Below are 121,896 nucleotides of genomic sequence, written 5' to 3' on the forward strand. Positions count from 1 at the left end.
CCCTGCAGAGTTTAGTATCATCTGCAAATATTGAAATTCTACTCCGCATGCCCCCAACAAGGTCATTTATAAATATGTTGAAAAGAAGCGGGCCCAATACTGACCCCTGTGGTACCCCACTATGAACTGAGACCCAGTCCGAGTACGTACCATTAATAACCACCCTTTGTTTCCTATCACTGAGCCAGTTTTTAACCCAGTTACACATATTTTCCCCTATCCCCATTATTCTCATTTTATGTACCAACCTTTTGTGTGGCACCGGATCAAAAGCTTTTGAAAAGTCCATATACACAACATCCACTGCATTTCCCTGGTCCAGGCTTGAACTTACCTCTTCATAGAAGCTGATCAGTTTGACAGGATCGATCCCTCATAAACCCATGTTGATCTCTGTCATAAGGGTATTTTTCTTGAGATACTCCAGTATAGCATCTCTCAAGAAACCCTCAAGGATTTTACCAACCGTAGAGGTTAAACTTACCGGCCTATAATTTCCCGGCTCAGTTTTTGTCCCCTTTTTGAATATTGGCACCACATTTGCTATGCGCCAGTCCTGCGGTACCGACCCTGTTATTAAGGAATCTGAGAAGATTAAAAATAATGGTCTATCTATCACAGAACTCAATTCCTGTAGTACTCTGGGGTGTAGCCATCCGGGCCCGGAGATTTGTCACCCTTAGTGATTTCGAGGCAGCGGCGTACTTCCTGCTGGGTTAAGCAGGTAATATTCAAGGGTGAATTTATGGTATCACTGGTCATGTCATCTGCCATGGCATTTTCTTGTATAAAAACCGTAGAAAAAAAAGTCATTCAGCAGGTTGGCTTTACCCTCATCCCCTTCCACCATTTCACCAAGACTATTTTTAAGGGGGCCAACACTATCGCTTTTCAGTTTTTTACTGTTTATGTAGTTAAAGAATATTTTAGGATTATTTTTACTTTCTCTCGCAATGAGTCTCTCTGTCTCAAACTTAGCTAACTTAATTTGCTTTTTACATATTTTATTTAATTTTCTATAATTATATAATGCCTCATCACTACCTACCCTCTTTAATTCTTTTAAGGCTTTCTGTTTTTCTTTTATTGCTTCCCTTACAGCTCTATTTAGCCATAGGGGTTTCCTCCTATTTCTAGCATGTTTGTTCCCATAGGGTATATTTTCTGCACAAGCCCTATTCAGGATGCTCATAAAAGTCTCCCATTTGCTTTGTGTACTTTTATTACTTAGTACATCATCCCAGTTTATTGCACTAAGATCATCTCTCAGCCGTTTAAAATTTGCTTTCCTGAAGTTTAGTGTCCTTGTAGCCCCTCTACTAGACATCTTACTAAAGAATACATGAAAACTTATTATTTTGTGATCACTATTCCCCAAGTAACCCCCAACTTGTATATTTGATATGCGGTCTGGCCTATTGGTTAGTACAAGGTCTAGTAGTGCTCCCCCTCTTGTGGGGTCCTGGACCATTTGTGAAAGGTAATTATCTTTCATTGTAATCAAAAATCTATTTCCTTTGCTGGAACTGCAAGTTTCTGTTCCCCAATTTATATCAGGATAGTTAAAGTCCCCCATAATAATTACCTCTCCGAGACTCGCTGCTTTATCAATTTACTTTATGAGGAGATTCTCTACCTCTTCCATAATATTCGGCGTCTTATAACACACCCCTATCAGTCTTTTATTATTCATTCTCCCCCCCCTTATCTCCACCCATAGGGACTCTACATTCTCAGTACCCTCACATATGTTGTCACGCAGGATGGGTTGTAAGGATGATTTTACATATAGACACACCCCTCCCCCTCGCTTATTTGTACGGTCATTCCTGAATAGGCTATAACCCTGTAAATAACAGCCCAGTCATAGCTCTCATCCAGCCATGTCTCTGATATCCCCACTATATCATCATTTTCTTCCAACAATATTAATTCTAATTCCTCCACCTTATTTGTGAGGCTTCGGGCATTAGTGTACATGCACGTTACGTATGACTCTGTACCTGTATTCCTGCTTACTGTATTGACTGTCCTAACCCTTCCCCCCATACCACCCCCAATTTCATTACTTGTGCCCTGGTCACTATCTGCACTACATTCCCCTTCTATAAAGTGAATACCCTCGCCCCCCATTCCTAGTTTAAACACTCCTCCAACCTTCTAGCCATTTTCTGCCCCAGCAGAGCTGCACCTTCCCCATTAAGATGCAGCCCATCCCTAGCATAGAATCTGTAGCCAACTGAAAAATCGGCCCAATTCTCCAGGAACCCAAAACCCTCTTTCCTACACCAATTCCTGAGCCACCTGTTAACCTCCCTGATCTCTCTTTGCCTCTCTGGTGTGGCTCGTGGCACAGGTAGTATTTCCGAAAATACCACCTTTGAGGTCCATGCTTTAAGCTTACAACCTAATTCCCTGAAATCATCTTTAAGGACCTTCCACCTACCTCTAACTTTGTCATTTGTGCCAAATGAAACTGCTTTCAGGGCCTCCTGCAAGTTTAGGGCATAGTCCCTTATGCTGTCTGTGGCCCGTTGTTTGCACCCAAAGAATCTCATCTTTATTTCTGCTGCGGTGCGGGTGTCAAAAGTACTCTTTAGCTTGGCCAGTATCTGGGTTGCTGTCCCTTTATCTGTATCAGGCCAGGACTTCACTTCACGCTGGGCCGCGCCGGCTAGCTGCCCCATTAATATGCCCACCTTCTGGCTCTCAGTCAGCGGATACACCTGGAACAAGCTGTGCAGACTTTCTCTGAAGTCGCTCAAGGTATGGGACTCCCCGGAGTACTGCGGCAGCCACTCCGCACCCGGGATGTACGGCATTGTGATCGGCATTACCGGCGCTACAGCGGGGGCTGGGGCGACGGCGACTGGGATTGCTTCGGCTGGTGCTGCGGCGTCTCGGGCTATGGCAGCCACCTGCCCTCCCTCCGAGTCGGACATCTTCCTCCCCCTTAGTGAACCTTACCAGGCTCCGTTCACTTTCCAAATTCCCTTCTGGGTCGCGCGGGGTTAACAGCGCTCTGCTCTGATGGCGCGCTCCCTTCGCGCTCTTTGTCAGGCACGCCCCCCTTCTTCCTGTGCTCAGTGGGGCTAATAGCGGCGGCAGTTTTCAAACAGTAACACAGTCTTTTAGGCACAGTTTCTGCAGGCGCACAGTACCCGGTGGGACCGGGCACGAAATCCTGTTCGTGACGCCAAAGTTGACTCGCCCACCCCAGGGCTGTGGGACACCCGGTGCCGGGCCGGACTAGTCCGGTGGTGGTCAGTGGTGGCTGGGCCCGGCTCCGTGGCCCTGGTGGGTGTCAGTAGAATATGTGGCTTGCTTATTAATGATTGTGTTCGTGACGCCACCTGTGGTCTGCGGCTATTAAGCCGCCGCTGCTGTGTGAGGCCTCCGGGGTGATGTTATGGCAGCAATGGTGGTACTGCTCCCCACAGGTGGAGCGGAGCCCCGGGGACACTGTTAGTGCTCGTGGAAGTCTATAAGGTTGTGTGGCTAACACGGTGCAGGGCCGACAGGCGATGAAAGAACCAGGCATAAACAACAGTCTCTTTACCTTTTCCTCTTTACTTTGGAAACAGTCCAGTCCTGGGAGACCGTTACAGGAGGTGATGGGGATCCGGTCAGCCTGGAAGTACTTGGGGTGATCTCTCTGGCCAGCTGAGTATGAGGCCTACTCCTGTACTTTGCTTTGTTACGATAGGACCCTGCTTCTCTGAATCCAGCAATGGCCCTCTGTGCTGCTGGGACTGATGGTACGTCCCTTTCCCTCTGTAGCAGGCTGCGCAGGCCCTCTCTCTGGTGCTTCTCTGCTGGAATCCACACCGGCCTTGATGCTGCAGCTGTACTTTTGGGATGTTTTTAAGCCAGGTGCTTGCAGCTCTCCTGCCCTTCGGATTTGGCTACCAGGGAGTATGTTTAAGCCCTGGTGGCCACAGACTCCGATGTCCGAGTCTCTCCGCTGCCTCTCAGCTACTCCTGCTTCTCTGGGCCAAGCTACTCTAGCTCTAGGCCCCAGATTCACAGGACAGCTCACTCTGCGTCTGTTCACTTCTACTGCTCTCTACAGACTGACCACTACTTCCTCCCCCAGATCAGACTTAAGGGGATCCTCCCTGGAATTCCAGGTTCAGAGCTCCCCCTGCTGGCCGGAGGGAGAACTGCGTTGGGTGTTAAACTTGCTGGCCAATGGACCTCCCCATTACCTCCAGGCTCAGCATTAACCCTTTGGAAGGTCAATGCTGTTGTGGCGACCAGGTCCTGGGGCGCCACAAATACATAGCCAAATATCTCCTGCCTGTCCATAAAGATCCATACTGTACTGATACTGAATGTGCTACTACCAATACATAGCTGAATATCTCCAGACTGTCCATAAAGATCCATACTGTACTGCTGCTGACAGTGCTACTACCAATACATAGACAAATATCTCCAGACTGTCCATAAAGATCCATACTGTACTGCTGCTGGCAGTGCTACTACCAATACACAGCCGAATATCTCCTGCCTGTCCATAAAGATCCATACTGTACTGCTGCTGACAGTGCTACTGACAATACACAGCCGAATATCTCCTGCCTGTCCATAAAGATCCATACTGTACTGCTGCTGACAGTGCTACTAACAATACATAGACAAATATCTCCTGCCTGTCCATAAAGATCCATACTGTACTGATACTGACAGTGCTACTACCAATACACAGCCGAATATCTCCAGACTGTCCATAAAGATCCATACTGTACTGATACTGACAGTGCTACTAACAATACATAGACAAATATCTCCTGCCTGTCCATAAAGATCCATACTGTACTGATACTGACAGTGCTACTACCAACACACAGCCGAATATCTCCAGCCGGTCCATAAAGATCCATACTGTACTGCTGCTGACAGTGCTACTACCAATACACAGCCGAATATCTCCTGCCTGTCCATAAAGATCCATACTGTACTGCTGCTGACAGTGCTACTGCCAATACACAGCCAAATATCTCCAGCCGGTCCATAAGGATCCATACTGTACTGCTGCTGACAGTGCTACTACCAATACACAGCCGAATATCTCCAGCCGGTCCATAAAGATCCATACTGTACTGCTGCTGACAGTGCTACTACCAATACACAGCCGAATATCTCCTGCCGGTCCATAAGGATCCATACTGTACTGCAGCTGACAGTGCTACTACCAATACACAGCCAAATATCTCCAGACTGTCCATAAAGATCCATACTGTACTGCTGCTGACAGTGCTACTACCAATACATAGACAAATATCTCCAGACTGACCATAAAGATCCATACTGTACTGCAGCTGACAGTGCTACTGCCAATACACAGCCAAATATCTCCTGCCTGTCCATAAAGATCCATACTGTACTGCAGCTGACAGTGCTACTACCAATACTGTCACGCTCCCCGGGTCCTCTACTCCCCTCCCCGGGTCCTCTGCTCCGCTCCCCGACATCTATGCGGTAAGGGATATCGTGGCCATGAAGACCGTACGAGGTCGACAGTTCTTCCTGGTGGACTGGGAAGGGTATGGCCCTGAGGATAGGTCCTAGGAGCCCAGGGAGAACGTGGGCACTCCTCTGATCCGTGCCTTCCTGTCCCGGTTGCGGGGAGGGGGGGCGTGGGGGGGTACTGTCACGCTCCCCGGGTCCTCTACTCCCCTCCCCGGGTCCTCTGCTCCGCTCCCCGGCTCACCTGCCACGCTTCCCGCTCTCCAGCCTCCGGTGTCCGCGCTCCCCAGGCCTCCTGGTCCCCGCTCCCAGCGCCCGTCGGCTTCCCAGTCCCTGGCCGGCTCTCCTGCGTCCTCCTCTCAGCTTCCTGCCATGGCTTCTGGCACCCGGGCCGCGCGCATGCGCATTAGGGCGCGCGCGCGGTCACTGACCCTTTCTTAAAGGGCCAGTGTCCACTGACAGGAAATGAGGCACACAGGTACAGGGTATAAAGGGGGTTAATGTCCAAGGGAGCGGGGCCTGTTCTTCGTGTTTTCCCAAGCTAGGAGTCAGGTCTCCTTGTGTTCTGTGAGATACTTACCTCTCTGTCTTCTAGAGCCGATCCTGCATCGCCATCCGGTCCTGCTGTGTCTCGAACCCCGAACGCTGCCCATCTGCCATCCTGACAGTCCGTACCATCTCGGTTCCCTGCGGTGACCCGTCATCTTGCTCCAACGGTTCCGGACCCCGCCTGACATCATCTCGGCTTCCGAACCTGAGCTCCGTCACCCGGACCACCATCAGTAACCTCGTGGTCCCAGGGACTTCTCCATTGTGTTCCAGTGCACGGACTGTCCTGCTACCTAAAGTGCTCCGGCTACCGGACTCCTTTCCCTCATCGGGGAGTTCGGCCCAGTGGATCCACCTCCCGGGTCTGCCCGTCCATCTGGCCCTAACAGTAAGAACAGGCCATGGATCCCGCCGAAGCACTAGCAGCCGTACAGGAGGAACTCCAACGCCAGCGTGAGACTCAGACCCGCATGCTGCAATTCATGTCTTCTGTGGACGCCCGCCTGAACACGCTACAAGCGGCAGTTACGTCTTCAGCATCCCGGGCGTCCACTAGTCAATCCACGGCTCCAGCTCCCGTGGCGACATTTTCAGATACTTCCAGACTTCGTTTGGCCTCACCACCCCGGTACGCCGGAGACCCCAAGACCTGCAGGGGATTCATAAACCAATGCTCCCTCCATTTCACGCAGCTGCCACATTTGTTTGCCTCCGACCAAGCCAAGGTCGCCTTCATCATGTCTCACCTAGAGGGCGAGGCACTGGCGTGGATGAACCCCTTGTGGGAGAAGGAGGACCCTATGACCAAGAACCTCCAGGAGTTTCTGCAGGCCTTTCGCAGCACCTTTGACGAACCCGGACGCGCCTCCGCGTCTGCTTCATCTCTTCTCCGGTTACGTCAGGGACCTCTGACGGTGGGTCAATACGCCATCCGTTTCCGCACCTTGGCTTCAGAACTCGGGTGGAATAACGAGGCCCTAACCGCCGCCTTCTGGGAAGGTCTCTCAGGTCGAATCAAAGATGAGCTGGCTGGACGTGACGTACCGTCCACCCTGGACGCCCTGATTACCCTAGCGACTCGAGTGGACATACGCTTTCAGGAACGGTCCAAAGAGGTGTCCCGTGAGAGACGTCCGGTAAGACATTCCTCTCTTCCACAGAAGCCCGCCGTACTCCAGTCAACGGCCTCTGGTGTCTCCGTCCATGAGCCCATGCAGATCGACCGTGTACGACAGTCTGAACAACGTCGAGCAGAGCGGCTCGCCAAGGGTCTCTGCTTCTACTGCGGAGAGGGCACACACCTGCTACGCGCCTGCCCAGAGAGACCGGGAAACTCCAAAGCCTAGGGTTGGTAGGAGAGGCCACCCTAGGTGCTGGGACTCTCTCAGACCCAGTTACATGGACTATGCAAGTGACAACGGGAGAGACGCGGTTTACGGCTGAGGCGTACCTCGATTCTGGGGCAGCAGGCAATTTCATCCAGCAGGCCACTGTGGACAAGTACCAGGTGCCTGTTACTCCACTCGCCAAACCCCTGGTGATTGCCTCTGTGGATGGGAGACCCCTCTCTGACACCATCTCCTGGATCACCCAGCCGCTGGAACTGCGTATCGGTGCTCTGCACACGGAGAACATTGCTCTCTACGTTCTCCCACATATGTCACATCAAATCCTGCTGGGCCTTCCTTGGTTGCGGACACACGAGCCTTCCGTCAGCTGGGGCACTGGCGATATCACTCGATGGGGGTCTTCTTGCCATGAGACCTGTCTGAAGACCATACAACCTATCCGGCGACCTCCGGTTCCCGAGTCCCTACCGGGACTGCCCTCAGCCTATTGGTCCTTTGTGGACGTCTTTGATAAGAAGGAGTCCGAAGTACTTCCGCCACATCGTCCATACGATTGTGCCATTGACCTGCTCCCGGGAACTACACCACCTCGAGAACGGATATATCCACTGTCTCCAGCCGAAACAAGGGCCATGTCTACGTACATCACAGAGAGCCTGGCTAAGGGATTCATTCGGAGATCCTCCTCTCCTGCTGGAGCAGGCTTCTTCTTCGTAAAGAAGAAAGAGGGCGACCTACGCCCATGTATAGACTACCGGGGATTGAACCTAATCACCGTAAAAAACAAGTACCCCCTGCCGCTCATCCCCGAATTGTTTGATCGGCTCAGAGGAGCCCGTGTGTTCACCAAGTTGGATCTTCGGGGTGCCTACAACCTGGTCCGTATCCGCTCAGGGGATGAATGGAAGACCGCGTTCAACACGCGCGATGGACACTATGAATACTGCGTGATGCCCTTCGGCCTGTGTAACGCACCAGCAGTCTTCCAAGAATTAGTGAACGATGTGTTCCGGGACCTTCTCTACGTCTGTGTGGTGGTATATCTGGATGACATCCTTGTCTTCTCTCTGGACCTCCAGACCCATCGAGACAACGTGCAACAGGTTCTACAAAGACTAAGAGAGAATCGTCTGTACGCCAAGTACGAGAAGTGTGTCTTCGAACAGTCTTCTCTCCCCTTCCTGGGTTACCTCATCACCGATACCGGACTGCAGATGGATCCAAAGAAGGTCTCTTCCGTTCTCAACTGGCCTCCTCCTTCTGGACTGAAGGCAATCCAACGCTTTCTGGGATTCGCCAACTATTACCGCCAGTTTATTCCTCACTTCTCGGCTCTGACTGCTCCTCTTTCCGCCCTGACCAAGAAGGGGGCTAATCCCAAGGACTGGTCACCTGCGGCCGACGCCGCGTTTGGCTCTCTAAAGCGAGCCTTTGCCTCCTCTCCTGTACTCCACCGTCCAGAGTTAAACCGCCAGTTCACCTTAGAGGTGGATGCCTCCTCCTCGGGAGCCGGAGCAGTGCTCATGCAGAAGTCCTCCTCCGGGAAGATGGTGACTTGCGGTTTCTTCTCCAAGAGCTTCTCTGCGCCTGAACGCAACTACACCATCAGTGACCGAGAGCTATTAGCAGTCAAACTGGCTCTGGAGGAATGGCGCTATCTTCTGGAAGGAGCAGTGTACCCCGTCATTATTTACACGGACCACAAAAACCTGGAATACCTGCGGACTGCTCAGCGACTGAACCCACGGCAAGCCAGGTGGTCCTTGTTCTTTGCCCGGTTCGACTTCCAGCTCCATTTCCGACCCGCGAACAAGAATGTACGCGCTGATGCCTTGTCTAGGTCTTTCATGCCCATGGAGCAGGAGGAGGAGACATCCCAACCCATCATCTGTCCTAGTAAGATCATTCCGGTGGCTCCTGTCACCCTGGCCCAGATACCGCCTGGGAAGACCTATGTCTCTGAGACCGACAGGAAAAAAGTGTTACACTGGGGCCATGCCTCGAAAACAGCCGGTCATGCAGGTCAGAAGAGGACATGGAGTGCCATTGTACGTCATTACTGGTGGCCATCCCTTCGCACGGACGTCGCTGCTTTTGTCTCTGCCTGCTCCTCCTGGGCCAGGAACAAGACTCCCAAACACCTGCCATATGGCCGTCTTTTGCCTCTGCCCATACCGTCAGTTCCCTGGCAACACATAGCGATGGACTTTATTACAGACTTGCCATTATCCTCCGGACACACAGTCATATGGGTCGTGGTGGATCGGTTCTCTAAAATGGCCCATTTCGTTCCTATGGCTGGACTGCCCTCTGCCCAGGAACTCGCGGACGCCTATATACATCACATCTTCCGCTTGCATGGCTTTCCATCACACATAGTGTCCGACAGAGGAACTCAGTTCACCTCCCGCTTCTGGAGGGCTCTCTGTAAACATCTGGGAGTGACTCTGGACTTTTCTTCGGCCTACCATCCTCAGTCGAACGGCCAAGTGGAACGGGTCAATCAGATATTGACCTCTTTCTTACGTCACTACGTCAACACCCATCATGACGATTGGTCCACGCTTCTTCCTTGGGCTGAATTCTCCCATAATCACCACGTCAGTGAGTCCTCCTCCAGTTCTCCCTTCCATGTCGTCTACGGACTTCAGCCGTCTGTCCCATTGCCTGTATCCTCTTCCTCGGACATCCCTGCTGCTGATGCAGTACTCCGTGACTTTACATCCATTTGGGACTCAGTTAAGGCCTCCCTTGCACGTGCATTCCTGCGGATGAAGAGACACGCGGACAAAAGATGTCTGGATCCTCCGTGTTTCTCTCCGGGAGATCTCGTCTGGCTTGCTTCTAAATACATCCGATTGAAGATACCATCCTACAAGCTGGGACCTCGCTACATCGGACCGTTTAAAGTCCTCGGCAAGATCAATGAGGTCTCCTACAAACTACAGCTCCCGGCCACGATGAGGATACCCAACTCCTTCCACGTGTCTCTGCTCAAGCCGGTTGTCCTTGGTCCCTTCTCCGCTGCCGCCAGTCCGGCCCCTCCACCTATTGCTGAGGACGACATCTATGCGGTAAGGGATATCGTGGCCATGAAGACCGTACGAGGTCGACAGTTCTTCCTGGTGGACTGGGAAGGGTATGGCCCTGAGGATAGGTCCTAGGAGCCCAGGGAGAACGTGGGCACTCCTCTGATCCGTGCCTTCCTGTCCCGGTTGCGGGGAGGGGGGCGTGGGGGGGGGTACTGTCACGCTCCCCGGGTCCTCTACTCCCCTCCCCGGGTCCTCTGCTCCGCTCCCCGGCTCACCTGCCACGCTTCCCGCTCTCCAGCCTCCGGTGTCCGCGCTCCCCAGGCCTCCTGGTCCCCGCTCCCGGCGCCCGTCGGCTTCCCAGTCCCTGGCCGGCTCTCCTGCGTCCTCCTCTCAGCTTCCTGCCATGGCTTCTGGCACCCGGGCCGCGCGCATGCGCATTAGGGCGCGCGCGCGGTCACTGACCCTTTCTTAAAGGGCCAGTGTCCACTGACAGGAAATGAGGCACACAGGTACAGGGTATAAAGGGGGTTAATGTCCAAGGGAGCGGGGCCTGTTCTTCGTGTTTTCCCAAGCTAGGAGTCAGGTCTCCTTGTGTTCTGTGAGATACTTACCTCTCTGTCTTCTAGAGCCGATCCTGCATCGCCATCCGGTCCTGCTGTGTCTCGAACCCCGAACGCTGCCCATCTGCCATCCTGACAGTCCGTACCATCTCGGTTCCCTGCGGTGACCCGTCATCTTGCTCCAACGGTTCCGGACCCCGCCTGACATCATCTCGGCTTCCGAACCTGAGCTCCGTCACCCGGACCACCATCAGTAACCTCGTGGTCCCAGGGACTTCTCCATTGTGTTCCAGTGCACGGACTGTCCTGCTACCTAAAGTGCTCCGGCTACCGGACTCCTTTCCCTCATCGGGGAGTTCGGCCCAGTGGATCCACCTCCCGGGTCTGCCCGTCCATCTGGCCCTAACAAATACACAGCCAAATATCTCCTGCCTGTCCATAAAGATCCATACTGTACTGCTGCTGACAGTGCTACTACCAATACATAGACAAATATCTCCTGCCTGTCCATAAAGATACATACTGTACTGCTGCTGACAGTGCTACTGCCAATACACAGCCGAATATCTCCAGCCTGTCCATAAAGATCCATACTGTACTGCAGCTGACAGTGCTACTACCAATACATAGACAAATATCTCCTGCCTGTCCATAAAGATCCATACTGTACTGCTACTGACAGTGCTACTGCCAATACACAGCCAAATATCTCCTGCCTGTCCATAAAGATCCATACTGTACTGCTGCTGACAGTGCTACTGCCAATACATAGACAAATATCTCCTACCTGTCCATAAAGATCTATACTGTACTGCTGCTGACAGTGCTACTGCCAATACATAGACAAATATATCCTGCCTGTCCATAAAGATCCATACTGTACTGCTGCTGACAGTGCTACTGCCAATACACAGCCAAATATCGCCTGCCTGTCCATAAAGATCCATACTGTACTGCTGCTGACAGTGCTACTACCAATACACAGCCAAATATCTCCTGCCTGTCCATAAAGATCCATACTGTACTGCTGCTGACAGTGCTACTACCAATACACAGCCAAATATCTCCAGACTGTCCATAAAGATCCATTCTGTACTGCTGCTGACAGTGCTACTGCCAATACATAGACAAATATCTCCAGACTGTCCATAAACATCCATACTGTACTGCTACTGACAGTGCTACTACCAATACACAGCCAAATATCTCCAGACTGTCCATTAAGATCCATACTGTACTGCTGCTGACAGTGCTACTACCAATACACAGCCAAATATCTCCAGACTGTCCATTAAGATCCATACTGTACTGCTGCTGACAGTGCTACTGCCAATACACAGCCAAATATCTCCTGCTTGTCCATAAAGATCCATACTGTACTGCTGCTGACAGTGCTACTACCAATACATAGACAAATATCTCCTGCCTGTCCATAAAGATCCATACTGTATTGCTACTGACAGTGCTACTACCAATACACAGCCAAATATCTCCTGCCTGTCCATAAAGATCCATACTGTACTGATACTGACAGTGCTACCACCAATACATAGACAAATATCTCCTGCCTGTCCATAAACATCCATACTGTACTGCTGCTGACAGTGCTACTACCAATACATAGACAAATATCTCCTGCCTGTTCATAAAGATCCATACTGTACTGCTGCTGACAGTGCTACTGCCAATACACAGCCATATATCTCCTGCCTGTCCATAAAGATCCATACTGTACTGCTGCTGACAGTGCTACTGCCAATACACAGCCAAATATCTCCTGCCTGTCCATAAACATCCATACTGTACTGCTGCTGACAGTGCTACTGCCAATACACAGCCAAATATCTCCTGCCTGTCCATAAACATCCATACTGTACTGCAGCTGACAGTGCTACTACCAATACACAGCCAAATATCTCCTGCCTGTCCATAAAGATCCATACTGTACTGCTGCTGACAGTGCTACTGCCAATACATAGCCAAATATCTCCTGCCTGTCCATAAGCATCCATACTGTACTGCTGCTGACAGTGCTACTACCAATACACAGCCAAATATCTCCTGCCTGTCCATAAAGATCCATACTGTACTGCAGCTGACAGTGCTACTGCCAATACACAGCCAAATATCTCCTGCCTGTCCATAAAGATCCATACTGTACTGCAGCTGACAGTGCTACTACCAATACACAGCCAAATATCTCCAGACTGTCCATAAAGATTCATACTGTACTGCAGCTGACAGTGCTACTACCAATACATAGACAAATATCTCCTGCCTGTCCATAAGGATCCATACTGTACTGCTGCTGACAGTGCTACTACCAATACATAGACAAATATCTCCTGCCTGTCCATAAAGATCCATACTGTATTGCTACTGACAGTGCTACTACCAATACACAGCCAAATATCTCCTGCCTGTCCATAAAGATCCATACTGTACTAATACTGACAGTGCTACCACCAATACATAGACAAATATCTCCTGCCTGTCCATAAACATCCATACTGTACTGCTGCTGACAGTGCTACTACCAATACATAGACAAATATCTCCTGCCTGTCCATAAAGATCCATACTGTACTGCTGCTGACAGTGCTACTGCCAATACACAGCCATATATCTCCTGCCTGTCCATAAAGATCCATACTGTACTGCTGCTGACAGTGCTACTGCCAATACACAGCCAAATATCTCCTGCCTGTCCATAAAGATCCATACTGTACTGCAGCTGACAGTGCTACTGCCAATACACAGCCAAATATCTCCTGCCTGTCCATAAACATCCATACTGTACTGCAGCTGACAGTGCTACTGCCAATACACAGCCGAATATCTCCTGCCTGTCCATAAAGAACCATACTGTACTGCAGCTGACAGTGCTACTACCAATACACAGCCAAATATCTCCTGCCTGTCCATAAAGATCCATACTGTACTGATACTGACAGTGCTACCACCAATACATAGACAAATATCTCCTGCCGGTCCATAAACATCCATACTGTACTGCTGCTGACAATGCTACTACCAATACATAGACAAATATCTCCTGCCTGTCCATAAAGATCCATACTGTACTGCTGCTGACAGTGCTACTGCCAATACACAGCCATATATCTCCTGCCTGTCCATAAAGATCCATACTGTACTGCTGCTGACAGTGCTACTGCCAATACACAGCCAAATATCTCCTGCCTGTCCATAAAGATCCATACTGTACTGCAGCTGACAGTGCTACTGCCAATACACAGCCAAATATCTCCTGCCTGTCCATAAACATCCATACTGTACTGCAGCTGACAGTGCTACTGCCAATACACAGCCGAATATCTCCTGCCTGTCCATAAAGAACCATACTGTACTGCAGCTGACAGTGCTACTACCAATACACAGCCAAATATCTCCAGACTGTCCATAAAGATTCATACTGTACTGCAGCTGACAGTGCTACTACCAATACATAGACAAATATCTCCTGCCTGTCCATAAGGATCCATACTGTACTGCTGCTGACAGTGCTACTACCAATACATAGACAAATATCTCCTGCCTGTCCATAAAGATCCATACTGTATTGCTACTGACAGTGCTACTACCAATACACAGCCAAATATCTCCTGCCTGTCCATAAAGATCCATACTGTACTGATACTGACAGTGCTACCACCAATACATAGACAAATATCTCCTGCCTGTCCATAAACATCCATACTGTACTGCTGCTGACAGTGCTACTACCAATACATAGACAAATATCTCCTGCCTGTCCATAAAGATCCATACTGTACTGCTGCTGACAGTGCTACTGCCAATACACAGCCATATATCTCCTGCCTGTCCATAAAGATCCATACTGTACTGCTGCTGACAGTGCTACTGCCAATACACAGCCAAATATCTCCTGCCTGTCCATAAAGATCCATACTGTACTGCAGCTGACAGTGCTACTGCCAATACACAGCCAAATATCTCCTGCCTGTCCATAAACATCCATACTGTACTGCAGCTGACAGTGCTACTGCCAATACACAGCCGAATATCTCCTGCCTGTCCATAAAGAACCATACTGTACTGCAGCTGACAGTGCTACTACCAATACACAGCCAAATATCTCCTGCCTGTCCATAAAGATCCATACTGTACTGATACTGACAGTGCTACCACCAATACATAGACAAATATCTCCTGCCGGTCCATAAACATCCATACTGTACTGCTGCTGACAATGCTACTACCAATACATAGACAAATATCTCCTGCCTGTCCATAAAGATCCATACTGTACTGCTGCTGACAGTGCTACTGCCAATACACAGCCATATATCTCCTGCCTGTCCATAAAGATCCATACTGTACTGCTGCTGACAGTGCTACTGCCAATACACAGCCAAATATCTCCTGCCTGTCCATAAAGATCCATACTGTACTGCAGCTGACAGTGCTACTGCCAATACACAGCCAAATATCTCCTGCCTGTCCATAAACATCCATACTGTACTGCAGCTGACAGTGCTACTGCCAATACACAGCCGAATATCTCCTGCCTGTCCATAAAGAACCATACTGTACTGCAGCTGACAGTGCTACTACCAATACACAGCCAAATATCTCCTGCCTGTCCATAAAGATCCATACTGTACTGATACTGACAGTGCTACCACCAATACATAGACAAATATCTCCTGCCTGTCCATAAACATCCATACTGTACTGCTGCTGACAGTGCTACTACCAATACATAGACAAATATCTCCTGCCTGTCCATAAAGATCCATACTGTACTGCTGCTGACAGTGCTACTACCAATACATAGACAAATATCTCCTGCCTGTCCATAAAGATCCATACTGTACTGCTGCTGACAGTGCTACTACCAATACATAGCCATATATCTCCTGCCTGTCCATAAAGATCCATACTGTACTGCAGCTAACAGTGCTACTGCCAATACACAGCCGAATATCTCCTGCCTGTCCATAAAGATCCATACTGTACTGCTGCTGACAGTGCTACTACCAATACACAGCCAAATATCTCCAGACTGTCCATAAACATCCATACTGTACTGCTGCTGACAGTGCTACTACCAATACATAGACAAATATCAACATAACCTAAACAACCTTTCCTATGACCGGAAGGGTCCACAAGAAATATAGAACCTAGAATTATGTAGCCCCAAGTTACCAATAAATAGAGGTGGGGATACAAAAAGAGAGGACCACGGATAATCAAAGTGAAATACAAGATTTATTAAATGTAAATAGAGGTGATACAGGACACACAGTGGAGGCAGGCTAGATGGAAACAGCCTGCCAGTGTCCTGTATCACCTCTATTTACATTTAATAAATCTTGTATTTCACTTTGATTATCCGTGGTCCTATCTTTTTGTATCCCCACCTCTATTTATTGGTAACTTGGGGCTACATAATTCTAGGTTCTACATAGACAAATATCTCCTGCCTGTCCATAAAGATCCATACTGTACTGCTGCTGACAGTGCTACTGCCAATACACAGCCGAATATCTCCTGCCTGTCCATAAACATCCATACTGTACTGCAGCTAACAGTGCTACTGCCAATACACAGCCGAATATCTCCTGCCTGTCCATAAAGATCCATACTGTACTGCTGCTGACAGTGCTACTGCCAATACACAGCCAAATATCTCCTGCCTGTCCATAAAGATCCATACTGTACTGCAGCTGACAGTGCTACTGCCAATACACAGCCAAATATCTCCTGCCTGTCCATAAACATCCATACTGTACTGCAGCTGACAGTGCTACTGCCAATACACAGCCGAATATCTCCTGCCTGTCCATAAAGAACCATACTGTACTGCTACTGACAGTGCTACTACCAATACACAGCCAAATATCTCCTGCCTGTCCATAAACATCCATACTGTACTGCTGCTGACAGTGTTACTACCAATACATAGACAAATATCTCCAGACTGTCCATAAAGATCCATACTGTACTGCAGCTGACAGTGCTACTGCCAATACACAGCCAAATATCTCCTGCCTGTCCATAAAGATCCATACTGTACTGCTGCTGACAGTGCTACTGCCAATACACAGCCAAATATCTCCTGCCTGTCCATAAAGATCCATACTGTACTGCTGCTGACAGTGCTACTACCAATACACAGCCAAATATCTCCTGCCTGTCCATAAAGATCCATACTGTACTGCTGCTGACAGTGCTACTGCCAGTACACAGCCAAATATCTCCTGCCTGTCCATAAAGATCCAAACTGTACTGCTGCTGACAGTGCTACTACCAATACACAGCCAAATATCTCCTGCCTGTCCATAAAGATCCATACTGTACTGCTGCTGACAGTGCTACTACCAATACACAGCCAAATATCTCCAGCCTGTCAATAAACATCCATACTGTACTGCTTCTGACAGTGCTACTGCCAATACACAGCCAAATATCTCCTGCCTGTCCATAAAGATCCATACTGTACTGCTGCTGACAGTGCTACTACCAATACACAGCCAAATATCTCCTGCCTGTCCATAAAGATCCATACTGTACTGCTGCTGACAGTGCTACTGCCAATACATAGACAAATATATCCTGCCTGTCGATAAAGATCCATACTGTACTGATACTGACAGTGCTACCACCAATACACAACCAAATATCTCCAGACTGTCCATAAAGATCCATACTGTACTGCTGCTGACAGTGCTACTACCAATACATAGACAAATATCTCCTGCCTGTCCATAAAGATCCATACTGTACTGATACTGACAGTGCTACCACCAATACACAAACAAATATCTCCAGACTGTCCATAAAGATCCATACTGTACTGCTGCTGACAGTGCTACTACCAATACATAGACAAATATCTCCTGCCTGTCCATAAAGATCCATACTGTACTGCTGCTGACAGTGCTACTACCAATACACAGCCAAATATCTCCAGCCTGTCAATAAACATCCATACTGTACTGCTGCTGACAGTGCTACTGCCAATACACAGCCAAATATCTCCTGCCTGTCCATAAAGATCCATACTGTACTGCTGCTGACAGTGCTACTACCAATACACAGCCAAATATCTCCTGCCTGTCCATAAATATCCATACTGTACTGCTGCTGACAGTGCTACTGCCAATACATAGACAAATATATCCTGCCTGTCGATAAAGATCCATACTGTACTGATACTGACAGTGCTACCACCAATACACAACCAAATATCTCCAGACTGTCCATAAAGATCCATACTGTACTGCTGCTGACAGTGCTACTGCCAATACACAGCCAAATATCTCCTGCCTGTCCATAAATATCCATACTGTACTGCTGCTGACAGTGCTACTGCCAATACATAGACAAATATATCCTGCCTGTCGATAAAGATCCATACTGTACTGCAGCTGACAGTGCTACCACCAATACACAACCAAATATCTCCAGACTGTCCATAAAGATCCATACTGTACTGCTGCTGACAGTGCTACTACCAATACATAGACAAATATCTCCTGCCTGTCCATAAAGATCCATACTGTACTGATACTGACAGTGCTACCACCAATACACAACCAAATATCTCCAGACTGTCCATAAAGATCCATACTGTACTGCTGCTGACAGTGCTACTACCAATACATAGACAAATATCTCCTGCCTGTCCATAAAGATCCATACTGTACTGCTGCTGACAGTGCTACTACCAATACATAGACAAATATCTCCTGCCTGTCCATAAAGATCCATACTGTACTGATACTGACAGTGCTACTACCAACACACAGCCGAATATCTCCAGACTGTCCATAAAGATCCATACTGTACTGCTGCTGACAGTGCTACTACCAATACACAGCCAAATATCTCCTGCCTGTCCATAAAGATCCATACTGTACTGCTGCTGACAGTGCTACTGCCAATACACAGCCAAATATCTCCTGCCTGTCCATAAACATCCATACTGTACTGCAGCTGACAGTGCTACTACCAATACACAGCCAAATATCTCCTGCCTGTCCATAAAGATCCATACTGTACTGCTGCTGACAGTGCTACTACCAATACACAGCCAAATATCTCCTGCCTGTCCATAAACATCCATACTGTACTGCTGCTGACAGTGCTACTGCCAATACACAGCCAAATATCTCCTGCCTGTCCATAAACATCCATACTGTACTGCAGCTGACAGTGCTACTACCAATACACAGCCAAATATCTCCTGCCTGTCCATAAAGATCCATACTGTACTGCTGCTGACAGTGCTACTGCCAATACATAGACAAATATCTCCTGCCTGTCCATAAAGATCCATACTGTACTGCTGCTGACAGTGCTACTGCCAATACACAGCCAAATATCTCCTGCCTGTCCATAAGCATCCATACTGTACTGCTGCTGACAGTGCTACTACCAATACACAGCCAAATATCTCCAGACTGTCCATAAACATCCATACTGTACTGCTGCTGACAGTGCTACTACCAATACACAGCCAAATATCTCCTGCCTGTCCATAAGGATCCATACTGTACTGCTGCTGACAGTGCTACTACCAATACATAGACAAATATCAACATAACCTAAACAACCTTTCCTATGACCAGAAGGGTCCACAAGAAATATAGAACCTAGAATTATGTAGCCCCAAGTTACCAATAAATAGAGGTGGGGATACAAAAAGAGAGGACCACGGATAATCAAAGTGAAATACAAGATTTATTAAATGTAAATAGAGGTGATACAGGACACACAGTGGAGGCAGGCTAGATGGAAACAGCCTGCCAGTGTCCTGTATCACCTCTATTTACATTTAATAAATCTTGTATTTTACTTTGATTATCCGTGGTCCTCTCTTTTTGTATCCCCACCTCTATTTATTGGTAACTTGGGGCTACATAATTCTAGGTTCTACATAGACAAATATCTCCTGCCTGTCCATAAAGATCCATACTGTACTGTTGCTGACAGTGCTACTGCCAATACACAGCCGAATATCTCCTGCCTGTCCATAAACATCCATACTGTACTGCAGCTGACAGTGCTACTGCCAATACACAGCCGAATATCTCCTGCCGGTCCATAAAGATCCATACTGTACTGCTGCTGACAGTGCTACTGCCAATACACAGCCAAATATCTCCTGCCTGTCCATAAAGATCCATACTGTACTGCAGCTGACAGTGCTACTGCCAATACACAGCCAAATATCTCCTGCCTGTCCATAAACATCCATACTGTACTGCAGCTGACAGTGCTACTGCCAATACACAGCCGAATATCTCCTGCCTGTCCATAAAGAACCATACTGTACTGCTACTGACAGTGCTACTACCAATACACAGCCAAATATCTCCTGCCTGTCCATAAACATCCATACTGTACTGCTGCTGACAGTGTTACTACCAATACATAGACAAATATCTCCAGACTGTCCATAAAGATCCATACTGTACTGCAGCTGACAGTGCTACTGCCAATACACAGCCAAATATCTCCTGCCTGTCCATAAAGATCCATACTGTACTGCTGCTGACAGTGCTACTGCCAGTACACAGCCAAATATCTCCTGCCTGTCCATAAAGATCCAAACTGTACTGCTGCTGACAGTGCTACTACCAATACACAGCCAAATATCTCCTGCCTGTCCATAAAGATCCATACTGTAATGCTGCTGACAGTGCTACTGCCAGTACACAGCCAAATATATCCTGCCTGTCGATAAAGATCCATACTGTACTGATACTGACAGTGCTACCACCAATACACAACCAAATATCTCCAGACTGTCCATAAAGATCCATACTGTACTGCTGCTGACAGTGCTACTACCAATACATAGACAAATATCTCCTGCCTGTCCATAAAGATCCATACTGTACTGATACTTACAGTGCTACCACCAATACACAACCAAATATCTCCAGACTGTCCATAAAGATCCATACTGTACTGCTGCTGACAGTGCTACTACCAATACATAGACAAATATCTCCTGCCTGTCCATAAAGATCCATACTGTACTGCTGCTGACAGTGCTACTGCCAATACACAGCCAAATATCTCCTGCCTGTCCATAAACATCCATACTGTACTGCAGCTGACAGTGCTACTGCCAATACACAGCCAAATATCTCCTGCCTGTCCATAAAGATCCATACTGTACTGCAGCTGACAGTGCTACTACCAATACACAGCCAAATATCTCCTGCCTGTCCATAAAGATCCATACTGTACTGCTGCTGACAGTGCTACTGCCAATACATAGACAAATATCTCCTGCCTGTCCATAAAGATCCATACTGTACTGCTGCTGACAGTGCTACTGCCAATACACAGCCAAATATCTTTTGCCTGTCCATAAACATCCATACTGTACTGCGGCTGACAGTGCTACTGCCAATACATAGACAAATATCTCCTGCCTGTCCATAAAGATCCATACTGTACTGCAGCTGACAGTGCTACTACCAATACACAGCCAAATATCTCCAGACTGTCCATAAAGATCCATACTGTACTGCAGCTGACAGTGCTACTACCAATACATAGACAAATATCTCCTGCCTGTCCATAAGGATCCATACTGTACTGCTGCTGACAGTGCTACTACCAATACATAGACAAATATCAACATAACCTAAACAACCTTTCCTATGACCGGAAGGGTCCACAAGAAATATAGAACCTAGAATTATGTAGCCCCAAGTTTCCAATAAATAGAGGTGGGGATACAAAAAGAGAGGACCACGGATAATCAAAGTGAAATACAAGATTTATTAAATGCAAATAGAGGTGATACAGGACACACAGTGGAGGCAGGCTAGATGGAAACAGCCTGCCAGTGTCCTGTATCACCTCTATTTACATTTAATAAATCTTGTATTTCACTTTGATTATCCGTGGTCCTCTCTTTTTGTATCCCCACCTCTATTTATTGGTAACTTGGGGCTACATAATTCTAGGTTCTACATAGACAAATATCTCCTGCCTGTCCATAAAGATCCATACTGTACTGCTGCTGACAGTGCTACTGCCAATACACAGCCGAATATCTCCAGCCTGTCCATAAAGATCCATACTGTACTGCAGCTGACAGTGCTACTACCAATACATAGACAAATATCTCCTGCCTGTCCATAAAGATCCGTACTGTACTGCTACTGACAGTGCTACTGCCAATACACAGCCAAATATCTCCAGACTGTCCATAAAGATCCATACTGTACTGCTGCTGACAGTGCTACTACCAATACATAGACAAATATCTCCTGCCTGTCCATAAAGATCCATACTGTACTGCTGCTGACAGTGCTACTGCCAATACATAGACAAATATCTCCTGCCTGTCCATAAAGATCCATACTGTACTGCTGCTGACAGTGCTACTGCCAATACATAGACAAATATATCCTGCCTGTCCATAAAGATCCATACTGTACTGCTGCTGACAGTGCTACTGCCAATACACAGCCAAATATCTCCTGCCTGTCCATAAAGATCCATACTGTACTGCTGCTGACAGTGCTACTACCAATACACAGCCAAATATCTCCAGACTGTCCATAAAGATCCATTCTGTACTGCTGCTGACATTGCTACTGCCAATACATAGACAAATATCTCCAGACTGTCCATAAACATCCATACTGTACTGCTACTGACAGTGCTACTACCAATACACAGCCAAATATCTCCAGACTGTCCATTAAGATCCATACTGTACTGCTGCTGACAGTGCTACTACCAATACACAGCCAAATATCTCCAGACTGTCCATTAAGATCCATACTGTACTGCTGCTGACAGTGCTGCTGCCAATACACAGCCAAATATCTCCTGCTTGTCCATAAAGATCCATACTGTACTGCTGCTGACAGTGCTACTACCAATACATAGACAAATATCTCCTGCCTGTCCATAAAGATGCATACTGTATTGCTACTGACAGTGCTACTACCAATACACAGCCAAATATCTCCTGCCTGTCCATAAAGATCCATACTGTACTGATACTGACAGTGCTACCACCAATACATAGACAAATATCTCCTGCCTGTCCATAAACATCCATACTGTACTGCTGCTGACAGTGCTACTACCAATACATAGACAAATATCTCCTGCCTGTCCATAAAGATCCATACTGTACTGCTGCTGACAGTGCTACTGCCAATACACAGCCATATATCTCCTGCCTGTCCATAAAGATCCATACTGTACTGCTGCTGACAGTGCTACTGCCAATACACAGCCAAATATCTCCTGCCTGTCCATAAAGATCCATACTGTACTGCAGCTGACAGTGCTACTACCAATACACAGCCAAATATCTCCTGCCTGTCCATAAAGATCCATACTGTACTGCAGCTGACAGTGCTACTACCAATACACAGCCAAATATCTCCTGCCTGTCCATAAAGATCCATACTGTACTGCAGCTGACAGTGCTACTGCCAATACACAGCCGAATATCTCCTGCCTGTCCATAAACATCCATACTGTACTGCAGCTGACAGTGCTACTGCCAATACACAGCCGAATATCTCCTGCCTGTCCATAAAGAACCATACTGTACTGCAGCTGACAGTGCTACTACCAATACACAGCCAAATATCTCCTGCCTGTCCATAAAGATCCATACTGTACTGATACTGACAGTGCTACCACCAATACATAGACAAATATCTCCTGCCTGTCCATAAACATCCATACTGTACTGCTGCTGACAGTGCTACTACCAATACATAGACAAATATCTCCTGCCTGTCCATAAAGATCCATACTGTACTGCTGCTGACAGTGCTACTACCAATACATAGACAAATATCTTCTGCCTGTCCATAAAGATCCATACTGTACTGCTGCTGACAGTGCTACTACCAATACACAGCCATATATCTCCTGCCTGTCCATAAAGATCCATACTGTACTGCTGCTGACAGTGCTACTACCAATACACAGCCATATATCTCCTGCCTGTCCATAAAGATCCATACTGTACTGCTGCTGACAGTGCTACTACCAATACACAGCCAAATATCTCCTGCCTGTCCATAAAGATCCATACTGTACTGCTGCTGACAGTGCTACTGCCAATACACAGCCAAATATCTCCTGCTTGTCCATAAAGATCCATACTGTACTGCTGCTGACAGTGCTACTACCAATACATAGACAAATATCTCCTGCCTGTCCATAAAGATGCATACTGTATTGCTACTGACAGTGCTACTACCAATACACAGCCAAATATCTCCTGCCTGTCCATAAAGATCCATACTGTACTGATACTGACAGTGCTACCACCAATACATAGACAAATATCTCCTGCCTGTCCATAAACATCCATACTGTACTGCTGCTGACAGTGCTACTACCAATACATAGACAAATATCTCCTGCCTGTCCATAAAGATCCATACTGTACTGCTGCTGACAGTGCTACTGCCAATACACAGCCATATATCTCCTGCCTGTCCATAAAGATCCATACTGTACTGCTGCTGACAGTGCTACTACCAATACACAGCCATATATCTCCTGCCTGTCCATAAAGATCCATACTGTACTGCAGCTGACAGTGCTACTGCCAATACACAGCCAAATATCTCCTGCCTGTCCATAAAGATCCATACTGTACTGCAGCTGACAGTGCTACTACCAATACACAGCCAAATATCTCCAGACTGTCCATAAACATCCATACTGTACTGCTGCTGACAGTGCTACTACCAATACACAGCCAAATATCTCCTGCCTGTCCATAAGGATCCATACTGTACTGCTGCTGACAGTGCTACTACCAATACATAGACAAATATCAACATAACCTAAACAACCTTTCCTATGACCGGAAGGGTCCACAAGAAATATAGAACCTAGAATTATGTAGCCCCAAGTTACCAACAAATAGAGGTGGGGATACAAAAAGAGAGGACCACGGATAATCAAAGTGAAATACAAGATTTATTAAATGTAAATAGAGGTGATACAGGACACACAGTGGAGGCAGGCTAGATGGAAACAGCCTGCCAGTGTCCTGTATCACCTCTATTTACATTTAATAAATCTTGTATTTCACTTTGATTATCCGTGGTCCTCTCTTTTTGTATCCCCACCTCTATTTATTGGTAACTTGGGGCTACATAATTCTAGGTTCTACATAGACAAATATCTCCTGCCTGTCCATAAAGATCCATACTGTACTGCTGCTGACAGTGCTACTGCCAATACACAGCCGAATATCTCCTGCCTGTCCATAAAGATCCATACTGTACTGCTGCTGACAGTGCTACTGCCAATACACAGCCGAATATCTCCTGCCTGTCCATAAACATCCATACTGTACTGCAGCTGACAGTGCTACTAACAATATACAGCCGAATATCTCCTGCCTGTCCATAAAGATCCATACTGTACTGCTGCTGACAGTGCTACTGCCAATACACAGCCAAATATCTCCTGCCTGTCCATAAACATCCATACTGTACTGCAGCTGACAGTGCTACTGCCAATACACAGCCGAATATCTCCTGCCTGTCCATAAAGATCCATACTGTACTGCTGCTGACAGTGCTACTGCCAATACACAGCCAAATATCTCCTGCCTGTCCATAAAGATCCATACTGTACTGCAGCTGACAGTGCTACTGCCAATACACAGCCAAATATCTCCTGCCTGTCCATAAACATCCATACTGTACTGCAGTTGACAGTGCTACTGCCAATACACAGCCGAATATCTCCTGCCTGTCCATAAAGAACCATACTGTACTGCTACTGACAGTGCTACTACCAATACACAGCCAAATATCTCCTGCCTGTCCATAAAGATCCATACTGTACTGATACTGACAGTGCTACCACCAATACATAGACAAATATCTCCTGCCTGTCCATAAACATCCATACTGTACTGCTGCTGACAGTGCTACTACCAATACATAGACAAATATCTCCTGCCTGTCCATAAAGATCCATACTGTACTGCTGCTGACAGTGCTACTGCCAATACACAGCCAAATATCTCCTGCCTGTCCATAAAGATCCATACTGTACTGCTACTGACAGTGCTACTACCAATACACAGCCAAATATCTCCAGACTGTCCATAAAGATCCATACTGTACTGCTGCTGACAGTGCTACTACCAATACACAGCCAAATATCTCCAGACTGTCCATAAAGATCCATACTGTACTGCAGCTGACAGTGCTACTACCAATACACAGCCAAATATCTCCTGCCTGTCCATAAAGATCCATACTGTACTGCAGCTGACAGTGCTACTACCAATACATAGACAAATATCTCCTGCCTGTCCATAAGGATCCATACTGTACTGCTGCTGACAGTGCTACTGCCAATACACAGCCAAATATCTCCTGCCTGTGCATAAGCATCCATACTGTACTGCTGCTGACAGTGCTACTGCCAATACATAGACAAATATCTCCTGCCTGTCCATAAAGATCCATACTGTACTGCAGCTGACAGTGCTACTACCAATACACAGCCAAATATCTCCAGACTGTCCATAAAGATCCATACTGTACTGCAGCTGACAGTGCTACTACCAATACATAGACAAATATCTCCTGCCTGTCCATAAGGATCCATACTGTACTGCTGCTGACAGTGCTACTGCCAATACACAGCCAAATATCTCCTGCCTGTCCATAAAGATCCATACTGTACTGCTGCTGACAGTGCTACTACCAATACATAGACAAATATCAACATAACCTAAACAACCTTTCCTATGACCGGAAGGGTCCACAAGAAATATAGAACCTAGAATTATGTAGCCCCAAGTTACCAATAAATAGAGGTGGGGATACAAAAAGAGAGGACCACGGATAATCAAAGTGAAATACAAGATTTATTAAATGTAAATAGAGGTGATACAGGACACACAGTGGAGGCAGGCTAGATGGAAACAGCCTGCCAGTGTCCTGTATCACCTCTATTTACATTTAATAAATCTTGTATTTCACTTTGATTATCCGTGGTCCTCTCTTTTTGTATCCCCACCTCTATTTATTGGTAACTTGGGGCTACATAATTCTAGGTTCTACATAGACAAATATCTCCTGCCTGTCCATAAAGATCCATACTGTACTGCTGCTGACAGTGCTACTGCCAATACACAGCCGAATATCTCCTGCCTGTCCATAAACATCCATACTGTACTGCAGCTAACAGTGCTACTGCCAATACACAGCCGAATATCTCCTGCCTGTCCATAAAGATCCATACTGTACTGCTGCTGACAGTGCTACTGCCAATACACAGCCAAATATCTCCTGCCTGTCCATAAAGATCCATACTGTACTGCAGCTGACAGTGCTACTGCCAATACACAGCCAAATATCTCCTGCCTGTCCATAAACATCCATACTGTACTGCAGCTGACAGTGCTACTGCCAATACACAGCCGAATATCTCCTGCCTGTCCATAAAGAACCATACTGTACTGCTACTGACAGTGCTACTACCAATACACAGCCAAATATCTCCTGCCTGTCCATAAACATCCATACTGTACTGCTGCTGACAGTGTTACTACCAATACATAGACAAATATCTCCAGACTGTCCATAAAGATCCATACTGTACTGCAGCTGACAGTGCTACTGCCAATACACAGCCAAATATCTCCTGCCTGTCCATAAAGATCCATACTGTACTGCTGCTGACAGTGCTACTGCCAATACACAGCCAAATATCTCCTGCCTGTCCATAAAGATCCATACTGTACTGCTGCTGACAGTGCTACTACCAATACACAGCCAAATATCTCCTGCCTGTCCATAAAGATCCATACTGTACTGCTGCTGACAGTGCTACTGCCAGTACACAGCCAAATATCTCCTGCCTGTCCATAAAGATCCAAACTGTACTGCTGCTGACAGTGCTACTACCAATACACAGCCAAATATCTCCTGCCTGTCCATAAAGATCCATACTGTACTGCTGCTGACAGTGCTACTACCAATACACAGCCAAATATCTCCAGCCTGTCAATAAACATCCATACTGTACTGCTTCTGACAGTGCTACTGCTAATACACAGCCAAATATCTCCTGCCTGTCCATAAAGATCCATACTGTACTGCTGCTGACAGTGCTACTACCAATACACAGCCAAATATCTCCTGCCTGTCCATAAAGATCCATACTGTACTGCTGCTGACAGTGCTACTGCCAATACATAGACAAATATATCCTGCCTGTCGATAAAGATCCATACTGTACTGATACTGACAGTGCTACCACCAATACACAACCAAATATCTCCAGACTGTCCATAAAGATCCATACTGTACTGCTGCTGACAGTGCTACTACCAATACATAGACAAATATCTCCTGCCTGTCCATAAAGATCCATACTGTACTGATACTGACAGTGCTACCACCAATACACAAACAAATATCTCCAGACTGTCCATAAAGATCCATACTGTACTGCTGCTGACAGTGCTACTACCAATACATAGACAAATATCTCCTGCCTGTCCATAAAGATCCATACTGTACTGCTGCTGACAGTGCTACTACCAATACACAGCCAAATATCTCCAGCCTGTCAATAAACATCCATACTGTACTGCTGCTGACAGTGCTACTGCCAATACACAGCCAAATATCTCCTGCCTGTCCATAAAGATCCATACTGTACTGCTGCTGACAGTGCTACTACCAATACACAGCCAAATATCTCCTGCCTGTCCATAAATATCCATACTGTACTGCTGCTGACAGTGCTACTGCCAATACATAGACAAATATATCCTGCCTGTCGATAAAGATCCATACTGTACTGATACTGACAGTGCTACCACCAATACACAACCAAATATCTCCAGACTGTCCATAAAGATCCATACTGTACTGCTGCTGACAGTGCTACTGCCAATACACAGCCAAATATCTCCTGCCTGTCCATAAATATCCATACTGTACTGCTGCTGACAGTGCTACTGCCAATACATAGACAAATATATCCTGCCTGTCGATAAAGATCCATACTGTACTGATACTGACAGTGCTACCACCAATACACAACCAAATATCTCCAGACTGTCCATAAAGATCCATACTGTACTGCTGCTGACAGTGCTACTACCAATACATAGACAAATATCTCCTGCCTGTCCATAAAGATCCATACTGTACTGATACTGACAGTGCTACCACCAATACACAACCAAATATCTCCAGACTGTCCATAAAGATCCATACTGTACTGCTGCTGACAGTGCTACTACCAATACATAGACAAATATCTCCTGCCTGTCCATAAAGATCCATACTGTACTGCTGCTGACAGTGCTACTACCAATACATAGACAAATATCTCCTGCCTGTCCATAAAGATCCATACTGTACTGATACTGACAGTGCTACTACCAACACACAGCCGAATATCTCCAGACTGTCCATAAAGATCCATACTGTACTGCTGCTGACAGTGCTACTACCAATACACAGCCAAATATCTCCTGCCTGTCCATAAAGATCCATACTGTACTGCTGCTGACAGTGCTACTGCCAATACACAGCCAAATATCTCCTGCCTGTCCATAAACATCCATACTGTACTGCAGCTGACAGTGCTACTACCAATACACAGCCAAATATCTCCTGCCTGTCCATAAAGATCCATACTGTACTGCTGCTGACAGTGCTACTACCAATACACAGCCAAATATCTCCTGCCTGTCCATAAACATCCATACTGTACTGCTGCTGACAGTGCTACTGCCAATACACAGCCAAATATCTCCTGCCTGTCCATAAACATCCATACTGTACTGCAGCTGACAGTGCTACTACCAATACACAGCCAAATATCTCCTGCCTGTCCATAAAGATCCATACTGTACTGCTGCTGACAGTGCTACTGCCAATACATAGACAAATATCTCCTGCCTGTCCATAAAGATCCATACTGTACTGCTGCTGACAGTGCTACTGCCAATACACAGCCAAATATCTCCTGCCTGTCCATAAGCATCCATACTGTACTGCTGCTGACAGTGCTACTACCAATACACAGCCAAATATCTCCAGACTGTCCATAAACATCCATACTGTACTGCTGCTGACAGTGCTACTACCAATACACAGCCAAATATCTCCTGCCTGTCCATAAGGATCCATACTGTACTGCTGCTGACAGTGCTACTACCAATACATAGACAAATATCAACATAACCTAAACAACCTTTCCTATGACCAGAAGGGTCCACAAGAAATATAGAACCTAGAATTATGTAGCCCCAAGTTACCAATAAATAGAGGTGGGGATACAAAAAGAGAGGACCACGGATAATCAAAGTGAAATACAAGATTTATTAAATGTAAATAGAGGTGATACAGGACACACAGTGGAGGCAGGCTAGATGGAAACAGCCTGCCAGTGTCCTGTATCACCTCTATTTACATTTAATAAATCTTGTATTTTACTTTGATTATCCGTGGTCCTCTCTTTTTGTATCCCCACCTCTATTTATTGGTAACTTGGGGCTACATAATTCTAGGTTCTACATAGACAAATATCTCCTGCCTGTCCATAAAGATCCATACTGTACTGTTGCTGACAGTGCTACTGCCAATACACAGCCGAATATCTCCTGCCTGTCCATAAACATCCATACTGTACTGCAGCTGACAGTGCTACTGCCAATACACAGCCGAATATCTCCTGCCGGTCCATAAAGATCCATACTGTACTGCTGCTGACAGTGCTACTGCCAATACACAGCCAAATATCTCCTGCCTGTCCATAAAGATCCATACTGTACTGCAGCTGACAGTGCTACTGCCAATACACAGCCAAATATCTCCTGCCTGTCCATAAACATCCATACTGTACTGCAGCTGACAGTGCTACTGCCAATACACAGCCGAATATCTCCTGCCTGTCCATAAAGAACCATACTGTACTGCTACTGACAGTGCTACTACCAATACACAGCCAAATATCTCCTGCCTGTCCATAAACATCCATACTGTACTGCTGCTGACAGTGTTACTACCAATACATAGACAAATATCTCCAGACTGTCCATAAAGATCCATACTGTACTGCAGCTGACAGTGCTACTGCCAATACACAGCCAAATATCTCCTGCCTGTCCATAAAGATCCATACTGTACTGCTGCTGACAGTGCTACTGCCAGTACACAGCCAAATATCTCCTGCCTGTCCATAAAGATCCAAACTGTACTGCTGCTGACAGTGCTACTACCAATACACAGCCAAATATCTCCTGCCTGTCCATAAAGATCCATACTGTAATGCTGCTGACAGTGCTACTGCCAGTACACAGCCAAATATATCCTGCCTGTCGATAAAGATCCATACTGTACTGATACTGACAGTGCTACCACCAATACACAACCAAATATCTCCAGACTGTCCATAAAGATCCATACTGTACTGCTGCTGACAGTGCTACTACCAATACATAGACAAATATCTCCTGCCTGTCCATAAAGATCCATACTGTACTGATACTTACAGTGCTACCACCAATACACAACCAAATATCTCCAGACTGTCCATAAAGATCCATACTGTACTGCTGCTGACAGTGCTACTACCAATACATAGACAAATATCTCCTGCCTGTCCATAAAGATCCATACTGTACTGCTGCTGACAGTGCTACTGCCAATACACAGCCAAATATCTCCTGCCTGTCCATAAACATCCATACTGTACTGCAGCTGACAGTGCTACTGCCAATACACAGCCAAATATCTCCTGCCTGTCCATAAAGATCCATACTGTACTGCAGCTGACAGTGCTACTACCAATACACAGCCAAATATCTCCTGCCTGTCCATAAAGATCCATACTGTACTGCTGCTGACAGTGCTACTGCCAATACATAGACAAATATCTCCTGCCTGTCCATAAAGATCCATACTGTACTGCTGCTGACAGTGCTACTGCCAATACACAGCCAAATATCTTTTGCCTGTCCATAAACATCCATACTGTACTGCGGCTGACAGTGCTACTGCCAATACATAGACAAATATCTCCTGCCTGTCCATAAAGATCCATACTGTACTGCAGCTGACAGTGCTACTACCAATACACAGCCAAATATCTCCAGACTGTCCATAAAGATCCATACTGTACTGCAGCTGACAGTGCTACTACCAATACATAGACAAATATCTCCTGCCTGTCCATAAGGATCCATACTGTACTGCTGCTGACAGTGCTACTACCAATACATAGACAAATATCAACATAACCTAAACAACCTTTCCTATGACCGGAAGGGTCCACAAGAAATATAGAACCTAGAATTATGTAGCCCCAAGTTTCCAATAAATAGAGGTGGGGATACAAAAAGAGAGGACCACGGATAATCAAAGTGAAATACAAGATTTATTAAATGCAAATAGAGGTGATACAGGACACACAGTGGAGGCAGGCTAGATGGAAACAGCCTGCCAGTGTCCTGTATCACCTCTATTTACATTTAATAAATCTTGTATTTCACTTTGATTATCCGTGGTCCTCTCTTTTTGTATCCCCACCTCTATTTATTGGTAACTTGGGGCTACATAATTCTAGGTTCTACATAGACAAATATCTCCTGCCTGTCCATAAAGATCCATACTGTACTGCTGCTGACAGTGCTACTGCCAATACACAGCCGAATATCTCCAGCCTGTCCATAAAGATCCATACTGTACTGCAGCTGACAGTGCTACTACCAATACATAGACAAATATCTCCTGCCTGTCCATAAAGATCCGTACTGTACTGCTACTGACAGTGCTACTGCCAATACACAGCCAAATATCTCCAGACTGTCCATAAAGATCCATACTGTACTGCTGCTGACAGTGCTACTACCAATACATAGACAAATATCTCCTGCCTGTCCATAAAGATCCATACTGTACTGCTGCTGACAGTGCTACTGCCAATACATAGACAAATATCTCCTGCCTGTCCATAAAGATCCATACTGTACTGCTGCTGACAGTGCTACTGCCAATACATAGACAAATATATCCTGCCTGTCCATAAAGATCCATACTGTACTGCTGCTGACAGTGCTACTGCCAATACACAGCCAAATATCTCCTGCCTGTCCATAAAGATCCATACTGTACTGCTGCTGACAGTGCTACTACCAATACACAGCCAAATATCTCCAGACTGTCCATAAAGATCCATTCTGTACTGCTGCTGACATTGCTACTGCCAATACATAGACAAATATCTCCAGACTGTCCATAAACATCCATACTGTACTGCTACTGACAGTGCTACTACCAATACACAGCCAAATATCTCCAGACTGTCCATTAAGATCCATACTGTACTGCTGCTGACAGTGCTACTACCAATACACAGCCAAATATCTCCAGACTGTCCATTAAGATCCATACTGTACTGCTGCTGACAGTGCTGCTGCCAATACACAGCCAAATATCTCCTGCTTGTCCATAAAGATCCATACTGTACTGCTGCTGACAGTGCTACTACCAATACATAGACAAATATCTCCTGCCTGTCCATAAAGATGCATACTGTATTGCTACTGACAGTGCTACTACCAATACACAGCCAAATATCTCCTGCCTGTCCATAAAGATCCATACTGTACTGATACTGACAGTGCTACCACCAATACATAGACAAATATCTCCTGCCTGTCCATAAACATCCATACTGTACTGCTGCTGACAGTGCTACTACCAATACATAGACAAATATCTCCTGCCTGTCCATAAAGATCCATACTGTACTGCTGCTGACAGTGCTACTGCCAATACACAGCCATATATCTCCTGCCTGTCCATAAAGATCCATACTGTACTGCTGCTGACAGTGCTACTGCCAATACACAGCCAAATATCTCCTGCCTGTCCATAAAGATCCATACTGTACTGCAGCTGACAGTGCTACTACCAATACACAGCCAAATATCTCCTGCCTGTCCATAAAGATCCATACTGTACTGCAGCTGACAGTGCTACTACCAATACACAGCCAAATATCTCCTGCCTGTCCATAAAGATCCATACTGTACTGCAGCTGACAGTGCTACTGCCAATACACAGCCGAATATCTCCTGCCTGTCCATAAACATCCATACTGTACTGCAGCTGACAGTGCTACTGCCAATACACAGCCGAATATCTCCTGCCTGTCCATAAAGAACCATACTGTACTGCAGCTGACAGTGCTACTACCAATACACAGCCAAATATCTCCTGCCTGTCCATAAAGATCCATACTGTACTGATACTGACAGTGCTACCACCAATACATAGACAAATATCTCCTGCCTGTCCATAAACATCCATACTGTACTGCTGCTGACAGTGCTACTACCAATACATAGACAAATATCTCCTGCCTGTCCATAAAGATCCATACTGTACTGCTGCTGACAGTGCTACTACCAATACATAGACAAATATCTTCTGCCTGTCCATAAAGATCCATACTGTACTGCTGCTGACAGTGCTACTACCAATACACAGCCATATATCTCCTGCCTGTCCATAAAGATCCATACTGTACTGCTGCTGACAGTGCTACTACCAATACACAGCCAAATATCTCCTGCCTGTCCATAAAGATCCATACTGTACTGCTGCTGACAGTGCTACTGCCAATACACAGCCAAATATCTCCTGCTTGTCCATAAAGATCCATACTGTACTGCTGCTGACAGTGCTACTACCAATACATAGACAAATATCTCCTGCCTGTCCATAAAGATGCATACTGTATTGCTACTGACAGTGCTACTACCAATACACAGCCAAATATCTCCTGCCTGTCCATAAAGATCCATACTGTACTGATACTGACAGTGCTACCACCAATACATAGACAAATATCTCCTGCCTGTCCATAAACATCCATACTGTACTGCTGCTGACAGTGCTACTACCAATACATAGACAAATATCTCCTGCCTGTCCATAAAGATCCATACTGTACTGCTGCTGACAGTGCTACTGCCAATACACAGCCATATATCTCCTGCCTGTCCATAAAGATCCATACTGTACTGCTGCTGACAGTGCTACTACCAATACACAGCCATATATCTCCTGCCTGTCCATAAAGATCCATACTGTACTGCAGCTGACAGTGCTACTGCCAATACACAGCCAAATATCTCCTGCCTGTCCATAAAGATCCATACTGTACTGCAGCTGACAGTGCTACTACCAATACACAGCCAAATATCTCCAGACTGTCCATAAACATCCATACTGTACTGCTGCTGACAGTGCTACTACCAATACACAGCCAAATATCTCCTGCCTGTCCATAAGGATCCATACTGTACTGCTGCTGACAGTGCTACTACCAATACATAGACAAATATCAACATAACCTAAACAACCTTTCCTATGACCGGAAGGGTCCACAAGAAATATAGAACCTAGAATTATGTAGCCCCAAGTTACCAACAAATAGAGGTGGGGATACAAAAAGAGAGGACCACGGATAATCAAAGTGAAATACAAGATTTATTAAATGTAAATAGAGGTGATACAGGACACACAGTGGAGGCAGGCTAGATGGAAACAGCCTGCCAGTGTCCTGTATCACCTCTATTTACATTTAATAAATCTTGTATTTCACTTTGATTATCCGTGGTCCTCTCTTTTTGTATCCCCACCTCTATTTATTGGTAACTTGGGGCTACATAATTCTAGGTTCTACATAGACAAATATCTCCTGCCTGTCCATAAAGATCCATACTGTACTGCTGCTGACAGTGCTACTGCCAATACACAGCCGAATATCTCCTGCCTGTCCATAAAGATCCATACTGTACTGCTGCTGACAGTGCTACTGCCAATACACAGCCGAATATCTCCTGCCTGTCCATAAACATCCATACTGTACTGCAGCTGACAGTGCTACTAACAATATACAGCCGAATATCTCCTGCCTGTCCATAAAGATCCATACTGTACTGCTGCTGACAGTGCTACTGCCAATACACAGCCAAATATCTCCTGCCTGTCCATAAACATCCATACTGTACTGCAGCTGACAGTGCTACTGCCAATACACAGCCGAATATCTCCTGCCTGTCCATAAAGATCCATACTGTACTGCTGCTGACAGTGCTACTGCCAATACACAGCCAAATATCTCCTGCCTGTCCATAAAGATCCATACTGTACTGCAGCTGACAGTGCTACTGCCAATACACAGCCAAATATCTCCTGCCTGTCCATAAACATCCATACTGTACTGCAGTTGACAGTGCTACTGCCAATACACAGCCGAATATCTCCTGCCTGTCCATAAAGAACCATACTGTACTGCTACTGACAGTGCTACTACCAATACACAGCCAAATATCTCCTGCCTGTCCATAAAGATCCATACTGTACTGATACTGACAGTGCTACCACCAATACATAGACAAATATCTCCTGCCTGTCCATAAACATCCATACTGTACTGCTGCTGACAGTGCTACTACCAATACATAGACAAATATCTCCTGCCTGTCCATAAAGATCCATACTGTACTGCTGCTGACAGTGCTACTGCCAATACACAGCCAAATATCTCCTGCCTGTCCATAAAGATCCATACTGTACTGCTACTGACAGTGCTACTACCAATACACAGCCAAATATCTCCAGACTGTCCATAAAGATCCATACTGTACTGCTGCTGACAGTGCTACTACCAATACACAGCCAAATATCTCCAGACTGTCCATAAAGATCCATACTGTACTGCAGCTGACAGTGCTACTACCAATACACAGCCAAATATCTCCTGCCTGTCCATAAAGATCCATACTGTACTGCAGCTGACAGTGCTACTACCAATACATAGACAAATATCTCCTGCCTGTCCATAAGGATCCATACTGTACTGCTGCTGACAGTGCTACTGCCAATACACAGCCAAATATCTCCTGCCTGTGCATAAGCATCCATACTGTACTGCTGCTGACAGTGCTACTGCCAATACATAGACAAATATCTCCTGCCTGTCCATAAAGATCCATACTGTACTGCAGCTGACAGTGCTACTACCAATACACAGCCAAATATCTCCAGACTGTCCATAAAGATCCATACTGTACTGCAGCTGACAGTGCTACTACCAATACATAGACAAATATCTCCTGCCTGTCCATAAGGATCCATACTGTACTGCTGCTGACAGTGCTACTGCCAATACACAGCCAAATATCTCCTGCCTGTCCATAAAGATCCATACTGTACTGCTGCTGACAGTGCTACTACCAATACATAGACAAATATCAACATAACCTAAACAACCTTTCCTATGACCGGAAGGGTCCACAAGAAATATAGAACCTAGAATTATGTAGCCCCAAGTTACCAATAAATAGAGGTGGGGATACAAAAAGAGAGGACCACGGATAATCAAAGTGAAATACAAGATTTATTAAATGTAAATAGAGGTGATACAGGACACACAGTGGAGGCAGGCTAGATGGAAACAGCCTGCCAGTGTCCTGTATCACCTCTATTTACATTTAATAAATCTTGTATTTCACTTTGATTATCCGTGGTCCTCTCTTTTTGTATCCCCACCTCTATTTATTGGTAACTTGGGGCTACATAATTCTAGGTTCTACATAGACAAATATCTCCTGCCTGTCCATAAAGATCCATACTGTACTGCTGCTGACAGTGCTACTGCCAATACACAGCCGAATATCTCCAGCCTGTCCATAAAGATCCATACTGTACTGCAGCTGACAGTGCTACTACCAATACATAGACAAATATCTCCTGCCTGTCCATAAAGATCCATACTGTACTGCTACTGACAGTGCTACTGCCAATACACAGCCAAATATCTCCAGACTGTCCATAAAGATCCATACTGTACTGCTGCTGACAGTGCTACTACCAATACATAGACAAATATCTCCTGCCTGTCCATAAAGATCCATACTGTACTGCTGCTGACAGTGCTACTGCCAATACATAGACAAATATCTCCTGCCTGTCCATAAAGATCCATACTGTACTGCTGCTGACAGTGCTACTGCCAATACATAGACAAATATATCCTGCCTGTCCATAAAGATCCATACTGTACTGCTGCTGACTAGAGTTGAGCGCGGTTCGTGGTTCGTGGTTCTCCAGTTCGCGGCTCGAGTGATTTTGGGGCATGTTCTAGATCGAACTAGAACTCGAGCTTTTTGCAAAAGCTCGATAGTTCTAGATACGTTCGAGAACGGTTCTAGCAGCAAAAAGCAGGGCTTTTTACAGCTACAGTGTGCAGGAGCCATCGCTGGCAGCCTGCCACAAGCTGGTAACCAAGATAAACATCGGGTATCCAAGCAAAGCGCTTTGGTTAGTAACCCGATGTTTATCTTAGTTACGTGCAGGAAGCCCACACTTTCCCGCTCAGCTCGCTCCGCCCCCTCCTGCCCGCGGCATGTACACATACATACACAAACACACACACACACACACATCCCCCCCCCCCATCCCCCCCCATCCCCCCCATCCCCCCCCGCCCGCCCGCTCGCTCGCTCGCTCGCTCGCTCGGCTTACCTGCGGTGATGAAGTCCCGCCATCCCGACCTCAGCGCTGTCACTGTCCTCCATGGCCGCCGCTTGTCACATCACCTATCGCTTCCGACCCGAGACTGACTAGCGGTGACGTCACGGACCTCTCGCGATACTTGCTGTGAAGGCGCCGGTCATTGACCTCAGTGACAGGGGCTGTCAGTGTGCTGGAGATCAGCGCAGGTAATGTACCTCGCTGACAGCAGCACTTGTCATGCCCTGCAGTGACCTGGGCTGACCCATTGATGTTAGCTCAGGTCACTGCACTGCTCTCCCAGTCAATGGGGAACATCCTGCTCTTCATTGACTGGGACAGTGTGGATCGTCATGGCAACCCCTTGGATTACACCAGACCTGGATTTGTTTTTCAATCTAATAAATTGGTTAAAGAGGGAATGTTTTGGGGAGTGTTTTTTCAAATAAAAATGTGTTTGTCGTCTATTTTTTTTTATTACTGACTGGGTTGGTGATGTCGGGTATCTGATAGAAGCCTGACCTCACCAACCCCAGGGCTTGATGCCAGGTGACATTACACATCTGGTATTAACCCCAAATATTACCCCGTTTGCCACCGCACCAGGGCGCGGGATGAGCTGGGGCGAAGCACCAGGATTGGCGCATCTAATGGATGCGCCACTTCTGGGGCGGCTGCGGCCTGCTATTTTTAGGCTGGGGAGATTCCAATAACCATGGACCTCCCTAGTCTGAGAATATCAGGCCCCAGCTGTCTGCTTTACCTTGGCTGGTGATCCAATTTTGGGGGACCCCTACGTGTTTTTTTTTTTAATTATTTATTTAATTTAAAATAACAGCGTGGGGTGCCCTCAGTTTTGGATTACCAGCCAAGGTGAGGTTGCCAGCTGTGGTCTGCAGGCTGCAGCCGTCTGCTTTACCCTAGCTGGCTACAAAACTAGGGGGAACCCTATGTCATTTTTTTTTCATTTTTTTGGCTAAATACAAAGCTAAGCACCCCTTAGTGCCACATGAAAGGTACCAAAGGGTGTTCCACTTTTTCTCCATTTTTTTCTCCACTTTTTCTCCACTTTTTCTCCACTTTTTCTCCACTTTTTCTCCTCTTAATCTCCACTTTTTCTCCTCTTATGCTCCACTTTTTCTCCACTTTTTCTCCACTTTTCCTCCACTTTTTTCTCCACTTTTTCTCCTCTTATGCTCCACTTTTTCTCCACTTTTTCTCCACTTTTTCTCCTCTTATGCTCCACTTTTTCTCCACTTTTTCTCCACGTTCTCTCCACTTTTTTCTCCACTTTTTCTCCTCTTATGCTCCACTTTTTCTCCACTTTTTCTCCACTTTTTCTCCACTTTTTCTCCTCTTATGCTCCACTTTTTCTCCACTTTTTCTCCACTTTTTCTCCACGTTTTCTCCACTTTTTTCTCCACTTTTTCTCCTCTTATGCTCCACTTTTTCTCCACTTTTTCTCCACTTTTTCTCCACTTTTTCTCCTCTTATGCTCCACTTTTTCTCCACTTTTTCTCCACGTTCTCTCCACTTTTTTCTCCACTTTTTCTCCTCTTATGCTCCACTTTTTCTCCACTTTTTCTCCACTTTTTCTCCACTTTTTCTCCACTTTTTCTCCACTTTTTCTCCTCTTATGCTCCACTTTTTCTCCACTTTTTCTTCACTTTTTTCTCCACTTTTTCTCCTCTTATGCTCCACTTTTTCTCCACTTTTTCTCCACTTTTTCTCCACTTTTTCTCCTCTTAATCTCCACTTTTTCTCCTCTTATGCTCCACTTTTTCTCCACTTTTTTCTCCACTTTTTCTCCACTTTTTCTCCTCTTATGCTCCACTTTTTCTCCACTTTTTTCTCCACTTTTTTCTCCACTTTTTCTCCTCTTATGTTCCACTTATTCTCCACTTTTTCTCCACTTTTTCTCTACTTTTTCTATGGTCGGTCTACCCATTAGCTCTGCCATGCATAGTGTAGCTCTACACCTACTGCACATGTTACTTTATGATTGACATCTCTTTCGTACCAGAGCTGTCTAAGTCTACTCTGACCCCATATTTGTCATTACTATATTGTCCTTGTACTGTATTATGACATTTGTATCATGTGTTTCATTTCTTGCTGTGTTGCAATTTTTTTGCTGCATCCCAATTGTACCTCTACATTGTTCGAGTTTATGTTATTGTTCTCTCACTCTTATGTGATACTGATTATTGTCATTTTTCATGATTACATGCAGATAAGTCCAATCTGACGAAGGCTCAGGCCGAAACGTCATTTGTAACTTGTTTTGGACAAAAACATATATGCTTATGAAAAAAAAATTTTCTTAATACGGACCAATAAAGAGTGATTTTGCATTACTATCCATTGTGACTTACTGACTTAGTCTGGGAGATATAGAGTGCCGAGGTTACTCACTAATTTTATCTATTATTACCTCTGAGCACCTATATACCAGTGAGCAGAGCTTCCTCTACAGTAGTTCTCCTGATTAGGCATGCCCTTACCTCATGAGCAGGGCATTGCAGCTTTGGTAGCAACCATTACGACATGGACTCTGCTGCTGTGGACCCGGGGAGAGTGAGTGCAGATTCATTGCACCCACACTCCTCACATGAAGGGTCCGCACTCCTAGAAAATGGGGGATACGTTCCCTGAGTGTCTCCCCCCCATATTCTAGACGGTCCAGAGTCGTCGTGGGACCCCTTTATTTTTTTTCTTACAATAAATTGGTGAAAGAGGAAATGTTTTGGGGACTGTTTTTTCAAATAAATTTCTTTTGTCGATTTTTTGTTTTTGTTAGTACTGACAGTTTATGATGTTGGGTATCTAATAGACGCCATGACATCACAAACTGCTGGGCTTGATCTCAGGTGACTTTACAGCTAGTATCAACCCGATTTATTACCCCGTTTGCCACTGCACCAGGGCACGGGATGAGCTGGGGTGAAGCGCCAGGATTGGCGCATCTAGTGGATGCGCCACGTCTGGGGTGCCTGCGGCCTGCTATTTTTAGGCTGTGAAGGCCCAATAACTATGGACCTTCCCACCCTGAGAATACCAGACCACAGCTGTCCGCTTTACCTTGGCTGGTGATCCAATTTGGGGGGTCCCCTACTTTTATTGTGTAATTATTAATATTTATAAAATAATTATAAAAAAGAGCCTGAGGGGACCTCCACATTGGATCCCCAACCACGGTAAAGCTGCCAGCTGTGGTTTTCAGGCTACAGCCGTCTGCTTTACCCTAGCTGGCTATCAAAAATGGGGGGACCCAACGTAATTTTTTTTTTTTAACTATTTTTTAAATAGAAAAAATTAATGGGCTTCCCTGTATTTTGATTGCCAACCAAGGTAACGGCAGGCAGATGGGGGTGGCAACCCATAGCTGTCTGCTTTATCTGCGCTGAGAATCAAAAATACCGCGGAGCGCTACGTCATTTTTTTAAAGATTTATTTTTACAGCACTGTGATGTCCAGCAATCAAAATACAGGGAAGCCCATTTTATTTTTAGTTATTTAAATAAATAATTAAAAAAAATATATGTTAGCTCCCACTGCATTTTTTGTATTGCTAGCTAAGGGTAATCCAAGCAGCTACTGGCTGCTAACCCCCACTGCTTGGTGTTACCTTCACTGGCAATGGAAAATCCAGGGAAGCATTTTTTTTTTTTTTTTTTGCCAAAAAGCTACAAAAAAAGGACGTGAGCTTCGCCATATTTTTGTATGCTAGCCAGGTATAGCAGGCAGGTGCTGGAAGAGTTGGATACAGCGCCAGAAGATGGCGCTTCTATGAAAATGCCATTTTCTGAGGTGGCTGCAGACTGCAATTCGCAGCAGTGGGGCCCAGAAAGCTCAGGCCAACCGGTGGTGCGGATTCCAATCCCCAGCTGCCTAGTTGTACCTGGCTGGACACAAAAATGGGGCAAAGCCTACGTCATTTGTTTTCTAATTATTTCATGAAATTCATGAAATAATAAAAAAAGGGCTTCCCTTTATTTTTGGTTCCCAGCTGGGTACAAATAGGCAACTGGGGGTTGGGGGCAGCCGTACCTGCCTGCTGTACCTGGCTACCATACAAAAATATGGCGAAGCCACATAATTTTTTCAGGGGGCAAAAAACTTCTGCATACAGTCCTGGATGGAGTATGCTGAGCCTTATAGTTCTGCAGCTGCTGTCTGTCTGTATGGAGAAGAGCAGACAGCAGCTGCAGAACTACAAGGCTCAGCATACTCCATCCAGGACTGTATGCAGAAGTTTTTTGCCCACCAAAAAAATGACGTGGGCTTCGCCATATTTTTGTATGCTAGCCAGGTACAGCTGGCAGCCACGGGCTGCCTCCAACCCCCAGTTGCCTATTTGTACCCGGCTGGGAACCAAAAATATAGGGAAGCCCGTTTTTTTTAATTATTTCACTTATTTCATGAAATAATTAAAAAACAAATGACGTGGGCTTCGCCCTATTTTTGTGTCCAGCCGGGTACAACTAGGCAGCTGGGGATTGGAATCCGCAGCACAGGTTAGCCCGAGGTTTGTGGGCGCCTCTGCTGCGGATTTCAGTCCGCAGCCGTCCCAGAAAATGGCGCTCTCATAGAAGCGCCATCATCTGGCGCTGTATCCAACTCTTCCAACAGCCCTGGAGCCGGGTGGCTTGTTGGGTAATCATGAGTTAATACTGGCTTTGTTTTACCAGCCAGTATTAAGCCAGAGATTCTTAATGTCAGGCACGTTTGACCCGGCCATTAAGAATCTCCAATAAAGGGTTAAAAAAAGACACCACACAGAGAAAAAATACTTTAATAGAAATAAATACACAGACACATTAGAGACTCCATCTTTATTACCCCCTGTCAGCCCTCCACGATCCTGCTCTTCTGTCTTCTTTCTTTCTAGTGTAGTAGTAGTGACGATTGTAGTGAGGGGCATCACTTGGGGCTGGGGAACCTCCATCCTAACTACAATGCTCACTACAATCGGGAAGCAGCGTGCAGCCTTCACTCCGTGAGTGATCACTGCTGGCTGCTAGCGGTAACGCTGACAGACGCGTTACCATAGCAACGGTGCTCTCGGAGCCGCGGTTAGCGGTGACGTCACCGCTAACTGCGTTGCTATGGCAACGGTGATCTCCGTTAATGACCGGCTGTGTCAGCCGGTCCCTAACGGAACGGGGAGTCGACCGTGTGCTAGAGCATGTCGTCGGTACACGGCGATACACATATGTGCACCGTGTACCGGAGAGATGCACTCGCAGGTCCTACATGACGTGTCATAGTCATGTGACCAGTCTGTAGCCAATGAGATAATAGCCACGTGACTGGTCACATGGCTATTTTGACGTCACGATAGGTCCTGCTTCTCTGCTGGCAGTGCAGGTCACCGGGAGGATTCAGCGATCATCGGATGGAATAGCGGCAGGAGACAGAGTGCAGAAGGGATCGCGAGGACCGGTAAGTGTTATGGCAATGTTTATTAACTGTTTGTGTACATTTATAATGCATTTTTATATGTTTGTGATTGCCTCCCATTATAGCCTATACGTTCGAGTTCGGTTCGTCGAACGTTCGACGAACCGAACTCGAACGGGAGCTCCGTTCGGCGAACCGACCTCGAGCCGAACCGCGACCGGTTCGCTCATCTCTACTGCTGACAGTGCTACTGCCAATACACAGCCAAATATCTCCTGCCTGTCCATAAAGATCCATACTGTACTGCTGCTGACAGTGCTACTACCAATACACAGCCAAATATCTCCTGCCTGTCCATAAAGATCCATACTGTACTGCTGCTGACAGTGCTACTACCAATACACAGCCAAATATCTCCAGACTGTCCATAAAGATCCATTCTGTACTGCTGCTGACATTGCTACTGCCAATACATAGACAAATATCTCCAGACTGTCCATAAACATCCATACTGTACTGCTACTGACAGTGCTACTACCAATACACAGCCAAATATCTCCAGACTGTCCATTAAGATCCATACTGTACTGCTGCTGACAGTGCTACTACCAATACACAGCCAAATATCTCCAGACTGTCCATTAAGATCCATACTGTACTGCTGCTGACAGTGCTACTGCCAATACACAGCCAAATATCTCCTGCTTGTCCATAAAGATCCATACTGTACTGCTGCTGACAGTGCTACTACCAATACACAGCCAAATATCTCCTGCCTGTCTATAAAGATCCATACTGTACTGCTGCTGACAGTGCTACTACCAATACACAGCCAAATATCTCCTGCCTGTCCATAAAGATCCATACTGTACTGCTGCTGACAGTGCTACTACCAATACATAGACAAATATCTCCTGCCTGTCCATAAAGATCCATACTGTACTGCTGCTGACAGTGCTACTACCAATACATAGACAAATATCTCCTGCCTGTCCATAAAGATCCATACTGTATTGCTACTGACAGTGCTACTACCAATACACAGCCAAATATCTCCTGCCTGTCCATAAAGATCCATACTGTACTTATACTGACAGTGCTACCACCAATACATAGACAAATATCTCCTGCCTGTCCATAAAGATCCATACTGTATTGCTACTGACAGTGCTACTACCAATACACAGCCAAATATCTCCTGCCTGTCCATAAAGATCCATACTGTACTTATACTGACAGTGCTACTACCAATACATAGACAAATATCTCCTGCCTGTCTATAAAGATCCATACTGTACTGCTGCTGACAGTGCTACTACCAATACACAGCCAAATATCTCCTGCCTTTCCATAAAGATCCATACTGTACTGCTGCTGACAGTGCTACTGCCAATACACAGCCAAATATCTCCTGCCTGTCCATAAAGATCCATACTGTACTGCTGCTGACAGTGCTACTACCAATACACAGCCAAATATCTCCTGCCTGTCCATAAAGATCCATACTGTACTGCTGCTGACAGTGCTACTACCAATACATAGACAAATATCTCCTGCCTGTCCATAAAGATCCATACTGTACTGCTGCTGACAGTGCTACTACCAATACATAGACAAATATCTCCTGCCTGTCCATAAACATCCATACTGTACTGCAGCTGACAGTGCTACTACCAATACATAGACAAATATCTCCTGCCTGTCCATAAGCATCCATACTGTACTGCTGCTGACAGTGCTACTAACAATACATAGACAAATATCTCCTGCCTGTCCATAAAGATCCATACTGTACTGCTGCTGACAGTGCTACTAACAATACATAGACAAATATCTCCTGCCTGTCCATAAAGATCCATACTGTACTGCTGCTGACAGTGCTACTACCAATACATAGACAAATATCTCCTGCCTGTCCATAAAGATCCATACTGTACTGCTGCTGACAGTGCTACTACCAATACACAGCCAAATATCTCCTGCCTGTCTATAAAGATCCATACTGTACTGCTGCTGACAGTGCTACTACCAATACATAGACAAATATCTCCTGCCTGTCCATAAAGATCCATATTGTACTGCTGCTGACAGTGCTACTACCAATACATAGACAAATATCTCCAGACTCTACATAAAGATCCATACTGTACTGCAGCTGACAGTGCTACTACCAATACATAGACAAATATCTCCTGCCTGTCCATAAAGATCCATATTGTACTGCTGCTGACAGTGCTACTACCAATACATAGACAAATATCTCCAGACTCTACATAAAGATCCATACTGTACTGCTGCTGACAGTGCTACTACCAATACATAGACAAATATCTCCTGCCTGTCCATAAAGATCCATACTGTACTGATACTGACAGTGCTACTGCCAATACACAGCCAAATATCTCCTGCCTGTCCATAAAGAACCATACTGTACTGCAGCTGACAGTGCTACTACCAATACACAGCCAAATATCTCCAGACTGTCCATAAAGATTCATACTGTACTGCAGCTGACAGTGCTACTACCAATACATAGACAAATATCTCCTGCCTGTCCATAAGGATCCATACTGTACTGCTGCTGACAGTGCTACTACCAATACATAGACAAATATCTCCTGCCTGTCCATAAAGATCCATACTGTACTGCTGCTGACAGTGCTACTACCAATACACAGCCAAATATCTCCTGCCTGTCCATAAACATCCATACTGTACTGCTGCTGACAGTGCTACTGCCAATACACAGCCAAATATCTCCTGCCTGTCCATAAAGATCAATACTGTACTGATACTGACAGTGCTACTACCAATACACAGCCAAATATCTCCAGACTGTCCATAAAGATCCATACTGTATTGCTACTGACAGTGCTACTACCAATACACAGCCAAATATCTCCTGCCTGTCCATAAAGATCCATACTGTACTGATACTGACAGTGCTACCACCAATACATAGACAAATATCTCCTGCCTGTCCATAAACATCCATACTGTACTGCTGCTGACAGTGCTACTACCAATACATAGACAAATATCTCCTGCCTGTCCATAAAGATCCATATTGTACTGCTGCTGACGGTGCTACTGCCAATACTGATTGAAATAGCTACTGGGTATCAATTCACTAGTAAATAATAGGAATAGCAAAGTGAAGAGAAAGACATACGCCTAAAACTTAGCCTTTAATCTAATGTATTATTAAAAATCCACAATGGACCTAAAAAACAACAACAAACAGACCACTAAAAACAGCCAATACACTCATACAAGGTAGAGGACCAATTGGCTGATCACACAGTTTGATACGTGGAATGTGACATTCATATATGTAGTTAGCACACTGTACCGCACAATATACCAGCAGTAATGAACATGTAATGAATATCACATACTATACAGCCACAATAAACACATGCCAGAACTACAGCTGGCGGTGAGTACAGGATGAAAAAAGGAACGGTCTTACCCCGTCTGCCGTGTCACCCTTTCCCTGTACCAAATGGAGCACTTATTGCTGGGTGTTTCTGGTAACCATAACATATGAGATCGCCTGGTCCTTAATCTAGATGACTCAGGTCTCCACAGGTTCCAATACAGTATCCAGCAGTTGTGCAGGATTCTCCCAACGCGTTGTCTTTACATCATCAGGGGAGGATAAACAATCCGGTATTCAGGTCACAATGAGACCCATGCAAAGCGGCATATATTACTGTTAGAAAGCATAGGCACAAACCATGTCAAAATGGTGAAGGGGTCTATGTTAATAATGCAATGCGAGCGGTCTAACATAGCGCGGCGGATGCAGCTTACCTCCATTAATACCAGGGATATTCCTGGGCAGAGTGCGCCTGACATAGTACGCCGTCAGGTTTAAATGAACCGCTCATTTACGGTGGTGTCTGACGTCACATCCGCCTGCCGCAGTGAACCCACTTCCGGGTCATATGATCGCGGTCGCGATGTGTACGTCACATAGAGGGCGTGCGCAGTGGTCATGTAAACCTTGACAACGCAGGTAAATGACCACAACAAAATGGCCACTGCTAATATCGCAAAATCAGCGTTACACAACGGCCATACGAAAAAAACGGCCCATCCACATCCACATTGGGCCGAGACAAGCCTGTCATATATAGTACAGGCACCCAGATAGGTAGGAGGCTCATACATAATACAGGCAATGAAAAACATATAATGCATCAGCAGACACATTCATTCAGAAAGGGAAAATAAATATATACAGATTATGTACGTTGTTTATATAATGACAAGGGGCCAGGAAACAAAATGTGTCAAAAGGATCAGGGGAGGTCAGTAAGGATTTAGGGAGAATTAGGTGATACGGTATGGGGAACAAACCCGTTGTATGGCCTAAGAGGGAAAAGGTAGAAGACAACACCAACACCATTCTAGAACCAAACTACAGCCCTATATCTAAGCCTGGCCCTACCTATTTGTGGAGGTCGGCACCCTAGGATAGAACGGTGGTTGGTGCCCCCACTCGGGCGACGACTATCCCTCCTAACCACTTATCTGTACTAATCTACCACAAAGGGTGCAAAAGAAAGAGATTCATTAAGGCCCAAAGGTTTGCTAGTTTTTAGCCAAAAGATCCACTTCGTTTCTTGTCTCAGAATTTTGTTATCCCAGTTACCGCCTCTGAGGGGGGGAGTCACGACATCAATACCCTGAAAACTGATTGATTTAATATCACCTGCATGATGTTCCATAATGTGACGGGCCACAGGTGTATCATTGCCCAGGCGGATATCGCGGATGTGTTCCCCTATTCTCCTCCTAAATTCTCTCTTGGTCTTTCCCACATATTCTTTCTGGCAACTACAGGTGGCTTTGTAGATAACGCCCTTCATTTTGCAGTTAATGAATGAGCGGATGTCTGACAGTGCTACTACCAATACACAGCCAAATATCTCCAGACTGTCCATAAACATCCATACTGTACTGCTGCTGACAGTGCTACTACCAATACATAGACAAATATCTCCTGCCTGTCCATAAGGATCCATACTGTACTGATGCTGACAGTGCTACTGCCAATACATAGACAAATATCTCCTGCCTGTCCATAAAGATCCATACTGTACTGCTGCTGACAGTGCTACTACCAATACACAGCCAAATATCTCCTGCCTGTCCATAAAGATCCATACTGTACTGCTGCTGACAGTGCTACTACCAATACATAGACAAATATCAACATAACCTAAACAACCTTTCCTATGACCGGAAGGGTCCACAAGAAATATAGAACCTAGAATTATGTAGCCCCAAGTTACCAATAAATAGAGGTGGGGATACAAAAAGAGAGGACCACGGATAATCAAAGTGAAATACAAGATTTATTAAATGTAAATAGAGGTGATACAGGACACTGGCAGGCTGTTTCCATCTAGCCTGCCTCCACTGTGTGTCCTGTATCACCTCTATTTACATTTAATAAATCTTGTATTTCACTTTGATTATCCGTGGTCCTCTCTTTTTGTATCCCCACCTCTATTTATTGGTAACTTGGGGCTACATAATTCTAGGTTCTAAATAGACAAATATCTCCTGCCTGTCCATAAAGATCCATACTGTACTGCTGCTGACAGTGCTACTACCAATACATAGCCAAATATCTCCTGCCTGTCCATAAAGATCCATACTGTACTGCTACTGACAGTGCTACTGCCAATACACAGCCAAATATCTCCAGACTGTCCATAAAGATCCATACTGTACTGCTGCTGACAGTGCTACTGCCAATACACAGCCAAATATCTCCTGCCTGTCCATAAAGATCCATACTGTACTGCTGCTGACAGTGCTACTACCAATACATAGCCAAATATCTCCTGCCTGTCCATAAAGATCCATACTGTACTGCTACTGACAGTGCTACTGCCAATACACAGCCAAATATCTCCAGACTGTCCATAAAGATCCATACTGTACTGCTGCTGACAGTGCTACTGCCAATACACAGCCAAATATCTCCTGCCTGTCCATAAAGATCCATACTGTACTGCTGCTGACAGTGCTACTGCCAATACATAGACAAATATCTCCTGCCTGTCCATAAAGATCCATACTGTACTGCTGCTGACAGTGCTACTGCCAATACACAGCCAAATATCTCCTGCCTGTCCATAAAGATCCATACTGTACTGCTACTGACAGTGCTACTACCAATACATAGACAAATATCTCCTGCCTGTCCTTAAAGATCCATACTGTACTGATACTGACAGTGCTACTGCCAATACACAGCTGAATATCTCCTGCCTGTCCATAAAGATCCATACTGTACTGCTGCTGACAGTGCTACTACCAATACACAGCCAAATATCTCCTGCCTGTCCATAAAGATCCATACTGTACTGCTGCTGACAGTGTTACTACCAATACACAGCTGAATATCTCCAGACGGTCCATAAAGATTAGTGATGAGCGAGTATGCTTGTCACTACTCGGTACTCGCACGAGTATCACTGTACTCGGGCTACTCGGCGGGGACCGAGTAATCTCGCGATACTCGTGCTGTACTCGTGGTCTTCATTTCTGCGAGTTGGTGCTCTTTTGAGAGCCAGCCCTCATGCAGGGATTGGCTGGCAGACCACTGCAATGCCACAGCCCTGTTAGTTGTGGAATTGCAGTGATTGGCCGGCCCGCACAGCGTGACCAAGCCTTTATACCGGCGGGCGCGCTGTGCTCTGCACACAGCCATCCAGACAGTCAGTGCAGGGAGAGGGTCGCTGCTTCAGGGAAAGGTTTGCGGCCCTTTATAGTTAGTTCCGGAGCAGAGCTGCAAACAGTGTGACCAGAAGTCCTTCTCAGGACTATTGTAGTTGTATACAGGCAGGCAGGGTATAGCCAGGTCGGAGTACAGGAGAAGAGTCCTTCTCAGGACTATTGTTGCTGTATACAGGCAGGCAGGCAGGGTATATAGCCATTCCTAGTGGTGACCGTATACCAGCCTTCATCATATCTGGGACTGGTGTACACAGTCTAAAACAGTCCTGATAGTGTCAAACTTCTGAGTAATTGTCGCTCCTAAAAACCTGTTAGGTTCTTAGTGCGTCCGTGCTTGCATTTAAAAACCGCACGTGTGTGCCTGTCGGTGGCAGCGTATAGGTGCACTTGTGTGCGTTTTGCACAAACTTGGATATAACGCACAAGTCTAGTGAATACACGTCAGCACAGCATTGCAAAATGCGCAAGGGCGTTGGCAAGGAACAAGGAAGTGGACGTGATGGTGGTGCAGGCAGAGGCCGAGGTCGTGGGCAAGCTCTAATTTCGCCACAACAAAGGGCCACATCTAGTCGCTCGCACGTCCTGTCCCAAATTCTTGGGGACCGCAGCAGTACACCGCTCTTGAACCAACACCAGTGTCAACAGGTTGTTAGTTGGATAGCGGATAATGCTTCCAGTCAGATTGGCACCACCACAAACACTCTGTCTTCCACACGGTCAAGTGTCAGTAGCCGTGATACTGCACCGCACATTTCAGAACCTGATCCTCCTTCCTACCACCAGGCTGAGTACACGTCCTCGGACATTACTGATCCCACACTTGGACACTCGGAAGAGCTGTTCACGTTTCAATTCGCACATTCTGGCCTCTCGCCAGCTCATGTTGAAGTGGGTCATGACGAGATTGTATGTACAGATGCCCAAATATTTGAGCAGCCACGTTCTCACGAAGTTGGCAACGTGTCTCAACAAGGGGTGGACGATGATGAGACACAATTGTCAGGAAGTCAGGAGGAGGAGCAGGGTGCGGAAGAGGAAGACGACGTGGTGGATGATCCAGTAACTGACCCAACCTGGCAGGAGGATATGCAGAGCGAGGACAGCAGTGCACAGGGGGAGGGAGGCGTAGCATCACAACAGGCAGTAAGAAGCAGGGTGGTGGCCCCAAGCAGAAGTCAGGCAACCGTTCCCCGGAACAACAACACGACACACGGTGCCTGTACAAATGTTAGGTCTTCCCGAGTCTGGCAGTTTTTTAAGTTGGCTCCAGATGATTCTAAAAAGGCCATTTGCAACACCTGCCGTGCCAGCATCAGCAGGGGTACCAAAACTAGCAGCCTGACCACCACCAGCATGATCAGGCACATGTCAGCCAAGCACCCGACTTTGTGGGAAGTACAACAGAGTCGAGGAGCAGTGCTTGCTGATGTCACTGCTACGTCTTCGCTGGTTGTGCATGCGAGCCAATCCCCTGTCCATGCTGCCTGCGAACAAGCCTCCTCCACTCCTGCACCTGCAGTTGCCTACGCAGAAATAACACCATCATCAAGCACGTCCTTGTCCCAGCGCAGCGTTCAGTTATCCATTCAGCAAACCTTTGAACGCAGGCGCAAATACACTGCCAACGCCCCACATGTCACTGTTCTAAATGCTAACATTTCGCGACTGCTTGCGCTGGAAATGTTGCCTTTTAGGCTGGTGGAGACAGAAGCATTCCGCGACCTGATGGCGGCAGCTGTCCCACGTTACTCAGTTCCCAGCCGCCACTATTTCTCCCGGTGTGCCGTCCCCGCGTTGCATAACCACGTGTCACAAAACATCACACGTGCCCTGAACAACGCTGTTTCACCCAAGGTCCACCTAACCACAGACACGTGGACAAGTGCTTGTGGGCAAGGCCGCTACATCTCGTTGACGGCACACTGGGTTAATATTGTGGAAGCTGGGACCCAGTCTGAGCGAGGGACGGAACACATACTTCCCACACCAAGGTTTGCAGGCCCTACCTCAGTCAGTGTTTCACCCACACTCTACAGCTCAGGAATGTCATGCTCTTCAGCCTCCTCCTCCTCCTGCGCATCCTCATCCACTGTACCCTCCACACCAGTCCCAAGCTGGAAGCACTGCAGCACTGCCTCAGCGAAGCGGCAACAGGCTGTGCTGAAGCTAATCTGCATAGGTGACAAACCCCACAATGCAGAAGAGGTGTGGACAGCTCTGAAACAGCAGGCAGATCACTGGCTCACACCTCTGAACCTAAAGCCATGAAAGGTCGTGTGTGACAATGGCCGGAACCTGGTGGCGGCTTTGAGGCGAGGCCAGCTGACACATGTTCCATGCGTGGCCCATGTGCTCAATCTCGTGGTTCAGCGGTTTCTAAAGTCATACCCAGAGCTGTCTGATCTGCTGGTAAAAGTTCGCCGCCTGTCTGCACATTTTCGAAAGTCACCTACTGCTTCAGCCGGCCTTGCCGGCTTTCAGCGCCGTTTGCATCTTCCGGCTCACAGACTGGTGTGTGATGTCCCCACGCGTTGGAATTCAACTCTGCACATGTTGGTCAGGATATGTGAGCAGAAGAGGGCAATTGTTGAGTACCTGCATCACCTAAGCCGTCGGGAAATGGGTCAAACTCCACACATAACACCTGAACAGTGGAGATGGATGTCCGACCTATGTACCATCCTCCAAAACTTTGAGGATTCCACCAAGATGGTGAGTGGTGATGACGCCATTATTAGCGTCACCATACCACTTCTCTGCCTTCTAAAACGGTCTCTGCTCAAAAACAAACATGATGCATTGCAGGCGGAGCGCGATGAGTTGGAGCAAGAAACAGTAGTGGGTGTGGGTGATAACACACAGCCCAGCCTCGTCTCATCACAACGTGCAGTGGAGGACTATGACGAGGAGGAGGAGGAAGACATGGAGCAACTCTCCGGCCAAATTGAGGATATGACATGCACACCAGTCATATCCTCGGTTCAGCGTGGCTGGCCAGAGGACAGGGTAGATGAGGAGGAGGAGGAGGAGGAGGACAGCATGTTCAGTCATCGTGTTGGTCAGGATACTGAAGTACTGGCTGTTAAGAGTCTGGCGCACATGGCTAACTTTATGGTAAGCTGCCTGTCTCGTGACCCTCGCGTTAAGAACATCTTGGCCGACAATCATTACTGGTTGGTAACACTGTTAGACCCACGCTACAAGGAGAACTTTATGTCTCTTATTCCCGAGGCGGAGAGGTCAGCCAAAATGCAGCAGTTCCGGAAGGCCATAGTCACGGAAGTAGGCAAAGCATTCCCCTCACAAAACGCTAGCGGCAGAGGTCAGGAATCAGTGGACAACCAAGGCGTACACCCGAGAGGGGCACAAGTCCAATCCGCCAGAGGTAGGGGAACAGTCTTTAAGATGTGGGACAGTTTTCTCAGTCCCTCACGTACCACAGCCCCTGAGGTGCGGGGTAGTGCCACAAGAAATCCTAAGTTTGCCCAGATGCTCAAGGAGTACCTTGCAGATCGAACAACTGTACTCCGACATTCCTCTGTGCCTTACAATTATTGGGTATCCAAGGTGGACACGTGGCATGAATTGGCTCTCTACGCCTTGGAAGTCCTGGCCTGCCCTGCCGCTAGCGTTTTGTCAGAGTGTGTTTTTAGTGCCGCAGGTGGAATCATTACAGATAAACGCACCCGCCGGTCAACTGAAAATGCCGACAGGCTGACTCTGATCAAGATGAACAAGGGTTGGATTGGGCCAGACTTCACACCACCAGCAAATGACAGCGGAATTTAAAGTTTGTAACGGGAATTTGCCATGTACCTCCACTCACCCATGGGTACACACTTCTGGACTTTGGATAATCGCTGGACTGCTCCTCCTTCTCCTCATGCGCCACCATGATGACCGTTACAATAGTTAGGCCGTTGTTTCAGGTACACCCCCAGTGGTAAATTTTTTCGCCCATTCTTTCAGAATGGACATTACAACGACAGGAGACCCGCTCCTTTGCAATGGGAACAATGTTTTGAGGCCCTCATGCACATCTCTATCCAGGGACAATTTGGAGCCTCCCAATTTTTGGCTGCCCTGCCTAAGGGCTATACTACAATAGACCCACTTCCTGACAATGGGCACTTCAGGTTTACAGGCCCTCATGCACGTCTCTATCCAGGGACAATGTGGAGCCACCCAATTTTTGGCTGCCCTGCCAAAGGGCTACACTACAATAGACCCACTTCCTTACAATGGGCACTTCAGGTTTACAGGCCCTCATGCACGTCTGTATGCAGGGGCATTGGTGAACCTCACAATTTTGGACTGCCCTGGCAAAGGAAAATACTACAAAGACTCACTTCCTCAAAATGGGCACATTAGACTCAAGAGGCCTTCATGTACGTCTCTTCTCAGGGACATCGGAGTGCCACACAATGTTTTCATGTAAAATCTTTCATGTAATCTCCAAAAGTAACATACACCAGCTCTATCTCACTATTGGGTATGTGCCCTTAACATTTCCGCCATGAAAATTCATTTTGGTGTCATTTTTGAAGGTTTTCTGGTGAGTCCGTAAAAATGGCGTAAAACGCGGACAAAATTGTTCACAGCTGTGACTTTTGAGTGATAAATGCTTCAAGGGGTCTTCCCCATGCTGTTGCCATGTCATTTGAGCACTCTTCTGAGACTTTTGTGACATTTTTAGGGTTTCTACATGCTGCCGGGGGTAATTTCATAAAAATACTCGGGTCTCCCATAGGATAACATTGGGCTCGGTGCTCGGGCCGAGTACACGAGTATCTTGGGATGCTCGGCCCGAGCCTCGAGCACCCGAGCTTTTTAGTACTCGCTCATCACTAATAAAGATCCATACTGTACTGCTTCCGTCAGTGCTACTGCCAATACACAGCCGAACATCTCCAGACTGTCCATAAAGATCCATACTGTACTGCTGCTGACAGTGCTACTGCCAATACACAGCCGAACATCTCCAGACTGTCCATAAAGATCCATACTGTACTGCTGCTGACAGTGCTACTGCCAATACACAGCCGAACATCTCCAGACTGTCCATAAAGATCCATACTGTACTGCTGCTGACAGTTCTACTACCAATACATAGACATATCTCCTGCCTGTCCATAAACATCCATACTGTACTGATGCTGACAGTGCTACTACCATTACATAGCCAAATATCTCCTGCCTGTCCATAAAGATCCATACTGTACTGCTGCTGACAGTGCTACTGCCAATACATAGCCGAACATCTCCAGACTGTCCATAAAGATCCATACTGTACTGCTGCTGACAGTGCTACTGCCAATACACAGCCAAATATCTCCTGCCTGTCCATAAAGATCCATACTGTACTGCTGCTGACAGTGCTACTGCCAATACACAGCCAAATATCTCCTGCCTGTCCATAAAGATCCATACTGTACTGCTACTGACAGTGCTACTACCAATACATAGACAAATATCTCCAGACTGTCCATAAAGATCCATACTGTCCTGCTGCAGTCACATAAACCCCCTATATTTATATCTGGTATCCGGTGCTGACCCAGATGCCATTCTAGGCCAATTGTGGCTTTGAAGCCAGGAACCTTATTTACACAGGACAGAAATGTATCACCTCGCAGCCTGCTGCTCCCCTCCATGTCTGCTCTTCATCAGATAACCCACTTCAACCATATGTCCTCAATGGGGAATCATAGAGCAAGGGGTCAATGGAGCGTAAGAGTATTAGCTTCTCCATTGCAGATGTCGCAGGCGGGGAGGGCGCGCTGCGCTCACCCACTGCTCGGGTCCGGCTGCTGCTGCTCGGTCGGTGGCTCGAGCGGTGGGCCGGATCCCGGGGACTTGAGCGGCGCTCCTCGCCCGTGAGTGAAAGGGGGTGGTTTGGTTTAGGGATATTGTCCGTGACGCCACCCACGGTTGTGGTGAGGTTGTGACACCACCGCTGCTCTGGATGGGGATCCCGGGAGCGGTGACAGGGAGCATCTTGGATGGTTGGTTGTCCCGGGGCCCAGTGAGGGAGGGATGGCAGGCAGGCTACGGGGCCTGGTGAGGTGCAGGGTCGTGGGGGCAGCGCTGTGCCGCACGGCACGGTGGTACTCACTCAGCCAATGATGAATGCAAAGTCTCCGGTAAAACAAAACGGCTGGATGGACGGGTCCCACAGACGGCTGCGGTAGCTCTCCCGGTAGGTTGGTGGTGACTGCCTTTCCCTGCACCTGTGTTGTGTTCACGGTTCCAATGGCTTCCCACCGGTAACCCACTCCCCAGCTTGGATGGATGCTGAGGGAGCCCCTTTTGCCCGCAGGCTCTGGCCCTGGGAACTGTAGCCTTGGCGATGACTGTGTTTCCCTTCACGGTTTGAGCGGTTGCCTTCAATCGGGTCTTGACTGCTGGGAAACCCCGGAGGTTCCCTTCGCTAACAGATTTGACCAGTTTTACGGCGACTCCTAGCCTTGTCGGGGTCCGTAAGCCCTGCCGAATGGTGCTGGCTTCTCTTCGCTCCCCGATCCGGTACCGGCGGGCAACCGCCAGTCTCCGGTCCTTACGGTTCACTTCAAATCAGCCTCTCCTGCAGACGGTCACCACCGTCTGCCAACCTTGCTGTATGTGCCCGGGCCACACACCCGGACACGGTCAGTCTCCTCTACTACCACTTCACTCTCCAAAACTCTCTCTCTGACTTTTTTTCCTTTTCCCGCCTCCAGGACTGTGAACTCCTCGGTGGGTGGGGCCAACTGCGTGGCCCACCCCCTGGTGTGGACATCAGCCCCTGGAGGGAGGCAACAAGGATTTTTGTTTGACTTCGGTGTGCCTAGCCGGGGTGTGTTGTTGTAGTACCTATGAGGTCCTGGCTTGTCCAGGGTGCCACACAGACCACCAGGGAAGCTGACATTGACCCTTTTTTCTTTGCAGACCACCAGCGACGCGGACATTGACCGCCCCCTCCACTGTAGACCACCAGGGATGCTGACATTGACCGCCCCCTCCACTACAGACGACCAGGGATGCTGACATTGACCGCCCCCTCCACTGTAGACCACCAGTGACGGCACAGAGGCAGCAGCCACATTGAGCCTGGGACTTGTAGTGCCCACCAGATATTCACATTCACTCCTCAGAGGCGCCAGGTCAGACAGATACAATCTTTATTCAGATGGAGGATACTGGGTGTATTATAACAAAAGGCCGGAATCTGGGTTGTCAGGTTGTCAGACAGTCGTTATCCCATAAATGTCAGTTATTTGTGGCCGCAATACATGGTCCAGTGTGCCGGGGTGCGATGCTCTGCGGAGAAGACGTTACCGGATACAGGAGGCCGAGGAGACTGCGATAATGCTGAGATATATAAAAGGGGTTTCCATCATATGAAATTTAGGAATTCTGGCGCGCTCGCCTCTCCAGATTACTCCGAGAAACTTTAATGAAGTAATCCTAAAATAAAAAATAACATTCATTACAATTAGAAGAAAAAAAAAACAAAAAAAGAGAGAGGAGGAGAAGAAAAAGAGGAGGAGAAGAAAAAGAGGAGGAGAAGAAAAAGAGGAGGAGAAGAAAAAGAGGAGGAGAAGAAAAAGAGGAGGAGAAGAAAAAGAGGAGGAGAAGAAAAAGAGGAGGAGAAGAAAAAGAGGAGGAGAAGAAAAAGAGGAGGAGAAGAAAAAGAGGAGGAGAAGAAAAAGAGGAGGAGAAGAAAAAGAGGAGGAGAAGAAAAAGAGGAGGAGAAGAAAAAGAGGAGGAGAAGAAAAAGAGGAGGAGAAGAAAAAGAGGAGGAGAAGAAAAAGAGGAGGAGAAGAAAAAGAGGAGGAGAAGAAAAAGAGGAGGAGAAGAAAAAGAGGAGGAGAAGAAAAAGAGGAGGAGAAGAAAAAGAGGAGGAGAAGAAAAAGAGGAGGAGAAGAAAAAGAGGAGGAGAAGAAAAAGAGGAGGAGAAGAAAAAGAGGAGGAGAAGAAAAAGAGGAGGAGAAGAAAAAGAGGAGGAGAAGAAAAAGAGGAGGAGAAGAAAAAGAGGAGGAGAAGAAAAAGAGGAGGAGAAGAAAAAGAGGAGGAGAAGAAAAAGAGGAGGAGAAGAAAAAGAGGAGGAGAAGAAAAAGAGGAGGAGAAGAAAAAGAGGAGGAGAAGAAAAAGAGGAGGAGAAGAAAAAGAGGAGGAGAAGAAAAAGAGGAGGAGAAGAAAAAGAGGAGGAGAAGAAAAAGAGGAGGAGAAGAAAAAGAGGAGGAGAAGAAAAAGAGGAGGAGAAGAAAAAGAGGAGGAGAAGAAAAAGAGGAGGAGAAGAAAAAGAGGAGGAGAAGAAAAAGAGGAGGAGAAGAAAAAGAGGAGGAGAAGAAAAAGAGGAGGAGAAGAAAAAGAGGAGGAGAGGAAAAAGAGGAGGAGAAGAAAAAGAGGAGGAGAGGAAAAAGAGGAGGAGAAGAAAAAGAGGAGGAGAAGAAAAAAAGAGGAGGAGAAGAAAAAAAGAGGAGGAGAAGAAAAAAAGAGGAGGAGAAGAAAAAAAGAGGAGGAGAAGAAAAAAAGAGGAGGAGAAGAAAAAGAGGAGGAGAAGAAAAAGAGGAGGAGAAGAAAAAGAGGAGGAGAAGAAAAAGAGGAGGAGAAGAAAAAGAGGAGGAGAAGAAAAAGAGGAGGAGAAGAAAAAGAGAAGAAAAAGAGGAGGAGAAGAAAAAGGAGGAGGAGAAGAAAAAGGAGGAGGAGAAGAAAAAGAGGAGGAGAAGAAAGAGAGGAGGAGAAGAAAAAGAGGAGGAGAAGAAAGAGAGGAGGAGAAGAAAGAGAGGAGGAGAAGAAAGAGAGGAGGAGAAGAAAGAGAGGAGGAGAAAAAGAGAGGAGGAGAAAAAGAGAGGAGGAGAAAAAGAGAGGAGGAGAAGAGAGGAGAAGAGAGGAGGAGAAGAGAGGAAGAGGGGGGAGAAATGAGAGAAGAAAAAGAGGGAGAGAAAAAAAGAGGAGAAAAAGAGAGGGAGGAGGAGAAGAGGGGGAGAAGAAGAGTGGAAGAGGGGGAGAAATGAGAGGAGAAAAAGAGGAGAAGAAAAAGAGGAGGAGGAGAAAAAGAGGAGGAGAAGAGGAGAGGGAGGAGGAGAAAAAGAGGAGGAGAAGAGAGGGAGGAGGAGAAAAAGAGGAGGAGAAGAGAGGGAGGAGAAGACAAGAAAAGACAAGAGGGGCAGAAGAAGAGAGGAAGAGACAAGAGAAGGAGAGAGAGGAGATTGACGTCTAAATGAGGAAGAAGAATGTGAGAGGCGGCAAAGAGGACAAAAGTGTGACAGTGTTCAGTGCACATTTTCTTATCTATTATATATTTTTAGTGATGTTTGTGATTCCTATTATTTTCTCCTATTATACATACAGTACAGACCAAACGTTTGGACACACTTTCTCATTCAAAGAGTTTTCTTTATTTTCATGACTCTGAAAATTGTAGATTCACATTGAAGGCATCAAAACTATGCACTCCCAGCACCATCTCTCCTTCCAAAACGGCCCTCCCAGCACCATCCTTCCTCACAGGACGGCCCTCCCAGCACCATCCTTCCTCACAGGACGGCCCTCCCAGCACCATCCTTCCTCACAGGACGGCCCTCCCAGCACCATCCTTCCTCACAGGACGGCCCTCGCAGCACCACCCTTCCTCACAGGACGGCCCTCCCACCACCATCCTTCCTCACAGGACGGCCCTCTCAGCACCATCCTTCCTCCCAGGACGGCCCTCTCAGCACCATCCTTCCTCTCAGGACGGCACTCCCAGCACCATCCTTCCTCCCAGGACGGCCCTCCCAGCACCATCCTTCCTCACAGGACGGCCCTCCCAGCACCATCCTTCCTCCCAGGACGGCCCTCCCAGCACCATCCTTCCTCCCAGGACGGCCCTCCCAGCACCATCCTTCCTCCCAGGACGGCCCTCCCAGCACCATCCTTCCTCCCAGGACGGCCCTCCCAGCACCATCCTTCCTCCCAGGACGGCCCTCCCAGCACCATCCTTCCTCACAGGACGGCCCTCGCAGCACCACCCTTCCTCACAGGACGGCCCTCCCACCACCATCCTTCCTCACAGGACGGCCCTCTCAGCACCATCCTTCCTCCCAGGATGGCCCTCCCAGCACCATCCTTCCTCACAGGACGGCCCTCTCAGCACCATCCTTCCTCCCAGGACGGCCCTCCCAGCACCATCCTTCCTCACAGGACGGCCCTCGCAGCACCACCCTTCCTCACAGGACGGCCCTCCCACCACCATCCTTCCTCACAGGACGGCCCTCTCAGCACCATCCTTCCTCCCAGGACGGCCCTCCCAGCACCATCCTTCCTCACAGGACGGCCCTCTCAGCACCATCTTTCCTCCCAGGACGGCCCTCCCAGCACCATCTTTCCTCCCAGGATGGCCCTCCCAGCACCATCCTTCCTCCCAGGACGGCACGCCCAGCACCATCCTTCCTCCCAGGACGGCACGCCCAGCACCATCTTTCCTCCCAGGACGGCCCTCCCAGCGCCATCTTTCCTCCCAGGATGTCTTTTACTGTATTGCTAGTTTCTCTCCATATTCTTTGGCACATGTCCGGCAGCTTCTGCATTTCTTCTTCCATAATCCAGATCATTTGTCATTTTCCTCTAACGCACGTTTTTGTAACGTCTGTAATTTGCTGCTCCTCACGATCTCTGACCTTGGAAGATTTGAGTATTTGTCACTTTGGAGATGCCATAATAATTATCTGCACATGTAGCGGAGATCGCAGACTTCACTTATTGTTTAGTCCCTTTTGGAAAGTGTCTTTCATTCCTTGTGTCTTTGTCTGTGGCATCTGAGTCGTGTTCGCGTCTCCTTGTTGTGCCACCTCGTAGTCTTCGCTTTGAGTGATCCCTCTGTCACTTTCTCTGGGGTCCGGCACGCTCCTCTCTCCTCTGATATCAGTCTTCTGGTCTTTACATATCCCAGTGCATTAATCAGGGCAGGGTGTAAACTGCACAGTAAAGTGGCTGCAGCCTGACCGTCTTTTATATCCTCACCCACTGCTCTCAGATATATATCACTCTCAGGAATACATTTATTTGCTCCTTTGTAGTGTGTTATTTGCCACAGTTATAGGTTTCTTAGCAGGTATAACCTGCAGGTTAGATTGTGACTCATACAGCTTTGGCATTGCATCTGTTACTCACCCGCCTCAGCTCCAGCGCTAGCCTTTGCTTTCTGTGCTAGTCTATGGAGAATTAGTCAGCGAATAATCCAGAAAACATCTTTCATGCCATCATTAAAAGCCCTAAACGTGTGAGACCCCTGCCCTGGACTGTCTGCTCCGTCCATGCCGCTAATTCTCCTGCCTGCGCTCCTGCATCCAGCTACGACACTGAACACCACTTGTTTTTGCTCCATTTTTCCTGAGTGAACTCTACGATCTTAGACTTTTTCTATCTACACAAAAGGGCTTTTTCTCTCATATTTTGATCACAAACTTGAGTAAATCTGTGTTAGTGATCACTTCTCCGCTGCGGAGATGATCCATCCACCTGTCATGCAGTCTTCTGCTCTACCCTCACCAAGTGTCATGGCAACATCTGCCCCTGTTCACACTTCAGAGTCTGACGTGCTACCTGTTGTAAGCTGCTCAGTCAAAGCCGGGCATCGACCAGTTTTGTGCTCACTGGGGATCAGTTTAATTCCTGCTGATTTCTGGATGTTGGCTAGGGTCACAGGTTAGGTCACAGCCACCTCCGCCCTTTAAAAGATGGTGGAACCTGTTCCTCGATGATTATAGCTATAGCTTTGCTCCAGCGATACCGGTCCTTGTGCTGTGCTGATCTAGTTCTGGTGATTGCTTGTGCGTTATTTGGTGTGTTGTAGAAATACTCTTATTTCCTCCCTGTTCTTTATTTCTCCTGAGCACGTACGGTCTTCTCTCCTGGCTGTGCTTTCTGTGAGTTTATGCTTTGGTTTTCCCCTGTTTTTGTGGGATTCATCACTGCTGTTCCAGCCCTCCCCAGGGGTATTAGACCAGGGCTGATCAGGAGCCAGGGCTACGCTGGCGGTCCAGACCTCTTCACAATCTAAAGTACCTTTGGAATAAAGGACAGCTAGAGTCTCTAGTCTGTGGGCCAGTTTAGGCACCCCCATTCCAAGCTACTGTGTCACACCCTGTAATATTATAATTCGCCGCATTTATATTTCCCCATGGACTCCATTACATCCCTTACAAAGCAGTTGCAGGCGCTATTACTCCAGGTAGCAGAGTTAAAGGGGGCAGTTCCGCTACAGGTTCAGTCTTCTTCCTTGGTGCAGTCTGGGTTGGTTGACAGATCATCTGAACACAAACTGCCTCTTCCAAAGTGGTTTGCTGGGGATCGCAGTCAGTTTGTCTCCTTCCGAGAGTCATGTAAATTGTATTTCCGCCTGCACGTGGGTATTGTGAGACGCAGCACGTGGGTATTGTGGTCTCACTTCTGAGTTGGGCATCTTCTTTGCCTCCTGGTGCTTGTGCTCCATGTGGTTAGGTCTGTGGGAGTTTTTTTCTGCACTCGGTCTCATCGACAACAATCTTGAGTCCAAGATCCGTTCACTTCAACAGGAGAGTCGGCCAACTAAGGATTACTGTGCTGAAATCCGGCATTGGTCAGTGGACACACAGTGAAATGACCCCACTGTCAAGAGCCAGTATGTCAAGGCATTTCTGAAAGGGTGAAGGAGGCGTTGGTGATGTACGAGACCCCCCCCCTATCTGGAGTGTGCCAAGGCTCTGGTAATTCAACTAGACCACCGGACTATTCGGGAGTGGGCAGCAACACCCGCTTCACCTGCAGAGGCCTCGTCCGAGTCCATGCAGCTCAGTGGGACGTCTCAAGTGAGGAGAGAGTTTCCTACTCCTAAAAGGGGCTTTTTCTGCAGTAAAAAGGGACATTTTATCAGCGCTTTCCTCTTGGTGCCTAAGAGAGGTCAGGGGTTGGAAAACTGTTAGACCCAGGGAAATTGCGAGATTCCCACCTGGGTCTACGTATCTCCTCCACCATGGTATTGTAGTGTCTTACCTGCCAAGGTAAAAATAGGGGTCAAGAGGTCTCCATTGAGGTGTTTCTTGAGGGTTCTGAGGCCAACATAATCAATGAACAGTTTGCTTGCTCCTCTGGGTTAAAAGGTTGATGTGTTATCTAGTTCTATGTGGATTTTTGCCATCAACTTCTCACCTCTCTCCCAATGGGGTCTTCAAGGAGTGTGTACAGAGATTAGAGCTCCGCATAGGGGTCCTCCATTCTGAGCGTATTAATTGCCAGGTGCTCAAGGACCTACCTACACAAATTGTGTTAGGATTCCCATGGTTCACACTATACAATCTGGTAGTGAACTAGAAGCCCCAGGACATTGTTCACTGGAGCTCGTACTGCCAGAAACACTGAGGACCTGTGTCTCAACTGTAACCTCTATTATCCCTGAGCCTTTCTCAGAGTTTGGTGAGGTGTTCTGAGAAGGTTTGTCAGGAGCTGCCACCACATAGACCTTATGACTCCACCATGAGGTGAAGCCTGGGGTCAAATTGCCCAAGTGCAGACTGTATAATCTGTCCGGTCTGGAGAAGAAAGCTCTCCAGGAATACATAACAGTTTGGCTAGTGGTCACATTAGGCCGTCTTCATCCCCGATAGTGTAGGAATTTTTCCTTGTAAAAAAGAAAGATGGAGGACTACGTCTGTGTTTGGATTTTCTGGAGCTCAACCAGATTACGGTTCATGATCCGTATTTTATGCCGCGGATTCGGGACCTATTTAACCAGATTTCCAGTGCAAAGTGGTTTTCTAAACTTGACCTCAGGGAGGCCTATAATCTGATTGAGGTCTGACAAGGGGAGGAGTAGAAAATGGCATTTAGTACACCTGAGGGTGCCACCTGTGCACGGTCTAAACCATCGCAATCTCGTCCGCCTAGGAGTCTGCAGCCGTTAAATGGACCTAGCAAACCATGGATGGATATTTCCGTGGATTTCACTACATATCTGCCACCTTCTGCTGGTAATACCGTTATTTTTGTTGTGGTTGACAGGTTTTCCAAAATGTCACATTTCATTGCCTTGAGGTCGGTCTAGCAGGAGTTAATTCCTGCTGGCCTGTGAGTTGCTGCTGGGGTCACAAGCTTGATGAAGACCTATTACAGCCGCCTCTGCCATTTAAAAGATGGTGGACCCTAGTACCTCATGCTGATTATAGCTCTAACTTTGCTCCAGCGATACCAGTCTTTGTGCATGGTGACGCAGCTGTTGATGAACTGCTGAGTGGCATTTGGTGTGTGGTGGAAATATCCTTGTGTTTTGTGGTTTCCTCCCTGTTCTTTATTTTTCCCTGATCACATATTGTCTTTCCCCCTTTGTATACTTGCAGAGAGTTTGTGTTTTGGTTTTCTGCTGTCTGTTTTTGTGAGCTTCATCACTCCCGTCCCGGCTCTCCTCGGGGTTAGTGGTGAGGGGGCATTAGACCTGGGATAATCAGGAGTCAGGGTTACGCTGGCAGTCCAGACATCGCCACCTTCAGGCATATCTCTGGAATAAGAGACAGCTTAGGGTCCCTAGGCTAGGCGCCCTCATTCCAAGTTACACCATCTCACAGGTGTGGCATATCAAGATGCTGATTAGACAGCAGGATTATTGCACAGGTGTGATTTGGCTGGCCACAATAAAATGTTCAGTCTCACAGCATTGGAAGTGGAGACCCTGAAAAGGACGACGAACAGCAGATGAGCTTCCCTGAAACAGTTTCTGGCAGTTTGCATAGAAATGTTTTGGTTATGCATAGATTGTTACAGCCAAAGTCCGGGTGGCCGGTCTCAGAGATGAAGATGCTGGATGTGGAGGTCCTAGGCTGGTGCGGTTACACGTGGTCTGTGGTTGTGAGGCCGGGTGGATGTGGAGGTGCTGGGATGGTGCAGTTACACATTGTCTGTGGTTGTGAGACCAGGTGGATGTGGAGGTGCTGGGATGGTGCGGTTACACGTGGTCTGTGGTTGTGAGGCCGGGCGGATGTGGAGGTGCTGGGATGGTGCGGTTACACGTGGTCTGTGGTTGTGAGGCCGGGTGGATGTGGAGGTGCTGGGATGGTGCGGTTACAAGTGTTCTGTGGTTGTGAGACCGGGTGGATGTGACAGCCGGGCAGGTCACAGAGGGCACAGCGTGCACAGCTGGGCAGGTCACAGAGCACAGCCGAGCAGGTCACAGACCATTTGATTTGCTTGGAATAATTGGTCTTTGGATTGTACAGCCATCTCTCGCTCTGTTGATTGTGTGATATGGGAGAAGGACCCAGTCACAAATGGTGGCAGCGGTGGTATCAACAGAGCACAGCTTAATAGAGATCCACCCACAGAGTGAGTACAGAAACTGGACCACATCCAATCTACAGGAGAGAGCCAGAGATCTGGGCCTGAACTACCATGGACTGACTGAAGAGGCCTTAATTGATTTACTGGTGGGTGAGAGCCAGTCCACCTATGTCTGACGGACAAACACTGGGGACGGGGATCCCTGCCCCAAAAAGCCAGTGGTTGGTGTGGTATGCAGAAGAGATGGCGGTTCTGGGCCCCGGTGTATCTCAGGAGTATAAGGAGGAGGCTGCTCGCCGAGCACAGAGGAGACCAGAAGCAATGGAGTCCGGCAGAGGGAGTAATGTGAGTTGGAGTGTAAACCCAGCGATCCGGGAGCCTGTACGGATCACCCGGGCGGACTTCAAGCCATTTGATGAGGCTTCTGGAGATGTGGAAGGGTTCTTCAAGGACTTTCAGCAGCAGTGTGCCATGATGGAGGTGCTCTGGCTGGATGCGTTTGTTAGTGGGACTCCTGAACGGAAGCCTGGCAGAGGCTTATCACACCATTGACTCACAGCAGAACCTGGATTACAACATTGTAAAGCGGACTATCCTGGATTACCATCACCCCAGACTCACATAGGGCACAGCTCAAAGACCTCCCATGCACCACGGGGGGATCGTTTAGGATGTATGCCCATAAGATGTCTCAGGCATGTCGGAGATGGCTGGAAGCGGAAGACGCCTTCAATGAGGAAGACGTTATACAGGTATTTCTTATAGAACAATTTCTTTACAAGTGTCCCTCAGAAATACGGGAGTGGGTCAGAGAGCGCACACCACACACCTTGGATAAAGCTGCTGCCCTGGCTGATGAGGCCCTTACTATCCGGCCACAATGGAGGGGGCTTCTGGACAATAAGCCACAGCCTGCTCCTGCTCCCCGGCCCTCTCCGGTTATATCTGCCCCTCCAACCAGCTGCAGGCCGATGACAACCACTGCTTACAATTCTGGGCCCCAACAGTTCCGACCACGCCCTGGGGGAATCACAGAGAGGAGATGTTATGGGTGCGGGAAACCTGGCCACCTACAATCCAGTTTTCCCGCAAGGACTCGGAGGGACCCCCTCGCACCTCCATCTCGTCCAGTGCATCTTGTGCATTCCATCCCGCCTGAGAAAGAGGTACTACCACCTCCACCAGAGTGTACCGCTGACCCCTGCACCATAGTTGCCCCTGTTGGAGTGTATGGCCTACGGCCTTTGTCACCAGGTTCTCCTACTGCCTTCTCCAGAATGCACATTGGAAGGAGTACGACGCAGAGGAGATGTTATCGATGTGGGCAGCCTGGGCATTTGCAAGACACCTGCCCTGCTGGTCGATTGAGGAATGACTTTGCACCAAATCGACCTGTTTATTCTCTACAGCCAAATACAAGGTGGGAAGAGTTCTCACCCCTTCAAGTCGACTTGCCTAATGGCTTAGACACTCATGACCAACCACTAGGGGTTTATGGGGTGCGAGCCACTGCCCCGAGTTCCCCTTACCATCAGAGGAAGCACTTACAGGAGGTCATGTTGGATGGACAGAGAGTCATTGGATTTTGTGACTCCGGGGCATTTCTCACAATAGCTGATCCCCGGGTGGTTCGGCCAGAGACGATACATCATGGACCAGAGATTGTTATTGAATTGGCTGGAGGACAAAGGATGAATATCTCAAAGGCGATTGTAGATCTTGACTTTGGCTTTGGGGTCAAGCGATGTGTGGTTGGGCTGATGATCGGCCTACCTACAGCTTCTCCATCCAATACACGCGTGGAAGCTAACACCAGAACGCTGATAGACTATCCACAGCTGAGCAACATGGACTTAAGTGAGATGGCAAGAGGTCTGTGTAGACCTCATGGCATACTCACTTATTCAGAAGGAGAGAGAGAGGTTGTGATGGTGGGATATGGGGGGCGGAGGTGTATCTTGCTGTACAGATTCCTATTTTAAGCTTGGTTCACTGTCCATTATTTGTACTGCTTGTGTGTACATTGTATTGTTTGTAAGTAATCACCCCCTATAGTGCAGGGTTATAGCCTCTTGAGGCACTTCCGTCCCTGGGTTTGGGGGGAGGTGGGCCTAGAGTCCACTTACTGTGGACTCTCTGCTTACCTGGGAGATTAGGCAGTCTGTTGGAGACCTTGAAGTGAGAAGGATTGAACCTCTGGGAGAAGCTGGGACTTCTCAGAGAGACCAGGACATTTATTGCTTATTGAATTACAGTTAGGTCCAGAAATATTTGGACAGTGACACAATTTTCGCGAGTTGGGCTCTGCATGCCACCACATTGGATTTGAAATGAAACCTCTACAACAGAATTCAAGTGCAGATTGTATCATAGTATCATAGTTTTTAAGGTTGAAGGGAGACTCTAAGTCCATCTAGTTCAACCCGTAGCCTAACATGTTGATCCAGAGGAAGGCAAAAAAACCCCAATGTGGCAAACAAGTTCCAATGGGGAAAAAATGTCCTTCCTTCGTCCACATCCGGCAATCAGACTAGTTCCCTGGATCAATACCCTGTCATAAAATCTAATATACATAACTGGTAATATTACATTTTTCAAGAAAGGCATCCAGGCTCTGCTTAATGTTAGTAGTGAATCACTCATTATAACATCATGCGGCAGAGAGTTCCATAGTCTCACTGCTCGTACAGTAAAGAATCCTCGTCTGTGATTATGATTAAACCTTCTTTCCTCAAGACGTAGCGGATGCCCCCGTGTTCCAGTCGCAGGCCTAGGTGTAAAGAGATCTTTGGAAAGGTCTCTGTACTGTCCCCTCATATATTTATACATTGTGATTAGATCCCCCCTAAGCCTTCGTTTTTCCTGTCTTGGTGTTGCAGCCCCCCCATTCCTCTAATAATCTTGGTCGCTCTTCTTTGCACCCTCTCCAGTTCAGCTATGTCCTTCTTATATATCGGTGACCAGAATTGTACACAGTATATAAGTGCGGTCGCACTAGTGACTTGTACAGAGGTAGAACTATATTTTTTTCATGAACACTTCTACCTCTTTTAATACATCCCATTATTTTATTAGCCCTGGCAGCAGCTGCCTGACACTGGCCACTAAAGTGAAGTTTACCATCCACCCATACACCCAAGTCTTTTTCTGTGTCTGTTTTACCCAGTGTTCTACAATTAAGTACATAATCATAAATGTTATTTCCTCTACCCAAGTGCATGACCTTACATTTATCTACATTAAACTTCAATTGCCACTCCTCAGCCCAATCCTCCAATTTACATAAATCTCCCTGTAATATAAAATTATCCTCCTCTGTATTGATTACCCTGCAGAGTTTAGTATCATCTGCAAATATTGAAATTCTACTCCGCATGCCCCCAACAAGGTCATTTATAAATATGTTGAAAAGAAGCGGGCCCAATACTGACCCCTGTGGTACCCCACTATGAACTGAGACCCAGTCCGAGTACGTACCATTAATAACCACCCTTTGTTTCCTATCACTGAGCCAGTTTTTAACCCAGTTACACATATTTTCCCCTATCCCCATTATTCTCATTTTATGTACCAACCTTTTGTGTGGCACCGGATCAAAAGCTTTTGAAAAGTCCATATACACAACATCCGCTGCATTTCCCTGCTCCAGGCTTGAACTTACCTCTTCATAGAAGCTGATCAAATTAGTTTGAGAGGATCGATTGTAACGTTTAATTTGAAGGTTTGAACAAAAATATCTGATAGAAATTGTAGGAATTGTCACATTTCTTTACAAACACTCCACATTTTAGGAGGTCAAAAGTAATTGGACAAATAAACCAAACCCAAAAAAATATTTTTATTTTCAATATTTTGTTGCAAATCTTTTGGAGGCAATCACTGCCTTAAGTCTGGAATCCATGGACATCACCAAACGCTGGGTTTCCTCTTTCTTAATGCTTTGCCAGGCCTTTACAGCCGCAGCCTTCAGGTCTTGCTTGTTTGTGGGTCTTTCCGTCTTAAGTCTGGATTTGAGCAAGTGAAATGCATGCTCAATTGGGTTAAGATCTGGTGATTGACTTGGCCATTGCAGAATGTTCCACTTTTTTGCACTCATGAACTCCTGGGTAGCTTTGGCTGTATGCTTGGGGTCATTGTCCATCTGTACTATGAAGTGGCGTCCGATCAACTTTGCGGCATTTGGCTGAATCTGGGCTGAAAGTATATCCCGGTACACTTCAGAATTCATCCGGCTACTCTTGTCTGCTGTTATGTCATCAATAAACACAAGTGACCCAGTGCCATTGAAAGCCATGCATGCCCATGCCATCACGTTGCCTCCACCATGTTTTACAGAGGGTGTGGTGTGCCTTGGATCATGTGCCGTTCCCTTTCTTCTCCACACTTTTTTCTTCCCATCATTCTGGTACAGGTTGATCTTGGTCTCATCTGTCCATAGAATACTTTTCCAGAACTGAGCTGGCTTCATGAGGTGTTTTTCAGCAAATGTAACTCTGGCCTGTCTATTTTTGGAATTGATGAATGGTTTGCATCTAGATGTGAACCCTTTGTATTTACTTTCATGGAGTCTTCTCTTTACTGGTGACTTAGAGACAGATACACCTACTTCACTGAGAGTGTTCTGGACTTCAGTTGATGTTGTGAACGGGTTCTTCTTCACCAAAGAAAGTATGCGGCGATCATCCACCACTGTTGTCATCCGTGGACGCCCAGGCCTTTTTGAGTTCCCAAGCTCACCAGTCAATTCCTTTTTTCTCAGAATGTACCCGACTGTTGATTTTGCTACTCCAAGCATGTGTGCTATCTCTCTGATGGATTTTTTCTTTTTTTTCAGCCTCAGGATGTTCTGCTTCACCTCAATTGAGAGTTCCTTAGACTGCATGTTGTCTGGTCACAGCAGCAGCTTCCAAATGCAAAACCACACACCTGTAATCAACCCCAGACCTTTTAACTACTTCATTGATTACAGGTTAACGAGGGAGACGCCTTCAGAGTTAATTGTAGCCCTTAGAGTCCCTTGTCCAATTACTTTTGGTCCCTTGAAAAAGAGGAGGCTATGCATTACAGAGCTATGATTCCTAAACCCTTTCTCCGATTTGGATGTGAAAACTCTCATATTGCAGCTGGGAGTGTGCACTTTCAGCCCATATTATATATAGAATTGTATTTCTGAACATGTTTTTGTAAACAACTAAAATAACAAAACTTGTGTCACTGTCCAAATATTTCTGGACCTAACTGTATATTCATATTTCTGGACTAATTTTACCCTCTGTTTTGTGGATTATGTTATGAACCATTTGATTTGCTTGGAATAAATGCTCTTTGGATTGTACAGCCATCTCTCGCCCTGTTGATTGTGTGGTATGGGAGAAGGACCCAGTCACACAGGGTAATTCATATGGTGGAGCCATCAGACGTCCTTCTCCATCTCCTTCAGACCACAGAGCTAACCAGCAACCTACATGGAGGCAACTACTCACCAGGTACAGGGAAGAGCTCAACAACATGGCCTTCAGCGTCACCTCCAGGTCCAGAGGGAAGGAGACCAGAATGTGATCACCCTCCATCTTAATCATTCCCACAACATGCTGCTCATCCTGAGACTTCACCTGAGGGAGAAAAGAGAGATGGGTCTCTTAAAATCCTGAAACATGACACCCTAAGAGGATCGGGGAATACAGCTCTCTTCTATCTGTATCACCCTACATTGGCAGGGTCTTGGCTCTCTTATCTGTATACCCTGCAGGGGCGGGGTTATATCTTGCTTCTGTCTAGATCACTCCTGCAGGGGCGGGGTCATTTCTCTCTACTATCTGTCACCCTCCAGGGGCGGGGTCACAGCTCTCTTCTGTCTGTATTATGCTGAAGGGGAGGGGTCATATCTCTCTACTATCTGTATCTCCCGGCAGGGGAGGGGTCATATCTCTACTATCTGTATCTCCCTGCAGGGGAGGGGTCATATCTTGCTTCGGTGTGTATCACCCTGCAGGGGCGGGGTTATATCGCCCTACTATCTGTATCACCCTGCAGGGTCGGGGTTATAATCGCCCTACTATCTGTATCTCCCTGCAGGGGCGGGGTTATATTGCACTATTATCTGTATCACCCTGCAGCGGCGGGGTCATATCTCGCTTCTGGCTGTATCACCCTGCAGGGGCGGGGTCATATCTCGCTTCTGGCTGTATCACCCTGCAGGGGCGGGGTCAATCTTGCTTCTGGCTGTATCACCCTGCAGGGAGGGGTCATATCTCGCTTCTGTCTCGATACCCTGCAGGGAGGGATCATATCTCGCTTCTGTCTCGATACCCTGCAGGGAGGGATCATATCTCGCTTCTGTCTCGATACACTGCAGGGAGGGGTCATATCTCGCTTCTGGCTGTATCACCCTGCAGAGGGCGGGGCACACATCCCATAATTTGTGATTTACCTCATAGGTTACGTTGCCAAAGATACTGTTCTGGAATCTTGGTCCCAGGATGAGCAGAGCCACCTGCTTGGAGGAGTTCATGATGGACAGGTGGGTGACCATCATATTATTATGCACCTTGACAAAACCAACCGGATATCCCGGAGGACAGTGCACCTCCATCTACAGGAAGAAGAACATGGTGTCAGGAGTGACCATCAGAGGGCGCCACACACAGGGTCAGAGCTCGTTTCGCCCCATAGGGCGGCTCCTCAGGGGATAATAAATGTCCGGCCCTCCCATGTAATGGACAGGAATGTTAGCTGTGCATCTCCGCTCTATGACTGTGTATGTCTGGAGCTCAGTGCTGTGGTGGGGAGGGGTGGGGGGTGGGAGGACCTCCCCGACGCAGAGTAATCAGTAGGATGAGGGGCACACTGTAATAGACAGAATGAATGTGTATAAGGTGCTGATGACTTTGGAGGCCACCACTGAGCTTGTGTAGATCTCTAGTCAGTGGAGGGAAGGAGCTGTGCACCACCGGGAACGTGAGACACCGCGGTTGGTATAGAAAGAGTTCACTCTGCACAGTATGGCTCCTGGTCTGACACCTCAAATCCTGGACCTCTCTAATCTTCAGAGCCTTTACTATAACAGACAACTAATGAATTGCACCAACCCGAAACATGAGATCTATAGTGACCGCGGTGCAGTCTATGGACATGGGATATTCTAATAAATCCTAATGAAGAGTCTCCTCTGCCTGGTGGTGCGCAGCTCCGTCCCTCCATTTACTACTCCCCTGACGCAGGTCACAGTTCCGCCTCACCTCCCAGGTCACAGTCCCGCCTCACAGGTCACAGTCCCGCTTCACCTCCCAGAATCAGGTCCCAGTCCCATCTCACAGGTCATAGTCCCGCCTCGCCTCCCGGAATCAGGTCACAGTCCCGCCTCACCTAACGAGTCACAGGTCACAGTCCCGCTTCACCTCCCAGAATTAGGTCCCAGTCCCGTCTCACAGGTCATAGTCCCGCCTCGCCTCCCGGAATCAGGTCACAGTCCCGCCTCACCTACCGAGTCACAGGTCACAGTCCCGCCTCACCTCCCGGGTCAAAGGTCACAGTCCCGCCTCACCTCCCGGGTCAAAGGTCACAGTCCCGCCTCACCTCCCGGGTCAAAGGTCACAGTCCCGCCTCACCTCCCGGGTCACAGGTCACAGTCCCGCCTCACCTCCCGGGTCACAGGTCACAGTCCCGCCTCACCTCCCGGGTCACAGGTCACAGTCCCGCCTCACCTCCTGGATACAGCTCACAATCCCGCCTCACGTCCCGGGTCACAGGTCACAGTCCCGCCTCACCTCCCGGGTCACAGGTCACAGTCCCGCCTCACCTCCCGGGTCACAGGTCACAGTCCCGCCTCACCTCTCGGGCCACAGTCCCGCCTCACCTCCCGGGTCACAGTCCCGCCTCACCTCCCGGGTACAGGTTACAGTCCCGCCTCACCTCCCGGGTCACAGGTCACAGTCCCGCCTCACAGGTCACAGTCCCGCCTCACAGGTCACAGTCCCGCCTCACAGGTCACAGTCCCGCCTCACAGGTCACAGTCCCGGGTCAAAGGTCACAGTCCCGCCTCACCTCCCGGGTCAAAGGTCACAGTCCCGCCTCACCTCCCGGGTCAAAGGTCACAGTCCCGCCTCACCTCCCGGGTCAAAGGTCACAGTCCCGCCTCACCTCCCGGGTCAAAGGTCACAGTCAAGCTTCACCTCCCGGGTCACAGGTCACAGTCAAGCTTCACCTCCCGGGTCACAGGTCACAGTCCCGCCTCACCTCCTGGGTCACAGTCCCACCTCACCTCCCAGGTCACAGGTCACAGTCCCGCTTCACCTCCTGGATAAAGGTCACAATCCCACCTCACGTCCCGGGTCACAGGTCACAGTCCCGCCTCACGTCCCGGGTCACAGGTCACAGTCCCGCCTCACGTCCCGGGTCACAGGTCACAGTCCCGCCTCACGTCCCGGGTCACAGGTCACAGTCCCGCCTCACCTCCCGGGTCAGAGGTCACAGTCCCGCCTCATTTCCCGAGTACAAGTCACAGTCCCGCCTCACCTCCTGGGTCACAGTCCCACCTCACCTCCCAGGTCACAGGTCACAGTCCCGCTTCACCTCCTGGATAAAGGTCACAATCCCACCTCACGTCCCGGGTCACAGGTCACAGTCCCGCCTCACCTCCCGGGTCAAAGGTCACAGTCCCGCCTCACCTCCCGGGTCAAAGGTCACAGTCCCGCCTCACCTCCCGGGTCACAGGTCACAGTCCCGCCTCACCTCCCAGGTCACAGTCCCGCCTCACCTCCCGGGTCACAGGTCACAGTCCCGCCTCACCTTCCGGGTCACAGGTCACAGTCCCGCCTCACCTCCCGGGTCACAGGTCACAGTCCCGCTTCACCTCCTGGATACAGCTCACAGTCCCGCCTCACCTCCCGGGTCACAGGTCACAGTCCCGCCTCACCTCCCGGGTCACAGGTCACAGTCCCGCCTCACCTCTCGGGTCACAGGTCACAGTCCCGCCTCACCTCTCGGGCCACAGTCCCGCCTCACCTCCCGGGTCACAGTCCCGCCTCACCTCCCGGGTCACAGGTCACAGTTCCGCCTCACAGGTCACAGTCCCGCCTCACAGGTCACAGTCCCGCCTCACAGGTCACAGTCCCGCCTCACAGGTCACAGTCCCGCCTCACAGGTCACAGTCCCGCCTCACAGGTCACAGTCCCGCCTCACAGGTCACAGTCCCGCCTCACAGGTCACAGTCCCGCCTCACCTCCCGGGTCAAAGGTCACAGTCCCGCCTCACCTCCCGGGTCAAAGGTCACAGTCCCGACTCACCTCCCGGGTCAAAGGTCACAGTCCCGCCTCACCTCCCGGGTCAAAGGTCACAGTCAAGCTTCACCTCCCGGGTCACAGGTCACAGTCCCGCCTCACCTCCTGGGTCACATGTCACAGTCAAGCTTCACCTCCCGGGTCACAGGTCACAGTCAAGCTTCACCTCCCGGGTCACAGGTCACAGTCCCGCCTCACCTCCTGGGTCACAGTCCCACCTCACCTCCCAGGTCACAGGTCACAGTCCCGCTTCACCTCCTGGATAAAGGTCACAATCCCACCTCACGTCCCGGGTCACAGGTCACAGTCCCGCCTCACGTCCTGGATAAAGGTCACAATCCCGCCTCACGTCCCGGGTCACAGGTCACAGTCCCGCCTCACCTCCCGGGTCAGAGGTCACAGTCCCGCCTCATTTCCCGAGTACAGGTCACAGTCCCGCCTCATCTCCCGGGTCACAGTCCCGCCTCACCTCCCGGGTACAGGTCACAGTCCCGCCTCACCTCCCGGGTCAAAGGTCACAGTCCCGCCTCACAGGTCACAGTCCCGCCTCACAGGTCACAGTCCCGCCTCACAGGTCACAGTCCCGCCTCACCTCCCAGGTCAAAGGTCACAGTCCCGCCTCACCTCCCGGGTCAAAGGTCACAGTCCCGCCTCACCTCCCGGGTCAAAGGTCACAGTCCCGCCTCACCTCCCGGGTCAAAGGTCACAGTCCCGCCTCACCTCCCGGGTCAAAGGCCACAGTCCCGCCTCACCTCCCGGGTCAAAGGCCACAGTCCCGCCTCACCTCCCGGGTCACAGGTCACAGTCAAGCTTCACCTCCCGGGTCACAGGTCACAGTCCCGCCTCACCTCCCGGGTCACAGGTCGTAGTCCCAACCACGGATCACAGTACCGCCTCACCTCCCAGGTCACAGTCCCACCTCACCTCCCGGGTCACAGGTCACAATCCCACCTCACGTCCCGGGTCACAGGTCACAGTCCCGCCTCACCTCCCGGGTCACAGGTCACAGTCCCACCTCACCTCCCGGATCAGAGGTCACAGTCCCACCTCACCTCCCGGGTCAGAGGTCACAGTCCCACCTCACCTCCCGGGTCAGAGGTCACAGTCCCACCTCACCTCCCGGGTCAGAGGTCACAGTCCCACCTCATTTCCCGAGTACAGGTCACAGTCCCGCCTCATCTCCCGGGTCACAGTCCCACCTCACCTCCCGGGTACAGGTCACAGTCCCGCCTCATTTCCCGACTACAGGTCACAGTCCCGCCTCACCTCCCGGGTACAGGTCACAGTCTCGCTTCACCTCCCGAGTCATAGGTTACAGTCCCGCCTCACCTCCCGAGTCATAGGTTACAGTCCCGCCTCACCTCCCGGGTCAAAGGTTACAGTCCCGCCTCACCTCCCGGGTCAAAGGTCACAGTCCCGCCTCACCTCCCGGATCACAAGTCACAGTCCAGCCTCACAGGTCACAGTTCCGCCTCACAGGTCACAATCCCGTCTCACAGGTCACAGTCCCGCCTCAGGTCACAGTCCCGCCTCACCTCCCGGGTCAAAGGTCACAGTCCCGCCTCACCTCCCAGGTCAAAGGTCACAGTCCCGCCTCACCTCCCGGGTAACATGTCACAGTCCCGCCTCACAGGTCACAGTCCAGCTTCACCTCCCAGGTCACAGGTCACAGTCCCGCCTCACCTCCCGGGTAACATGTCACAGTCCCGTCTCACAGGTCACAGTCCAGCTTCACCTCCCAGGTCACAGGTCACAGTCCCGCCTCACCTCCCGGGTCACAGGTCAGAGTCAAGCTTCACCTCCCGGGTCACAGGTCACAGTCCCACCTCACCTCCTGGGTCACAGGTCGTAGTCCCAACCACGGATCACAGTACCGCCTCACCTCCCGGGTCACAGGTCACAGTCCCGCTTCACCTCCTGGATACAGGTCACAATCCCACCTCACGTCCCGGGTCACAGGTCACAGTCCCGCCTCACCTCCCAGGTCACAGTCCCGCCTCACCTCCCGGGTACAGGTGCAGCCGCAGCTCTCCAGCAGATGCAGAACATCATTTCCACTGTTGTCCTTAATCTTCACGTCATAGAGAGGGCCGCAGCACACAACATCCTGAAACGCCTGGAACACTCGCTGACCAACATGGTTCAACACATCAAAGGTGCTGTTCCGACCTTGCGACACCGTAACTGGTGGGAAGAGGCACAAGAATGGATCAGTACCAGAACCCAGAGGACTGTCACATCAGACAGATAGGACCATAGTCATGGACAGCCCCGATGTAGAAAACACAAATGAGGCTAAAGTGAAGAAGACAACACACCATGCGAGGTCCTATCTCCAGGTATTAGCAGGATTAAGCTGACAACCCACAAGACACCAGGAGCTATAACACTAGACTGTAGGACTAGATCAGCAACCCACAGGTCACCAGAGTAATAGATAAAGATATATACCAACATTTTGGTATATCAGTTTGTGTTCAGTAGCTAAAAGTTCCTATAGGCTGGATCACTGCTTCCGGTCCTGCAGCCTACTGGCTCCTGTACAGACTAGTATCTCCAGCTGCACAACCCCCTAATGGTTCCTTTACAGACTAGTATCCCCAACTGCCGAGCCCCTACTGGATCCTGTACAGACTAGTATCCCCAACTGCACAGCCCCTACTGGCTCCTGTACAGACTAGTATCTCCAGCTGCCGAGCCCCTACTGGATCCTGTACAGACTAGTATCCCCAGCTGCACAGCCCCTGCTGGCTCCTGTACAGACTAGTATCCCCAGATGCACAGCCCCTACTGGCTCCTGTACAGACTAGTATCTACAGCTGCACAGCCCCTACTGGATCCTGTACAGACTAGTATCTCCAACTGCCCAGCCCCTACTGGATCCTGTACAAACTAGTATCCCCAACTGCACAGCCCCTACTGGCTCCTGTACAGACTAGTATCCCCAACTGCACAACCCCTAATGGATCCTGTACAGACTAGTATCCCCAACTGCACAGCCCCTACTGGCTCCTGTACAGACTAGTATCCCCAACTGCACAGCCCCTACTGGCTCCTGTACAGACTAGTATCCCCAACTGCACAGCCCCTACAGACTAGTATCCCCAGCTGCACAGCCCCTACTGGCTCCTGTACAGACTAGTATTCCCCAGCTGCCCAGCCCCTACTGGATCCTGTACAGACTAGTATCCCCAACTGCACAGCCCCTACTGGCTCCTGTACAGACTAGTATCCCCAGCTGCACAGCCCCTACTGGATCCTGTACAGACTAGTATCCCCAGCTGCACAGCCCCTACTGGCTCCTGTACAGACTAGTATCCCCAGCTGCCCAGCCCCTACTGGATCCTGTACAGACTAGTATCCCCAACTGCACAGCCCCTACTGGCTCCTGTACAGACTAGTATCCCCAACTGCACAGCCCCTACTGGATCCTGTACAGACTAGTATCCCCAACTGCACAGCCCCTACTGGCTCCTGTACAGACTAGTATCCCCAGCTGCACAGCCCCTACTGGCTCCTGTACAGACTAGTATCCCCAGCTGCACAGCCCCTACTGGCTCCTGTACAGACTAGTATCCCCAGATGCACAGCCCCTACTGGCTCCTGTACAGACTAGTATCTACAGCTGCACAGCCCCTACTGGATCCTGTACAGACTAGTCTCTCCAGCTGCACAGCCCCTACTGGTTCCAGTACAGACTAGTATCCCCAACTGCCCAGCCCCTACTGGATCCTGTACAGACTAGTATCCCCAGCTGCACAGCCCCTACTGGATCCTGTACAGACTAGTATCCCCAGCTGCCCAGCCCCTACTGGATCCTGTACAGACTAGTATCCCCAACTGCACAGCCCCTACTGGCTCCTGTACAGACTAGTATCCCCAGCTGCACAGCCCCTACTGGATCCTGTACAGACTAGTATCCACAATTGAGCAGCCCCTACTGGATCCTGTACAGACTAGTATCCCCAGCTGCACAGCCCCTACTGGATCCTGTACAGACTAGTATCCCCAGCTGCACAGCCCCTACTGGCTCCTGTACAGACTAGTATCTCCAGCTGCACAGCCCCTACTGGATCCTGTACAGACTAGTATCCCCAACCGCACAGCCTCTACTGGCTCCTGTGCAGACTAGTATCCCCAACCGCCCAGCCCCTACTGGATCCTGTACAGACTAGTATCCCCAACTGCACAGCCCCTACTGGTTCCAGTACAGACTAGTATCCCCAACTGCCCAGCCCCTACTGGATCCTGTACAGGCTAGTATCCCCAACTGCACAGCCCCTACTGGATCCTGTACAGACTAGTATCCCCAACTGCACAGCCCCTACTGGTTCCAGTACAGATTAGTATCCCGAACTGCCCAGCCCCTACTGGCTCCTGTACAGACTAGTATCCCCAGCCCCTACTGGTTCCTGTACAGACTAGTATCCCCAGCTGCACAGCCCCTACTGGATGCTATACAGACTAGTATCTCCAGATGCACAGCCCCTACTGGATCCTGTACAGACTAGTATCTCCAGCTGCACAGCCCCTACTGGATCCTGTACAGACTAGTATCCCCAGCTGCACAGCCCCTACTGGATCCTGTACAGACTAGTATCCCCAGCTGCCCAGCCCCTACTGGCTCCTGTACAGACTAGTAACCCCAGCTGCACAGCCCCTACTGGTTCCTGTACAGACTAGTATCCCCAATTGAGCAGCCCCTACTGGATCCTGTACAGACTAGTATCCCCAGCTGCACAGCCCCTACTGGCTCCTGTACAGACTAGTATCTCCAGCTGCACAACCCCTACTGGATCCTGTACAGACTAGTAATCCCAATTGAGCAGCCCCTACTGGCTCCTGTACAGACTAGTATCTCCAACTGCACAGCCCCTACTGGCTCCTGTACAGACTAGTATCTCCAACTGCACAGCCCCTACTGGATCCTGTGCAGACTAGTATCCCCAGCTGCACAGCCCCTACTGGTTCCTGTACAGACTAGTATCCTCAGCTGCACAGCCCCTACTGGATCCTGTACAGACTAGTATCCCCAGCTGCACAGCCCCTACTGGATCCTGTACAGACTAGTGTCCCCAGCTGCACAGCCCCTACTGGATCCTGTACAGACTAGTATCCCCAACTGCACAGCCCCTACTGGATCCTGTACAGACTAGTATCCCCAGCTGCACAGCCCCTACTTCATCCTGTACAGACTAGTATCCCCAGCTGCACAGCCCCTACTGGATCCTGTACAGACTAGTGTCCCCAGCTGCACAGCCCCTACTGGATCCTGTACAGACTAGTATCCCCAGCTGCACAGCCCCTACTGGATGCTATACAGACTAGTATCTCCAGCTGCACAGCCCCTACTGGATCCTGTACAGACTAGTATCTCCAGCTGCACAGCCCCTACTGGATCCTGTACAGACTAGTATCCCCAGCTGCCCAGCCCCTACTGGCTCCTGTACAGACTAGTAACCCCAGCTGCACAGCCCCTACTGGTTCCTGTACAGACTAGTATCCCCAATTGAGCAGCCCCTACTGGATCCTGTACAGACTAGTATCCCCAATTGAGCAGCCCCTACTGGCTCCTGTACAGACTAGTATCTCCAACTGCACAGCCCCTACTGGCTCCTGTACAGACTAGTGTCCCCAGCTGCACAGCCCCTACTGGATCCTGTACAGACTAGTATCCCCAGCTGCACAGCCCCTACTGGATCCTGTACAGACTAGTATCCCCAGCTGCACAGCCCTTACTGGATCCTGTACAGACTAGTGTCCCCAGCTGCACAGCCCCTACTGGATCCTGTACAGACTAGTATCCCCAACTGCCCAGCCCCTACTGGCTCCTGTACAGACTAGTATCCCCAACTGCCGAGCCCCTACTGGCTCCTGTACAGACTAGTATCTCCAGCTGCACAGCCCCTACTGGCTCCTGTACAGACTAGTATCCCCAACTGCCCAGCCCCTACTGGCTCCTGCACAGACTAGTATCCCCAACTGCCGAGCCCCTACTGGATCCTGTACAGACTAGTATCCCCAATTGAGCAGCCCCTACTGGCTCCTGTACAGACTAGTATCCCCAACTGCACAGCCCCTACTGGATCCTGTACAGACTAGTATCTCCAGCTGCACAGCCCCTACTGGATCCTGTACAGACTAGTATCTCCAGCTGCACAGCCCCTACTGGCTCTTGTACAGACTAGTATCCCCAACTGCACAGCCCCTACTGGCTCCTGTACAGACTAGTATCCCCAACTGCACAGCCCCTACTGGCTCCTGTACAGACTAGTATCCCCAGCTGCACAGCCCCTACTGGCTCCTGTACAGACTAGTATCCCCAGCTGCACAGCCCCTACTGGCTCCTGTACAGACTAGTATCTCCAGCTGCACAGCCCCTACTGGATCCTGTACAGACTAGTATCCCCAGCTGCACAGCCCCTACTGGCTCCTGTACAGACTAGTATCCCCAGCTGCACAGCCCCTACTGGCTCCTGTACAGACTAGTATCCTCAGCTGCACAGCCCCTACTGGCTCCTGTACAGACTAGTATCCTCAGCTGCACAGCCCCTACTGGCTCCTGTACAGACTAGTATCCCCAACTGCACAACCCCTACTGGATCCTGTACAGACTAGTATCCCCAACTGCACAACCCCTACTGGCTCCTGTACAGACTAGTATCCCCAACTGCACAACCCCTACTGGCTCCTGTACAGACTAGTATCCCCAACTGCACAGCCCCTACTGGCTCCTGTACAGACTAGTATCCCCAACTGCACAGCCCCTACTGGCTCCTGTATAGACTAGTATCCCCAACTGCACAACCCCTACTGGCTCCTGTACAGACTAGTATCCCCAGCTGCACAGCCCCTACTGGCTCCTGTACAGACTAGTATCCCCAACTGCACAGCCCCTACTGGATCCTGTACAGACTAGTATCCCCAACTGCACAGCCCCTACTGGCTCCTGTACAGACTAGTATCCCCAGCTGCTCAGCCCCTACTGGCTCCTGTACAGACTAGTATCCCCAACTGCACAACCCCTACTGGCTCCTGTACAGACTAGTATCCCCAACTGCACAACCCCTACTGGCTCCTGTACAGACTAGTATCCCCAACTGCACAGCCCCTACTGGATCCTGTACAGACTAGTATCCCCAGCTGCTCAGCCCCTACTGGATCCTGTACAGACTAGTATCTCCAACTGCACAGCCCCTACTGGCTCCTGTACAGACTAGTATCCCCAACTGCACAGCCCCTACTGGCTCCTGTACAGACTAGTATCCCCAACTGCACAGCCCCTACTGGCTCCTGTACAGACTAGTATCCCCAACTGCACAGCCCCTACTGGCTCCTGTACAGACTGGAACAACCCTAACCACACACAACCCGGACCTGGCTGCTTAAAAGGTTATTCCACGTACCTCCCGAGGAAACAAAGCGGGGAGATTTGCTATCCACTACAAACCAAAATAGGGCAAGTGTGACAAGCAAAAAGGAGAAATAAATGGAAGCGAATGTGAACTCCTACAGACCTAACGACAAACAGAAGGAAGGTGAAGGGAGGACAAATGAGAGCGCACAGTGCAAATATCAAATAACCCTCGCAGCGGGTCTGGTACGCCAGAGCAGAATCCACATAGGAATGAATATGGCCGGCAGAGAAGACTGGGATAAGGAGGGTAGAAATCGCCCCACCCGGGATGTGATAGGACAGAGACAATGAGCAACTGAGAACAGGCGATCACCGCACACCATAGGAAGAGGAGCAAAGGTAGGGCAAGAGCATCCGGACAGGGACTGACCACACTGTGGTCCAGCAAAGAAGGACACCAACCACGGAACACAAGGTCACCAAATCAAGTCCTGAGGCATGACAGTACCCCCCCTCTTTATGAGGGGTCACTGGACAGCAGCCCCACCATCCGATTCTGCTGATGGAACTCCTGCACGATCTGCATGAAGACCTCCCAAACACACCCAGGTGTCATCTTCATCACCAAGACCCTTCACTTGGTGACATGCTGAAAACAGCGCCTGACCCGCCTAGATCGCCACACGTGCTCCACTGCGGACAGGAGCCTCCTTATAACAACACAAAATCCCATAAATACAAAGCCGCTTAACTAGTCAGATAATCCAGATCAATGCGGAAAAATGACGCCTCACGTATGGGGATCCAAGAACTACAGAACAATGGTGACAAAAGGAGTAAAAATGCAGGAAAAAGTATTCAATCTGAGAGCCATTGGGTCAAATACTTAATTGAGCTTGGGACATAGGGGATTGTGGGAAATTACTGATGAAACGTATTATTTCACCTTACATAGTTTGTTCAGATACATACACGTGACACATATCTAAAGATGGCTGCCATTTCCGGTTCTCCACACCCTGCCCTGGTATGCAAGGAATAACCACATATAAGAAGAATCACCATATAAAAGGAGAAGACACACTGGCCAACCTCACGGACCAACCCCACTGATGACCTCACAGACCAACCCCACTGATGACCTCACAGACCAACCCCACTGATGACCTCACAGACCAACCCCACTGATGACCTCACAGACCAACCCCACTGATGACCTCACAGACCAACCCCACTGATGACCTCACAGACCAACCCCACTGATGACCTCACAGACCAACCCCACTGATGACCTCACAGACCAACCCCACTGATGACCTCACAGACCAACCCCACTGATGACCTCACAGACCAACCCCACTGATGACCTCACAGACCAACCCCACTGATAACCTCACAGACCAACCCCACTGATGACCTCACAGACCAACCCCACTGATGACCTCACAGACCAACCCCACTGATGACCTCACAGACCAACCCCACTGATGACCTCACAGACCAACCCCACTGATGACCTCACAGACCAACCCCACTGATGACCTCACAGACCAACCCCACTGATGACCTCACAGACCAACCCCACTGATGACCTCACAGACCAACCCCACTGATGACCTCACAGACCAACCCCACTGATGACCTCACAGACCAACCCCACTGATGACCTCACAGACCAACCCCACTGATGACCTCACAGACCAACCCCACTGATGACCTCACAGACCAACCCCACTGATGACCTAATTACTAATCCACTGACCACCAATGGACACATCCAGGCATGCCCACTGTAGAGCCGACCACGCCCCTTTCCTTGTGTATATAAGCAGGGGATCTGTTAAAATAAAGGCAGTTCCAGCAGCGCCATTCTCCGATGGAGCGCCCACATCCGACTCGGTCTGGTGTAATTCTTTCACGCATGCACTTGTTCATATCCATTAGGCCAGGAGCAGGCAACTACTGAACATTTCTCAGTGTCTCAAAATAAATTACAAAAAAAGGAAAATGGGTCTTAAAGAACAACAAGAGAAGATTAAAGAATTCCACCACTGCAGATAATGAAACGTCATTACAAAATGGCCGACAACACGAGATACTAATACAATCCGTGTTACTGAGAGAAAAGGAGGTGACCAGGGTAGTAACATCACCACCAAACGATGGGTACAATACAGCAGTAGCCTGTAACACAGAAATCATAACACTGGTGCTGAAGAGGTTAAGCCGCAAACTGATAGTATACAGCAGCGGAGAAGAGAGCCCCTTATGTATATAGGCCAGTAAAGATATAATATAAAGGGCAGAGGTGCAGTATATAAATGATAATGATATACAGCATGTATAGCACAAAAAGGTGCAGAGTATATAGCCAGGCACTGAATATATCAAAGGTTACTACACCTTACATCTGGCGGTGGTGGCAAAATCAACGGGGGAGAAACGTACGTCGGGGCTCAAGGAGGCATTATTGCTTCATCAAGGGAAGGCAGAAGTCAAAGATCCTGCTAATCTGAAGGACCTTTAATAGTCATGAAGATCATCATGTGATCGCGAGCCTGATCATGTGACAGCCATAAACAGTGCATGTGCATGCAAACCCTGAGCTTAGGGCTGTCTCTGCCTCCGACAGTCAATGTGAATGGCGCACACGCAGGAGTGATTGGTAATCATGACTCCAGCGATCGCACGACACCGCACTAAAGACACCAAGCAACGGAGATGTGGCGAATTCACACGGCAGCCAGACATTAAGACGCAGTGACTATGTAAATAGAGGCAAGGAGAAAAAACTACCGATGAGTCAATTGTGGGAGCATCATGGCCTCAAGAATAGGCATATATCACAACAGAAGTGGTAGCGAGGAAGAGGTCACTAAGACGCCTTTACATGTGTCTGTCAGGTGTCTAAATTAACAGCAAGTGTCATAGCTTCATCCAGGGACCGCGGGCAGGGACTGTATGCTATCATGTCCCTAATCTGACCCAAAGGTCCCTGACAGAACTACCTCCGGACAGCAGAGTCATTCCAGGAGGTCTCTACTGATCAAAGCCTACACTGAGCAGTAGTCCTCAACTCTCCGGCCTCCCTGGACCAGTTTATGGATCTTAGATTCGGCAAACGTGACTTTGTCAAGGTCATCATAAATGAGGCCAAGAGCAGAGAAAAAAAGTCTAGAGACGGGAAAATGCCGGAGAGTCCTAGGCAATGAAAATGCCCAAACCCAAGGCTCCCCACCGAGAAAGGAAAAATCATTGCCCACTCCATGACTCTCACCCCCAGAAGATACAGGACGGGGGTGAAAGAGCAATTTACATGAGGCAAAAAAAATTGAGAACTTACTTCCATCACCATCGAAGCAGTGCGGCAATTTTACCTCTGGTACAGATGTGGCGTTCTGATGGATCGAATACAAAGAAGCGGCAGAAAGTGCGCGCTGCTGCCCGAGCCGGATATCTGGCACTTCCAGAGACAAGGCCCATAGTTGCATAGCATGGCGTCCACAGGATCCATACTGACGTCTCAGCGCACACTAATGGGGTGGGCTATAATGTTCTGCACAGAAGTATCCAACATGGCTAAGAGGGGAAAAAAAAGCCGATCTCAATACAGTCGCACCTGCACCCTACTGGCTCCTGTACAGACTAGGATCCCCAGCTGCCCAGCCCTTAATGGCTCCTGTACAGGCTGGAATATCCCTAGCTGCACAACTCAAAATCTACAACCTGGACCTTTATGCCTGGGCCATTGAGATGTTCCAAGTACCTCCTGAGGAACCAAAGGGGAGGTTTGTTGTTACAAACCAAGATATGGCAAGTTGTAAGAGAAGAAAGCTAGGAAAAGCTATAGGAAAAGACCTCCTGGGGTGCGCTGTAGGAGAAGACCTCCTGGGGTGCGCTGTAGGAGAAGACCTCCTGGGGTGCGCTGTAGGAGAAGACCTCCTGGGGTGCGCTGTAGGAGAAGACCTCCTGGGGTGCGCTGTAGGAGAAGACCTCCTGGGGTGCGCTGTAGGAGAAGACCTCCTGGGGTGCGCTGTAGGAGAAGACCTCCTGGGGTGCGCTGTAGGAGAAGACCTCCTGGGGTGCGCTGTAGGAGAAGACCTCCTGGGGTGCGCTGTAGGAGAAGACCTCCTGGGGTGCGCTGTAGGAGAAGACCTCCTGGGGTGCGCTGTAGGAGAAGACCTCCTGGGGTGCGCTGTAGGAGAAGACCTCCTGGGGTGCGCTGTAGGAGAAGACCTCCTGGGGTGCGCTGTAGGAGAAGACCTCCTGGAGAGCGCTGTAGGAGAAGACCTCCTGGAGAGCGCTGTAGAAGAAGACCTCCTGGAGAGCGCTGTAGAAGAAGACCTCCTGGAGAGCGCTGTAGGAGAAGACCTCCTGGAGAGCGCTGTAGGAGAAGACCTCCTGGAGAGCGCTGTAGGAGAAGACCTCCTGGAGAGCGCTGTAGGAGAAGACCTCCTGGAGAGCGCTGTAGGAGAAGACCTCCTGGAGAGCGCTGTAGGAGAAGACCTCCTGGAGAGCGCTGTAGGAGATGAAATCCACAATGATCAACGAGAGTAGACTTTATACACCAGCATCTGGGATGTCTGAAAGCACCGAAACTCTGGAAGGAAAAGGAGTATCGCGCTGAGGGGTGTGACACCCTGGCGGAAAAAGATAAATCTGGTGAACACTCCAAAGACCCTGAGGCTGAGGAGTTGGAGTGCGAGAAAATCTTTGAAGTACCTAAGAACTCAGAGGAAACTGAAGATGATGCTGTGGAGACCCAAGAAAAAGCTGAAGCTGTGGAAGTGGAGAGAGCCACTGAGGAAGTGAAGTCTGGACCAGAGTACTCATCAGGAGGTGAGAGCTTGACTGAACCTGCTGATGAGGCCAAGACTGAAGACACAAGTCTGACTTGGCTCAGAAGTGTGAGAAACCAGAGGTCAATCTTGATGAGAATCCCAAAGACTCTGAAGCTGCGGCTAAACCTGAGGAAACTGCCTTTTCAAAGGCTCCATCTCTTCATTTGCAAGGAAAAGAAAAGAAGAGGAAGACGGGTTTGAAAGACATAAAGAACGGTCTGGTGGCCGTGAAGGTAAAGGAAATTGTCCGGTCTTTAAGTGCATGGTGGATGTGCCCGAAGACTTCAGAGAAGCCTGTGTCAGTGAGGCGGTGCATGAAAAACTCAAGAAGGCCATAGGAGCCTGTAAAGTGTATTTTGGCCCAGGGGATAATCGATTGTTGGTGTTATCTGCAAGTGAAGCCACAGAGAAGTGGGTGGATATCCTAAGTGAACCACAGCGTTCCGGGAAGTGATGGTAGTGAGAAGAGATTTAATAAGCCAGAATCAGACCAGACAGTAGATTCAACTATGGGGGACTCTCACTGCCAGACTCACCGTAGGAGACGGTGACAGATGGGCGAAGTCTGACAAAGGTGTTGAGATACTACAAAACTCAAAGTCACGAGAGGGGGTGTACCGCCCCCGTGCCAGCAGCCGCCGCTGCTCGGATCCAGACCTTCTAGAGGGGTGGTGGGGGGGTTGGCTCGAGGGTCTCCGGACCCGGGGGTCTCGCGGACACGCTGAATAAAAGGGGGATGTAGATGTTCGGAGTAGGCCATATTAAGTCCGTGACGCCACCCACGGTGTGCGGCGAGGTGGGACACCACCGCTGCTGCTATGGGGCACCCGGGGGAGATGTAGTGGCAGCTGGATGTTAACCCCTCCGTGGGTAGGGATGGTTGCCCCGGAACCCAGTGTCTCTGTGCAGGGTATGGCGATGGCAAGGGCCGGCGCACCTGAGCAAGCAGAGGGGATGTTTGGTTACTCACAGCAAATGAATCACACGAGTCTTTTGGTAAACCAAGGTGCTGGTGACCGGCCGCCGCGGCCGGTTGCACTCAGGTCCCCCACCCAGGCTGGTGGTCACTGTCCTTTTCCTCTGCACTAGTTTTGTGAATGGTGGACTGCCTGGTCTGGAACTCAGGAGTCCGCTCCTGGCTGGATGTGGCCTAAGGAGCCGTGCCCGCAGACGCTGGCCCGTGGGATCTATGGGCCCTGATGGTGGCAGTCTATCCCTATCGGTGGGCTGCTGTCTTCTATTAGGGACTTTGGGTGGGACAGGACCCATAATCCTGGCCTCAATCGGCCAATCAGCTAGGCCGCTAGTTTCGGTCCTGGCTTCAGGGTCTGAGTACCCAGTCTGTGCTATGGTTTCTGGGTCAGTTCTCCGTGTCGGTACCGGCGGGCTACAACCCTGTCCCGGTCCACCTCGCTTCTGCCAAGCAGTCTTCCCATCTCCTGCTGACGGAGACCACCGTCTGCCTCCTAGCCAAAGCACCAGGGCTCCAACCGTGGCACAGTTCAACTTGAACTTCCTCTGCTGGAGCTACACCTAGCTCCAGCCCACACTCCTCTCCACTTGAACTACAAACCCTTTCTGCTTGTTTTCTCGCCCCTGGGCTGTCTAGACCCCTGGGTGGGCGTGTCTGAACCGCCTGGTCCCGCCCACTGGTGTGTCTATCTATCCCTAAGAGGGGTTGACTAGAGTTTCACGTCGGCTGTGTGTTTCCTAAGTGAGGGAAGGTGTTATGCGGGGGCCTATCTGTGACTACCTGGTTTTGCCAGGGCATCACAGAGACTCTCTGATCTGGTAAGGAAAGATGCCAAGCCTACAGCTTTAGGCAGAAGGGAGTGGTATGCAACATGGCGGCTGGTATGTATTGAAGAAGTGATGTAAACCTGAATGTCCGCTGATACTTTTAGTGCCGTGGGTCTTGTCGAAGTGTTACAGGGATAGGTTTTACGGATAGTTAGAGACGGGAGGGTCTGGCTATCCACATACCTCTGATCATGGGTGTGTCTCATGTGTCATGGTGGGGACCGGTCGTTTGCCACATGGTGAGTGTGTGGAGGCTGTTATGTCTCCAGGGAGGATCCTCAGAGAGAGGTTGTGTGTTCTGACCAGGGTCAGTGTGTGGAGGTAAGAAGGCCTCCTGTGAGGTCTCCGTGCAGGGACTTGTGTACTGCTCGGTCACTGAAGCACTGCCGGTGCGTACTGCCGGTCACTGAAGCACTGCCGGTGCGTACTGCCGGTCACTGAAGCACTGCCGGTCACTGAAGCACTGCCGGTGCGTACTGCCGGTCACTGAAGCACTGCCGGTGCGTACTGCCGGTCACTGAAGCACTGCCGGTGCGTACTGCCGGTCACTGAAGCACTGCCGGTGCGTACTGCCGGTCACTGAAGCACTGCCGGTGCGTACTGCCGGTCACTGAAGCACTGCCGGTGCGTACTGCCGGTCACTGAAGCACTGCCGGTCACTGAAGCACTGCCGGTGTGTACTGCCGGTCACTGAAGCACTGCCGGTGCGTACTGCCGGTCACTGAAGCACTGCCGGTGCGTACTGCCGGTCACTGAAGCACTGCCGGTGCGTACTGCCGGTCACTGAAGCACTGCCGGTGCGTACTGCCGGTCACTGAAGCACTGCCGGTGCGTACTGCCGGTCACTGAAGCACTGCCGTTTGGGGTCTCTTCTGGTTTCCGGCAACGAGAGGTCGTTTAATTTTTGTATTGATGGCATGTGCTTTATGGAGTGTTAGTAAAGAAGCCTGGACACTTTATACCAAGTACCTCCTGTGCCCACCTCAATGCAAAGAGAAGCAGTTACCCCATCACACACCAGACTGCAGGACTAAACCACCAAACCATAGGCATAGAGAATATAACACCAGACTGCAGGACTAAACCACCAAACCATAGGCATAGGGAATATAACACCAGATTGCAGGACTAACCACCAAACCATAGGCATAGGGACTATAACACCAGACTGCAGGACTAAACCACCAAACCATAGGCATAGGGAATATAACACCAGACTGCAGGACTAAACCACCAAACCATAGGCATAGAGAATATAACACCAGACTGCAGGACTAAACCACCAAACCATAGGCATAGGGAATATAACACCAGACTGCAGGACTAAACCACCAAACCATAGGCATAGGGACTATAACACCAGACTGCAGGACTAAACCACCAAACCATAGGCATAGGGAATATAACACCAGACTGCAGGACTAAACCACCAAACCATAGGCATAGGGACTATAACACCAGACTGCAGGACTAAACCACCAAACCATAGGCATAGGGACTATAACACCAGACTGCAGGACTAAACCACCAAAGCATAGGCATAGGGAATATAACACCAGATTGCAGGACTAAACCACCAAACCATAGGCATAGAGAATATAACACCAGACTGCAGGACTAAACCACCAAAGCATAGGCATAGGGAATATAACACCAGACTGCAGGACTAAACCACCAAACCATAGGCATAGAGAATATAACACCAGACTGCAGGACTAAACCACCAAAGCATAGGCATAGGGAATATAACACCAGACTGCAGGACTAAACCACCAAAGCATAGGCATAGGGAATATAACACCAGATTGCAGGACTAACCACCAAACCATAGGCATAGGGACTATAACACCAGACTGCAGGACTAAACCACCAAAGCATAGGCATAGGGAATATAACACCAGACTGCAGGACTAAACCACCAAACCATAGGCATAGGGACTATAACACCAGACTGCAGGACTAAACCACCAAAGCATAGGCATAGGGAATATAACACCAGATTGCAGGACTAAACCACCAAACCATAGGCATAGAGAATATAACACCAGACTGCAGGACTAAACCACCAAAGCATAGGCATAGGGACTATAACACCAGACTGCAGGACTAAACCACCAAACCATAGGCATAGAGAATATAACACCAGACTGCAGGACTAAACCACCAAAGCATAGGCATAGGGAATATAACACCAGACTGCAGGACTAACCACCAAACCATAGGCATAGGGAATATAACACCAGACTGCAGAACTAAACCACCAAACCATAGGCATAGGGACTATAACACCAGACTGCAGGACTAAACCACCAAACCATAGGCATAGGGAATATAACACCAGACTGCAGGACTAAACCACCAAACCATAGGCATAGGGACTATAACACCAGACTGCAGGACTAAACCACCAAACCATAGGCATAGGGAATATAACACCAGACTGCAGGACTAACCACCAAACCATAGGCATAGGGAATATAACACCAGACTGCAGGACTAACCACCAAACCATAGGCATAGGGAATATAACACCAGACTGCAGGACTAACCACCAAACCATAGGCATAGGGAATATAACACCAGACTGCAGGACTAACCACCAAACCATAGGCATAGGGAATATAACACCAGACTGCAGAACTAACCACCAAACCATAGGCATAGGGAATATAACACCAGACTGCAGGACTAACCACCAAACCATAGGCATAGGGACTATAACACCAGACTGCAGGACTAAACCACCAAACCATAGGCATAGGGAATATAACACCAGACTACAGGACTAAACCACCAAACCATAGGCATAGGGACTATAACACCAGACTGCAGGACTAAACGGTCATCCCACAGGACACCAGGTAATATAACACTGGACCTCCGGTCTAAAGCATCAGACCACTGGACACCAATAGATGTGACACTAGATAGACTAAACCACAGGACACCAGGGAAACTAGCTATCAGGGACTGCAGCACTAAACCTCTAGATACAAGGGACTTGATCATTAAGCGACTAGACAATAAAAGCTAGAGCACTATACCAATATTCACCAGGGACTAGATCATTATACACGAGACACCAGGGACTAGAGCACTACACACAATGCACACCAGGCACCTCACCCTTAGAGAGTGGAGCATTAAAAATGTAGACAACAGAGACGAGAGCACTATCAGGGACCCGAGCACTAACCATTATTACACACCAATGACTGGAATAAACCTCTCAGCACCAGGGAGTAGAGCAATAAATTGCAGATATAAGGGACTGGAGCAATAAACTCCTAGACGATAAAGGCTAAAGCCTTAAACCCCTATACACCAGGGACTAGGAGGATTCAATTTCAGTCACAGAGGGGACACAGGAGCATAGAACAATATTATTTTGGATAAATATATATTTTCTTACATTTCTCTTTGACGATTAGCTGGTTAATCTGAAACAGAAAACCATCATTAGTGACAACTCAGAAAGGAGAAACGGACGACATCACAACCAGAAAGACATGCAGGGGACACAGGAGGAAAAGGCAAGGGAAACAGGCGGGAGAAACAGGCGGGAGAAACAGGCGGGAGAAACAGGCGGGAGAAACAGGTGGGAGAAACAGGCGGGAGAAACAGGCGGGAGAAACAGGCGGGAGAAACAGGCAGGAGAAACAGGCAGGAGAAACAGGCAGGAGAAACAGGCAGGAGAAACAGGCGGGAGAAGAGAAGCAGGCAGGAGAAGAGAAGCAGGCAAGAGAAGCAGGCAGGAGAAGAGAAGCAGGCAGGAGAAACGGAGAAGAGAAGCAGGCAGGAGAAACAGGCAGGAGAAACAGGCAGGAGAAACAGGCAGGAGAAACAGGCAGGAGAAACAGGCAGGAGAAACAGGCAGGAGAAACAGGCAGGAGGAGCAGGCAGGAGGAGCAGGCAGGAGAAACAGATGGGAGGAGCAGGTAGGAGACACAGGCGGGAGAAACAGACGGGAGCATCAGGAGGAAGGAACAGGCCGGCAGAGCATTTGGGAAAAACAGGTGGGAGAAACAAGGGATTGGCAGATAAGACACAGGAGACAAAAAAAAATACAGCCAGGAAAGACAGAAACTAGATAGATAGAAAGGAGACAAACATGCTGGGAAGACGAGCAGGCATCACAGTGCTTTACTACACTCACCTGAGGGGCATAGGTGGACCCCCGGAGATAAACTCTGTCCTATAGCTCCTAATGGAAGACGCTATGGGGAACACACAAGACACAGACATCTTAAGAGATGTAACAGATAACTTACCTGGAGAAGGTGCTCCATGCCAGGGGGGAGGCCTTTCAATATTGGGGTGTCTAGTTGATAACTTGGTGGGGCAGATGGTACACCTGTATCTGGGGGTGCATACGGTGCAATGACATTGTAGCTCGGAGGCTCATCTTCAGGAGGTTTTGTCTGGTGCATTGATGAATCTGCAAAGAGTTCAGAGACTAAATGTGAAGTTTTGGAAACTGAAATGGCCATTATCATAAACCCAGATTCTATCTAGTTAATGCTCAAAATCCCCATATTGTTCTACTAGATCATTCTCTTATGTTTTGTCAAAGTGAGACCTTCCACATGCCTCCACCAGGTTCATGTTGTCCAGTCCTGAAGAACAGCTTCCTCAGTGTCATCACATGGTCAGAGATGGACGCCTCCAGGCTCTTCCGCGAGAAGGACGCCTCCAGGCTCTTCCGCGAGAAGGACGCCTCCAGGCTCTTCCGCGAGAAGGACGCCTCCAGGCTCTTCCGCGAGAAGGACGCCTCCAGGCTCTTCCGCGAGAAGGACGCCTCCAGGCTCTTCCGCGAGAAGGACGCCTTCATTTTATGATAAGACATGGACGCATTTAGGTTATTCCATTCCATATTTCCTCCCGGCTCTTCCAGGAAATGGACGCCTCCCGGCTCTTCCAGGAAATGGACGCCTCCCGGCTCTTCCAGGAAATGGACGCCTCCCGGCTCTTCCAGGAAATGGACGCCTCCCGGCTCTTCCAGGAAATGGACGCCTCCCGGCTCTTCCAGGAAATGGACGCCTCCCGGCTCTTCCAGGAAATGGACGCCTCCCGGCTCTTCCAGGAAATGGACATTTCCATTTTCTGCTAAGAGATGGACACATCTAGGCTATTCCACGAGATGGGTGCCTCTAGGTTCCTCTATGAAAGGGACAACTGCAGATCTTCCATGAGATGAGTAACTATAAGTTCTTCTATGACATGACTATCTTCAGGTTAGCCAAACCTCCAGTTTCACCTACAAGACATTTTTTAGCACTATTCTTTGCATTATTATTAATATTATTATTATTATTATTAGTCAAGAAGTCACTGATTGGCCTCTTTGGGATTGAGGTGAGCAGATGAGTAGACGTCACTGTGGCATTCTGTGTGATTATTAGCCCTTTATAACGTTTTCTTGGTGAAAACTGTGGATTCAACTTTACCCAACTATTATGGCCCTGATCCGTTCCCATTCACACTTCTGACCAGGCCGGGTGCTGCAAGAATTCCATATCAGTAACACAATTACTAATGAGATCCCCATATGAAGACTCGGTCTACTCTGCTGGATTTCAGGGGGATCATGTATAGTCCTATAATCTGCAGTAAGGACACAGTGATGAATAAGAGACCGGGGGCTCGGGGAAAATTACCTGCAAATGGCGAGGAGAGGAGGCGCAAGTCCAAAAGGTCTGAAAATACAAAACATAGTGCAAGAGAGCATTGTAAGACTACGTCTGTGGATTAATAATGGGGCTATACGGTGTAAACATGGAGGATACAGGGAGCAATAGGAGGAGATGGAATAATAGGAGGCGTTCTATAGAGTAATAGGAGGAGATGGAATAATAGGAGGCGTTCTATAGAGTAATAGGAGGAGATGGAATAATAGGAGGCGTTCTATAGAGTAATAGGAGGAGATGGAATAATAGGAGGCGTTCTATAGAGTAATAGGAGGCATTTATATAGAGTAATAGGAGGCGGTCTAGAGAGTAATAGGAGGCGGTCTAGAGAGTAATAGGAGGCGGTCTAGAGAGTAATAGGAGGCGGTCTAGAGAGTAATAGGAGGCGGTCTAGAGAGTAATAGGAGGCGTTTATATAGTGTAATAGGAGGAGTTTATATAGAGTAATAGGAGGCGTTCTAGAGAGTAATGGGAGGCATTTATATAGAGTAATAGGAGACGTTCTAGAGAGTAATAGGAGGCGGTCTAGAGACTAATAGGAGGCGTTTATATAGAGTAATAGGAGGCGTTTATATAGAGTAATAGGAGGCATTTATATAGAGTAATAGGAGGCGTTTATATAGAGTAATGGGAGGCGTTCTAGAGCGTAATAGGAGGCATTTATATAGAGTAATAGGAGACGTTCTAGAGAGTAATAGGAGGCATTTATATAGAGTAATGGGAGGCATTTATATAGAGTAATGGGAGGCGTTCTAGAGAGTAATAGAAGGCATTTATATAGAGTAATAGGAGGCATTTATATAGAGTAATAGGAGGCGTTCTAGAGAGTAATAGGAGGCATTTCTATAGAGTAATAGGAGGCGTTCTAGAGAGTAATAGAAAGCATTTATATAGAGTAATAGAAGGCATTTATATAGAGTAATAGGAGGCGTTTATATAGAGTAATAGGAGGCATTTATATAGAGTAATGGGAGGCGTTCTAGAGAGTAATAGGAGGCATTTATATAGAGTAATAGGAGGCATTTATATAGAGTAATAGGAGGCATTTATATAGAGTAATGGGAGGCGTTCTAGAGAGTAATAGGAGGCATTTATATAGAGTAATAGAAGGCATTTATATAGAGTAATAGGAGGCGTTTATATAGAGTAATAGGAGGCATTTATATAGAGTAATAGGAGGCGTTCTAGAGAGTAATAGGAGGCGTTCTAGAGAGTAATAGGAGGCGTTCTATAGAGTAATAGGAGGCATTAATATAGAGTAATAGGAGCCGTTCTAGAGAGTAATAGGAGGCGTTCTATAGAGTAATAGGAGGCATTAATATAGAGTAATAGGAGCCGTTCTAGAGAGTAATAGGAGGCATTTATATAGAGTAATAGGAGGCATTTATATAGAGTAATAGGAGGCGTTCTAGAGAGTAATAGGAGGCGTTCTAGAGAGTAATAGGAGGCGTTCTAGAGAGTAATAGGAGGCGTTCTAGAGAGTAATAGGAGGCGTTCTAGAGAGCAATAGGAGGCGTTCTAGAGAGTAATAGGAGGCGTTCTAGAGAGTAATAGGAGCCGTTCTAGAGAGTAATAGGAGGCATTTATATAGAGTAATAGGAGGCGTTCTAGAGAGTAATAGGAGGCGTTATGGAAAGTGATAGGGTAACTCCACACAGTGTAGTTATAGTATTCACAGGAGCCCGCACCCACCACTACCACAGGAGCCCGCACCCACCACTACCACAGGAGCCCACACCCACCACTACCACAGGAGCCTGCACCCACCACTACCCAGGGTGGATAAAAATCAATGTTTTTTTTTTAAAAAAAAAATATCGGATTTTTTTTTTTATTTAAATCGGATTTTTTTTTCAATAAACTGCTTTTTGAGGAAAATATTTTACCATCCAAAGGTTCTTCCATCATGAGATAAAGCTGAGTTGTGTAACTCAGTAGAATAAAGGCTGTATATGTGTAACATTCACAATGCCATGCTCTTCCAGAGGTTTCTGTAGGATTAGTGGGCAGTTTCTCTCCTATATTATCACAGACGCTCGCTTTACTTACGCAGTTCTCAAAACTGAATTTGACTCCGCAGAGGTCCCAGCCTCTTCTTCACGGCAAAAATATTACAACATGAACAGAGTTGAGAAAAAGACCTTAATCCTATTGTTCTACAAACCTATAAATACAGAATCAACCCCTTCAGTGCCAAGTCCAAGAAGTTAGACAATATGTTTCTGATTGTTTGGAGTGGAATAGATCTGCACAACACAAGAAGAATGTGAATCCAAGTGTGAGGAGGAGGAAGGGCAAGCAGACAAGAAAATGAAAGTGAAACTTTGAGCACAATACTGCAGCATAGCCACACACAGACAAGTCTGGATCTGTTTGTGTGTACGATCTGAGGTTTATTACATTCTTTCCTTATAATGGCAGCAGGCCGTAAAAGAGACCCAGTTTGGGAATATTTTAATGAAGCTCCTTCGCCTATCGGTAAGGCAGGCATGCGTGCAAAATGCAAACGATGCAACAGAGATGCAAGGCCTGGTGGCGCGAATGAGGCAACATCATGAGAAGTGCGGTGATGAAGATGACCAAAGAAACGCTTCTGAACAGGCAGGATCTTCAGGTTGGTAGACATTTTTATTGAATCCTATTTCTAAAGACTGAACCGTCATGTGTGAGAAAAATTATATTTCTTATTATTACTGCATGTTACTGTCATTTGGTACAGTTATGAAGAAAAACAAATCTTCCTTTTGGGGCAGGGGCAGTGATGTGCTGTGTACAATAAGCAGAAATTGTATAATAAACAATAAAATAATAGCATTGACTTTTTGTTTAGGGGAATTGATGGATTCTGGAAACTATCCACCTCCAAGATCACCATCATCCTGTTCTAGTTTCAGAGTTCTCCATCCAGGATAGTGCTTCATTAGCAGCAGCATCATCAGACACCCACAGCCACATATCACCATCACCCAAAAGGAAGAAAAAACCTTTACCTCCTGGAACCACCATAGATAGGTTTGTGATAAGAACTAGCAGATTAGAAAAAGAGTTGATTGATGAAAAAATTGCCCAGTTTATTTATGCAACAAACTCTTCTTTCCGTCTGACTGAGAACCCACATTTCATTAATATGGTTCAGTCACTGAGACCAGGATACAGTCCACCCAGCAGAGCTGATGTTGCAGGGAAACTACTGGATCAAGTGTATGACAGAGAAATGGAGCAATGTGCAACAGCTCTGGAGGGTAAAATTGTTACCCTAAGTATTGATGGGTGGAGTAATGTCCACAATGATCCTATTGTATGTGCTTGTATAACAACAGAAGAAGGTAAAGTCTTCCTTGCACAAACAACTGATACGTCAGGAAATGCACACACAGCAAAATACTTACAAGAAGTGGCAGTAAAAGCTATAACGACATGTGAACAAAAATTCAAATGTCTAGTACGCAGTTTGGTCACTGACAATGCTGCAAACGTATCCAAGATGAGAAGAGATTTAGAAGAGCAGGGAGGGAATACAAAGCTGCTAATAACATATGGTTGCAGTGCTCATTTGCTGCACCTCTTAGCCAAAGACTTAGTCAGGGCCAGAAATATTTGGACAGTGACACAAGTTTTGTTATTTTAGCTGGTTACAAAAACATGTTCAGAAATACAATTCTATATATAATATGGGCTGAAAGTGCACACTCCCAGCTGCAATATGAGAGTTTTCACATCCAAATCGGAGAAAGGGTTTAGGAATCATAGCTCTGTAATGCATAGCCTCCTCTTTTTCAAGGGACCAAAAGTAATTGGACAAGGGACTCTAAGGGCTGCAATTAACTCTGAAGGCGTCTCCCTCATTAACCTGTAATCAATGAAGTAGTTAAAAGGTCTGGGGTTGATTACAGGTGTGTGGTTTTGCATTTGGAAGCTGTTGGTGTGACCAGACAACATGCGATCTAAGGAACTCTCAATTGAGGTGAAGCAGAACATCCTGAGGCTGAAAAAAAAAGAAAAAATCCATCAGAGAGATAGCAGACATGCTTGGAGTAGCATAATCAACAGTCGGGTACATTCTGAGAAAAAAAGAATTGACTGGTGAGCTTGGGAACTCAAAAAGGCCTGGGCTTCCACGGATGACAACAGTGGTGGATGATCGCCGCATACTTTCTTTGGTGAAGAAGAACCCGTTCACAACATCAACTGAAGTCCAGAACACTCTCAGTGAAGTAGGTGTATCTGTCTCTAAGTCACCAGTAAAGAGAAGACTCCATGAAAGTAAATACAAAGGGTTCACATCTAGATGCAAACCAGTCATCAATTCCAAAAATAGACAGGCCAGAGTTACATTTGCTGAAAAACACCTCATGAAGCCAGCTCAGTTCTGGAAAAGTATTCTATGGACAGATGAGACCAAGATCAACCTGTACCAGAATGATGGGAAGAAAAAAGTTTGGAGAAGAAAGGGAACGGCACATGATCCAAGGCACACCACATCCTCTGTAAAACATGGTGGAGGCAACGTGATGGCATGGGCATGCATGGCTTTCAATGGCACTGGGTCACTTGTGTTTATTGATGACATAACAGCAGACAAGAGTAGCCGGATGAATTCTAAAGTGTACTGGGATATACTTTCAGCCCAGATTCAGCCAAATGCCGCAAAGTTGATCGGACGGCGCTTCATAGTACAGATGGACAATGACCCCAAGCATACAGCCAAAGCTACCCAGGAGTTCATGAGTGCAAAAAAGTGGAACATTCTGCAATGGCCAAGTCAATCACCAGATCTCAACCCAATTGAGCATGCATTTCACTTGCTCAAATCCAGACTTAAGACGGAAAGACCCACAAACAAGCAAGACCTGAAGGCTGTGGCTGTAAAGGCCTGGCAAAGCATTAAGAAGCAGGAAACCCAGCGTTTGGTGATGTCCATGGGTTCCAGACTTAAGGCAGTGATTGCCTCCAAAGGATTCGCAACAAAATATTGAAAATAAAAATATTTTGTTTGGGTTTGGTTTATTTGTCCAATTACTTTTGACCTCCTAAAATGTGGAGTGTTTGTAAAGAAATGTGTACAATTCCTACAATTTCTATCAGATATTTTTGTTCAAACCTTCAAATTAAACGTTACAATCTGCACTTGAATTCTGTTGTAGAGGTTTCATTTCAAATCCAATGTGGTGGCATGCAGAGCCCAACTCGCCAAAATTGTGTCACTGGCCAAAGATTTTTGGACCTAACTGTAAGTGTTCCAGAAATAAAGGCTAATGTTGTTGAAATTGCTAAATACTTTCGTAATAATCATTTTGCTGCAGCAGCTCTGAAAAGGATGGGTGGAGCCAAGCTAACGCTCCCACAAGATGTTAGATGGAACTCTGTGGTGGACTGTTTTGAGCAGTATATCAAAAACTGGCCTATTCTGATGACACTTTGTGAAGAAAATCGAGATAAAATAGATGGCACTGTCACGGCCAAAATCCTCAACATTGGGCTTAAGAGAAATGTTGAACATATGCTGAGCTTCCTGAAACCCATCTCTCAAGCTTTAAACAAAATACAGAAAAATAGCTGTTTTATTGCGGATGCTGTTGAAATTTGGAAGGAACTGAGTGAACACTTAAAAACAGAACTACATATGGACAGAATTAAATTACAAGCAGTAAACAAACGAATGGGACAAGCACTGACTCCAGCTCATTTTTTGGCAAATATTGTCAATATCCAATATCAGGGTCAAAACTTAAGTGCTGAGGAAGAGGAGTTAGCTATGACATGGGTATCCAGCAATCATCCATCTTTAATGCCAACTATAATAAACTTCAGAGCTAAGGGGGAACCATTCAAGAAATATATGTTTGCTGAAGATATTTTAAGGAAGGTCACACCAGTAACTGGTGGAAGTCACTTAAGCGCTTGGATTTAGAGACTGTTCAAGTAATGATTTCACTTTTAACAGCAGTAGCTTCTTCTGCAGGCGTTGGAAGAATATTCTCTTCCTTTGGACTCATTCATTCTAAATTGAGAAATCGGTTGGGACCCAATAAAGCAGGAAAGCTTGTTTTTCTTTTCCAGATTATGAATAGGAACAAAGAAGAAGATGATGATGAAGATGACGACAAGTGAGCTACAGAGGACAGCAGGGACAGTAGTATTTAAGTGTTTCATGTGTCGGCTGGGCTGACAGTCTAAGTTTCTTAAAATATATATAGATTTTGTTTAGCCAAATTAGTTATCAAACATGGATGTTTATTTAAGCAAATAACTTATGCTGTAATGTTATTGTTTCAGTTGAATAAATCTATTTAAATTGTTATTAAGGTCAGGATTATTTTTCTCCTTCCTAAGTACAACAGAACAGTGGTGTCCAAATATGAATGATTAACCCATTAAACTGGGGAGAAAACAGTAATATAAAAAGTGATTCTAAAAATCTTCATCTACTTGCATGTTAAAGTAGCAAGAACTAGTTTAGGTAGAAACTAGTGATTGAAATCAAATCCACCCTGCCACTACCACAGGCGCCCACGCCCACCACTACCACAGGCGCCCACACCCACCACTACCACAGGCGCCCACACCGACCACTACCACAGGCACCCACACCCACCACAGGAGCCCACACCCACCACTACCACAGGCGCCCACACCCACCACTACCACAGGCGCCCACACCCACCACAGGCACCCACACGCACCACTACCACAGGCACCCACACCCACCACAGGAGCCCACACCCACCACAGGAGCCCACACCCACCACAGGAGCCCACACCCACCACTACCACAGGCACCCACACCCACCACTACCACAGGCGCCCACACGCACCACTACCACAGGCACCCACACCCACCACAGGAGCCCACACCCACCACAGGAGCCCACACCCACCACTACCACAGGCACCCACACCCACCACAGGAGCCCACACCCACCACAGGAGCCCACACCCACCACTACCACAGGCACCCACACCCACCACTACCACAGGCGCCCACACGCACCACTACCACAGGCACCCACACCCACCACAGGAGCCCACACCCACCACAGGAGCCCACACCCACCACTACCACAGGCACCCACACCCACCACAGGAGCCCACACCCACCACAGGAGCCCACACCCACCACTACCACAGGCACCCACACCCACCACTACCACAGGAGCCCACGCCCACCACTACCACAGGCCCCCATGCCCACCACTACCACAGGAGCCCACGCCCACCACTACCACAGGCCCCCACGCCCACCACTACCACAGGAGCCCACGCCCACCACTACCACAGGCGCCCACACCCACCACTACCACAGGCGCCCACACCCACCACTACCACAGGCGCCCACACCCACCACTACCACAGGTGCCCACACCCACCACTACCACAGGCGCCCACACCCACCACTACCACAGGCGCCCACACCCACCACTACCACAGGCGCCCACACCCACCACTACCACAGGCGCCCACACGCACCACTACCACAGGCACCCACACCCACCACAGGAGCCCACACCCACCACTACCACAGGCGCCCACACCCACCACTACCACAGGCGCCCACACCCACCACAGGCACCCACACGCACCACTACCACAGGCACCCACACCCACCACAGGAGCCCACACCCACCACAGGAGCCCACACCCACCACTACCACAGGCACCCACACCCACCACTACCACAGGCGCCCACACGCACCACTACCACAGGCACCCACCACAGGAGCCCACACCCACCACAGGAGCCCACACCCACCACTACCACAGGCACCCACACCCACCACAGGAGCCCACACCCACCACAGGAGCCCACACCCACCACTACCACAGGCACCCACACCCACCACTACCACAGGAGCCCACGCCCACCACTACCACAGGCCCCCATGCCCACCACTACCACAGGAGCCCACGCCCACCACTACCACAGGCCCCCACGCCCACCACAGGAGCCCACACCCACCACTACCACAGGCACCCACACCCACCACTACCACAGGCGCCCACACCCACCACTACCACAGGCGCCCACGCCCACCACAGGAGCCCACACCCACCACTACCACAGGCACCCACACCCACCACTACCACAGGCGCCCACACCCACCACTACCACAGGCGCCCACGCCCACCACAGGAGCCCACACCCACCACTACCACAGGCACCCACACCCACCACTACCACAGGCGCCCACACCCACCACTACCACAGGCGCCCACGCCCACCACTACCACAGGCGCCCACGCCCACCACAGGAGCCCACACCCACCACTACCACAGGCACCCACACCCACCACTACCACAGGCGCCCACACCCACCACTACCACAGGCGCCCACGCCCACCACAGGAGCCCACACCCACCACTACCACAGGCACCCACACCCACCACTACCACAGGCGCCCACACCCACCACTACCACAGGCGCCCACGCCCACCACTACCACAGGCGCCCACGCCCACCACAGGAGCCCACACCCACCACTACCACAGGCACCCACACCCACCACTACCACAGGCACCCACACCCACCACTACCACAGGCGCCCACGCCCACCACTACCACAGGCGCCCACGCCCACCACTACCACAGGCACCCACCACTACCACAGGCGCCCACGCCCACCACTACCACAGGCGCCCACGCCCAGCACTACCACAGGCGCCCACGCCCACCACTACCACAGGCACCCACACCCACCACTACCACAGGCACCCACACCCACCACTACCACAGGCACCCACACCCACCACTACCACAGGAGCCCACACCCACCACTACCACAGGCACCCACACCCACCACTACCACAGGCACCCACACCCACCACAGGAGCCCACACCCACCACTACCACAGGCACCCACACCCACCACTACCACAGGCGCCCACACCCACCACTACCACAGGCACCCACACCCACCACTACCACAGGCGCCCACACCCACCACTACCACAGACACCCACACCCACCACAGGAGCCCACACCCACCACTACCACAGGCACCCACACCCACCACAGGAGCCCACACCCACCACTACCACAGGCACCCACACGCACCACTACCACAGGAGACCACACCCACCACTACCACAGGCGCCCACACCCACCACTACCACAGGCACCCACACCCACCACTACCACAGGCACCCACACCCACCACAGGAGCCCACACCCACCACTACCACAGGCACCCACACCCACCACTACCACAGGCGCCCACGCCCACCACTACCACAGGAGCCCACGCCCACCACTACCACAGGCGCCCACACCCACCACTACCACAGGCGCCCACGCCCACCACTACCACAGGCGCCCACACCCACCACAGGAGCCCACACCCACCACTACCACAGGCACCCACACCCACCACTACCACAGGCACCCACACCCACCACTACCACAGGCGCCCATGCCCACCACTACCACAGGCGCCCACGCCCACCACTACCACAGGCGCCCACGCCCACCACTACCACAGGCACCCACCACTACCACAGGCGCCCACGCCCACCACTACCACAGGCGCCCACGCCCACCACTACCACAGGAGCCCACGCCCACCACTACCACAGGCACCCACACCCACCACTACCACAGGCGCCCACACCCACCACTACCACAGGAGCCCACACCCACCACTACCACAGGCACCCACACGCACCACTACCACAGGCACCCACACCCACCACTACCACAGGCGCCCACACCCACCACTACCACAGGCACCCACACCCACCACTACCACAGGCACCCACACCCACCACAGGAGCCCACACCCACCACTACAACAGGCACCCACACCCACCACAGGAGCCCACACCCACCACTACCACAGGCACCCACACCCACCACAGGAGCCCACACCCACCACTATCACAGGAGCCCACACCCACCACAGGAGCCCACACCCACCACTACCACAGGAGCCCACACCCACCACTACCACAGGCGCCCACCACTACCACAGGCGCCCGCACCCACCACTACCACAGGCACCCACGCCCACCACTACCACAGGCGCCCACGCCCACCACTACCACAGGCGCCCGCACCCACCACTACCACAGGCGCCCACACCCACCACTACCACAGGAGCCCACACCCACCACTACCACAGGCGCCCACACCCACCACTACCACAGGCGCCCACACCCACCACTACCACAGGCGCCCACGCCCACCACTACCACAGGAGCCCACGCCCACCACTACCACAGGCCCCCACACCCACCACTACCACAGGAGCCCACGCCCACCACTACCACAGGCGCCCACACCCACCACTACCACAGGAGCCCACACCCACCACTACCACAGGCCCCCACACCCACCACTACCACAGGAGCCCACACCCACCACTACCACAGGCGCCCACACCCACCACTACCACAGGCGCCCACACCCACCACTACCACAGGCGCCCACACCCACCACTACCACAGGCGCCCACACCCACCACTACCACAGGCGCCCACACCCACCACAGGAGCCCACACCCACCACTACCACAGGCGCCCACACCCACCACTACCACAGGCGCCCACACCCACCACTACCACAGGCGCCCACGCCCACCACAGGAGCCCACACCCACCACTACCACAGGCACCCACACCCACCACTACCACAGGCACCCACACCCACCACTACCACAGGCGCCCACGCCCACCACTACCACAGGCGCCCACACCCACCACTACCACAGGCGCCCACGCCCACCACTACCACAGGCGCCCACACCCACCACTACCACAGGCACCCACACCCACCACTACCACTACCACAGGCGCCCACACCCACCACTACCACAGGCACCCACACCCACCACTACCACAGGCACCCACACCCACCACTACCACAGGCACCCACACCCACCACTACCACAGGCACCCACACCCACCACAGGAGGCCACACCCACCACAGGCGCCCACACCCACCACTACCACAGGCGCCCACACCCACCACTACCACAGGCGCCCACACCCACCACTACCACAGGCGCCCACGCCCACCACTACCACAGGAGCCCACACCCACCACTACCACAGGCCCCCACACCCACCACTACCACAGGAGCCCACGCCCACCACTACCACAGGCGCCCACACCCACCACTACCACAGGCGCCCACACCCACCACTACCACAGGAGCCCACACCCACCACTACCACAGGCACCCACACCCACCACTACCACAGGCACCCACACCCACCACTACCACAGGCGCCCACGCCCACCACTACCACAGGCGCCCACGCCCACCACTACCACAGGCACCCACGCCCACCACTACCACAGGCACCCACCACTACCACAGGCGCCCACGCCCACCACTACCACAGGCGCCCACGCCCACCACTACCACAGGAGCCCACACCCACCACTACCACAGGCGCCCACACCCACCACAGGAGCCCACACCCACCACTACCACAGGCACCCACACCCACCACTACCACAGGCGCCCACACCCACCACTACCACAGGCGCCCACGCCCACCACAGGCGCCCACACCCACCAATACCACAGGCACCCACACCCACCACTACCACAGGCGCCCACACCCACCACTACCACAGGCGCCCACACCCACCACTACCACAGGCGCCCACACCCACCACAGGAGCCCACACCCACCACTACCACAGGCACCCACACCCACCACTACCACAGGCACCCACACCCACCACTACCACAGGCGCCCACGCCCACCACTACCACAGGCGCCCACGCCCACCACTACCACAGGCACCCACCACTACCACAGGCGCCCACGCCCACCACTACCACAGGCGCCCATGCCCACCACTACCACAGGAGCCCACACCCACCACTACCACAGGCACCCACACCCACCACTACCACAGGCGCCCACACCCACCACTACCACAGGCACCCACACCCACCACTACCACAGGCACCCACACCCACCACTACCACAGGCACCCACACCCACCACTACCACAGGCGCCCACACCCACCACTACCACAGGCACCCACACCCACCACTACCACAGGCGCCCACGCCCACCACTACCACAGGCGCCCACACCCACCACTACCACAGGCACCCACACCCACCACTACCACAGGCACCCACACCCACCACTACCACAGGCACCCACACCCACCACAGGAGCCCACACCCACCACAGGAGCCCACACCCACCACTACCACAGGCGCCCACACCCACCACTACCACAGGCGCCCACGCCCACCACTACCACAGGAGCCCACGCCCACCACTACCACAGGCCCCCACGCCCACCACTACCACAGGAGCCCACGCCCACCACTACCACAGGCGCCCACACCCACCACTACCACAGGCGCCCACACCCACCACTACCACAGGAGCCCACACCCACCACTACCACAGGCGCCCACACCCACCACTACCACAGGCGCCCACACCTACCACTACCACAGGCCCCCACACCCACCACTACCACAGGAGCCCACACCCACCACTACCACAGGCGCCCACACCCACCACTACCACAGGCGCCCACACCCACCACAGGAGCCCACACCCACCACTACCACAGGCACCCACACCCACCACTACCACAGGCGCCCACACCCACCACTACCACAGGCGCCCACGCCCACCACAGGCGCCCACACCCACCACTACCACAGGCACCCACACCCACCACTACCACAGGCGCCCACACCCACCACTACCACAGGCGCCCACGCCCACCACTACCACAGGCGCCCACACCCACCACAGGAGCCCACACCCACCACTACCACAGGCACCCACACCCACCACTACCACAGGCACCCACACCCACCACTACCACAGGCGCCCACGCCCACCACTACCACAGGCGCCCACGCCCACCACTACCACAGGCACCCACGCCCACCACTACCACAGGCACCCACCACTACCACAGGCGCCCACGCCCACCACTACCACAGGCGCCCACGCCCACCACTACCACAGGAGCCCACACCCACCACTACCACAGGCGCCCACACCCACCACGACCACAGGCGCCCACACCCACCACTACCACAGGCGCCCACACCCACCACTACCACAGGCACCCACACCCACCACTACCACAGGAGCCCACACCCACCACTACCACAGGCACCCACACCCACCACAGGAGCCCACACCCACCACTACCACAGGCACCCACACCCACCACTACCACAGGCGCCCACACCCACCACTACCACAGGCACCCACACCCACCACTACCACAGGCGCCCATACCCACCACTACCACAGGCACCCACACCCACCACAGGAGCCCACACCCACCACTACCACAGGCACCCACACCCACCACAGGAGCCCACACCCACCACTACCACAGGCACCCACACGCACCACTACCACAGGAGCCCACACCCACCACTACCACAGGCGCCCACACCCACCACTACCACAGGCACCCACACCCACCACTACCACAGGCACCCACACCCACCACAGGAGCCCACACCCACCACTACCACAGGCACCCACACCCACCACAGGAGCCCACACCCACCACTACCACAGGCACCCACACCCACCACAGGAGCCCACACCCACCACTACCACAGGTACCCACACGCACCACTACCACAGGCACCCACACCCACCACTACCACAGGCGCCCACACCCACCACTACCACAGGCACCCACACCCACCACTACCACAGGCACCCACACCCACCACAGGAGCCCACACCCACCACAGGAGCCCACACCCACCACTACCACAGGCACCCACACCCACCACAGGAGCCCACACCCACCACTACCACAGGCACCCACACCCACCACTACCACAGGCGCCCACGCCCACCACTACCACAGGCGCCCACCACTACCACAGGCGCCCACGCCCACCACTACCACAGGCGCCCACGCCCACCACTACCACAGGCGCCCACGCCCACCACTACCACAGGCGCCCACACCCACCACTACCACAGGCACCCACACCCACCACAGGAGCCCACACCCACCACTACCACAGGCACCCACACCCACCACTACCACAGGCGCCCACACCCACCACAGGAGCCCACACCCACCACTACCACAGGCACCCACACCCACCACTACCACAGGCGCCCACACCCACCACTACCACAGGCACCCACACCCACCACTACCACAGGCACCCACACCCACCACAGGAGCCCACACCCACCACTACAACAGGCACCCACACCCACCACAGGAGCCCACACCCACCACTACCACAGGCACCCACACCCACCACAGGAGCCCACACCCACCACTACCACAGGCACCCACACCCACCACTACCACAGGCGCCCACGCCCACCACTACCACAGGAGCCCACACCCACCACTAACACAGGCGCCCACACCCACCACTAACACAGGCGCCCACACCCACCACTAACACAGGCGCCCACACCCACCACTAACACAGGCGCCCACACCCACCACTAACACAGGCGCCCACACCCACCACTAACACAGGCGCCCACACCCACCACAGGCGCCCACACCCACCACAGGCGCCCACACCCACCACTAACACAGCCCCAGCGACTGATGATGGAAAATGCTGACATAAGTGAAATGTATGGTTCTCACAAATCCACGAATGTTACGTGCTCGCATCTCCATAATCCCACGTCCCGAGGAATCTTTCCGCCCCCATCGTCCATACCTTACAATGAACGCTCGGAAAGTGGACACAACCTGCAATATTGCACTTTTTTCTTCACAATGTCACCAGATTTGGATTTTTTCTGCTTTCTGATACATCGCGTGATAACATGGAGGCGGCAGTCAACAGTATAACTTGTTCCACAAAAAAACAACAATCCCTTCTAGAACTGCACGAATGGAAAAATAAAGGAATACGAGAAGAGAAGGAAATCCAGGGAAATCCGGGGCACCAAAGATCCGTACAAAATCCAATCTACACCCCAAAATATGGAACACCTCCCATAGTGAGGAGACAAACAACGGGCAACGTATCAGCCGCCAGGCCTTCCCCAATACACAGACTAGGGGGCAGCACTGAGCCCTCAGCGCCCACCACAGGAGCCACAGACACCATCCACCATCAGATCAACAATAATGATAAAACCACATATATACAAACATAAAAAGGAGTCCATGGGTATATAGAGCCCTTGTAGCCCCGTGGCCTGTATTACGCTTTGCTTTTGCAGTGCTATTTGATGGTCGCCCGTTCCTGTGATATAACAGGTCGCACACGCACACTGGATTGTCCTCCCATTGATTGAAAATACCAGATTCTATATCCACCTTCCAATTATCTGCTTACACTAAGGGTTCACATACTTTATCCACTCACAAACATGTGACATCGGATCATTTTCCTCAATACATGACACACAGTACGGCTTTTGCATATCTGTCAACTTTGAAAAATAAGAAAGAGGGACACAAAATGCTGCGCTCAGCACCAGTTTATATTTTACACTAGACCAATAACTTAACCGCGCCCAGTATGTTATATGGAGATTTTGATGGTGATTGGGGGGAGGCACTGGGTGGCTGGGGCTCTTGGTGGGGATTAGAGGAGAATACTGGGTGGCTGAGGCTCTTGGTGGGGGATTAATAATAATTGTATTCATTTATATAGCGCTATTAATTCCACAGCGCTTTACATACATTTGCAATACGGTCCCCATTGGGGCTCACAATCTAGAGTCCCTATTAGATTAGAGGAGAATACTGGGTGGCCGGGGCTCCTGGTGGGGATTAGAGGAGAATACAAGGTGGCTGGGGCTCCTGGTAGGGATTAGAGGAGAATACTGGGTGGCTGGGGCTCTTGGTGGGTATTAGGCTATGTCCGTACGTTGCTTTTTACCCGCTTTTTACCTGCTTTTTCAACTGCAGCGTTTAATGTCAAAATGGTTGTGTTCTGCTTTTCAAGCAAAGTCTATGGGAATTTGGGTTTCTTGTCCGCACTATGCAGTTCAAACTGCAGCCTTTTTGTTGCAGAACTTTGGTCAAAAACTCAGCTTTGCAGTGCAAAACCCAAATGGCAAAAAAATTGACATGTCTGCTTACTGCTCCTCTACTCCCCTCCTCCTCCAGCAGCACAGCACCATCATGGCCATGGTGTCACATTACAGTGCTGCACCCTGCTCACTGACCCTCTACTCCCCTCCTCCAGCAGCTTAGCACCGTCATGGAGTCACATTACAGTGCTGCACCCTGCTGACCGCTCCTCTACTCCCCTCCTCCTCCAGCAGCACAGCACCATCATGGCCATGGTGTCACATTACAGTGCTGCACCCTGCTCACTGACCCTCTACTCCCCTCCTCCAGCAGCTTAGCACCGTCATGGAGTCACATTACAGTGCTGCACCCTGCTGACCGCTCCTCTACTCCCCTCCTCCTCCAGCAGCACAGCACCATCATGGCCATGGTGTCACATTACAGTGCTGCACCCTGCTCACTGACCCTCTACTCCCCTCCTCCAGCAGCTTAGCACCGTCATGGAGTCACATTACAGTGCTGCACCCTGCTGACCGCTCCTCTACTCCCCTCCTCCTCCAGCAGCACAGCACCATCATGGCCATGGTGTCACATTACAGTGCTGCACCCTGCTCACTGACCCTCTACTCCCCTCCTCCAGCAGCTTAGCACCGTCATGGAGTCACATTACAGTGCTGCACCCTGCTGACCGCTCCTCTACTCCCCTCCTCCTCCAGCAGCACAGCACCATCATGGCCATGGTGTCACATTACAGTGCTGCACCCTGCTCACTGACCCTCTACTCCCCTCCTCCAGCAGCTTAGCACCATCATGGAGTCACATTACAGTGCTGCACCCTGCTGAACGCTCCTCTACTTCCCTCCTCCTCCAGCAGCACAACACCATCATGGCCATGGTGTCACATTACAGTACTGCACCCTGCTGACCGCTCCTACACCTCTCCTCCAGCAGCTTAGCACCATCATGGCCATGGTGTCACATTACAGTGCTGCACCCTGCTGACCGCTCCTCTACTCCCCTCCTCCTCCAGCAGCACAGCGCCATCATGGCATCACATTACAGTGCTGCACCCTGCTGACCATTCCTCTACCTCCCTCCTCACCACTGGCCCCAGCTTGTTGCATCCCCGGCAGGAGGCGTGGAGCCAGGATACCACCTAGTGGACACAATCATTATGTGTCCTGCAAACCAGAGGACAGGTATTACTGGTGTGCCGCCCCCGTAGAAGCAGCAGAGCTGCTTGGATCCGGGTTCGCTGTGGTTCGAGGGTCTCCGGACCCGGGGTTGTGCGGCAACTCAAAATGAAAGGTGGTATTTACAGGGGAATTGATATACAATTCGTGACGCCACCCGTGGTGTACAGTAATTTGGGAGTACCGCCGCTGCCGTTAGGAGTACCTGGGGTGATGAAGTGGGGCAGCAAGGTGTCGTAGCCCTCCACGGGTAGGGGGGATGCCCCGGGACTCGGTGTGGGGATGCAGGAGTCACTCAGGTACTCACTCAGTTCATAAGCAGACACTGACAACCGGGTAAACCAAGTCTCTGGGTGCCGCTGGGGGGGAGCTCGTCCGGGTCCCGTCCCCAATGCTTTTGCCTGGTGATCCGTGACCTGCCTCCTGGCACTAAGTTTAACTTCAAAGTGGTGGCCCAGTAGTATGGAACTAGCCGGGCCCCGCTCCCCACTATCGCTAAGTATGAGAGCCTGCTCTCAGGGCTCACGCTTGGGATTTTCTGGACCGGTTTGGGTTGGAAAGTCCTATCCCCCTCGTTGCGCTAAAGCCCCGATTCTGGAGCGGGTGGGAACGGATCATAAAGGCTCGGTTCTCCACAGGTGAATTCTCGGGTTGCCTGAAGCTAGGTCCAGACCACCACCTGCAACCTAGACTGCTTCTGTAGGAGCCACCGCTCCCGACCTCCTCTCACTCTCTATACACATCGACTCACTACTCTCCTCCCCTCCCTGACCCCCAGGCGGGCGACTATTCCCCTCAAGCCGTGCACTGGTGTGCCTGGTGGGTGTGGTGCAGGGTGGATCAAGGATTTGATGTTGGAGGCAACACTATTAATATAGGGACCCAGAACCAAGAGCGAGGCGGATACTGCACGGAAGGGCAGCTTGTGCAGTACCCTGTGACCACCTGATAGGCCAGGGGCATCACACTGGTGCTTCTGACGCCCCTAGACACCAATCACTGTGCAGCTTTCATTTTACCACAGGTGTGTAAGAATTGAAAGCTGAGCTCTGATTGGTTGCTATGGTAAAATGAAAACCGATATATTATTGGTTCCAGTGGTAAAATGAAAGCTGAGCTCTGATTGGTTGCTATGGGTAACAACGTCGTGCTCCCTTTCAGTCTTCATTCAAGAGGCTCTGTGACCGTCATAATGGCGTCTCCGGCCTATACAAACATCAGACCCTTTAAGTGGGCGTTTCTCCTTGCCCATTAGTCGGGGAGAGACCCGGCCCCCAATATGTAATAAGAATATCAGCACAAACCTCCCATTACTGATTAGTATCATCTCCTGATTAGCCACGTCTGCTACCTCATGTGCAGGGCATTGCAGCTCAGGTATCCATGGTTACGAGCACGAGAAACTAGCCGTCACTGTATGAATGATGGAAACCATGGATACGCAACCTACAATGCCCTGCACATGAGGTAAGAGACATGACAATCAGGAGAAGTATGCTACATCTGTAACTAGAGGATCTCACCAGCTACATATCAAGGGAGGACCCTGGAGATGGGAGTACCGTAAATATATATATATCCATACACCGTGACCTGTATATACACAGTCCAGACACCGCTACACCGTGCCCTGTATATACACAGTCCAGACACCTCTACACCGTGACCTGTATATACACAGTCCAGACACCACTACACCATGCCCTGTATATACACAGTCCAGACTCCACTACACCATGCCCTGTATATACACAGTCCAGACACCGCTACACCGTGCCCTGTATATACACAGTCCAGACACCACTACACCATGCCCTGTATATACACAGTCCAGACACCACTACACCGTGACCTGTATATACACAGTCCAGACACCACTACACCATGCCCTGTATATACACAGTCCAGACACCACTACACCATGACCTGTATACACACAGTCCAGACACCACTACACCATGCCCTGTATATACACAGTCCAGACACCACTACACCATGCCCTGTATATACACCGTCCATACACCACTACACCGTGACCTGTATATACACAGTCCAGACTCCACTACACCATGCCCTGTATATACACAGTCCAGACACCACTACACCATGCCCTGTATATACACAGTCCAGACACCACTACACCATGCCCTGTATATACACAGTCCAGACACCACTACACCGTGACCTGTATATACACAGTCCAGACACCACTACACCATGCCCTGTATATACACAGTCCAGACACCACTACACCATGTCCTGTATATACACAGTCCAGACACCACTACACCGTGACCTGTATATACACAGTCCAGACACCACTACACCATGCCCTGTATATACACAGTCCAGACACCACTACACCATGCCCTGTATATACACAGTCCAGACACCACTACACCATGCCCTGTATATACACAGTCCAGACACCACTACACCGTGACCTGTATATACACAGTCCAGACACCACTACACCATGCCCTGTATATACACAGTCCAGACACCACTACACCATGCCCTGTATATACACCGTCCATACACCACTACACCGTGACCTGTATATACACAGTCCAGACTCCACTACACCATGCCCTGTATATACACAGTCCAGACTCCACTACACCATGCCCTGTATATACACAGTCCAGACACCACTACACCGTGACCTGTATATACACAGTCCAGACACCACTACACCATGCCCTGTATATACACAGTCCAGACACCACTACACCGTGACCTGTATATACACAGTCCAGACACCACTACACCATGCCCTGTATATACACACAGTCCAGACACCACTACACCATGCCCTGTATATACACAGTCCAGACTCCACTACACCATGCCCTGTATATACACAGTCCAGACACCACTACACCATGCCCTGTATATACACACAGTCCAGACACCACTACACCATGCCCTGTATATACACAGTCCAGACACCACTACACCATGCCCTGTATATACACAGTCCAGACACCACTACACCATGCCCTGTATATACACAGTCCAGACACCACTACACCATGCCCTGTATATACACAGTCCATACACCACTACACCATGCCCTGTATATACACAGTCCATACACCACTACACCATGCCCTGTATATACACAGTCCAGACACCACTACACCATGCCCTGTATATACACAGTCCAGACACCACTACACCATGCCCTGTATATACACAGTCCAGACACCACTACACCATGCCCTGTATATACACAGTCCATACACCACTACACCATGCCCTGTATATACACAGTCCAGACACCACTACACCATGCCCTGTATATACACAGTCCAGACACCGCTACACCATGCCCTGTATATACACAGTCCATACACCACTACACCATGCCCTGTATATACACAGTCCAGACACCACTACACCATGCCCTGTATATACACAGTCCAGACACCACTACACCATGCCCTGTATATACACAGTCCAGACTCCACTACACCATGCCCTGTATATACACAGTCCAGACACCACTACACCATGCCCTGTATATACACACAGTCCAGACACCACTACACCATGCCCTGTATATACACACAGTCCAGACACCACTACACCATGCCCTGTATATACACAGTCCAGACACCGCTACACCATGCCCTGTATATACACAGTCCAGACACCACTACACCGTGACCTGTATATACACAGTCCAGACTCCACTACACCATGCCCTGTATATACACAGTCCAGACACCACTACACCATGCCCTGTATATACACAGTCCATACACCACTACACCATGCCCTGTATATACACAGTCCAGACACCACTACACCATGCCCTGTATATACACAGTCCAGACACCACTACACCATGCCCTGTATATACACAGTCCATACACCACTACACCATGCCCTGTATATACACAGTCCAGACACCACTACACCATGCCCTGTATATACACAGTCCAGACACCGCTACACCATGCCCTGTATATACACAGTCCATACACCACTACACCATGCCCTGTATATACACAGTCCAGACACCACTACACCATGCCCTGTATATACACAGTCCAGACACCACTACACCATGCCCTGTATATACACAGTCCAGACACCACTACACCGTGACCTGTATATACACAGTCCAGACACCACTACACCGTGCCCTGTATATACACAGTCCAGACACCACTACACCGTGCCCTGTATATACACAGTCCAGACACCACTACACCGTGCCCTGTATATACACAGTCCAGACTCCACTACACCATGCCCTGTATATACACAGTCCAGACACCACTACACCATGCCCTGTATATACACAGTCCAGACACCACTACACCATGCCCTGTATATACACAGTCCAGACACCACTACACCATGCCCTGTATATACACAGTCCATACACCACTACACCATGCCCTGTATATACACAGTCCAGACACCACTACACCATGCCCTGTATATACACAGTCCAGACACCACTACACCATGCCCTGTATATACACAGTCCATACACCACTACACCATGCCCTGTATATACACAGTCCATACACCACTACACCATGCCCTGTATATACACAGTCCAGACACCACTACACCATGCCCTGTATATACACAGTCCAGACACCACTACACCATGCCCTGTATATACACAGTCCAGACACCACTACACCATGCCCTGTATATACACAGTCCAGACACCACTACACCATGCCCTGTATATACACAGTCCAGACACCACTACACCATGCCCTGTATATACACAGTCCATACACCACTACACCATGCCCTGTATATACACAGTCCAGACACCACTACACCATGCCCTGTATATACACAGTCCAGACACCGCTACACCATGCCCTGTATATACACAGTCCATACACCACTACACCATGCCCTGTATATACACAGTCCAGACACCACTACACCATGCCCTGTATATACACAGTCCAGACACCACTACACCGTGACCTGTATATACACAGTCCAGACACCACTACACCGTGCCCTGTATATACACAGTCCAGACACCACTACACCATGCCCTGTATATACACAGTCCAGACACCACTACACCGTGCCCTGTATATACACAGTCCAGACTCCACTACACCATGCCCTGTATATACACAGTCCAGACACCACTACACCATGCCCTGTATATACACAGTCCAGACACCACTACACCATGCCCTGTATATACACAGTCCAGACACCACTACACCATGCCCTGTATATACACAGTCCATACACCACTACACCATGCCCTGTATATACACAGTCCAGACACCACTACACCATGCCCTGTATATACACAGTCCAGACACCACTACACCATGCCCTGTATATACACAGTCCATACACCACTACACCATGCCCTGTATATACACAGTCCATACACCACTACACCATGCCCTGTATATACACAGTCCAGACACCACTACACCATGCCCTGTATATACACAGTCCAGACACCACTACACCATGCCCTGTATATACACAGTCCAGACACCACTACACCATGCCCTGTATATACACAGTCCAGACACCACTACACCATGCCCTGTATATACACAGTCCAGACACCACTACACCATGCCCTGTATATACACAGTCCAGACACCACTACACCATGCCCTGTATATACACAGTCCATACACCACTACACCATGACCTGTATATACACAGTCCATACACCACTACACCATGACCTGTATATACACAGTCCATACACCACTACACCGTGACCTGTATATACACAGTCCAGACACCGCTACACCGTGCCCTGTATATACACAGTCCAGACACCTCTACACCATGCCCTGTATATACACAGTCCAGACACCACTACACCATGCCCTGTATATACACAGTCCAGACACCACTACACCGTGACCTGTATATACACAGTCCAGACTCCACTACACCATGCCCTGTATATACACAGTCCAGACACCACTACACCGTGACCTGTATATACACAGTCCAGACTCCACTACACCATGCCCTGTATATACACAGTCCAGACTCCACTACACCATGCCCTGTATATACACAGTCCAGACACCACTACACCATGCCCTGTATATACACAGTCCATACACCACTACACCATGCCCTGTATATACACAGTCCAGACACCACTACACCGTGACCTGTATATACACAGTCCAGACTCCACTACACCATGCCCTGTATATACACAGTCCAGACACCACTACACCATGCCCTGTATATACACAGTCCAGACACCACTACACCATGCCCTGTATATACACAGTCCAGACACCACTACACCATGCCCTGTATATACACAGTCCAGACACCACTACACCATGCCCTGTATATACACAGTCCAGACACCACTACACCGTGCCCTGTATATACACAGTCCAGACACCACTACACCGTGACCTGTATATACACAGTCCATACACCACTACACCATGACCTGTATATACACAGTCCATACACCACTACACCGTGCCCTGTATATACACAGTCCAGACTCCACTACACCATGACCTGTATATACACAGTCCAGACACCACTACACCATGCCCTGTATATACACAGTCCAGACACCACTACACCATGCCCTGTATATACACAGTCCATACACCACTACACCATGCCCTGTATATACACAGTCCAGACACCACTACACCGTGCCCTGTATATACACAGTCCAGACACCACTACACCATGCCCTGCATATACACAGTCCAGACACCACTACACCATGCCCTGCATATACACAGTCCAGACACCACTACACCATGCCCTGCATATACACAGTCCAGACACCACTACACCATGCCCTGCATATACACAGTCCAGACACCACTACACCATGCCCTGTATATACACAGTCCAGACTCCACTACACCATGCCCTGTATATACACAGTCCAGACACCACTACACCATGCCCTGTATATACACAGTCCAGACACCACTACACCATGCCCTGTATATACACAGTCCAGACACCACTACACCATGCCCTGTATATACACAGTCCAGACACCACTACACCGTGACCTGTATATACACAGTCCAGACACCACTACACCATGCCCTGTATATACACAGTCCAGACACCACTACACCGTGACCTGTATATACACAGTCCAGACACCACTACACCATGCCCTGTATATACACAGTCCAGACACCACTACACCATGCCCTGTATATACACAGTCCAGACACCACTACACCGTGACCTGTATATACACAGTCCAGACACCACTACACCATGCCCTGTATATACACAGTCCAGACACCACTACACCGTGACCTGTATATACACAGTCCAGACACCACTACACCATGCCCTGTATATACACAGTCCAGACACCACTACACCGTGACCTGTATATACACAGTCCAGACACCACTACACCATGCCCTGTATATACACAGTCCAGACACCACTACACCGTGACCTGTATATACACAGTCCAGACACCACTACACCATGACCTGTATATACACAGTCCAGACACCACTACACCATGCCCTGTATATACACAGTCCAGACACCACTACACCGTGACCTGTATATACACAGTCCAGACACCACTACACCATGCCCTGTATATACACAGTCCAGACACCACTACACCATGCCCTGTATATACACAGTCCAGACACCACTACACCATGCCCTGTATATACACAGTCCAGACACCACTACACCGTGACCTGTATATACACAGTCCAGACACCACTACACCATGCCCTGTATATACACAGTCCAGACACCACTACACCATGCCGTGTATATACACAGTCCACACACCTCTACACCATGCCCTGTATATACACAGTCCAGACACCACTACACCATGCCCTGTATATACACAGTCCAGACACCACTACACCGTGACCTGTATATACACAGTCCAGACACCACTACACCATGCCCTGTATATACACAGTCCAGACACCACTACACCATGCCCTGTATATACACAGTCCAGACACCACTACACCATGACCTGTATATACACAGTCCATACACCACTACACCATGCCCTGTATATACACAGTCCAGACACCACTACACCGTGACCTGTATATACACAGTCCAGACACCACTACACCATGCCCTGTATATACACAGTCCAGACACCACTACACCGTGCCCTGTATATACACAGTCCAGACACCACTACACCATGCCCTGTATATACACAGTCCAGACACCACTACACCATGCCCTGTATATACACAGTCCAGACACCACTACACCATGCCCTGTATATACACAGTCCAGACACCACTACACCATGCCCTGTATATACACAGTCCAGACACCACTACACCATGCCCTGTATATACACAGTCCAGACACCACTACACCATGACCTGTATATACACAGTCCACACACCTCTACACCGTGCCCTGTATATACACAGTGCAGAAACCACTACACCATGCCCTGTATATACACAGCCCAGACACCACTACACCATGACCTGTATATACACAGTCCAGACACCACTACACCGTGACCTGTATATACACAGTCCAGACTCCACTACACCATGCCCTGTATATACACAGTCCAGACACCACTACACCATGACCTGTATATACACAGTCCAGACACCACTACACCATGCCCTGTATATACACAGTCCAGACACCACTACACCATGCCCTGTATATACACAGCCCAGACACCACTACACCGTGCCCTGTATATACACAGTCCAGACACCACTACACCATGCCCTGTATATACACAGTCCAGACTCCACTACACCATGCCCTGTATATACACAGTCCAGACTCCACTACACCATGCCCTATATATACACAGTCCAGACACCACTACACCATGCCCTGTATATACACAGTCCAGACACCACTACACCATGCCCTGTATATACACAGTCCAGACACCACTACACCATGCCCTGTATATACACAGCCCAGACACCACTACACCGTGCCCTGTATATACACAGTCCAGACACCACTACACCATGCCCTGTATATACACAGTCCAGACACCACTACACCATGCCCTGTATATACACAGTCCAGACTCCACTACACCGTGACCTGTATATACACAGTCCAGACACCACTACACCATGCCCTGTATATACACAGTCCATACACCACTACACCATGCCCTGTATATACACAGTCCAGACACCACTACACCATGCCCTGTATATACACAGTCCAGACACCACTACACCATGCCCTGTATATACACAGTCCAGACACCATTCACACTTACTTTTCCTTCTCTCTCGCTTCTTCGCTGATCATGTGCAGTATAGGAACAGGAAGTGGCGTCCTCTGTTTACTAAGAAGAGGTTTGTCTGGAAAAACTTAAGATGTCACCATGCCAAGGCCCGGGGCGTCACCAGAGAGGAGTGCCCAAAAGAGGGACAAAAGGCCGAATGCTAATGGAAACCCGAGCCCTGTCCAAACAGAGCTACACCCAGTATACAGGACAGGGGAAGTGGTACTGTGCAGTGTATATATACAGAATAATACAGATACTGAGGATTACACCCAGTATACAGGACAGGGGAAGTGGTACTGTGCAGTGTATATATACAGAATAATACAGACACTGAGGATTACACCCAGTATACAGGACAGGAGAAGTGGTATTGTGCAGTGTATATATACAGAATAATACAGGTACTGAGGATTACACCCAGTATACAGGACAGGAGAAGTGGTACTGTGCAGTGTATATATACAGAATAATACAGACACTGAGGATCACACCCAGTATACAGGACAGGAGAAGTGGTACTG

At 49.5% G+C, this 121,896-nt stretch overlaps 1 protein-coding gene across 2 annotated transcripts; it reads right to left on the reverse strand.

The window, feature by feature from the left end:
• Nucleotides 1-57,851: 57,851 nt before the first annotated feature.
• On the reverse strand, nucleotides 57,852-121,466 carry LOC142302200 (phospholipid scramblase 2-like). 2 transcript variants are annotated; one of them, XM_075343291.1, is made up of 8 exons: nucleotides 121,364-121,465; nucleotides 94,912-94,950; nucleotides 93,526-93,692; nucleotides 92,667-92,694; nucleotides 77,259-77,440; nucleotides 72,409-72,570; nucleotides 71,462-71,590; nucleotides 57,852-58,154 (listed from the first exon to the last, which is right to left on the reverse strand). In XM_075343291.1, the coding sequence occupies exons 3-8, from the start codon at nucleotides 93,682-93,684 to the stop codon at nucleotides 58,095-58,097; spliced, it is 720 nt and encodes a 239-aa protein (XP_075199406.1). In that variant the 5' UTR covers nucleotides 93,685-93,692; nucleotides 94,912-94,950; nucleotides 121,364-121,465; the 3' UTR covers nucleotides 57,852-58,094. The 2 variants fall into 2 exon arrangements, with proteins under 2 accessions (XP_075199406.1, XP_075199408.1); XM_075343293.1 differs by lacking the exon at nucleotides 94,912-94,950 and having other exon boundaries at nucleotides 121,364-121,466.
• Between the last annotated feature and the right edge of the window lie 430 nt (nucleotides 121,467-121,896).

Source organism: Anomaloglossus baeobatrachus, chromosome 4 (assembly GCF_048569485.1).
Source record: "Anomaloglossus baeobatrachus isolate aAnoBae1 chromosome 4, aAnoBae1.hap1, whole genome shotgun sequence".
Lineage (NCBI taxonomy): Eukaryota > Metazoa > Chordata > Amphibia > Anura > Aromobatidae > Anomaloglossus > Anomaloglossus baeobatrachus.

Bases quoted from the DNA above. Each gene is read 5' to 3' on its own strand.
- LOC142302200 (XM_075343293.1), bottom strand. From the start codon at position 93,684: ATGCACCAGACAAAACCTCCTGAAGATGAGCCTCCGAGCTACAATGTC. The intron at 72,571-77,258 runs GTGAGGCGGGAC...TTCTTCCTGTAG, and splicing joins GCTGCACCTGTACCCGGGAG to ATGGAGGTGCACTGTCCTCC. The intron at 71,591-72,408 runs GTAAATCACAAA...TTTCTCCCTCAG, and splicing joins TTGGCAACGTAACCTATGAG to GTGAAGTCTCAGGATGAGCA.